At 52.5% G+C, this 141599-nt stretch overlaps 2 protein-coding genes across 2 annotated transcripts; one reads left to right on the top strand and one right to left on the bottom strand.

Moving 5' to 3' along the window:
- Nucleotides 1-12951: 12951 nt before the first annotated feature.
- Nucleotides 12952-28403, top strand: PSD4 (pleckstrin and Sec7 domain containing 4; the record flags this gene model as incomplete). The annotated part of the gene is made up of 16 exons (XM_080813392.1): nt 12952-13938; nt 15034-15159; nt 15441-15519; nt 16019-16400; nt 18970-19146; nt 19615-19695; nt 19841-19953; nt 20187-20245; nt 20430-20519; nt 21633-21676; nt 22025-22185; nt 23195-23265; nt 23385-23551; nt 24046-24190; nt 24422-24565; nt 26107-28403. The coding sequence occupies 16 exons, from the start codon at nt 12952-12954 to the stop codon at nt 26362-26364; spliced, it is 3084 nt and encodes a 1027-aa protein (XP_080669518.1). The 3' UTR covers nt 26365-28403.
- A 12150-nt stretch (nt 28404-40553) lies between these two features.
- PAX8 (paired box 8) lies at nt 40554-96951 on the bottom strand (the record flags this gene model as incomplete). The annotated part of the gene is given in 17 exon segments (XM_080813647.1): nt 40554-40630; nt 42114-42200; nt 49065-49166; nt 55812-56018; nt 56508-56631; nt 60770-60957; nt 61207-61332; nt 61603-61691; nt 63022-63222; nt 65363-65528; nt 94505-94522; nt 94525-94545; nt 94548-94607; nt 95972-96022; nt 96114-96219; nt 96348-96499; nt 96945-96951. Coding segments are annotated over 17 exon segments (1782 nt in total).
- Nucleotides 96952-141599: the final 44648 nt, after the last annotated feature.

The following is a 141599-nucleotide window of genomic DNA, read 5'->3' as shown; positions in this document are numbered from 1 at the left end:
GGGACGGGGTTGGCAAAGAACATCCCAGTCTTTAAAGTGAGCAGAAATAGTCAATTATTATTTAATTCAACATATTTAATTTACTAATACTTTTATTATTTTTGCCGATGATAAACATAATACATTCTTATTTTTTTAAATTAGATACATACCAAAATGAGCATAAAGAACTTTGAATCACGTATCCTGTTGCCACACACAGCCACTAGTAACCTATGCTTTGGTATTTTGCTGCCTAAATACACAAACGAGGTTTTAAAAATTGAGAGCATAGTGAATATATAACTGGTTTTCTTAATAATATGCGGTGAGCATCTTTCCCCTGCATTAAATACTGTCTAGAACTGAGATAGTTAAAGGTGCCTGGGGCTCACCATATGGCTACGGGCTCTACCATAATCTATTATCCAGTTCCCAGTTGTGGGTGCTGAGGTTGTAGGCATTTTTGCCGCTGGAAGAACTGCATGCCCCCCACTTCAGCAGATGCTGGTGAGCATCTGTTGGGGGCCAAGAGGGTTTGGAGACCGAGGTGAATGCCTGGAATCCCACCCATGGCTTCCCTAAGGAGGGCAGACCCAGGATGAGAGGCCATGGGGAGGGTGCCAGTCTATGATACCCAGAGCTGGGAGGGAGCGGAGAAGGGGAGCCTTGGCAGACAGAGTCTGGGGTCCGGGGAGCTGTGGCCTGGGCATCTGGGCCTGCGGGGTAGGACCAGTTTTCCAAAGTTACTGTGCCTGCCACGGAATTGGACAACCAAGTCCAAGAGGTAGAAGCTTCTCATTCACCATCGTCATCGTCACTTCCTGGCCCCCCCCTCCAGGAAACCAGGGGCTGCACTGGGGCCCGCAGAGGTGTTGGGTGGTTGGTGGTGGTGTTACTGCCGGACTGGGCTCCCTTTCCTTCTGGCCCTGCCTCTGAGAGACTTCTCCCTCCCATTCTAGGACTATAGGCATCTGCCAGGGAAACTCTCACAAGCCCCCCAACCCCCAGCCCCTCCCAGCCCCTAGCTCTGGGCTCAGATCCCCAGAGGGCTCAGAGTCACGTGGGCCAGTGCAACTGTAACCATCTAACCCTGCAGAGGAATGGTTAGGGAGGCAGGTGTCCTCCTTTCTGTCCTGCCTGAGGCCTCAGGCTTGTGGAGGCTGGAGAGCTGGGAGGGAACAGGGCCTTCTCTGGAGGCAGGAGCATGTGGCTGCCTTGCCCCCCGGACCTCCCTAAAGGACAGAAGTTTGTCCTTCAGGCACACAGGAGCCCACTGAGGTGCTTCTGGCTTTGGCTTTCACACTGTCCAGTAGCTGGTGCCCTTGGAACGCCGGTAGTGAACCGCATCTGCCCGGGAGTTTCTAGAAGCTTTGAATTGGGAGAGATGGTTCAGGCTGTGCCGTCAGTAGTGCTGCTCGCTTGGAGAGAAGTCCTCCTCTTTCCCATCAGTGGTATGCAGGTGACAACACGGGAGAGCAGAAAGTAGATTCACTTCGGTTTGGCAGTCCAGGGTTCAAATGCAGCCAGACTAAAAGCTCAGACCCTCCGTCTCCTCACCTGTTCTGCAGAGTGGGGATAATAGCACCCTGTTCCCGCCCCGGCCTCATGGGCCCTAGAGATGCTGCTTCTAAAGGGTCTGGTGAGTGTCAGTGCATGGGGCCCTCGGGGACAGGCAGGTGTAAGTCAGGTGTTGCTCCCTTCCCCGCCGCCCCCCTCCTCTCATACCTGCGCCTCTCAGGAGAGCAGATGGGTGCTGGAATCCCCAGAACCCCTCTTCTGGGAGGTGGGCCCCATTCCCTCTTCTGTGCTCAGCTTGTCGGCTGCCACCTCCCTACCTGTGCTGAGCCGCTTCCTCTGCGGGCAAACAGGAAGTCACTTCCCTCGAGGGAGGCAGGAAGGGGCTGCCTGGCAAGGCTGCGTGCCCCAGGGCTGTGGCCTGGTCAGGAGGCTGGGTGTCCTCCGGGCCCTGGGGAGGGGATGGTGGGCCGAGCTCGGGGAAGGGAGGTAGATCAAGGCTCGAGCCATCAGGATCCTGCCCTCATCCAAGCCCCACAGCCACTGAGCTGGTGTCCTCCTTGCCAGTGTCCAGGGAGCCCTGCCTCCAGAGTTTTAGTCCTGGCGACCTTGGGAAGGAGATATGAGCTTTGGGAGATGGAAGGGAGCTGGTGGCTGCTCAGGTCAGGGCGTCTGTTTTTGGAGATTGCTGTAAGCAGGAAAGCCCCACACCACCAAACACACGCCCTATACGCCTGCAGACTAGCCCCACGACCTGGGAGGAAAGAGGGGGCACATTTTCTCTCCCGTGGCATTGTCCCCAAGCGATCAAAGAGGAGACGACGAGTTGCTTTCCCTCATTCATTCATCAAGTGGCTGTGGGCACTTAGGAGCCAGGCCTCTGCCGCACAGCCTCGGTGCTCCACAGCTGAGCGGCTGGGCCTTGCCCTTGAGAAGGTCACATGGTAGGGAGCATATGGGCTCATAAACACGCGGAACAGGCAGATCACCCGCCCGACCAGCAGCATGGCAGTCACAGGACCTGCTCATGCCAGAATCCCTGTGGTTGTGTCCAGGCTGGACTGCAGGGGGCAGCCCGGAGTCGGGGTCTGGGAGGTGACCCCAGGTCCTCACCTCCTCCTCGGTCACCACCTCATGGCCACCGGCTTCGGCGCCCCCTCGTGCCTCCTGCTCCCCCAGCCCTACCCGTCCATGACCTCTGTGCGGCCACATTCGATGACCACTTTGCACCTTATCTTCCTAGCCTTCCTAGTAGCATTTGACATAGCTGACCACTTCCTCCTTCTAGTTATCGCCTCCTCTTGTCTTCGGTGATGACACCCTCTCCATGTTTCTCTCCTCTCCTCGGCAGCCCCTCTTCACTCCCCTCTGCAGGCTTGTCCCTCGTAGTCTCCATCGGCCACCGGTTTAGCCCCTTCGTGCTGCTCACACACATTCACCTCGGCAGCCCGGCCCTCCCATCCCCTGCAGGCCTGGTTTCAGGTGCCTGCTTGAGTTTCGAAGGTATCTCAAACTCAATACTTTGAAAAGCAAACTCGGGATTTTCTCCCCTAAGCCTCATCTCCCCCATCCTGCTATTTCCTCGAATGCCATTTGTCCCATCTGGTCGCTGTAGCCAGGAATCTGGAGCTTGCCCCCGCCCCCCGACGGCAGCTGGCCTGCCCACTCAGCCCAGTGTGTATCCCAAGTCCTCTGGCTCCCCTGCTCTGCCCTTTCTGCCCCATTCCAAGCCTGCCTCCTCGGGAATACGGAGACCCCGGCTGGTCTCCCTGCTCTCGGTGAGCCCTTGTCTGGCTCTTGTCTACACAGCAACAGATGATCTTACAAACCAACAAGGCAGTGCTCCCTGACCTGTCCCTTCCCTGCTTAGCCTGCACACTGGCTGCCCACTGGGGACCCCCTGGCACCCGGTCCTGCCTCTCCTGCCTCGTCTTCTCCCACTATCCCCTGAGCTGGCTGACCAGCCACACTGGCTTGCTTTCTGTCCCCTTAACTCATGGAGAACTTTCCAGTCTCAGGCAAGGAATTAGACATGCTGGCCCCCCTTTACCAGGGTATACAGGCCCCCACGAGGAAGGCTGGTCTCCTGCCTCCATCCCTGCTGCTGGCCCTCCGTGCTCCCCGCTCTGTCCTACCTCAGCATTTGTCACAGTTTACAATCGGATATTGAAGACTTAGGCCATTTGTCTATTTTCTGCCCCCATCACTAGATTGGACACTCCCTGGGGACAGATGTCCTGTGTTTTATTCCTGAGGGGTCAGCAGCTTCTCACATAGGGACTGCAGGAGGAGTGGGTGCTGGCCAGCGGGGGGCCCTGGGAGGTCCGAGGCCTTGGAGGAGGGTTTGCAGTCAGGGTAAGGTGACTTTGGGTTTCTGGTATACACAGCTGGGCACAGTTCTATAAAATCCCGAATATAGAAGGAGGGGCTGCTTGGGGTGGTGACAAAAACCGGGTTAGCATTGCACTAAGTCTGAGGCACTCATGAGATAAGCCTGCCCTCCCGTTGGGCAGGACCAGAGAATGAACAGTGGGGGGCCCCATCAGATGTGTTCCAATATGTAAAAATTACAACCACAGCTGGCAAAGTGTTCTGTAAGGTGTGTCCTATTCTCCTACCTCCCATCTTAATAGTGACCTGAAGGTCCAGGTTTGAATTGAGCTTCTCGGCCTCCTGCAAATGTGGCTACTGCAGCTGGGCCCACTTCCAGCCTCCAACCCCTGCCATTTCCCGCCTCCCCTCTTCCCTTCTCTACCCTGTACCACAGTGCATGCAGAGGGCCACCTGCCTACAGGTGCAAGTGCGGTCCACCCCCCTCCCCGTCTCAGAAAGGGTGGTGCACAGAGAAGTGAAGCAATGCCTCATGGCAGGCAGATGGCACGTGCCCACCCCCCCACTGCCCCCCAAGCAGAGAATTCCAGGTTCCTGGGTGTTCTGAGTGTGGTGGGAAAGGGGCTGGTAGGCGTGGCTTTGTGGGGGAGGGATGCAGCTGGAGGAGGGGTAGAGCTGGAGCTAGGGCCTGTAAACTATGGGCTGGGGTGGCCTGGGTCAGAAGGCGCTCTGCTTCTGGGACTCCCAAGTGGCAGGGTCTCTGGGGCAGTCAGAATTATGCGGCCTGGAGCTTGAGGGGTGGGAGACAGGGGCTTTAGAGCCTCAGCAGGGATGTTGGTGGTGGTTATACAGAGGGAGAAGAGACTGGTGCATGAGCGTGGCTCCCCACCAGCCTCTGTCTCTCACTCGTGGACACCTGGGACCTGTGTCCTGCAGACACCCATTGGGAATTCAGCAATGGGGAATGGATGGCAGTTGGTTCTCTTGGTCAGACACTCTGAGTTCTAACCTCAGCTGTGTGACCGTAGGCAGCAGCATAACCTCTCTGAGCCTGCCTCCTGTCTGTAATGGACATAGCAATGCTTCATAAAGTAGCTGAGAGGGGTGGCTGAGGTGCTACCAGAGGACACTTTGTAAAGCAAGACAATGGCATTCGGCTCCGCTGTTACCTATGGGAGAGGAAGCCACGCAGAGTTCCCAATATCATTTATGCAAAAAAGAAAAAGAAAAGCTGCCAGGCCCAGGGCCTTCCTCTGTCCCCCAGGTGCCTGGTGGCAGGGACTGCCAGCTGGGGCAGAGATGAGAACCTGGGGACAACCACAGGGAGGAAGGGGGTGGGGCCTGTCGAAGGCGCGGCACCTTCCCCTTTCTCTCCCTGGGCCCTTGACTGGGGCCCTTGACTGGGGAGAAGGGCGTCGGCGCTTCTCTCTGGGACTGGTGCAGGGTAGGGGCCTCCAGGCAGTGGGCAGCCTGGGGAAGGGGGCCAGAGGCAGTGGGCCTGGGAATGGAGGCGCTTGTCTTGTGGGCAGGAAGTGTGAGGTGGCGAGCAGCTCGGGAGCCCTGGGGAGGCCGCTGGGTGGGAGGGCTGAGCGTGTGGTGGTGAGGGGAGCGGAAGTCGGAAGCACCGGCAGCCACATTCTCCATTCACTGGTGGACGGCCCTTGTATCGGGAAGGCCCGATCGCCCTCTCCCAGGGCCTTTGGAGGTGAGCAAGGTGGGCCTGCTGGGGGTGGCGGCCGGGAGGGAGCTGGGGAGAGCAGGGGATGCGGAGAGTCCCGTGTGGGCCCTTGTGGTAGCTGCTGGGGCAGGTGGACAGGAAGGAGGACTCTGTGGGCCCACTGCGTCCGCACCTTCTGTGGGCCTGGCAGGGCTGGAGCGGTCACCTTCGTCTTCCTTCTCGCTGTCCCCCTCCTCCCTCAACCTACCCCTCCCAGTCTGGCCCCCACTTACCCTGGCCTCTCCAGAGCCGCTGAGGGGTGGGGATCTGCCGTTATGGGGGGGAGGGGCTCCTTCCTGAACCCCTTGTGGGCCTTCCTGGGTCCCTGGTGATGACTGTGGGGCGGTACCCAGTGAGGGGTTTTGTGGCCAGAGGCCTCCAGTGAGCCTTGGAGAGGCTGAAGAGAAGGAAGCCAGGCAGGCCTGGGCTTTGGGTGGGGGGGCGGCTCTGGGTGCAGTCACTGTGGGAGCTCAGACACAGAATCCACCATGAGGGGCTTCCGGTTCTACCTCGCCTTCCACCGCACCCCGAGAGGCTGGGTTAGTGCTAGGGACACGAGTAGCTGGCTTGCCTGGGCAGCCGATGTTTAGACCCATTGACCTTAGGTGCAACGACCATCATTTTACTCACAGATGCCTCCCAGTTCGGGACATTGAGGCCTTCTGCTTGCAGCTGTCATCCTCACGGTAGACGGGAGTCTCCCAGAGGGAAGATCCTCCTAGGGCCCAAGATCATATGGTTGGTGTCACTCCTCTGCTGAAAAGGCAGGGGAGAGTGACCTGTCAGCAGATAACAATACCCCTCAGGCCTGTTGAACCTTAGCCAGGTTGAAAGCAACGTGCCTCAGAGGGTCCCGTCTCCCCAGCCTTCTGGAGCTTCAGCACATCCCAGAACTGCTGCTTTCTACAGATGAGGAACCACCCAGCACAGGGCTTAGAACCTGGGCTGTGGGCTCTTTGGGGAAGGAGGGGGGGACCCAAGAAGGGGTGAGAGTGGTCCAGCCTGGCCTTGAGCCCTCTGTGGGGTCCTTGTCCTTCCCAGGGGGCAGCTGCTCTGGAGACACATCGGGGCTCTGTGCCCCCATTCTCTCTGTACCCCAGCATCTCTGCCCCACCCTCTCTGTCCTCCATCTTCTCTATATCCCATCCTCTCTGCACCCCCATTCTCTCTTCCCTCTCTGTTCTCTCTCTCTGCCTGAGCCCCAGCTGACACCCTCCCCCCCAGGGTCCTCAGCACTACTGTCTCCCCCCCCGCCTCCCCCCCCCCGCCCCCGGTGCACACTTGCATGAAGGCTTCTTCCGTGTGGGCAGGATGTGGGGCTGCCCCTAGTGCTGTCTCTCGCAGCGCCCTGGCCCAGGTTCAGGCGGGAGCATCTGTCTTGTAACTCCAGATAAGAAACTTCTCTATTCCTCTGCCTTCCGGGATGATATCCCTCACCTGGCTTCTCCCTAGGGTTGTGTGGGCACAGGCTCCCTCCTAAATCCCTGGGCGGGCGAGGAGCCTTTGTTTTTTCCATAGGAAGGAAAAATTGCCACGGCAAAAGGAAGGAATGTCTGCTGAGTCTGGAAGCTTAAACGGAGTGAGGGACGGAGATGGGAGGCGCCAGGAGGAGGCTGAGTGCCCAGGGAGCCCACTGGGAGGGTTGTCTGTGTGCTTGTTTGTTTTGGCTTCTTGAATGACCAGCAAAGGAGCAAAGTTGAACTGAGCAGGACGTGCTGTTTCTGAGCACCTACTGGGGGGCGGGCCAGCAGCAGCAGCTCCCAGACCCCTTCTGTTTTATCACAGATCTACAGGATAGCTTGACTCCATCTTATTTCCTTATTTTAGAGATAAGGAACCAGGTGAAGTTTTGGACCAGAGTCACAGAGCTCGTCAGTTGTAGGCAGGACTTGAGTGAGTCTCGTCCGTGAGCCTCCAGGCAGAGGGGGGCTGCAGACATTCAAGGTACCATCTCCCCCGCTCGGGGCGAGCTCTCCTCCAGCCTCCTGTGGTCTCCTTGTACTAGAGGGTACAGGCTGTGTGCCCAAGCAGAAAGCTGGGGGCGGGGGTGGTGAAAAGCAAATCCACTCTCCAAATTACAATCCAGGAGCCAACGGGTCTCCTCGCCCCCAAGATCAAGACAGAGTTGCACTGAAGACAGGCAAGGTCAGGTAGGGGTAGAGGGACTTGCGCCCCCTTGATCCCCCAGCAGTCAGATTCTGCGTCCCGTACTCCCATCAGCCAGGCGCTGCTTGGCCCCAGTGGTTTTCTCCACTAAGGTAGAGAGGGGGGGTCTCCCCCACCTCCTCCCTCTCCACCAGCCTCAGCTCCTTCCCATTCCTTCCTCTCACTGTCTGAGGAGCTCAGAGCATTTTGTTGGATTCCAGAGTCATTCCACTTCTCCCGGAACTTATCCTTCAATTCCCCAAACCATCGAAGGGCCACTTTATTTTGGAGGTGAACAAAACCCACCTTATGAGGCATGTGACAGACCTTCTTCCTCCTTTGTTCTGGTTAGGATACCTGAGACAAGCCATTTCAACAGAGATTTCACTGAACACCGGGGCTGAGAAAAGAAAGTAAACCAAGAAAATTCTAGGTGCTGGAGACCTGAGCTTCTGGTCCCCAGTTCCTGGCCCACCTCTACCTAAAAGGTGCCACCCTCCGTCCAGGAGATAGAAGCCCTTGCCCCACCCTTGACCCTGGCCGTGTCAGGCTGCCCCCACTCCGGTGAGTGGTGGGGCTGCCTTGATGGCCATAGGAAGTGACTTTACAACTCAGTTCATCTAATTGCTTCATTCAGGGAAGAGCAATTTAAACAGGAGGTGAGAAAGAGAGAGGAGATGGGGAAGAGAAAGAGAAAGAATGAGAGGAAGAAAGGGGTCAGGGGAGGAGAGACACTTCTTAAATCCTCAGTGACAGTGGCCTCGCACAGGCAGAGAGCACAAACAAGGTGATTGAATGGGTGGGTCTTCCTCACGTCTCCTCCTCTCTATCCAGCTGCTGTGTGGGAGCCAGGACCCATACAAACATTTTGGCTCCTGGCCTGCAGGACCTCACCTCTGGGAAAGCTCTGCCTCAAGGGCACTGGGCTTCCTGGGAGGAAGATATGATTGGTTCATGGGCAGACTGCCCTTGGGAGGAAATTGTGAGGTCAAAATGATGCTTAATCTCCTCTAAGCCCTAGTCTTCCCAGTCCTCTAGTAAGATTGTTGAGGAGGGGCTTTCTGAGGATCCATCCCTCCCACCCACATCCATCATCCATCCACCCATCCCTCCATCCTTCCCTTTTATCCATCTGTCCATCCATCCATCCATCCATCCAACCATTCATCCATCATCCTTCCTTCCCATCCATCCATCCCATCCATCCATCCATCCATCCATCGATCGTTCTTCCCCCCCATCCTTCCATCCATCCCTCCCTCCCTCCCTTCCATCCAACCATCGATCCATCTGTCCACAAACTCAGAGGACCACAATTCTGTACCATAGAATTCCACAAACTCAGAGTACCACTTCTGAGTCAAGTAGGCACTGCACTGGACAGTGGTAAAACCGATGAATTCAAGAGATTCTCTGCTTCAAAATAATTCATGCTTCATTCAATTCACAAAGTCCCAAAGGAATTGATGTATGCGTGGGGAAAGACAGTGATGCTTAAGATAGCCACAGGCCTGGATGCAGACCCCAGCTCCCCTACTTACTAGCTGAGCTCCCTGGGGCCATTTCTGACAGTCTCTGAGCCTTTGCTTCCTTTTTAGTAGGAAGGAAATGTTACCACTTGTCTCACGTGTGGGGTGGCTGTCCAGACCTGCAGATGAGCTCACATCTGTAAAGCACTGAGCTGCATGACGGGTGCATTGTGAGGGCTTGGTACGTTCTTTTTACCTCCCCCGTGAGTTGCACGTGGGGTTGCCAGGTAAAATACAGAATGCCCATTAAGTTTTAATTTCAGTTAAACAGAGGAAATTTTTAGTATAAGCATGTTCCAAAGATTAGGCATCCTGTATGTGTATTTGCTCTATACCGTGGAGCTGTGTGCTGCCCCTTTGGAATGGCCAGCCTAGAGCCAGGAACACTGCCCAGTGGGCTCTGTCACCCCCTCCCCCAGGTGTCCCATGGGTGGTCTGGAACTTCTCGAGGTGACACTGACCTTTAACTTCCAAATGAACTTGAACTGAAGTATAACGAATGCCCAGAACTTTGGAGGCGGGAGTGGGCATAACACATGCACGCAACCCATTCAGTCCTTCAGCACTTCTGTCCTGAGACAGGTGAACAGAAGCACAAGGAACCTGTTTTCCTGGTGCTCACATTCTGGGAAGGGGATGTAGATGAGTGTGCGAGTGTGCGGGAAAGCACCGGCAGTCACACCGTGCGCTAAGTGCTCTAAGACGGGGAGTGAGGGCTGGAGTGGAGCCAGGGTGAGTTTAATTGATTCCAAGGAGTCGTGGCCTAACCAAACTGTATACTTCTTCCCCCACCGAATGGCCCATCTGTCTGTCTGTCTGCTTCCCTTCATTCCCCAGTCCCCACCCCTACCTCCCTCAGGCCCTTTAGACTCCTTGGGCCCCAGAAATCTGCTCCCTCTCTTTTGGTCTCTGGAAAGCTGCTACAGCTTCTCTGATTTTTTTCCACTGGAGCGCATTGAGGATCACCTGGCTTCTTCTGGGCAGGCAGATCCAGTGATCTTTGATGCCTCACAGAGTCCTGAACATCTACCCTTATGGCTCCTTAATTCATACACAGATTTATTTAGATGTGTGTATTTGCAAAGAGGAACACGTGGGACTCTTGTGTCATACAAATGGCAGGATGTCCTCTCCATGGGCCGCTGCTAGCTCTTCTCATTCCAGTTATGGGCATTTGAACTTTTCCCATCAAGTGAGTTCACTAATGAGAGTAGGGGGAGTGCTGTCATCCAGGCAAAATGCTCTTGTGGGCACAGGGCCATGCTCCTGAGGCTGACACGCAGTCACATACCATGTGTGGACGTGTGGAGGAATGAGAACCAGAGCAGGGGTGTGGGGAGGGGAGCCAGCCAAGCACAAATAGACCAGGTCTTGGCAGGGAGGGAGGGAAAAGAGCTATAAATAAGGTGCTTCCCTCCACCTCTGTCCTCTGGCTCCTAAATGGAACTGCCTTCCTAGTGTTCCCAGTACCCTGTGGGCTGCTTGCTCGAGAAGGCTGCGGTGGGGGGATCTCACCTTCTCTCTCCCACTGGCCTGGGGAGGGATGCATGGATTTGGAAGGGCTGCCCGAGTATAGACCGTGGGTTGTGAGACTCACTCCTCCCTCCCCCTTGGATAGAGGACCATGGCAGCTCTCTTACACAGAGAGGATGGAGAGTAGAAAATGGACGGCTACTTAGGGGGAAGGAGGTATTCTGGGATTGGCCCTCAGAGGAGCCAGCCGAGGACTTACGGGGCAAAGCCTATACACCCCCAGCCTATAAATGGGGGCAGGGCTGGGGGTGGAGACAAAGAACTGAGCAGGAGCCAAGGCTAAGCTAGGAGACCCATCCAAGAAGAGCCCGGGGCAAGACCAGTGCACACTGATTTGATTCAGAGCATCGAATCCAAGATTAAAAATGAGCAACAGCCCCAGCTTTGGGGAAAGCACAATTTCCATAGTCACTGCCAGAACCCGGTGGCCCCGAAGGCTGGCTTTCCCCAGGGACTACAAGTTCAGGATCATGAGGCCCGAGTTCAGCAATGACATAGTCTTGCTCCGAGGTAGGACTGGGGTGGGGGTGGGGGGTTGGGACAGAAAGGGAAAAGTCCAGAAGGGGGTTCTGTTTCTGAGGTACTTTTAGGCAGTGGCTCTTAGGAGGAACAAGAAACTGAAATTCATTGTGGTCCTATGTCATTTCTGTCAGGCACCCTCCTGAAAGAGGGCACAGTGCCAAGCCATGTTTCCTAGGTGAACTCGGGAAATAGGTTTGGACAGTAGGCCCCTCACCTGACCCCGGTTTTCCAGCCCTGGGGATTCCTATTTATTGAGTGTCTGATGGTGGGCCCATAGGTAGGCAGCAGTGGGGGGAGGGGGGTGGTTTATAAGTTGGGAGCAGGTGTGTGTTTTTTTCTTTCTTTCTTTCTTTCTTTTTTTTTTTTTTAAAGATTTTATTTATTTATTTGACAGACAGAGATCACAAGTAGGCAGAGAGGCAGGCAGAGAGAGAGGAGGAAGCAGGCCCCCTGCTGAGCAGAGAGCCTGATCCAGGGCTCGATCCCAGGACCCTGGGATCATGACCTGAGCCAAAGGCAGAGGCTTTAACCCACTGAGCCACCCAGGCGCCCCTAGGTGTGTGTTTCTTTATACCCTTGTTCCCCCAAAGAGTTTAATACTACACGCAAGCGCATATGAGACTTCAGGGTGCAGATGCGTGAGTGAAGGAAGTGGGCCAAAGGGAAGACCAGAGAAGATGTGATGGAGTCAGGGGTGCGTTCTGTGCTGGGGACCGTACTGTGCTGGAAGGGCCATGCCCTTAACCCTGAGCTGCCTGGGATCCTCTACCCAGTGGGAAAACAAACAAGCCAATGTTTTGAAGAAGCAGGGCCACCCAGAGAGCCATGTGACTTGTCTACCTGCAGAGGATGGAGACACGTGCTCCTGGAAAATACCCTTCAAGATTCCTCGGCTGCATGCACGTGCTGCTAGTGTGGCGGATGCATGGGGCAGGTCTGAGCAGGTGTGGTACAGCTCCCATGGGCTCCACCATGGCCTCCCCTCCCTTCACAGCTGGTGGGTGGGGCCCCAGATGAGATGAGGCAGGACAGGAGGCCTGGGAAGTAGAAATAAGGCAGCCTGTGCCTTCCTTTCCTGGGTGCCTGTGCCTCCCTCAGGGCTCCTGGCCTGGAGTCTGTGTCTGCGTGGCTCCCACATTCTTGGCTGATGTGTGCTTTCGGTTTACCACGGCTTTCATGCTGTTCTGAGGGACGTCCACCTTCCCTTCCTGCCACCAACCACTTCAATGTCTCCATTCTCTGCCCCACATGCCCAAGGAGAAGATCCAGTGTGTCCCATTTATCTTTTTCAGGGAGGCCACTCGGCCACCTTCAGCCAGCAGACAGGTGTCTCTGGAGCAGGGCTGCCGTGGTGCGAGCAGTAGAGGTGGGGGGCTGGGGGTGGACAGCATCTCTGGTGCCCCCCTCACCCCAGGTAAGGCTGTGGAGGGCACGCACCCCTTGGCCAGGGCTGGGGCTGTGGCAGGCCCCCAGAAACCTGTCTGATACACAAGACGTGGGCCTCCAGAGGCTGAGCACACTTCGCTAACACGCATTTGCTTTGGGCACTTCCAGGGTAGGCGTGTGGATCCCCCCACCCTGCTGCCCCCCCACCCGCCGCCAGCGCTGCCCCGGACCCACACCATGGGACTGTGAAGGCAGACACTTCTGGGGGTGCCAGAGCAGCTTGCACGCTGGATGATGGGAGACGACAGACTCTCGGAACACCCCAAGCCCATGGAATTTCTCAACCTCTATTTGGGAGACAACCTGCAGCCTGGCCCAGGGGCACACCTGAGGGACACGTGCAGCCTTCCTGACCCTCCCGAACCTCATGGAGAACAGACCTGGGCCTTGGAGCCTCCCGATTCTACGAGGCCAGATGCGCCCCCTGGGGGCTCCAGCACGGAGCCCCTGCACCTGGGCAGTAGCTCCTCCCAGGAGGAGCCCAGGCACAAAGCAGTGCCCCCCGGGTCACCGGGGAACAGCCACCCCCTGGGGAGCCCGAGGCAGAGCCAGAGCACGTCCACACAGGTGGTGTTCTGGGCAGGCATCCTGCAGGCCCAGATGTGTGTCCTGGACCTGGAGGAGGAGCTGGAGAAGACAGAGGGGCTCAGGGCTGAGCTGAGGTGCTGCCTCCCCACTGCCCCTGTGGAGCTCCCCGCTTTCCCCTCTAGCCCCGCGGGCCCCCGGGGCTCAGGCCTCCACCCCAGCTCACCGGTGGACCACTCACTGGTTGATGAGGCCCCGGGGGGAGACAGCAGTGGCACTGAGGGGGAGAACCAGCACTCCTTGTGGGCGAGGGAGGGAAGGACAGACTCCTCCCCGGAGTGGGGTGCTGAGGAGGAGAGCCTGTTCTTTGACAATCCCCTCTTTTTGGAGAGCCCTTGCTCGGACACCAGTGCTTCTGGAGCTCGCTTGCCCTGGGGACTCTCAGACTCCCGCATGGATGTGGGACCCAAGCCCCAGTGTCCCCACATCCTGGAGCCTCCTCTCCCAGGAGGGGGAGTCCTGTGGGAATTGGACAGCGAGCCGGATTTGGGGGCTGGCACAGCTGATTCTAGTGGGCACACCACGCCTCCATTCCCTGTACCCACCTACAAATCTCACTCCTTCTCATGGCCTGTGGTGAATGAGGCCACCAAGGGGACCCCTGAAGCACCTCCTGACTGGGGGGAGACTGAGGTAAGCCCAGCCCTGGGGACCCACTCAAGACTGTGCATAGGGACAGGGAAGGAAGGGCTATTCTCTGTGGTCACTGGGCCCAGAACACTCTTTTTCGATGCTAGGGCCTTTTGGAATCCTGAAGCAATATAGCAGAAAAGCAGGCCCAGTGTGGCCTTCAGAATTACAGGACATTGTACAAATGCCACGATGTCAATGGAACGTGCTGGCAATTAAGTCCACAAATGTCTCTATCTCAGCAGCTCCAGGGACTGTGTCTGGACACATTTGGAGAACAAACAGCTCCTCCAAGGCAGTGTGTTCCTGGCCATTCTTAGACTCAACCCCTCCGAGCTTCAGGACTCTCCCAACCATAACAGGCCAGATGACCTCTGCCCCAGGCAGGAGATATCTGTTTTAAGAGTCTGGCCTTTTCTTGAGAGATTTCGGCATTTGGTTACTTTGAGTTCACCATCTTTCATTCCCACCCTTCCAGCCCACTCCCCAGGGTGGATAGATTGAGCCCTCATGACAATGGCAGAGGTCCTCGATAGCAACTGGGCCGAGCTCCGGGGACAAATGACGTGAGATGGTAGGGAGCACAGTTTTCCCAGGGAACCTTCTGCTCAAGAGATAAGGAAACTCAAGATGGCAGAGCGGGACTAAAACTTTCTAATCTCTCTGGTCCCAGAGAAAATGCAGAAGAGTCATTACCCAGAGCGGATCTCCCACCTGACCCCAAGATAACAGGAGCTGCTAGATACTGTCGGTGTCCCCCAACCCCAAGGCTGCAGTGTTGTGGCTCTGTCCCGTGAGAGTGCGTTCTCGCGACCTTGTTGCTCTAGGGTCCTTGGGGTCCTCAGGGGGATGCCTGGGGGCCCCATCCTCACAGCAAGTGGCCATTGCTCCGCCCCAGTGCCTGGGTGCTGTCACCCTCCCTATAATACAGCCGGTCCTTGGGCTGGTACTGCAGACCACGGAGGGAGGAAGATGGGGACAGAGAAGACTGGAAATCAGTGAGCATGGAGGAGGGGTTCCCAAGGCCTAGCGGGGTGCATTAAAGCCCTAAGAACAGTTTCCCTTGGGTCAAACCTCTTGCCTTTCTTTCTCTCTAAGACTTCTCTGGGGGACAGCCTTGGCCCCGCCCCATCTGCGGCATCCGGTGTGGACAAAGCATTGACCTGGGAAACAGGACAAGTAGGATCTGACCCCAGCTCTGCCAGGCATCCTGTGCAACCTTGGGCAAGTCACTTCCCCTCTCTCGGCCTCCCCTTCCCCATCTGTATGGAGGAACGTGAGCCCCGGTGATTCTCGATTCTCAGGGCGGGCATCAGTACCCCTAGGATGCAGGTCTTCTTTCCGGGGTTCCTCTTCTGATCTGAGGGCCCTGATGAGACTGGGGCCCTGTTGCCAGGGTGGGAAGAGAACAGGGAGGGAGGGCCCTGGATATTCAAAGTCATTCTCCCCCACCCCCCTTCTCAGTACCTCCAGGGCTCACGGAGATCCTGTGCCTCTCTCAACAGGCCCTGCCCAGCCCTGAAGGCTGGCAGACAGAAGAGGGTCCTTCCTGGCCGGGGGTACCTCTGATCTCCCAGGACCAAGGTGAGACCTCTTGTGGGCTCTGGGAAATTGGATGTGGGAGGCTTTGGATCTGGGTGGGGACAAAGATCGTCCTTGGATCCGTAGAGAGCATTGAGAAGTCCCATTGTATCATGTGGAAGGCAGACCAGGGGTGAAATCCTGCTTCTCCTGTGACTTCATTCATACAATGGGTTTGAAAATGCTCATTTTGTAGAATTCATGAAGAAATGTGCCAAAGACCCAGCATTTCTGACGCCTGGGTCCTAGTGGTTTAGAAAGCCCTGAACCCGGGGGTTGCCTGGGGTCTGGAGTCGGAGGAGCCTTCTGCCCGCTGCCTCCGCATGTGGGAGGTCCCCAGCCGGAGGAGGGACAGAACGCGCTGCCCAGCTCCAGGGGGAGGAGCCGAAGGGAGGGAGCTTGTGGAGGTGGCCCTCCAGGCTGTTTTCCTGGCTCTGTGGGGCCCCTTGGCCCTCAGCCTGCCTCTCACCCCATGTCAGCTGTCCTCCATGTTCTTCCTCAGGTGACAGTGATGCGGAGTGTCCCCAGGAGTCTGCTCTGCGCACCTTGGCTCCTGGCCCCTGGGGGAGCCCAGCCTCATCGCCGGAGCCCAGCAGCCCCGAGTCTGAGAGCAGAGGCCCTGGCCCCAGGCCCAGTCCTGTGTCCTCACGGGAAGGCAGCCCATTGCCCCGGGGCCCCAACTGGGGCAGCAGTCTTCCCGAGCGGACACTAGATGCTTCATGCCCTTCACTCTTGGAGACAGATGAGGCAGAGCCAAGCTTCCGGGAGAAAGAGGAGGCAGGAGAGCCCCCACAGCCAGGGGAGGAAGGGAAGAGTGAAGGTCCAGCCGGGACTGCCGAGGCTGGAGCCGTCCAGCCTGGCGCGTGCTTGATCTCTGCGGCAGGGTAAGTGTCCGACGAACCCGCTCTCTGGCTTCTAATTGTGGATACATTTAAGAATTCCCTGGCCTGGATGGAGCATGAGAAATGCCTGCTGGGATTTAATATACTAACGTGGATTAAGCCAGGATTGTACGACTGGGTGCCTGCAGCTTTGAGCAACACTGGAGGGTTGGAAAGCATGAGAAACCAAAAAGCAGACAGTTTTACACACGGGGCAGGATTTGTGCACGGCGAGGCAATGCCCCAAGAGCCTGGACACCAGGAGAGAAGGGGGGGAGGTGTTTGGGGGCCCTGATGAGGGCCCTGTACCCAGAAAAAATGGGTGTCATGCTAAGCAGGGTGGGGAGCAGGAAGGTCAGAGCTTGTGATGGGGGATGACACAGTGCTGTGAACTTGAAGGAGGTGTCTGAGAGAAACCCATCCGTGAGCCTTAGGCTGAGGGTATGGCTCAGATCTCAGGGGAATGCCAGAACACCAAGGGCAGGTGTGACTGGAACCAAGGAAGTGGATCTCAGGACCCCATAGCAGGATCGAATGACCCCAGATCTGTGGCCAGACGCAGGAATAGGACCACGGGGAAATCAAGCTAGATGTCTGCCTCCCTCCGGAGGCTGCAGGGGGTTGCCAGTGCCTGGGGCCTCCACCTGGGACCTCCTAAAGAGGCAAGGGGGAACCATGATGGGTCGGGTTGCACTAACTGGAGGGTTGGGCCTCCGCCCCCCCATCTCTGTGTCACGGGGTGATGGGGACAGAACCTCAGGCAGTGTCAAAACAAAAGCATCTCTCTCATGCAAACTGAAAACTGTTCAGCCTCTGGAGGTGCTGGGAGGCTTGGGAATCGGTGGGGAGTCTTTCCGGATCTGAGAAGAGAGGGCTCGTCATACCAAAACTAAAGTCAAGTTCAGCCCAAGAGAAAAGTAAGTAGATCCACCTGAAATGAGAATCATATATTCATAGTAAGTAATGAAAAAGGATTGATTAGGACTTTTCTTGGTAGGATGCTAAATATTATTACACAAAGAAGTTGAGTCTTATTTTCAGCACAATATTGAGCTAATTTTCCTGGCCCGAGTGTGCTGGTCCCATGGGAGCTCTCTTTTGTACTTGACTGTCAGAGTGAGGTCACAGAGGCTATTTTTATCATATTTTATTGTTTCATTTTATTTCATTCCAATCAATTAGTTTAATTTTTAATTTTTATTTTTTGGAGGGGGAGGGGCCAAGAGGAATGGGGAGAGAGAGAATCCCAAGCAGGCCCCACACCTCCGTTAATGAATTTAATCATAGCTTTATTGAGAAATAATTCACAGACCGTACAGTGCACCCATTTAAAGTACACAATCCCATGACAGTTTGTTTGCAATATGTTTTTCCCCCAAAGCAACTCCCCATCTAGATACTATTTTTGTAACAACACTAATCCACAAGGTTATTTCTGGGCTCGCTCAGCTGATTATCAAACAGTGCTCTTCAGATGTGACAAGTGTGTCGTCATTTTTCTCCTCTCCAACGGCCCACTGGACTAACGCCTCTGCTTCCTTGTCTGTCAGTGGCTTTTCCTGCGACTCCTAGAATCTTCCGGCCTCACTAACACAGACTTCATGAAGCCCCGTGTTTTTGGGGGGGCGAGATGCATGTGTCCCTTTGCAGCGGGGTGCCGTTACACCCCCAGAAGCCTCAGGGAGGAGTGAGCTGCGAAGACACGGCCCAGGCGGGGGCAGAAATGGACGTTTGTGTTCGGGCAGAGGGACTGTCGGGTGTGGCCTCGTGTTATAAGTGTCAGTTTACCCGTGAACATTTGCAGGTGCTGCTGATGCTGCTCCTGTCCAGCTCCCTAAAGCTGGTCACTGGGCTATGGAATATCCCAATACCCCATAAGAAGGATCCCCCAGCCCGGGTTGTCGGGTTGCCAGGGAAATGGAAGAGTCCGGCAGAGACTGTGCTTGGTTGCCTCCAAAGTTCGAGTGTCAGATGCTGAGTGTGTCACAGGAAGCCACCTCTGACCGCGCTCCCCACCCCCCGCCAGCTGTCACCAGCCTGAAGCCAGTCTCGCTTTCTAATCTCCCCTCACCCTTGCACCTTCCTTGGCTCCAGCTCTAGGAGGAAAACCTGGAGCTGGGGCAGGGAGAGGGAGGGGGGCAAGGGGGCATCACGAGCAGGGCAGGACAGATGAGGGAGACAAGTGGTTGGTGGGGATCAGGGAGACCAGTGCCGTCCCTCCTGGGCATGGGTTCAGTACCACTGGCATCTTCAAAGAGCTGCACCTGCCGCCTGAGGTGAGCTAGGCTCAGAACGTCCTTGTGGTTGACCTGAGAAGGCGCCGCGTGCTACGCTTGGCTCCGGCCCTTGCCAGCCTGCCGGGTATGCCACGTCTCTGGATCGTCCCAGTGCCTGGGCCAGGCCAGGCCAGGCACAAGTTTCCCCAGTGAGGCCCTGGTCCAGCTGCTCCCCCAACCACTCTATCTCCCCTGCTGAGCACCCCTTCCATGACTGACCTGGAGGGACACTTGACCCAGTACTCCCACCTGTCCATCCCTTGTGGGAGTCTGAGGACACTATTGGACATTCGCAGGCTTCCCGAGAGCCCCATGCCCCAGGCGCAGTGCCCAGAGGAAGGCCAGAGGCCACAGACTGGAGACAAGCTGGCTAATGGTGTCAGCAGCGACAAGGTGGCCTGGAACTTGGCTTCTCGCCTCTACCACCTGGAAGGCTTCCGGAAGTCTGAAGTGGCCGCCTACCTGCAGAAGAAGTAAGGGGATTTGGCCCTGAGCAAGGCTGGAGGTTGTGTCGGGAGAGGGAGGCATGGTCAGCAGACTCCATCCACCGGCGGCCCCACTGCCAACCTTCATCCCCTCGTTCCTGTCCTAATCCGTCCCCAGGCAGTGCCTGCCTCTTCCTCTTAGTCCCACTTGTCACCCCTTCTCTACACTCTTTTTTTTTTTTTTTTTCCTTCTCTACACTCTTGAGCCCTGCCTCGAGCCACCGGACCTGGCCACCTTGTCCCCCCCACCCAATTCCACGTGTGCTCCCCACTCAGCAGTAGACGGGTGGCCACGGCAGACTAGACCCCGGCTGCTCCCTCGCCCTCTCACCCTCTGGGGATGTGCACAGGTCCTGGGGCCCCTTGGCATTTGCGGCCCCAGCCCAGACAACCCCCCCACCCCCACCTCCACCCCCACCCCCCGCTGCGGGCTTCATTCCTGTTTCCTCTCTGCAGCAATGACTTCAGTAGGGCTGTGGCTGAGGAGTACTTGTCCTTCTTCCAGTTTGGAGGCCAGAGCCTGGACCGAGCCCTCCGGTAAGGCCTCCAGGCCCTCTCTGGGGAGGAGGGATGGCTGGGAGGTGGTGGCCCCCGTGAGGCCGGAATCTGATTGGCCTCCAACTCTGGAGCCTGCTGGCCGCCCCAGCCTGGGCCCTGTCCTGGACTCTGGTCCTCCTTCCAGGGGCTTCCTCCAGGCCCTGGTGCTCAGCGGGGAGACTCAGGAGCGGGAGCGAATCCTCTACCAGTTCTCCAAACGCTTCCATTACTGCAATCCGGGGGCCTTCTCATCTGCAGGTAGGGAGGGGGCGGGCCCCAAGGGCAGGGCACGCTGGGCTGCCTTGAGGGATGGCATGAAAGTGTCCCCTGGGTCTGCTCAGGCATTTACTGGGTACCAGCTCATGGGCATGTATTTGGGGGGCTGCGGAGACCCAAAAGCATCTGCGGTCACCCCACCCAGCCTGGGCAGCAGAAAGGCAGGAGTCCTGGTTCTAAGGAGCTTTCTCTCCACTCGCCTCCCTCTGGGGCAGATTCCGTTCACACCTTGACCTGTGCCATCATGCTCCTCAACACGGACCTGCACGGACAGGTGAGGGCACGGGGCAGCTAGAGGCCAGAGGCCTGGGATGGGGTCACGGAAGGGCTCTGGGGGAGGTAGGTCTGGAGAACTGGAGAAGGTTCCAGAGTGGCCAACAGTGGTGGTGGGGGGGGGGGGTTATTCTGTGGGGGTGGGGAGTGTGTGCCTGCTGCCTTACTTCCCTCAATGGCCACAGAACATTGGGAAGAGCATGAGCTGCCAGGAATTTATCACCAACCTGAATGGCCTGCGAGACGGCGGGAATTTCCCGAAGGAGCTGCTGAAGGTAAGGCACATGGGGCTATTCCCTGGGCTTGTGATACCGGGGTTCCCTCTGTAGCTCTTTGTCCCCCCCGAAGGTGGGGGTGATGCTCAGCCTGGGATTGGCTCTGCTGCAATGTCCTCGGGAGGCCATGGCCTGTGTATGGAAGGTACTAGAGTGTGCGTCCTAGCCGGCAGCAGCCACACCTTAGAGTTTGTTGGCTTGTGGGAATTCCTAGGCCCCCTGCCTTGGATCTACTGAATTAGAATCCCTGGGGCTGGGACCCCTAAAATGTTCTCTGGAGTTTCCAGGTGATTCTGAGCATGGGGAATCTTGAGATGCACTGGGTCTTTGGTTCTCGGAATGAGCAAAGGGCAGTTTCAAGTGCCAGTAAGTCTAAGACTTAGAAGCCAGAAGTTCTAGGGTGTGAACTCTAGTTTTGGGCAGCTTACCCCCTGGCCTGCTTGAGTTCCTCCTGGGGTAGTGACTACATTACGGCATGGTGCTCACAATGAAATAAAGGTCGTCAGGGGCCTAGCACAGCACGCGGGGCACACGGCTGGCTTTTCATACGCAGTGATGCACTGGTTCTTTTGTCTGCGTGGTGGACGTTTCTAGAACACTTGCTGTGTGCTTGGCACCCTGCTAGACATTGCAGGGGCTAAAAAGGCAAGCAAGATTGCATGGACTTGAATACTCTGTTAGATCATTTCCAAGTCCCAGTACCTTGTTGACTCATTCCTTCACCATCCATTTGTTCCCCCCCCCCCCCAAGCCTTGGTCGGCTGTTCCTGCTCTGTCCCATCCCTCAGGGCAGGATGGTACTGGATGATTCATTTCCTTTCCTGGAGAACTAGCTCAGGCCTCCCTAAGCTTAGGTAGGGACTAGGATTGCTTTGCTCATTCTGTCTGGAGTGTCTGCCATGGTGCCTGGCACATGGCCGCTCCGTCAGTGGCTGCACGCTTGCACGCGTGGGTAGCTGGATGCATGCGGGAGTTGCTTCCTGCTCAAGGAGGAAGGCAGCTGTGCTGGGGGTAGAAGAGGCAGACTGTAGCTTGGCCCTGTCTGACCTGGGCCAGCCAGAGTTTGGGCCCCACGGGCCGAGGCTCCCTGCCCACTGTGTGTTTCTGTTTTAGGCCCTCTACTGGTCTATCCGAAGTGAGAAGCTTGAATGGGCTATGTAAGTGACAGTCCCTCTTCCCTCCACTCTCTGCCCCTCTCCCCTGTCCCTGGGCCTGTCTTCCCTCCACCTGCCTACCTGAGAGTTGCACGAGCCTGGGAGAGGTGCTGGACAGTGTTCCCCTCTGAGTGGGGTCCAGCCAGAGGCTGGGCCCTGGGCGAGTCTCCAAGGGGTGAAGGAGCCCAGGTAACACCTGGAGAAGTCAGGGGCCATGGGGGGTGGGGATGACAGGAAGGGATGGGCTGGCTTTGAAAGACTCCTTTTTGGGGATCCTGGGGTACAGGTGCATGGGCACCTCCTGGTGGCCTCTGCCTGTCAGTACCCCCAACCTGATTCTCTGATGTCCAGGGATGAAGAAGACGCAGGCCGACCAGAGAAGTCCCAGGTGTCTCCCCCCACCGGCAAGCTGAGCAACCCTTTCCTGCAGCTGGCCCAGAACCCCACAGCACCCACCTACAAGCAGGGCATCCTGGCCCGGAAGATGCATCACGATGCAGACGGCAAGAAGAGTGAGTGTCTGCTGCCCTGTGGCGTGGAGGGCTCGTGTCCGCCACCAAACCCAAGTGTGTGCGTGCCTGCGGGAGTGCCGAGCGGCTTGGCGCAGGTGACCTGGGGGCTGGGGTGCGGAGGGATGGCACGGTCAGGGTCAGGGACAGGCAGCCTTTGTTGCTTCCTTGATGGGGATCATCTGCTGGGCACCAGGTAAGACGCCAGGGACAGGGGTACAGAGACAAGACATACCTAGGTACTCCCTGCTCCCCAGGCCCCTGTGGTAAGGGGGAGGTTAGGTGAGCACATCAGTGTCTCGGATAAAAAGTGGAAATGGCTGAGGGGTGTAGGGAGGGGGAGATCAAGCATGGGGGTGTGGAGGAGGGGCAAGCTTTGATTAGACTTGGGGGTGAGGTGTGGGGGACAGGGATGGGTGAGGTTTCTGGGAAATGATGGTATCTGAGCAGAACCTTGGTGGAAGAGGCCAGAGGGCATCCCCCCCAGACAAAGGAGCAGGCATAGCCTGCTGGGAACAGAACGGCAGGAGGTACATCTGGCCTCACTGCGGACAGGTGCAGGCTTTATAGCAGGGCAGCGACAGGACCAGAACAGTAATGGGGTCCTGGATGGATCAGACAGGGTGAGGTAGCCGGCCTGGGAATTAGCATGTGGCTTCTTGAAGCCATAGGGCTTGTGCAAGGTGGAGAGGTGACCCCAGAGAGCCTTCTTCTGCACGAGGAGCTGAGCCCCTGTGCCTCTCGGGATGGGACCAGAAAGCCGCCTGGTGGCAGTGTGCTTGTGGGTGGGAGTGTCGAGAGAGGGGACAGTCGGTGTGGACATCTGCTTTTGTTGTTGGTGGGGCTTGAGTGCAACTGCCAGGGTGTGAGGTGTGGCACCTGCTTGTTTGTGACTGTGTCTTGTGGTGCTGGCATGTTGCTGCGTGTTTATGTGCACCCGGGGAGGGATGAAGTTGGCGGGGAGAGGGGGTCATATGTGTCTGAGTCTGGTTGTGTTCTGCTCCTGGGGCAGCGCCGTGGGGCAAGCGCGGCTGGAAGATGTTCCACACGTTGCTTCGAGGGATGGTCCTTTACTTCCTGAAGGTAGGAAGGGGGTGCATGGCCCTGACAGGCAGGGCAGGGAAGGGCCCAGAATGATTTGGAGGGTGGTCAACTTATGATTACCTCTTTTCTGAGCCCCTGTGCCGCCCCCCCCCCCGCAGGGAGAGGACCACTGCCCCCCTGCAGGGGAGAGTTTGGTGGGGCAGATGGTGGACGAGCCCGTGGGGGTGCACCACTCGCTGGCCACACCGGCCATCCATTACACCAAGAAGCCGCACGTCTTCCAGCTGCGGACTGCCGACTGGCGCCTCTACCTCTTCCAGGCTCCGTAAGTTCCCGGGGGGGATGGACCAGCAAGGCCCCGGCTCGCCTCTCCCTGGTTCCTCGCTCACCACCCTCTGATGGCTGCTGGCCAGGGCCCTGGTGGGAGCAGGAGAATGCTGGTGGCAGGGGTCCTCAGGCCGCACCTGCTCCCCCGACCCCGCCCACTTTGCCACCGACTGGGCCTCTTCCCTGGTCCAGCGCCTGGTCGAGCCTCCTACTTCTGAACCCAGGATTCCAGGAAGCCTCTAGTGATCGATTTTTTTTTTTCCCATTTGATCTAAAAATCTATCGCCTTCCTAGATTTTCCTCTTTGACGGATGATAAAAGCCACCGGCACAGGTCAACCACCTCGACTGGTGGGCGGGCTTCTGGCTTTTTGAAGCGCTGAATCCTGAGTCTGGAAGGCTGTGCAGACCATAGGAGGTTGGGGTGGGAGTGGGGGAGAGGGGCAGGGCCGACTCTGTCACCTTGGGGTCTGACGGTCTCCTCTGCCCTCAGCACCGCGAAGGAGATGAGTTCCTGGATCGCGCGCATCAACCTGGCCGCCGCCACGCACTCGGCGCCGCCCTTCCCCGCCGCGGTGGGCTCCCAGCGCCGATTCGTCCGGCCCATCCTGCCTATAGGTCCCGCGCAGAGCTCCCTGGTACGGGGGCCCCGGAAGGGGCAGGTGCAGCGGGGAAGGGGGCTGCTCGGCCCGGGGACGAAGTGGGAGATGGGAGGGCGGGGCTGCGCGCTTAGCTTAGGAACCGGGAGAGGGGTGAGCTGCGCACCTTGGGTCCAGAACGTTGAGGGGTTTGCGGTGGGCTGCGCACCTCGGGCCGGGAACGGATAGGGGTGCGGTGGGACAGCTTCCCTCTCCGCCTCCCGCTCCCAGGAGGAGCAGCATCGATCCCACGAGAACTGCCTGGACGCCGCCTCCGACGACCTGCTGGATCTGCAGAGGAACTTACCGGAGCGGCGGGGCCGCAGCCGCGAGCTGGAGGAGTACCGCTTGAGGAAGGAGTACCTGGAGTATGAGGTCAGGCTGCGGAGTCTCCGCCTTCCCTAGTCTCTCCCACCCCCTCGGCTGGGCTCTCTGTCGCCCTCTCGTGGCCGCATCCGGCCTTGCAGCCTTCGTTCCCCGGAGTCCCTCAGAGCTGGGGGAGGCCCTGTGTGCGAATTCATATGCAGGGCTGTGCGCAAAGTGTGTGCGTCCGTGTGCACTCAGACCCCTTCACTTCTTGTCCTGGGGGCTCCTAGAAGCTGCTTTTCTGGAAACACTCACAGGAGACGTTGATCAGTTTCTTTCACCTAAGAGTGTACTGTATTTGGCTTTACTTAAACTGAAGGAAAAACTGTGTTTTAGTTTCATTATTTCCCCTAATACCTGCCTAGTCCTAATAGGCAGTATTTATGGCGTTTGTCATACTTGCCTGTATTACCTCGTTTAGTTGTCTAACAACTGCCGTAGGGACCATGATCTTCACTTTACAGGGGAGGAAACAGGCAAGGAGGGATGAGACAACGTGTCCAAACCCCATGAATTCACATCCTACTCCAGTCAGGGCTGTACCTCATTTATAGCCTTCACCAAGGACCTTTTCACCCCTCTGATTGATGCTGCACTGTTTTATCCCCTGACCCCCCATTCTATCTCCCCATCTCCCCTTACACCTTATGCCTCTGGTCAGTGCGCACGTTCTGGGACCCAAAGCAGGAGGGGGTAGGTGAGGGGCAGTATGAGAACAGAGAGGGTCAGAGCCACCCAGAGGCAGAGACCAGAGAAGGGAGCAACTGTGTCATCTCTGGCTGTGTGTGCTGGGCTTCATGCTGTCCCCTCCCTGCCTTTGTGGCCCAGCCTTTGTCTTGGTAGGTGCACTGCTTCCCAGAGGCCCTGGGGGAACAGGACCCAGCTCTGCCTGCAGAATTCTAGCCTCTCCCTACCTATGACCAGCTGCAACCTGTAGCAACCCCGGGCCCTCCCTAGACCTCATTGCCCTCTTGATCAAGTGGAGACAAGGACTCCTGGGCCACCCAGCCACCCAGGGTGAGCAGGCACTTACTACAGTGGGACCCGTATCCGAAGGCTGCTAGTTACAGAGGCCTTCCGAGTGTTAAACAGATGAAGGTAGTTAGCATCCCGCTCTCCAGATGCCAATTGTTAAAATGCGATTCAGACTCAATTAGGCTTCAGTACAGATGTGAGCTGTTTGTGTGCAATGCTGCACAGATCAGGCCTAGCGGGTTATGGATCTTTTAGTGTCTCGGGGATGGAACACGTTCTGGAGACATTAGTTACAGCGCTACAAGGTGGAGGCTGTTAGAACAGGGCTGGGCTGGTGGGTGCTATTAGAATCTTGTCCAGGTAACTGCAGGGTTAGGCGATGTGGCTGCCGTGTTCTGCAAAGTTGGCTTGCTCAAGCTCAATGCAGACACTGGCTGTGGGTCCAGCACTCTTTCTGCAGAAATCTTTACTGTCAAGAGCTTTGTACATGTGGGAGCCGTCTTCCCTGCATGCTTCTGGCCTCCTCCTGCGCAGAAGCACGGCTGGTGTTAAGAGGGCGGGGCCATGTATTGCAGAAAACCCGCTATGAGACCTACGTGCAGCTGCTGGTGGCCCGTCTGCACTGCCCCTCGGATGACCTGGACCTGTGGGAAGAGCAGCTGGGGAGGGAAGCCGGAGGCGCTCAGGAGCCCAAGCCCAGCCTGAAGAAGTCCCACTCCAGCCCGTCCCTGCACCAGGAGGAGGCTCCCACCACGGCCAAGGTGAAACGCAACATCTCAGAGCGCAGAACTTACCGGAAGATCATACCCAAGAGGAACCGCAATCAGCTCTGAAGCTGGGACCGCCTCACGGACTCGGGCCCCGAGTTCGGGGGTGTGGGGGTGGGGGAAGGGACCTGAGATGAGACCCCATGAAGGAGACTTGCTTCAGTGGGTCCGGACTGGGGAGGAGGCCCTCCCTTTCCTGCCGAAGGACAGCCCCTGTTCCTCTGCAGTCCTCACTGCCCCCTTTGCTGGAGCTTTCCTGCTACTGCTGTGCCCACCCCCACGGCAGCTGCCAGCTGCCCCCGTCCCTGCTCACTCCCAGGGGAGGACAGAGGTCAAGGGGTGGACTGCGCTCCCATGTCACCCTCTCCTGTTCCACAGTCTAGAGTGGCCACATTGCTTGGGCCTGGGGGCAGCTCAGCACTCATTTGAGAATCCGAGAACCTGCAGGCCCTGAGCTTCCAGAAGGGAGGCTGGGGCAGCAGAAGCCTCTGGGCAGTCAAGCCAGGGGAGCCACAGCCCTGAGGACAGTCTTGCTCTGGGAGTCGGGTGGCCTGGGGTGAGAGGTCCTGGGAGACCCCAGGCAGCCTCAGGTGACTGAGAGAGCGGGGTGGCTCGGCCCTGCCCCCTGACAGGTAGGGCTCCTGGGGCTTCGAGGACAAACTCAGTGATGCTGACTCTGGGACCCGGGGCCTTTGTGTGCTTTCCCCCACAATCACCCGTGCACCTGGGGCAGATGGGAGAGGCCACACCCCACACACCCAATTACTAATCATCAGAGCAGAGCCATTGGTGGTCAGTGAAGGCCAGAGGGCATGGGGCCTCCAGAGCTCTGTGGAGAGCCCTGGGAACAAGGGGCCTTTGTTTCCTCAGAGCAGGGAAGGAGGTCCCTCAGGTTCAGACCTGGGAGAGGCTGAGGGGCAAGAGGCCATGATATATCCCCTGGGGGCCCTCTTGGAAGGAGCTGGTCCGGGAGCTATGAGGGCCAGGTGGAAGCCTGGCTGCCTCCCATGCAGCCCATCCCATGAAGTTGCATTCCCAAGGAGGGGCACCAGGGACCCTTCCAGAATCCCTCACCCCCCTGCCAGCTCTCAGGGGGCTTTGCTGCCCTTCCTGGGAAGTCCCCCTGAGCTGCCCTCTGGCTGCCTCCCAACTGGGCTCTGGGGGAGGTTCCGGACACTCACGGACCTCGGGCTCTGCCTGTGGGAAGGAGGCTGGGATGGAGAAGCAACCACCATTGTCTCTGTTCAGCCAAGTGTGCGAGCAGGCTGCCTGCCAAGAGGGGCCTCTGCTGCCCGGCTGCCGCCTGCTGGCTGACGCACGGCCTCTCCAGCCTTCCTGCCGGGGCCCCTCTCCTCCCATCCATGCTAGAAATCAGCCCTGGGGCCTGGAAGGCCACCAAGCGGGGCTGGCCCTTCGGGGACCACAGGGGTTGTCTGGCCAGGGCTCAGCTCAGGGCAGGGCCGGGTACTCAGTTGGTGTACAGTAACTGCAGGCCAGTGAAGAAGGAGGTGTGCACGTGTGTGCGAGAAACCGAGGGTCAGGGGGATTGGCGCAGCTGGGACCACCTGCAGGATCCCAGGTTGGGTCTCCCTTTGCCTGGGTGCCTGTGTGCGTCTGAATGTGCCTGTGTGGGTCCGTGTGCGTGTGTGGAACACTGTGTGTGCAGGCTGTCAGAGCCTCGGGACCTCGGAATCATTTGTTCACCCACTCACTCATTCGTTCATTCATTCATTTCACAACTGATATTGACCACTTTTTATGGAACCCATCTCTGGCCTCCAGGAGGTAACAGCCCTGTCCTCTGGCTCCTTGCTGTTAGGGTAGAGGCACACTTGGTCTTGCTGGAGAGGCATGCGGAAGACACATTCCCACTCTGCTCAGGGATTCGGATTCAGTAGGTTGGGGTCAGAGGCACAGATAAATATTTTTAAAGCAGCTTGGGTCACTGATGTGCAGCTAATAGGTGAAAACCTAGTATCAGATCGAGGTGACTTGCCCCAGGACTGATACAAGCTTGGCCTTGAGTGGGTTATTTGACCTCACTGAATGTGTATCCTTTCTAAAACCAGAATAAAAGGCAGAGGTTTGTCTGCATTTTTGCATGTATGTGGCAGTTTGATGCTTCTTTGCTCATGTGGGACTGGCACCTGTCTTTCACCTGGGCACCTGAAGCCTTCAGAGACAGACGGGGGCTGAGGGACCCCACCTGGCCAATACAGCCTAGGCGCTGCTTGGACTGGAGGCCTGGGAAAGTGGAGAGGGTGAGGCCAGGCTGCAGTTCTGACACACGACCACTGGGGGGCGGGCTTGCATCTTTCAAGCTTGTGTGCTCAGGTGTCCAGCTGCAGACCTCTGCTCCCTGAAGAAGAGGAAGTTAGTCTGTTTGTCCCCAGCCATCACCAGAACCAGGACCTTCCACTTCCCTAAACCCACAGTGGTCCAAGCCAGGCCCCCCAACTTCTGGAGAAGTCAGCCATGCGAAGGGTTGCAACTCTGACATCTTCCTGCAGATGGAGAGGAAAAAGAGTTTCTGGAGCCATAGGGGGACAGCCTAGAGTTCCCGCAAAGAATTGTCCCCACAAAAGTGAACACTGAGGGAGCTCCCAGTCCTACTCCTGAGGTGGGGGCAGATGTGGCCCACAGGCGTATGTCTGACCTTGTGTCCACCCTCTCTTCCTTTCCCACCTGGGAAGTGGGTTGGTGCATCTCTTTGCAGAAAATGGGACGGGTGCAGGTTCTTGGTGATGAGCTCAGGCTCTGTAAGGCTGGCTGGTTTGCCTCTGGCTCCTCCTTTCCCTACTAGGGGGGGCTCAGCCTCTGGGGCCCCGGGCCTGGCGTGACCCAGGTGATACCCCAGATGTAATTTCTTCCTGGTCTCTCAGCATCTCTGTTTTGTGTGGCTTTCTGCTGATAACATTTATTTGCTGGTTGTTTGCTGGGCACCAGAAAAGAGTAAAAGACCGCCGAGGCCCAAGGCTTGGGTCCTTTCCTTTTGGGGGCCAGAGTCCGGTGGTGACAACAGATGGGCTATAATGGAAGAAGCAGGGTTGCAGGACTGGGGTGAGGGTGGGCAAGGGAAACACAGCAGTGGGGGGGGGGGGGTGGCGGAGCCTGGTCACATGGGACCTTGCCTGCAGCTCAAGAGTGTGCTTTCCAGCAGGAGAGGCCCAGACTCGTGGCTTGACAGCCAGCCAGCCAGCCTGGGAGTCCTGCTTTAAGAAAATGAAATGACTTGAGTGAATAAGGCCAATAGGGAGAGTCAGAATGGGGCCTGGAGACCCTCTGTACTACCTGCGCAACTTCTTTTAAGTCTAAAATAAAAAATGAAAGGCAGGGGGGAACCAGTGGCCTGGAAACTTAGGACAACCTGGCAATCCGCCATCTGGCCCTTCTCCCTCCCTGACCCCCAGGCACATGCCTGCACATACTCACATGTACTTATGGCTTTCCTGAATGCCACACTCTCCACGACGGCTCCTCCCCACCGCCTCTCTATCAGCTCTTCTGGATGTCTTGTCCCCTTGCCATCTCACGGTGGCTTACACCTTTACCTGTCCCTTCCCCTTCCCTTCTCTAGCAGAAGAGGTGCTCACAGCGTTCTTGGGACCAACCTCCTCCCTGAGACCACACACCACCCCTGCTTCTCCTGCCTGCCGTGACCTCTCTCCCTCAGGGCTCCCATCTGGGTCTTTGGGTCTACTTTTACCCCCTTCTTCATCCCTTGCAAACAACTTCCAGTACATCGCCCTCAAGAGGAAAAAGAAAAAGAAAAGCCGACATTTGACTCTTTGCTTCTTGTAGCTGAGACCCACAGATGTGTTGTCTTTGCTGGCTGTTTCTCTCCCTTGCCTGGGTCCCCTTCACACCTGGCTCCCCTTCACACCTGGCTCCCCTTCACACTTGGCTCTCGTTCACACCTGGCTCCCATTCACACCTTGCAAACTGTTTTCTGTGGTACTCATCTCTGAAATGAGGACACACCAGAAGGGCCACTTGTGACCCTTAATCATCAAATCCAGTGTCTTCTCAGCCTTCATGCCCCTCACCTCTCAGCGACCTTTAACCCAGAGACCTGCCTAGCCCTGCACAAGGCCCAGCATGATCTGGTCTCAGCAGCCAGGACCTGGAGTTGGACTGCCTGGGATCGAGCCCCCGTGGTCCCTTTTCTAGCCGTCTGACCACGGGTCAGTTACCTACCCTCTTAGACTCCAGATTGCTTCTTTATCAAACAGGGATAATAACACTATTTACCTCACAGAGTCCTTGTGAGGAATAAGTAAAATTATGCACGTAAACGTCTCAGAACAATGCCTGGCACTGAAGAAAAGCCTAGTAAGTTAGCTATTAGCTCACGGCCTTGCTGGCCTTACCCCATGCACCCTCCCCTCCTGCGGGCCCCGCTTAGGTTCTCCTCTCCAAATGCCAGGCCTTGGTTTTTCTTCTGCCTGGAAGTTGCAAGTAATAAATCTGAACTCAAATGGGCTTTAGCCAAAAAAGAGAGGACATTTCATCGCTCCCATAATGAGTCGCTCTATATCCAGGTCAGGTGAAGCTTGAGTGAGGGCTCTACACTGAGCCTTGCCCCGCTCTGTTCTTCTGGGCTCCGTCTCCCAGGCTAGGAACCAGGAGGAGCCCTCGTGGTCCCAAGGCGGCCCCAGGAGCTACCAAGTGGCCCTCTTCTTGGTGCCAGTCTAACACAGAGAGACCATCTGCTTCTTGGGAAGTTCAAACTCAAGTCCAGTAACGGAGTCTCTCTGAGCTGCCCACTTTGAGCCATGTGCCCATCTCTGAGCCAATCACCAGGGTCAGGGGCTTAGGATAGGCCGAGTCCACCTTCTGAGATGGGGTGGTGGTGAGGCCGTATCACACAAAGGATGGAGACTGGGACCAGCTGCGGAGAAATTCTGAGTACTACTGGTACCAGGACGGGGAGGAAACCAACTGTATCTGGATGCCATCTCCTCCAGGAAGCCTTCCTTGATCCCTGCTCCCCAGTTAAGTCTGTAACTTTCTACATCCCTCCCTTCCCCTGCTATCCCCTCATTCCCTTCCCTCTTCTTTCTGTCCCTGCTCCCAGTGGAACAGGAGCTGGGCAAGCTGGTTCCCATTGCTCAGGAGCCGACACCTGCAGTCCGAAAGTGTAACTCTCAAAGCTGTATCCCCCTGGGCTTCTGGCCTCCATGTTCTCCTGGTTCTTCTCCCTTCTTCCACTTCTTTCTCTGTCTTTCCTCTGCTTTCTCCTCCTACCCCTGAACTCAGTCTTCCCCCAAGGTGCAGCTTTTGGAGGCCTTCAGGATAGCTTCTTGGAAAGCCTCCTGATGTAAATAAACCTTCAGCTCTGATCTCTGCCCTGGCTTTCGCCCTGGTGGTCTAACTGGACAGGACTCGGCCCTCAATATTCTTCCCGGAGAGGATAAGTTTCCATGCAGATGTTACTTATTACACATAAGACTGGATTGAGTGTCGTCTCCGTAAACCTGTCCTCTTCTGACTCCCCTGTTTCTATTAATGATTCTGTGACGGTTCTGTGACTTGAGAGGTGACACACCAGGATTCTGAGGATATTTGAGCCAAATGGGCCTTTGCCTCACCTTTGGTGTCAGGCGGAAGCTTCTGGTTTTCTGACGTCTTTGTCTCTGTCTGGTGTGACACAGACAGGGTCTGGAGGAGGTACATGGACAGAAAAGCGATGACTCTCTCAGTCAGGTAAGGGACCGTGAAACCCTTCCACTTGGCCACTGCCACGAGGCTCAAGGCCGATCTTCAGCTCAACGGGGACTGCTTGGGGCCGCTCACTCTGCATTTTCTGGGGTCCCAGTACTTTAGTTCTTATTTGTATTTTCCTAATTTATTGCATGCATTTCCTGTGAGCTGTCTCAAATCCTCTCTGGAACAAGGTGGGGAATACATTAATATTTAAAATAAAATAAACAAAATGTCAGTGTGTGTGTGTCTTAGGTTGGAAATTCCTTAAGGGCAGGGACCATGTCTGTTTATATGGCACCTGGCACAGTGTCAAATTGAAGCTTAACAAATGAATTTTGATGAAGAGGGAGAAAGAAGCTGCCTGCAGGAAGATACGGAGATTTAAACTTCACCCTCCAGCTGCCCCTCAGCCAAAGCCCCTTTGGCAAGGGGCACCCTTCCTCACTCCGTTCCTGACCATCCATGTTCCCTCCTGTCATTCCCACCCTGTGACCTTCCTCATGACCAGCCCTGTCCTCACCCAGACCCTGCTGTCTTGCAGCTGGTCCCCTTCCTCACACAAACCCAGCCCCAGCCGCACCTCACCCAGGGCTTCACCCCGAAACACCCAGCCCCCCTCCCTTTCACCCTCCACCCCAGCCCCACAGGCTCAGTGGAGGCCGGGCAGCAGCGCATGGTGCTAGGGACTGCCACTGGCAGAGAGGTTGGAGGTGCTGTCCCCACTCGTGCCTTGGCCCCGTGGGGGCCTCCAGCCAGGCGGGGACGTGGCTGAGGGAGGGAGAGGGTAAGCTGCTTCAAAACTCCAGATGCAGCAGTTAAAAAGAGGACAGAGGCAATGATCCTTCAAATTGCCACATCTGTATAATCTGCCTTTTATTTTCTGCTTCATGAAGTTTTATTTCCTATTATTTATTCACCTCCCCGCCCTCCCCTCCCCCGCCTCCGCTCCTCCTTAGCAGGCGACATGCTCAGATGGGCCCTGAGCCTTGGCCTGGGTCTCAGCCCACCCCCACCCAACCCCCACCCTGGGCCTGCTGCTGAGAGAAGGCACCTGCTCCCCCTTCTAGGACGCCCCCCCATCATTGTGCTACAACCCCTATGGGCCCCTCCCTACACCCTCCAAGTGGGGCTTGGCCTAATGCGCTTGTGGGGGAAGGGATCAGGGAGGGGAGGCCTGTCCCCCAAGACTGGTGTCTCTGTCACCAACACTTAACAGAAGCTTATGGGAAAGAAGAACCCAAGGACCTAGAACTCACAGCCAGCTGGAGTCTCCATCCCCATGTATCCCCTCCCTGCTCTCCTGTGTCTCATTTCCTACCCTCCACACCTCTCCCTCCTCCTTTCTTTTCTGCTCCTCCAAGCTGTGGTTGGAGAAGGGTGGGGGGAGGCAGCCTGCTGAGCTGGGGAGGGGCAGGTATTGAGATGGGACAAAGGGGGGCGGCCAGCAAAGCCCGCACAGGGAGGGACAGCTGCCCAGCTGGTTTAGACGCTGGGACCCCTCTTCCCTGGCCTGGCACCACATAGCAGGAACAAAGCAGCAGCTCAGAGAAAAACCCAGGGCTTCAGGTCCCAGGCTCTCGGCTAGTGGCATTTGAGTTGGAGTGGGGTGAGACGGTGTATGAGAAGGGTCTCGCTTACATTTTGCATTCCCCTCACCTAGCACCCTCCTTCTCCCTCCTGGGAACACGAGCACAGGAGAACAGCCCTTTTCTGGGGATTGAGGTCTGGCTTTTAAGGCCCTGGGTGGGGGGGGCGGTTTAGGGTTTGTGGTTGGTGTTCCTGGCGGCTGCTTCTTCATCTTCGAGAAGACAGGGATGCCAGAGAAAGGCCTGGGAGGGACAGGAAGGATTTTGCAAATATTGTCTGAAACCTGAAAGCACTCAAGGCCTTCATCACTTTTCCACCTTGTTCTGTAGTGACTTTCGTAGAAGTCTCATTTCTATGGTCAGAGGGATTTGAGGGTGGGGGGCAGTGGGTGGTAGAATCCAATCGGATTCATCTTGTTCTCAGCTCCGTGCCTGTCACTGAGTCTGGGACGTAGTAGATGGTTCATGAGCGAACCCCAGATGAACATGGCAGTCAGCATGAGAGCTCAGCAGACTTCCCCGGCCCCCCCACCATTTACTGTGATGCCTTAGCCTCGCTCTGGTTTCTGCCCCAGTCCTGGAATCCTTTGGAAGCCTGGCTTCTCTCCTCCAGCCGAGGCAGGGCCCCAGTGCCCTGCGTGAGTGGGCACCAGAAGCCACCCCACCCCACCCCAACAGAGACCCAATTCCAAATAAGGAAATATGGCGTTTCCTGTGGTGTTCAATGGAAAGTTACCTGGGGAATTTGGGAAAAAGAGGCTTCATACCTGAACCAGTCAGATGAGGCTGGGAATGCCTTTCACTGACCCAGCAACTATTGAATCACAGTGTTAGGGCTGGACATCATGGCCCACGCCATGCATTTCACAGCTGAGGAGACTGGAGTCCCCTGGGGTCTCCAGTGGGGAGGTGACGGGGAGGGGTCCAAGGCCCACCCCCCAGCTCTGGGCTCCTTCCCTCCATCACTGGCCCCTCTCTCTCGGGGAGGGGTGGGAGAAACAAAGGTGATGACCGAGGCGTTGTTCTGATGACAAGAACCAGCAGGTTCTGGTACCCCTCAAATTCAGTCCCCAGAAAGGTAGGCAGAGCAGCCCCCTCTCCCTGGCACCAACAGCTAGTTTCACTAGCCTCCTCCCCCTCCTTCTTAAGCTTTTCTCTTTCTCTTCCCTTCTTTTGGGGCGGGGGAGGGTGGGGGAATGAGTTTCCCATTCAATCCATTCAGACCAAGCTCACCCTTTTATGGACGATTTGTGTGTCCTGCTTCGGTGAAGTCCTCTGGGAGGCCTGTGGTAGACAGATAAGATTGGGCCCAGGGAACCTTCTGCTCTCATCTCCCCAGGGGGATATATGTGGGGGGAACCCATGTGGGGAGGCAGGGGCAGGCCTGGAAAGAAGGCAGGAAGGTGAGAGGGTTTGAATGTGAGTTTCCCATCCACACTCAGGGTGAGGCTGAGGTGGGGAGGTATGCCTGGGGGCTGGAAGTTACAGCTAGCTACCAATCCCCTGTCCCCAAAGTAAACAAGCAAAAACCAAACAACAAAGATTTATTTGCCAGCCAACTGGGCTGCCGTTGGAGGCCGGCTCCTGGAGTGGGCCGCAGGCTGAGGGCCTGTGTGTGTGATTGTCTGTGTGCAGTGGGCTCGGCTCCCTGACGTGGGGGAGGGGGTCTGGGCTGCGAGAAGAAGGAGGAGGTGGAAGTAGGGGGTCTCGGAGCGGGTGGGGACCGGAGGCGCGGTGGGGGGGGGAGGGTGTTGGCTTCATGCTGGTACTAGTTTGATTTATCCCTAATGAGTTCTCAGCACATGGCTGCTCCCGGCTCACTCCAGGGGCCAGCGCGGCCTCCCGCGGGCCCCAGCCCGCCCCGACTCCAGAACAGCCGCCGCTCGCTCAGAAAAGAGCCAATTTCCACACTGCACAGTCCGCTTCACTCAAGGGGAAATCACATTTCCCTGGGAGAGCCGCAGGCAGCGCTCCACTCCACAACCTGGCCGGCTGCCACCAGGCACAGATGCGGAGGAGCTGGGCCCGACCTCCCCGCTCCCCTTCCCCTCACCCAGAGAGCCCCGCTTCCCGCTGCCGCTGCTGCTGGGGAGCCCCTAGTCCTGGCCCCGAATTCCCGAATCCCCAAATGCCCTCTTTGGCCCTTCGCAAGAATAGGAGAAGGGGTGACTTTGGGGGAGGGGGAGGATGCTGGCCAGGAGGGGCCCCATCTTGCCCCTGTCCTCCGGCTTCTTCGAAGGGCTGGCTGCGGGTTCTGTCCCAGGGCCTGTGACATTGCAGGTGGGGCAGAAGGTGGTGGGGGTGCGCCTGTGTGAGGGAGTGGACAGCTGTGGGCCTGTGCACCTGCCGGGAGAGGGAGCCTCTATGCCTGTGTCCCCGAGTCCCCAAAGAGCAAGAGGAACAGAAGAAGGTAATGAGAAGAACAAGGAGCCGAACGATGAGGAGATGGAGAGAGGAGAGTTGGTGGCATTTGTGGAGCAAAATGCGGGACCTCTAAGCCCTTCCTGAGCATTCGCCCACTCTCTCACAGGTGCACACCCCTGCAGACGCCCACCAAGTGGGGGAGGTAGGGGGGGCGTCAAAGGAATAATTTCAACAGACCCCGAGGAGAAGGGACTGGAACAAAAACTAAGAGATGAAAGTGTCAGGATGAGGAGGTGAGAGAGGAGGGACAGGACTTGTCACAAGATTCACCGTGGCGGTCACTCCGTTGGCTCACTCCCTCTGGAGGGTGACTCAGAAGCTGGGGAGGAGGAACAGGGAGATCCCCTACCGATGAAAATGCTTTGTGACCCTAAAGGCAGGAGAACAGCAGCCAAGGGATGGCCTGAGGAGAAACTCAGGGCCAGGGATAGAAGGGAACCGGGATCAACCCGGCCCTGCGCTCCTCCACCTGTAGCTTGACGTCCGGGCTATCCATCCGGGACTGCTGGCCCCGTCAGGAGTGCAAGGCAGTGCCCTAGGTGGTCACGGACCTTCTAACCCTCTGCACAGAGTCACAGCTGCCTGAGGTCTCTGCAGAGGCCTGGCCACGTCTGGGCATCCAAGCCTTGGATTACGACGCAGAGTTGGCCTTGGACGAGGGGTTGGGCTGTGGTCCCTCCTCCTCTGAACGACGTTGAAAAAGTCAAGAAATCTTTAGTTCTCAGTTTCTCCAAGTGCAAAATGGAGTCAATGTTCAGAATCAGGGACACAAATTGACGCGAACGAGCTTTTTTATAAGCAGAAACTAAGCCTTTGTGAAGGGTTAGTACTCTTCCTGAGGATGGGGGAAGATGAAGGTGGGAAGTAGGAAATGAAGGGGGCTGGGCAAGGAGCCCCAATCCCCACCGGCTTCCCTCTTCCCCTGAAGCTCAGTCCCACTGACTAGAGGTCTTGAGGTCTCTAGGCCTCTCCTCCTGCACCCCTGAAGGACAAGGACATCAGGAATCACCTGATGAGGACCCAGGTAGGTACACACCAGAAAAGCAGGATGAGGAGGGAAGGCAGGAGAGGGGCAACCCTAGCGAACCCCTCAATCTTGCTGGTCCCCTATTTCCTATCTGTAGACTGGCCACCAACTCCTCTTGCCTGAGCTTGTTGCCAGGATAGAGTGTGTGCCCCCGTGGAAAATAGACTTTCTTTGGTAACAAATCATGGCAAAAATATTGGAGAAGGCAGGGAGGTGAACCAGCCTGGGGCTGGCCTTGGAGGCAGGACTCCCAGCTGCCCCTGTCCCCACTCCTAGAGGCCTGAGGATCACACCAGCTCCAGCCCACCTTGGAAAGATGGGCTGTACTCCACCTCGTGACCCAGATGGCCTGAGCTGCTCTGTCTCCTAGCGGGAACTCTTACGGCCACCTTCGGGGGCTGCCTGGCCCGCTCAGACCTCTGTGAGCTCCTGACACCCTGGGCAGGCCTGGCCATGCTGGGAGGGGCAGGGGGTAGAGGTCGCTGAAGGGGATGAGTGAAGATGAGGGAGCAGCAGGGAGAGCTGCCCAGAAAGCTGAGGAGGCTTCCTCACACCGGCTGTGACTGGGATTGTTCTAGCTGCTATGCAGGGTGGGTGAGGCTGGGCCCTTGGTGCCTTGGGAATGCTCAGGCCCAGGCCCCATCCCCCATTCTCCTCCCCACACGCTCTACTCCCGCAACCCTTCACAGAAACCTTGCTACATGGTAACCCAACCCCTATGTCCCCCCATCCTCCTCATAGTCCTTTACCAAGTCCTGCAAGTGCGGCCCCGACTTCTCTCAACAGCGCCCCCCAGTGCTGGGGCACCTCAAATGGTTGCTTTCCCCAAACGCATAGATGACTGCGTTTTCCAAAGGGGGACCATGGTTTGACCACAGATCGAATGTCTGGGTAGGTACCGGCCAGTACACGCTGCCCTTGGCCCACACCACACACCACACACCACCACTTGCTTGAGGCAGAGTCCCCAGGGCTGCTCAGCCCACCTCGGAGAAAGGAAGGGGAGTTCTGAACCATGGTCACCCCCTAGCAAAAGCACGGCCCAAGTCCCTTTGCTGTTTGGGGTTTGGAGGAGGCCTGCCAGGGGCACCAAGTGTTCCCAGAGAGAGTTTTGGCTGCAAATGCAAAATTGCTCTGCAGGCTTCTTGGGACACCGCGTATCTCAAAGTGATCTTGGATGGAGTGGGGTTGGGGGGGTGGTTCTTTGCTCCACAGAACCTGGTGGGGGGCTGCCTTAGGGCACTCAGGGACTCAGAGGTTTGAGATGATGAGGAGCCTCATGTAGGATGGGATTCAGTCCTGTGGCCAAGCTTGTCATAGAGGGAAGGGCTGTTACTGGAAAATGAGCCTCAACTCGGGTCCTCTCAGACACGAGGCCTGTTTTCTCTGTGGGATGGTCCCACGGCTCTACTCTCACGCCGTCCTTGGTGAGCATCCCCAGCCTCTCTTTAGGGAAGACCGGAGTGGGGGGGGGCGGTAAGAGCCCTATGTCTCTTCCTCAGCCCTCCTAGTCTTGGAGTCCCTGGTGGGTGATGAGTTCTCTCTTCATCTGACTAAATCTGAGTGGTCTGCCCTGCTGTCAGCATTCAACAGGGTGCGTTGCCCCCTTGTTCCAGCTGCGCCCCACACAGAGAAGGTGCCCGCAGGCCAAGTGTCCTGGTGGGGTCAGAGCCCTCATGGCCACCATTTTATGTTGACCTGTGTTCTCCTGCATTTCTCAGACAGGGATTGTCTGAAGTCCCCACAGGCTCCCTCAGCCCTTCATGGCCCTGCACACCCAGGGCCTCCCTGTCACCCAGTCCCTTCAAGAGGACTTGATTGAACCCACCATTTCCCACCTTGAGCAAGTTATTTCATTTTATCTGAGCCTCAGTTTCCTCAAATGTAAAATGGGACTAATCCCAACTTATCTACTGGACGCCCTTCACACCGACTCTGGCACACAGCACTGCCCAGGAGATGTCTTCTCCCCTCCTCCTCTCCCGTTCCAGGAGGCACGGGAGCTGTTATGTAGGCCCCAGGTTATTGTGTTTCCAGAACCTTCACCAGTCCTCCCTGCAGCTTCTCTGGCTTCCTGTGCATAACAGGAGTGACTACTTGTGGGAAGTCTACGATTGGCCCCCGGCACCGTGCGTGTGCTCATTTTATCCTGGCGTTCACTCACAGTGGAAATCAAAGCTGAGGAGAAGTGGCTGCCCGGAGTTCAATGTCTAGCAACAGAGGGAGGGGGGAACACGAAGTCAGGGCTCCTGGGCAGCCCACGGTCCTTCAACTCCCCGCCCCCCACCCCACAGTGAGCTCATGGTTCATGGGGGCTCTGAGGTTCTCTGGAGAAAGCCCAGACCCAGCCTGCTTCCTTCCCCAGCCAACCCCAAAGCCTGAGACGAAGAGTAATGGTTTATTGAGTTATGTGGTAATGGTGGGTTGTCTTAAAAAAAGAAAAGAAAAGAAAAGAAAAGAAAAGAAGCATCAAGGAGAGAAGCCCAACATGGCAGGGAGACAATCCACTGAGAGGCCAAAGTCTGGGGGTGGAAAGAGGGAAGCTTGACCCCAACAGAGCTTCATTTATAGTATTTACAGTCAGGCTTTGGCGGGGGCAAGGGCTGCGGAGGGGAGGGGGCGGAGAGGGCACCTCCATGCTGGCTTGGGGAGGGGGTGGCCACGGGGACTCTTGAGTTGCTGTGGGCTGGGGCTGCAGGGGGCCCACCTGGCTGGGCAGGGGCTGTCGGGGGAGGGCAGCGAGCCCCCAGCAATTGGGCCTCGCTCTACCCCAGGGCTGCAGGTTACTCCCCAGGAGCCAGGGTTGGAGGGGGTGCCTTTGGGAATGTTTGTCTCTAGCTGGAGTGGGCTGATCTGGCTGCGAGGGGGTGATCCACCGGAGAACTGGGGCGTGCTCACACGTTCTCAGCAGCAGGCGATAGGAAGGTCCCGGTGACCATCAGGAGGAGCTTCCGGCTTTGACCCAGCCCTCAGCCCCGGCCAGGAGGGAGGTGCGGAAACGCCAAGCAAGCTGAGCGGAGAAGGTGGACAGCCAGAGCCTCAGCTGTGGGGCAGGCGGGAGGCGGCTTTCCTTGGGGCGGTGACAGGAGCATTGGCGCCTGGCTGCGGTGTGTGGGCCGCGCCTCTGAGAGCCTGTCGATGGAGGAGCCAGGGGGCCCCCGTGGGGCCCTAAGCTCATCGTGGGCCTCTGTGCCATCCCTCTCGAGCTCCTTGACTGTTCCTTCTTCTCTCCACATTTCTCCTCCAATAGTGTCTCTTTTTGAACGGAACAGTTCTCTCTTTCCCTGGGACTCCTGCCCCTCCTTATGGAGTCTTAGAGGACAGTTTGGCCTTCTCCAAAGTCATCCTGTCTTTCATGGTTCATTAAAACAACCACACAGGGAGTGTGCCGCAGTGCTGGACTTGTGGTTATTTTTCATGTAATAAATAAAGATTCCTTTGTGTGACTCTCTGAGGCCTGTCCCAGGCCAAGTCCTCCTGGTGCTCAGTTGCTCCCACTGTCCCCATAGCAACTACAGATGGTCAAAGGCCGTGGCGGTGGTGGGTGGCGCACTTGGCCTTGATGTGGAACTGTAATAATACGGGGAACCTGGACATGTTAAAAAAAAAAAAAACAACAACAACCACCACACCGCTGGTCAGAGGGGAAATTGCACCACACAGCCTCTCCTGCATCTGCTAACCTTGAAGACAACACAAGTTAATCATCTACTCCTCAGGCCTATCTGATCATCAAAGATTAACTCCTCTCCGGCCCTATTTCCTCCTTCTCTGGCCTCACCTTCGGGTTTCTGGCCAGAGTGAGAACGCTGGCTTCTTGCCCCTCCTCCCAGGATCGCCTTGACCTTCAATACCCTCGTTTCAGGGAGAGGGCAATTGGGAGCAGTTACATCTGGAACCCCGAAGAACCAAGCACACTGGGGGATTCCTGAGGCTGTCCCCACCCTTGCCCAAACAGTGAGAGGTCAGAGAATCTTCCTCTTAGGGCCTAGAAGGACTAGAATCCTGAGTGCCCAGGGGGAATGTGGCTTTGAGGGCCTCCCTGGGGAGACTCTGTCCACCTGCAGGATGGGCAGCCCAGGTGGGGTTGGCAGGGAGGTGCCCTGCCCCTGGCCCAGCTCAGCAGCCTCATCCTTCCTGGCAAGAGCGAACAGAAAGGTGGCTTAGAGTTGAACCCATCTGGCAAACAGAGCCCAGGTGAGCCATCCTTCTGGTCGCTTCTGGAATGCCAGGAGGTCACGGCAGGAGAGGGGGTCTTGGGAGACGGATGGTCCTGCCAGGCCTGTGACGGTGCCCATGGGGTGGGCCACACTGGCCTCATCGCTTTTCCTGGGCTCAGGTTTGCTCTGAGACCCTCAAGGTCATCGTTCGGGGAGACTCTAGCAGAAGTCCTTGAGTTTCCATTTATGGGGCCTGGTTTCCTAAAAAGCTTCTGTATCCAGCCCATGGCCCCGGGCCAGAGAGGGGTGAAGGGGAGCCCATGGCTCACTCTCTGGACCTTCCACCGGAGGGGGCATCCGCATCTCAAGCCAAATACTGGGAATGTGAACAAAGGATCCCGTGTAAGGGTTTTGGTCTGGAGTCATGAGGCCCCGTGCAACACTGAGATGGTTTATGTGTACAGCGGGATGGCCTCGTTTGCCAACAGCGCGCTCCCAGGGGCCAGAGGGCAGCTGGCATCCTGCTGGGCGCCCGTGTCTCAGTGTCACCTCGGCTGGACGTGGCTGCACTCTGATCCCCTGAAGACGGGAAGTCCACTCTGAGACTTTTCTAGAGTCCACCCTTGCCCTCCCAAGGCCTGAGCCCCGAATCTTACACCCGACACATGGCCTCAGGCGGCAGGAGGGAGCACAACAGGGAGAAAAAAGTCTCCCGCTTCTGTGCTCTCCCTCCAGACAAGCAGGGGCTCTGGCTTCTCTCCACCTGCTTGGCCTGCCAAGAACACCTGTCTCCCCAGAACCTCCATCTCATCTGGGCCTCCCGGCTGCCTTTCAGACGGATTTTTGGCTCAGCCTTGTACCCCGACCCTACCCCATGCAGCAGAGGGCCTGGGTGGCCCCCAGCGGACTTACTCAGCAAGCTGGAGTTGGGGAAGCGCCAGGCCTCGCCGTAGGAGGAGTACGGGGTGTGGCTGTAGGCATTGCCAGAGTATTCACTTCCTGTTGGAGGCACACAGGTGAGAGGCCTGTGAGGTGGACACACCAACGTAGGCTTGGGGGTGGGGAGAAGGGTCTGCAGGGCTGCCATTGGGTGAGCCCTGGGGCACAGGGGGAGCTGGGGCAGGAAAGGTGAGCTCAGAGGACCCACCGTTTGGGGGCCCCTAGTCTCCATCATTTTGGACAGAGCCCTTTATTGCCCCGTACCAGAGGCACTGCCCTGATAAGCTTAGTCCTCCCAGCTACCCCAGGAGGGAGGTGATATTTTAAGGCCCATTTTTCAGGTAAAAAAGCTGAGGGTTGGAGACCCGCAGAAGCACAGGCGGCTGAAGGGCTTAGTGGTGTCTGGAATCTGTGCTGGGACTCTAGGGCCCAGGTTGTAGCCGCTTTTTCTGCTGCGTGCACCTCCGGCAGAAGGCCATTCCAGGAGGAGCTGAAGGGAGTGAGAGGGGTGGGAAACAGCCACAGAAAGAATCCGCAGGTACACTTGTTAGCCTCCCTAGGTCTGAGTTTGTTAGGGGCGGGGGTGAGGCTGTGGCGGGAAGGGGAGGGGGTCCCGAGTGAGGATTAGAGGAAAGAGCAGAGGGAGGAGCCCTGCAGGGAAATATGTCCCAGGACTTGCTCTGAGGACGTCCCTGTCCCATTCCAAGTCTGCCCCTTGAAGCAAACTCAGTGCGTGAATTGAAACAAAGTTAATCAGATCACCTCCTTTGGTGAGCGGATTCTTGGCTTTACCAAAGGAGTGACTGACCAGAGAAATCCCAGAAGGATTCCCTTAGATGACAGCAACAGACCCAAGCAGCCCACTCCAATACCATCCATACTCCGCAGGGAGCTTAAAGACTGCAAAACGCTTTCCCACTCACTCGTCCCCTTTATCCTCACCAGCTAGATCTGAAGCACCCGTTAATACCGCCAATTTATAGGGGAGGACGTTGGAGTGCCCCCAGGATTAAGCAGTTTGCCTCAAATCCCGTGTTGGCAAATGGCAGAGCAGAACTTGACCTTAGGGCTCTAACTCTGAATTCCAGAGAATCCCTTTATGTGCTTCTGAGCTGATGCAATGCCAGGTTCCTGCCAACCCCGCCATCCCCTGTCAGTCCGCACGGCCTTTCAAAACCTCATCTGCTGTTGGGATCTGAGGACCTTCTGTGGCTTCCCATCTCTTTCACAGACTCTGGAAGGGAAGCTTAAAAGTGCAAGCTTTCCAGCTCCAGCTCCCCACCACCAGATCCGGAGCTGGCCTGCCTGGAGTCAAACCTCTGCTCCCCACTCCTCAGCCAGTCACATTTCCTCTTGGAGCCTTGATTTCCTCATCTGTAACATGGGGTGAATTACTGTCCCTATCTCATGGGATTTAGGGACAATTAAATTAGATAATATCCATTAAATGGTGAGCCCCACACTTGCTATATAAAAAGCACTCGGGACATGCTAACTTTTATTATTTTCCCATTAAGCAGGTGCTAGAATAAAGTTCAACAGAGGATCACGAATGAAGAAACCGCTCCCCAGAGAGGGAGAGACATTTACCCCAGGTCCCGTGTTCAGTTAGAGCCTGCACTAGGATCCCGGCCCCTAGCTCCTACTCCAGGGGTCTTCCTTGTGTCCCACAATGCTAACTGTTCCCCATTTACTGCTGGTGGACCCCAGAATGGCCTGGTATCAGAGCACCCTAGGGGGAAGCCAGGGGCCCCATGCCTTTCCTTCCACCCGGTGCCAAACACTGCTGTCTCCGAAGCACGAGGAAGACATTGGTGGAAAATACACATTGCTTCCTCTCTCATTTTGTCACTTACTCATGCATTTCACTCACTCACACACTTATTTACTGAACACATGTTCACCAAGTACCTATGTGCTTTGGTCACACGGAAGCTGGTGTAGGGCTGGGGGCTCAGGAGGGGGTACACGCCTGGGAGCAGCTTCTCCCCACCACCAGATCCGTCCACCTGCCCCAGCCACATGGCTGAAACGCCCCTACACCCACAAAAGGCCAAGCTGTGCCCTTTGCTCTGCCTCCCACCCCACTCACCCTTCCAAGGTCTTGGCCCTACAATCTATCCCTTCTTTTTCTGCTCTATCAATCTCTCCTTCTTAATTTACCACTTCCTCCAGCCAGCAAACATGCTCTGCCATCTTCTTCTTTTTTTTTTTTTAAAGATTTTATTTATTTGACAGACAGATCACAAGTAGGCAGAGAGGCAGGCAGAGAGAGAAGGGAGGAAGCAGGCTCGATTCCAGGACGCCCGGGATCATGACCCGAGCCCAAGGCAGCGGCTTTAACCCACTGAGCCACCCAGGCGCCCCACATGCTCTGCCATCTTCTGCATCGTTTTTCTGCCCCAATTCTGGCTACCAGCCCCTTTCTGTGCTTCCTTCCTGGTTTCTGCCCTCACCTCTCATTCCCGTCACGAGTGCTGATCCCCGAAATCCCACAACTTCCACCTCGATCATTGCAATGGTCACTTCCCTGTCCACTCCCAATCCCCTCCCCCAACCTCCTAGCTGACTGTGATTCAGGTCATCGCTCCTTCTAACGCCTTTGGGTTTTGTGATGCCTCTGCTGCCGGATCCACTGTCCTCCCCCCACTTACTCTCTTTGCTAGTTTCTTCTCTCCTCGAGCTCTAAATGCTGAAGGCCTGGTTTGTGAGCCTTCTGTGATTTTCCATCCACATTCTCTTTCTAGTGATCTTGTCTAATCCCTTGGCATTAAATAACAGCTCAGTACGATGGCTGAAATTTATGCCCTAGCCAGAATTCCTTCCTGACTTGAGACATATATCATGTGCTACTGCCTTATTAAACTGGGTATTTGGAGGTGTCTCAATCCTCTTGGGGCCAATAGAACTCTTGATTTCCACGTGCCACATGCTCTACCTCCTTCTCTCCTGGTCTCCCACATTTTTACTTGCCACCACCACCAGTCATGCATTTTCCCAAGCCCCAAGCCTAGGAGTCATCCTTGTAGCCTCTGTTTTGGAACCCCTACAGCCAAATCACCAGTAAGTATTGTTGACTGTACCACGAACATAGCCTCAGTGTCTCTTTTCTCCTCTTTCATTGCTACCTCCCCAGCCCAAGCCCCATCTGTCTTTTTTTTTTTTTTTTTAAGATTTTATTTATTTATTTGAGAGGAGAGAGAAAGCATGAACAGGGGCAGAGGGAGAGGGAGAAGCCACTCCCTGCTGAGCAGGGTGCCCCATGTGGGACTTGATCCCAGGACCCTGGGATCATGACCTGAACAGAAGGCAGATGCTTAATCGACTGAGCAACCCAGGCGCCCCTACGGTCATGTCTTGAGTGAACTATTGCAATTGTCCCTCCCCTAATTGGTCTCTGTGTTTCTGCTTTTGACTAGCTACTCTCTGTTTTCCCAGCAGCCCGAGTAGTCTTAAAATTTGACCCAGCCACTCCCCAAGTCCCCTCCTTTTGTAGTGCTTTCCTCATTCACTTGTTGTTCTTAGATATACTCACCCCCTTTTCATGTGTGATCACGCTAAACTGGTTCTTGCCTCGGGGCCTTTGCACTTGCTGTTCTTTTGGGCTGGGGATGGCCTGCTCCTGTTCATCACTTGGCTGACCACTTTGAACACCTTCTCAGAGAGGTCTCCCCTGTTCACCCAATCTAAAGTAGTTATCTCCTCTTCCTGTGGCTCTTTGTGACATCATTCTACTTTATTATCTTCACAGCACTTATCACTATCTGAAATTATCTTCTTTATTCATTTGTTGACTTGTTTACTGTACTTTTCCCTCCACTATTAGGTCCTAAGCTCCATGAATAGAGGGACCTGCCTTGTTCACTGCTATAACCCCCAGGATCCTATGCCATAGAGATTCAACCAGCATTTGTTAGGTGAAAAGGTGGTGAATGAATGGAAGGATGCAAGAATGGTTGAAAGGCTGGGTAATGGAGGACGGATGATAGGAAGATGGATGGATGTACGGAAGGACATATGGAGGGATGGACGGATGGGTGGATGGATGGGTGGGTGGATAGAAAGATGGATGGCTCACTGGAAGGATGGATGTAAGAAAGGATGGATAGATGAGTGCATAGAAGGAACGATGGATGGAAGGAAAGATGAATGGAAAGACGGAGGATGGGAGGATGGATGAATGGGTAAGAAGAAGCACGGATAGGTGGAAAATGTGTACAAAGACACACAGTGGAAAGCTGAGTGGATGGATGAATGGATCCATCTGTCTGGAGTTGCCAGTCAGCTCTAGAGCTGGTGTGAGGGTCATCAACTCTGTTAATGGGGCAGGAATAACAACAACCATGAGAAGGCAAAACAGAAGATGAGTGGATAAGAGAAGTCTGTCCTGGTCCTGTTCTTATGTCGCTTTCTTAGAATTTGTGTTGTTATTTCTGGTATTGTGGGAGGCAGTGTGGTATAGTAGGAAGAGCCCTAGATTTGAAATCAGAAGACCTGTGTTTGAATAACTCAACCACATAGTGTGGTTCATGGAGACCCTGAGCACACTAAGCTTGTTTCCTTATCTATATTAAACTAGAATAATACCAGCCTCCTAGTCCTATGGTGAGGATTAAGCAAGAAAGTTGTATCTATGAATGACCAGGCACACAGAAGTGCATAATAAATGATCTTCACCTTCCTTCCACAAGTGATTGAAGAATGTCACTGGCATGCCTTGCATTAAGCACATGTTCTGCACCTAGCACACAGTAGATGCTCAGTGAAGGTTTATTTTTTTTATTTTTTATTTTTTTAAAGATTTTATTTATTTCTTTGACAGACAGAGATCACAAGTAGGCAGAGAGGCAGGCAGAGAGAGAGAGAGAGGAGGATCAGTGAAGGTTTATTAATTTTAATGGAAAGCATCACCATTTAGCCCACTGGAAGATTGTGACTACTGGTAAGAGATGGAGAAATAATATTTTATGGGGGAAAAAAAAAACAACCTTCCTTAAGAATTCATTTGTACGGGGTGCCTGGGTGGCTCAGTCCATTGATTGTCTGCCTTCCGCTCAGGTCATGATTCCAGGGTTCTGGGATCGAGCCCCACATCAGGCTCCCTGCTCAGCAGGGAGCCTCCTTCTCCCTCTCCCTCTACTGCTTCCCCTGCTTGTGCTCTCTCCCTCTCGAAAAAAACAAATTAAAAAAAAAAAAAAAGAATTAATTTGTACCATGGCATTCCTAGGACCCAGATGATGCCCTAAATAGTACTCCATTTTCTGGAAACTTATTTACACACAACTGATTGGGGAAAGGCAAGGCCCATTGCAATTCAATGGCAGTTCATCAACTGTATTGTGTTTTTGTTTTTGTTTTTGTTTTTTTTCCCCACCACACTCACTCAGGATGAGATCTTTCTGGAAACACCTGGGGGCCTTTGATGAGAGGCCCAAACCTTCCAGCTACCTCCCAGGTCAGACTCCAGGCTCCTGGACCCCCTTGCCCTGGGCCTGGCCCTGGGGAATGATTCATAATTAAGAGAAAAGCCCTGTGCTTTCTGTTCCCTCCTCCTCCTCTAAGCAGGCGGCCTGGAAGGTGGAGAGGTTGGAAGGGGGATGGGGGAGCCGACTGGAGCCTGAGATTTTGATTGAGAGGCCCCATTATCCACACTCTTAAAAAAATAACCGAATCTTTTCCTTTTTTATCTTGACCAATCTCATTTCACGCTCCAGAAGAGGAAGGGAGGGAGGGAGGGAGTCCAGGGCCAGGAGGGAGAGAGGAGTCAGTATTCTGTATTTTCAACGCTGCATTAAGCACATCGCCACGGTAACCAGGCCGGCAACAAGTGCCAGCTCAGCAGGTTCCCAGGGAGCTCAGAGCCTCCTTCCCTCCCTCCAGTCTCCCTCCCCACCCTCAGCCCAGGGGAGCCCAGCCCACCTGCCTCAGCATTGGGCACCCAGAGTGGGTGGCTGGCAAAGAACAGTCCCTGCCAGGGAGGGAGGGAAGCAGGCCTGGGTGCATCTGCTAAGGGTCTGGGGTCAGAGCCACAGAGGCTGGCCTGGGGGTCACAGATGCCCTGATTCACAGCCCGTTCCAGAAGCTCCAGGTCCTAGGGCCTCTTGAGGCAGTAGAAATGGCTTGATTCTGCCCTATCCACCCTTGGGTCCTTCCCATAACTTCCCATAACTCCCTAACAGAGGGAGTGCGACTCGCCCCTTGTTTTCCTCCCTTGCCTAGACCTTGACACCCTGGGTCACTTTTGGGCAATGATCATGCTGGTAGATAAAGAAACCCAAAGGACTGGCTGACAGGAATCCAGGACGGTCCAAATGATGGTGGAGAAATCCTCCCAGCAAGTCTCCTGGAGTACCTTGGGAGTCCCTAGAACGTGGGTCCCACCCATACAGGGTTGAGTGGGGGTGGCGTATAGAAGAAGGTATATATCAACCATCATCATCATCATCATCATCATCACCAACACCATTCACACTCAGACTGTGCAGAAAGGGCATACAGATTCACCAGAGGGAAATGCCTGGAAGACCATGGATGGTTCAAGGGCCAGGCTGGTGTTCAGCTCACATGGCTCTACGGACCCCTAGAACACTCTCCATCAAGGCTCTCCGTCAAGGCTCACTGAGTCAATGGAGGAAGTGGCAGAGCTTGGATTTGAACACTGGTCTGCCTCAGCCCCACCCATTTTGTCATGGGGAGTCTGGGAGCGTGTGGGAAGAAGGAGGATGAGCGGGGGAGAGTTAAGGAGCCAGAACTAACATCTTGCCTGGAGGCATTTACAACATGTGCCCTTTCGTGGGTTCTTCCATGCCCTTTGGGAAGTCTGTGCATGGGACACACCCTCCCTCCTGTCCCCTCTTGCTCTACCTCTGGCCCACACCTCCTGTTTGTAGAACTCCCCTCCTGCCCAGTCCCCTGCCTCCTTACCTGCCACCATGCCCGCGATGGCAGAAGAGGCATAGCTGCCCTGTCCACTGGTGGGGATGTGGGGTGGGTATCCGGGCAGTGTGGGTCCCACCATCTCTCTCCCTGGAAAAATACAGCGAGGAATCGGTTAGCTCAGCTACTGTGGGTTCCGGCACTTCCTATCTTGCTTCCCTGAGGCTCAGCAAGTCTTTCCTCCTGCCAAGGCCAGTTCTCTCTAAAGCCACTCTCCAAACCCGCTTTCCCCTCCTCCCTCCTCCAAGTTCAGGCTTTCCCCCTTGGCCCAGGCCTCAGGGCGCAGGCCACTCCATGCGGGGAGCACTGGCCTATTGCAGTCCTGTATTGTGGCCCGTCCTCCAATGATTTCACTTGTGTGAATCTTAATTCACCCACAAAAATCTCATGGTGTTGGAGGGAGGCTGGAGGCTATGTCTTCTGGGTCCTTGTTATCCCCGCAGCGTCGAGCACAGCAGTGGGTGCAGCCGAAAGTAATAGGTTAGAGGCCGCCGGACTCAGACTCATGGTCTCCCAGCCCCAGCTCTGAGGCTCAGGAGCAAGGGATGGCACACGTGTGGCCTTTGGGCCACTTCCTTCGACCACCCTTTTTCTGGACCCGAAGCAGACACTGCTGATCAATCACTGTACTGTTTTCCAGGGGGCCAGAGAGGGTCCTCCTACTAGAGCTGTGAGGGACACAAAACCTACCGGCGATCCCTGACCTAGAAAGGAGATGTGGGCTGGGAGATACTTAGCGTTTACAGGTGAACATGAACTAGACAACTGGTAATCCCATTTCTGAGGGAGGGAAAACCCCACATTTTCAGTAAAACAGACACCCCCCTCTGTTTATAATGCCCTTGCCTCGGTGGCACTGAGGCGGCTCTGGAGACCTGTCTGATTGCCCTGGCTTTACTTCTTCCTTATACCGGTGGTCAAGCCTTCCCGTTTTGGACTGGCTGAGTTTCTTCCACTGCCGCCATGTCCCACAGGCCCAGATCGAACTCTTCCCTCACCCAGGGATTCTTGGTAGCACATCCTGGCTTGCCCACCTCTGCCCAGGTTAGGACCCCCGTGCCAGCATATGTATTAATAATGCCCATTTCACTCTCAAATGCCCCAGTGTGAGTGATGAATTATTTGGTCAACCCAGTTCTTGGTGATGGTTACGGGATTTCCTCAACTCCAGCACTCTTAACATTTGGTGCCATCTTTGCGTGGGCGCTGTTCCTTGCATTGCAGGACGTTCAGCAGCACTTGTGGTATCTACTCACGAGATGTCGGTAGCAGCCCCACACCCTCCCTTGCCCCCGCTGTGTGACAACCCTAAATATCTCTAAATATTGCCCTATGTCCCCAGGGGGCAAAATCGTCCTGGGTTGAGAACCACTATGTTCGATTATGACCATTTCCCCCAAATGCCTCTGCCTCTTCCGCACAGGGGCTGCTTCTTCTCTTAGGACTTGCATGGACTCCCTGTGAGCCTGTCAACCAATTTGCCAAGGTCATTCTCTCTATATCCCTGCTTGTCCAACTTTTTTTCCACTCCAGGTTCCCCCCTCGCTCCAGGTCCTGCATGCTTCAAACTCTTCAACGGGTGGCCAGGAATGATGAGAGGGAAGGTATGTCCCATGGAACCTTATGAGTCTTCGATACCAGAGGGACTAACTCTTACCTTGATTTCTAGATACTCCCTGAAGACCGTTTGCGCATTCAGTAAAGATTTTTTGAGTAAGTATGATGTCCTAGGCACTTTTCTGAGTACTGGGGATACAGCAGTGAATAAGAATGCTAAATTAGCAGGGCTGCCATTAACTCAAGATGGGGCACGAGATCGGATGGGTGTGTGGAGGCAAGCCTGGGGGTCAGCAGACAAGACCCGGCCTTCTGGGCTTCTGCCCTTTCTCTGGAGGGAACGGTATAGGAACCAGAGGACCTCAGTCCTTAGTCTGCTGCTACAGCTAATTTTCCAAGTGCCCTTAGACCAGCCACCTATGTGCCCAAGCTTGTGTCTTCGTGTGCAAAATGGGAGGAAAACAGGAAGAGTAGCCTTATGCACCTTATTACTACTGCTACAGTGTGACCAGCATAGCTCAGAGCCAGCGTTCCATGCTACAGGTGGACACTGATCAGGGCAATGGACACATTCTATAAATTGCTACATGTCATGGGAACCATTGGAGAACAAATCTTATTTGAATGAGCCATCAGTGTTTATTATTTAAAGCTATGTGAATGTTTTCATACACCACCTCCTAATTTGTTTGACTTTAGTACAATGTACTGCTGTGGTTAGTGCTGGACCAAACAGGGAAGAATCTACCCAAATTCCACAGGTGGTTTCAGTTCACTTGACCCAGGGTCCAAACAGATGAGGGACTGAAAACCCAGGTGAGGCAAGGAAATTTCAGTATATTCAGAAGTAGAGGGAGAAATACGCGCAGGAGATACACCAAGGTAAAATCTGATCTCTCTTCCAAGAAGAGTGCAATACAATCAGCTATCAGACTCAGCCCCTTCAGCCCTCAGATGAAGCATCTGGCCAGGTACTGGAGCCTATGCGAGAAAGGGGTGACAAGAAGCCTGTGGGGCGGCAGGGGTACAGAGGGTAGACAGGTGCATGCAAAGGAGAGTGATGGAAAAGGATGGTAGCTAATTCAAGCCTGATGCCTTCTCTCTTTCCTCCTCCTGCTTCTAGATCCAAGCCAGACTGCGGCTGAGCGACAAACCCCTTAATTGCTCTGAATTACATCTTCCTGTCTGTCTTGCAGATTAGGTTCAGCTTGCCCCTAAATTCTTTGGTAGGGGCTCCCTGGTACACTGTGTTGAGCAGGATTCTGAGGCTGTATCTGTGTCTACCAAGACCGTGGCTGGAGGTGAGGAGGTCAGTCTTGGCTCTTAGGCCACCTATTTGCTTGTGCTGGCCTAGGTACTCTCCAGGCCTCTTGTGGTCCCACATTCCCCTCTTTCCCACCCTCATCCATCCCATCCCATCACCTGATCCTACTGCTTCTTGAGCTTTGCAGTTCCGTGGGCCCAGCCCTGGGGCACGGGCTCCCCTGAAGCCACAATTTAATTTAGCCGCAGTTGCCCTGTGGGATCCCACCCCACGAAACCAGCCCTTAGACTGCTCCTAGAAATACATTCATCAGCCTCACTCCCTTAAATTCTAAGATTTCAATTTTCACCTCTTCTCAGTCCCCAAGTTTTCTCCCGGAGGGACAGAAGTTTCTGAATCAAATGCCAGAGCACATCCCAAAGGCTTCCAGGAAACCTGGCCCTCCTGGAAAGCCTAGCAAGATTTTCTATAGGATGGCTCTCACCCAGGCTGTGGCCCCTTAAACTTCCTTGTCAATCCCTCAAAACTCTGCTTCTGTTCCTTACGTAAGTGCTTTCTTCCAAAAAGCCGCGAACCTTGCAAACTTCGCAGAAATGAAACCACAGAAGCCATGAGTACATGAGTTCCAACGTGGCCCAACCATGAGCTTTAACTGACTTACTTATTTTTAAGGTTCTTCCTCATGAGTTTCTTTGATTTGTAACTCCTCGGCACTCAAATATACTTCCAACACGGCCCTGTTTTTCAGAAGGGGATGCAGACACAGGCCCGTGTTGGCTGGCTATGAAGTGGGGTTCTAAAAGAAAACACTAGCACCCCAGAAATACTGGTAGACATTCTAAATATTGGTAGCATTCCTCCGAGGAATTCAGAGGGTAGAGGTGATTGCAGACAATTTTATTTGTCCACTTTGATGTCTGCCCTCTATGTGACCCCTTTTCAATTCCTTATCTTGTTCTGATAGCAAAGAAAATTTATAGCAATCCAGAAATCTCTTTGGCAAGACTAAATATAATTTCGCACAAAAGAATGGAGGCGGGTAATGGACTCTTTGATGATAAAACCAAACTCAGAGCTTTCTGATCAGCTGAGCTGGAATCAGCCCCAGGACAGGCGGGACAGGGATGGCCTTGATATCACTCTTGCAAATGTGTTGGGACCCAGACTGGGGCATCTGAAGGGAAACGACAGGAATATTAGGGGCAATCCTACTGTTCCCCAAACCCTGATGCTACTTTTTTGGCTGATTAGGGAGAAGCTGAGACCCAGAAGGACAGTCACCCTGGAAATGGCACAATCAGAGCCACTGAGCGAGGAGAGGAGGTGACCCCAGGGGGAGATGGAGGTGCAGCTGGGAGGATCCTGAGAAGCCACTCGGAGGAGGAGAGCCAGGAGGGCCAAGCCGAATCTGGAAGGAAAACTCAGCTGGTCCTGCCCCTTCCTCCGGTCTGCAGCACTACCTCAGAATAATTCAGTCTGGGCTACCTTCCCTTCCTTTCAAGTTCACCTCTTCCTCCCTTGGGTCAATTTCTAGGCCCTTGGACTCTTGAGATCATTCCTCCTAGCCTTCCTTCTCCCTGGATCTCCTCCCAGCCTGATCACCACGGCTCAGCCTCAGCGTAGGCATTTAGGCCCATTCTTGACCAGAGGCTGCAGGTGGTTGGTCTTCAAGGAGCTTGGGTCAACACCCTGGGCTCTGCATGGACACACTGATCCCTAGCTACAGAGCTGGCCCAACTCTGTGAACTGCAGCCCTGACTTGCTTCCTGCTCTTAGCAACCTGCCTGGACCCAGTCCCTCCAAGTCTGGGCACCTCTTGCTTTTCTGAGCCCCTGCCTCTGGTGCCACGTCTTCTGGGCCTTGCAGCCCCCCACTGGCTCTCGCAGGGGCCACGATCGGCACCCTGGCATCTTCCTTACCCCATGCGGTGGATAACCTTCCATTCCTGCCATCGGTCCGGAGAGTGGGCATGGCCACTAGACTAAGAACTGGCAGAGAGTGGAAGTGGCACCCAGTTTGACTGCATGTTGACAGGGGGTGCTTGAAGCCCTCACAGGGTGACGGGGAGGGGAGAAAGTGGCGGGGGGGGGGACTGTGAGGGGGCACTTTGCCCCGGGCTGTTCCAACTATACTTCATATGACTATCCAAGACCGCTTCCCATGGCCACCTGTCCTTCCCGCTCCACTCAACTGGGCCTGCCAAGTCTTTGGGCGACTCACACAGTAACCAAAGTCCCATTCCTTAGCATCACACGCTTCACCCACACCTCACCCCTTGCTGCCTTACTGCAGCCCTCCTGCTCCGGGCCTGCCATTCACACGAAGCGGGCAGTCTCACCCAGCGATCGGGCCTCTCCACCCCACAGAGGATGTGAGTCCCTTTACTCCCTGGCTCGCCTCCCACCCTCCCTATCCCATTTTCTCTGGCTGACATCATCCCACTCAGCTCACGGATTTTTCTCCTTTAATCACTTTGGTCAAAACAAATGACCCATCTCCGCTGACTTCACCCTCTTTTGAAATTTTGAACTCTGAGTCAACATTCGCTTCCTTGCTCCATACCCCGAAACACTGTCTCTCAGCCCACACACTGGACTTCCTTTGTTAACCCTTTACCTCTGTGCCCACTTCTTCCAAGAGGACTTCCCACATCAGACGTGGGCATGCACAGAGAATAAAAATCACAGGTGCCTGCCAGACAGAATATAGAGGCAGCTATCAGACAGGGTCTGTGAACGTGAATAAGACGACTTTGTGGTCCCGCTGGGCAGGCAGAGGTCTTGGTTTTCTAGTTTGGTGGTCCAAGGGCTTTCAGGGACAGAGTCCCTGCTTCAAACAGAGTAGCTCTTCATTTGTCTGGTTTGGATACCTGGCTTCTGTAAAAGCTGTCACTTCAAGAGAGTGTTTTGAGGCCCAGAAAGTTGAAAACCACTGGCCCAGAAGGGCTGCCTCACTTCTGGCTTCCTCCATGGGTTCTAGTTCAATGCTTTGGACCCATATCTAAAATAGTCCCATTTCTGGGGAAGCCCGTCCAATATCTGGAGATGATAATGGATCTCTGCTCCCTTTGCTTATTCCACTCCAGGCCTCCTGCCCAAGCCAGACACCCCGACTCTTTCAGCTACTGCCTAGGCCCTGGCTGGATGGGCTGATGTCCTTCTGCTGGGGAGACCCAGTTTGATTTATAACTTGGGGTGAACGCAGGCTGAGCCCTCGCTCTGCCGGACACCACATGCCTATTCAGGGACCTTGACCAGGCCCTCCTCCTTCCTGGGTCTGTTTCCCATCAGTGTAAGGAGAGATTTGTTGTAGATGCCCCTAAGTGCTTCCAGCTTTAAATGTTTTGAGCCAGTGAGGTTCCTGATGGGAGGTCCCCCTGTTCTCCCATCTCTCAAGTTGGTGAGTAACTCTGCTTCAGTGTTCTCCAAGGGTGACCCTGCTAAGCTGGGTACAAGAAGAGATACACTATGGAGACCTAATGGGGACAGACCCTGTTGTCTTTAGAAATTTGGTCCATTCATTGGCTACAAAAGCCAATGACTTTTTCCCCTCCAAAGTTCTTTTTTCCTTCTTTTTTATTTCTCACCCTAACCAAAGGTTCACTGCTTTATACTGCCCGGCTCCTGACCTTAACATCCCTGCTTGTCCATGGGGCTTTGGAGCGTTTCTAGAAATCAGCCAGGCACCCCTCTTCCTGGCATCGACTGCCTCTCCGGCCACCTGATGTTGCCAGCACAGAGCACCACATATGGGCATGTCCAAAAGTTGCGGGAAGATTTAGGGAATAGAGTGATGGCGGACAGAACTGAGGGCCAGAGAGGGGTCTGGACCCCAAAGCAGGGGACTGGTGGCCGGCCCTGAGATACCCCCGCTCCCACCCCCCGCCAGAGCTGCCCGGGACCTCCCTGTCGTACCTGAGAGGAGGGCCTGGCCCGTGAACTGCCCGTACACGGAGGCAGCATGGGGAAAGGCATTGAAGGGCGGGACCGAGGCACCGGCTGGGACCCCGGAGCCGACTTGCTGCAGATCCAAAAAGGCGGAGCTAGATAAAGAGGAAGGGGTGGAGCTAGAACTGGACACCTCGGGGGTTTCCTGCTTTATGGCGAAGGGTGAATGAGGATCTGCCGGAGGGAGGGAGACAACAAGGAGAGAGGGGTGTGAGATGATGGGGTGGGCACATGCACAAACCCAGCCATGAGATGTGGGGTGGGGGGAGTGCGGGCGGGGCGCTGGGGCAGGCGGCTCCTCTCTGAGTCTGGGTGTGACGGGAGGGGCTGCGCGTGTTCTTCGGGGTGATTGGGGGGTGGGGGAGACAGAAGCTCTGCCCCCGTGCTGTGCCTCTGAGGTGTGGAAGGACTGTGTGTGCCCCCCTCCCCTCCCCCACTGCGGTGGGGGAGCGCGGAGGAGGCGGTGGGCCAGCGCGGAGGACGTGGTGGGCCACCGATAGGCCGGACCCTCTGGACCCCCCTGGAGGCCCAGCCGGCACAGCCCACCTCTCCTCTGCAGGCCCAGGGCCCTAGCCCCCTCCACCTCAGGGCCGTCCACGCTCTGCCTTCCAGCCCCTCTGCGCAGCTGGGCCCACGTGGCCCAGGACATTCCAGGCATCGTACCTGCCACCACTGGGTAGGTCTGGTGAGTCGAGAGGTTGCGCCCCAAGGGTGTGTTGGAAGGGGTCAGGGTGGCCTTGCCGTCGTCCAGGGCGGCGCTGTTGAGCAAGGGCAGCGGGTAGAGGCCCTGGGGAACAAAGAGAAGTCAGCGTGTGTCAGTCCTCACTAGGGGACCCTGAGACCTGATCTGTGCAGAAAGGCTCCTTTCTTCCTTCTTTCCACTCCAGCTGGACTCCCCTTAGCCTGTTCAGTGGGTTCTTGGGTTTCTTACTCTCCCTCTCGACTTGCGGCCCCACTGTTGTCCCAATCCCCGGCTCCCAGCTTCTGCTCCTGCAGCCCTGGGATTCAAAGCTGCCTGGTGGCCCGAGGGCTTGGCTGGATGGCCACCTCCATCCTTGTCTCCCCACAGGGTCTGGACCCTCCGAGAACAGGCTGCAGGGCAGGAGCCGTCTCTCTGTGGTGGGGTTCAGAGTGCTTCACCCATTCATTGGTTTATGCCTCTCCAGATGGGAAACACAGCCGCGGAGGCCACGAAACCCGGCAGGTTCCCCTATGGGGCAGAGGCAGGATGGAAACCTGAGGGGTCTGGCTCTCCCATCTATGCTCCCCAACCTTGTGCTCAACTGGATGACATCATAACCACAGCTGTTTGCCAAGGGTGTGCATTAGAGCTTTGCCCACGTTATCCTGTCCACTGACCCCCACAGCCCTGTGATGTGGGCAGGCAATACTGTGTCTGTTTTATAGGTGGAGAGACTGAAGCCCGGAGAGGCAAGTCCCCAGGCAAGAGTGACACAGGTGCTAAGCTGCCGCAGGTACTCTTCCCTTCAGGAAAGCGGCAGATTTAAACCCCCCCTCCCCGCTGGGAACAGGTGGCTGTCTTCTTCCTCTTCTCTATATCCAAGTCAATATTAATTTGGTGCTTCCGCTGGAAGGTGATCCTTGGGGTTAATTTTGTTTAAACAAAATAAAACAAACAAAAAACCTCTTTATTAAGTACCTGTGGGGTTTTCTTTCTCCCTTGTTTAGTTACAGGCAAGCGTGCACTACCCCTCACCGTGACTCCCTCCCTCGAGGGGACAGGACAGCACACACAAGCACACACCTGTCCTCCACATGTGGGTCACACACGTCACAAACACATTCTGTGTGCAACGGTAAAAGCAAGGAACGCTCCGCGGTTGCATAATGGGTCCACTAAAGGCAACCACTTCCAACGATTTCTGTGGAGCTGAGTTTTCCAAAGGGCTACGGCGCTTTCGGGTTGCCTGCCAGGCACTTCTGGAAGATGCAGGCAATTCTAGAGGCCCCCAGGGCACCATTGTCATGTGGCCGTGATTACCGACTGAATGGTTCTCTGGTTCCATGGTTTTCCGAGGGGGGCCTGCTTCTAGGTAGGGGGAAGCTGCTTAGAGCCAGGCTTAATGAAATCGAGCAAAACACCTAATTTCTAGAGAGTGTAAGAAAAGTTTAAAATGCCTTATGGTTGTGTTGATTTGATAACAAATACAAATTCAAAATCCCTAGCTTTCCCAAATCCAGACAGTTCGGTGGGGAAAAAAAGTGTCCCCCAGCTCCCCCCAAAGTCCCCAGTCGTCCCAGTGATGGCTGGATTTCTTCCTGGGATTGAACTTGAATCTGGGTGCACAGGGACATAATGCTCTAGCACGTGGGCCAGCTTGAGGCCTGGGTCTGCCGTGACCAGCCACTCGTCCCTTTAACAGGGAAAACTGAATCTGCGTCACCAGGCGGATGTAAGGATTATATGAGATTTTTTATACGTACATTAAATGCTTAGCACAGAATGCCCAGAACGTTGCTCTAAAAGGTATTATTATTTCTGAATTCTGTGCAGAGTCATAAACTGCAAAGTTCTCGGTCGCTGTCATAATATTCACATTCAGCTGATGTGTTCCTGTTGCACTCGTTAAAGAGAGGACAAAGAACTGTTCCTCACTGTGACTCCTGGCTGTGCCTAGTGGTGAAACAGCAACCAGAACTAGCAGTGAGGCCACGTGGCATTTCCACTGAATGCTTTCCCCCTTGTTGATCTGATAGGGAAGATGGCTGTGCCTCCCCCCCCCACCCGCCCCCCGATCCTGAGGTCGGGTGTGAGGACATGTGCTACTCTCTCTCAGCTCCCCAGGCCAGAGGGCCTTCCTGGGGCCAGGTGAGAGCGTACAGTATCCTTCGATGACATAGTCCGAGTCACCAAGGGCAGGAGAGGCAGCGGCTCAGACACAGGGAGCCCTCGGCACAGGCTGGGCACTCCCTGCCCCTTACCACCCAGCCGGGTGAATGAATGAGCGAGTAGATTGGCTGAGGGAGGAATGAATTGTGGATGGACACTGCCGAGCCTCCATTTCCTTATCTATAGGACAAGAGGTTAGAGCAGTTCCATGGTTTTCAAACTCTCTTTCTCTAGCCTTCAAGTGAGAACTGATGTGGAAGCATTGTATCTAAAACAGGGAGCCAGCAGGCCAGTCAGAAGGAAATCCGGGCCGGCAGACCTGAGCTCCACAACCATTCACTCCCCCAGGCTCTGTCTACCCACCCCCACCCCCCCAGCCCTGGGTTATTGCCACACAAATAGAAAGACTGAGCTCCGTGGTCCCCGAGGTCCCTGTGGCTCCAGGACTCTCTAAGACCGTGATTCCCTATGAGCACGGGCCAGCTTGGTGCTGGGTTGGTCTCCCTGTCATCATCAGGCGGGGCCCTCTGGGGGCTTAGCCATGGAACCAGGAGGCGGCTCTGGGACCCAGCGGGTGCCCAGCGTCTAGGCAGCAGGATTTCTGCAGGAAAGCTGGTGCTTGCGCACAGAGTGGGCTCCCTGTGATCGAGCCCACAGCTGCAGCTCCTCGTCCCTCGGGGAGCCGTGTGCTGACTCTCAGATGAGCACCCGGGCCCTCTCCCCAGGTCTGCTGACGGCCAACTTTCTCTGCACCCCCTCGTGGTGGCCACAGCCCAGGCTGATAAAAATCGCTGACGCAGATTGCCTGGCCAGCTGCGGTGCTGGCGTGGGCCCAGCAGCCCAGACGGTCACTGGCTGTGGTTCAGCCCCTTATTGGCCTCGTCCACATTGTCCTGCTCAGACTTTCAAGGCGTAAGGCTTGCCTCACTCCCGGATCAAATGACAGCATGAGCAAAGTGGGGTGAGCAGACCCACCCTAAGGGAATTCCTCTGCTGGCTGACCTGGGGAGGGGGTATGGGGGTGGGGATGGGAGCCACTGCTACTGTGGACAGATACACATGAACGGAGGGGCCAGTGGTTCTAGAAATTCTGTCGGAGCTGTGGAGTCTCTGCTGGCCTCAGCGGGGAGACCAGGGACATCTCTGTTAGCTTTTCCCAGAAGCAGACCCACTGTGAACCATTTTACCTGTCCTGAGCACTAGACATCACAACTCCCCCGCAACCTGCAATTCATTGTTCTGGATTTCTCAGCTCACTCACTAATACAGCTTTACTGAGTATCTCTTCTAAGAGGGGCCCCACGTTGGTGCTGGAGAGTAAAATTAAAAAAAAAAAAACAACCAAAAACACTTCCGGATGCTGCCCTGCCTTAGGAAACCCACTGTCTACACCTCTGCCCACTGGGCAATTAGAGTAGGCCGTGAGAAGTCACTGGGGTGGCGTGCTGGATGGACAGAAGCACGGACCAGGGAGACATGAAGCATGGCTGTGGGGCGGGGCACGAATCATGGGTAAGGGGTGCTTGAGCTGACTCGTGATGACGGCCAAGCAGTACTTTTCCAGGCAGGTAGGTGGAAGGCAAGGCGCTCCGCGGGGCGGGCACGCTGTGTGCCAGGGCAGAGAGGGGTGAACGGGAAGGACATGCTCGGGAGCGTGAGTAAAGCAGATCTTATGGTGTGCAGGTGTGAGTGGCCGGGGGTAGGCTGGCGGTGCTGGTCAAGGTCATGGTGTAGGGCTTTGAGCTGCCACTTCAGAGCTGTGGGAGCTGACCCTGCGCTCTGGGAAAGCCGCAGAGGACAGAGGGAAGTCGAGGCCTGGGTGTGTCACTCTTTGGGAAAGGGCAGATCTCGGAGGCTAAGGGTGAGGGAAGGCGAGGGGGCTGGGGGCAGAAGGAGGAAGGTATCAGCATCTGGTAAAATAAAGGCTGACTCGGCAAGGAGCCGCAAGAAGCACGCGCCCTGGGCCCACTGGTGCAACTTCTGGTTGATCTGGTAGCAAGCAGCAAGCGGCCTAGGAGTCTTCCTGAGACCGTGCTGGGGGGCGGTCCCTGCCTGCCACTGCACCACCACTCACCTGGCTGCTCACCTGCTCGCCTTTGGTGTGGCTGGGGGAGGCATAGGCCTCTGGGTAGTGCTGCCGCTCGAAGGGGCACTCGAGCGGCTCCAGGTGGTGCTGGCTGAAGGTGTCCGTGCGCAGGTGCTTGCGGGGCCCACTGCTGCTGCTCTGGGAGTCGATGCTCAGCCGGCAGCTGTCCTGGTCACCTGACGTCCCCAGGCAGGGAGAAAGCATTCAGGGGACCCACCTACTCATGCCCCAGGCCAGACTGGAGGGGCAGACTCCGGGCTGCAGAGGGACGGGGAGGACCTGGCTCCAGGCCCGGGGACTGTGGCCCGCTTAGGGACAGGCCATGTGCTGTAGGAGGGAGTTACCGGCCTCTGCAAAGTCCCCTTGGAGCCTGAGCAGACCGCCCTCCTGCACCCCAAGCTGCCCTCTGGTTCCCTGACACTCACTGTCGTCCATTTTCCTCTTGCTGTCGCTGCCCGGCTGAGCGATCCCCAGGAGCCCGTTGATGGAGTAGGTGGAGCCCAGAGAGTCTGACTGGGGTGACTCTGGGGGGGTTACAGCCGAGCTGGGGACTGCAGTGGGATGAGAGGGAGAGGGTTAGCACATGGAGGGGGGACACCCCTCAGAGTCCCCTGTGGGAGGGGTTCTTGGAATGGAGGCTGCCTGAAATGTTGCCGCCCCTAAGTGTGTCAGTGCATCTTTCCCGGGACCCAGCGAGGCTTTGTCCTCGCAGAAGGGCTCAGTCCATGCCAGCGGGTGTGTCTGTGTGGGCGTGAGTGTGACTATGTTTTGCCCATGGTGTGCGTGTGCAAGGTTGAGCGTGCCAGCACATCAGCACTCACTCAGCGTATGTCCTGGGCTCAGGGACTTGGTGGCCACACAGCTGTCCATGGGGAGGTTGAACGGTTGCTGCACTTTGGTCCGGATGATTCTGTAAGGAAGACCAGAAAGGCCATTGGAGAGAAGAGGAGGAAGCAGGACTCATGAGGCCTGGGATCCCGTGCCTTTCTGAGTTTGCTTGGGTATCTTAGAGGTGCCTCAAGGACAGCCTGTCTAAAACCAACCCCCTGACCTCACTCCTCACATCTGGTCCTTCCCAGTGTTCCTGTTTCATGATCAGTTCCACTGGGCACTCAAGACGGAAATACCGGTGGGGCTTCACCTCCACCCCCCTCCCTCCTCTATCAAAGCCATCATGAGGTTCTGGGGTTTGACCTTCTAAACCAGCTTTGGCTCCTCTCTGCATGTCACTGTCAGCAACTTTATTCAGGCCACCACCAGCTCTCTCCCTCGGGGATCCCTCACTGCCCCACCCCTACCTGCTCTTGACTCTTTCTAATCTGTTCTCCCTATTGTACCCAGAGTGGACCTTTTGAAATGCAACTCAGCCTCCTGCTGACAGTCAGGGAAGAATATGTGACATGGCCACCAGCCTCTAAAAGGCAGTCTTTGCTGATATTTCCACCTCAGCCTACCTTGTGCTCCCCTTCTGTCTGCTGGCTTCCTTTCAGCTTCTTGTCTGAAATCTCTGAGCCACAGGGCCTTTGCGTGTGTTGTCTCAGAACATCTTTGGCTTCCCTTTTCAACTAGTTAACTCTTACTCATTGTTTCTTTCTCAGGGACATCTTTTCTTTCCTTCCTAAACCAAGCACCCTATGCTAGCTCATGTACCTCATGTTCCTCTCCCTAGAAGGACTGAGAGCTGCATTTTTACAATTGTGTGTGGGGGCACTCAGTACTTGATAGTATCTGTCTTCTCACTAGACTATAAGCTCCACAAGGACAAGGATTGTGTGTTCCCGGGGCCTAGCACATAATGAGTGAATTACGTATATGGGAATGAATGAGTGAGTAAATGATTGATTGGGGCTATGAGTGAATAATTGAATGACCAAACAATTGAGTGAATGCTTGAATGAGGGCCAGGTTAGGGGTCGTGTGGCCCAGGAAAGGGTCACTTCAGGATTCTTTTATCGAATTAAAGAGGATATAGCGTGTGAGGAAGGAAACTGGCAAAGCACAACTAGGGGTGGGGTGGGGTGAGGTGGGGTGGGGACGGGAGTGTCTCAGAGCAGTGGGGAGGTGTGGATCCTGCCCTGTAGCACCTGGGGTGCTTCCTGCTTAGCTTTTCAGCAGGAGGGCCCCTCCTAGGCTCTCATCCACCCAAGCCAGCCCTCCTTTGGGTCTCTATCATGGTTCCCCCAAAGCCCAGGTACCCTGACTCCTCCCCTCCCCCAACCCGGTGGCTGTGTCCCTCTCACCTATTGATGGAGCTGACACTGGGCACAGTGTCATTGTCACAGACACCCTCCGCCAGGAGCCGGTCTCGGATCTCCCAGGCAAACATGGTGGGGTTCTGCCGCTTGTAGTCTCCAATCTTCTCCACCACCTTGGGGGTGGCCACCTTGGGCTTGGAGCCCCCTATCACTCCAGGCCGGATGCTGCCAGTCTCGTAGTACCTACTCCAATAGAGAACCCCAAAGAATTACCCAATAAGCAGGTGGGGTCTCCGGGCTGGGACTTAGCCAGAGACTCTTGTTCCTCCCCAAGGCTTCTGGGGGTAAGATGTACCCCCAGGGCTGGGCTCAGACACTTAATGTTCCTGGCACTGTCTGTTTCCCTTGCATGAGTAGGTTTATGCTGCTGCCAAACCAGAGCCCCCAGCTCAAGACTTTGCCCTGGACACCTCGCTTCTCCCTTTTTCCCTCCTGCCAGTGTCCCGCATCTGAGCTCCCACAAGAGCCTCCTATGGCATACAAATGATCTCCCTTCTGAGAAAGGAAGTTTTGCTGCGTATGTCTGTGCGTCCGTAAAAGTTCATAGTAGTGGGTTTCTCTACGCAGCTTTCCGGGGTTAAAGCTTGATTCACCGTTCTTGGCCATCCTGGCTTTATGCTTCCCTAGGAGGCCAGCTTGGATCGTTGGGCCCTCGGCTCTGTCTTACTGGTTTACCTTTGCTCCCTTACCTTCTCCCCCCGCCCCTACCACCATCCCGGCTGGCCACTGGCTTTCTACCAGATTAAATGGTTCAGGTGGAAGCTGTTCTACCTGGACTCTGGAATGCCGGCCTGGCCTGGATCCCCAACCACGTCCAGCCCCTCAAGCCAAGCCTGCTCTCCCAGGCTGTCCACTTTTCCTCTCCTTCGAGCCCCAGACAGCTGCTTTGGTAGATCAGTGACTTAGGTCAGGATAACTTTCCCCTCTTTGTGGTGGAAACTCTCTGGTCTCTTCTTTCAGAGAATAAAGCTTGTTCTTTAAAACTCTGCTTGTCCACCATAGCCATTCCAGACTCATCTCTCGAGGACACTGCAGTCCATCCTAGGAGCCCCTCTCCTGACCCGAGCCGGAGGGGGTGGGGCAGTGCCCTTGTCCTTGGCAACTTCAGTCAGGAAGCCAGAGCTCTCCACAGTTCAGCTACAGTCAGGTCCCTTTGGCTCTTTAAACCAGGACTGTTGCTGAATCCACCTATGAGCTGGGTGAGGGAGACAGGTACACTGAGCTGATGCAAAGCCTCAAGTCCCCCCAGGGCAGGGGCATTTTGGGAGTGGCTCTCCAGGCTATGCTGTGTCAGCCCAGAAGCAGGGCTTTGCTGCTTCTGGTCCCTCCTGAAACTTTGGGCCAGTGGTCCTCAACTCTGGCTATAGAAAACTGGAATCCCTTGAAGGAGCCTTAACACTATACAAAAACTTGGGCCTGCTCTCCTAAAGTTCTGCTTTAATAACGAGTGTGGGCTGGGGCCTAGACACACATACCTACTTTTTTTTTTTTTTTAAAGATTTTATTTATTTATTTGACAGACAGAGATCACAAGTAGGCAGAGAGGCAGGCAGAGAGAGAGAGGAGGAAGCAGGCTCCCCGCAGAGCAGAGAGCCCGATGCGGGGCTTGATCCCAGGACCCTGGGATCATGACCTGAGCTGAAGGCAGAGGCTTAACCCACTGAGCCACCCAGGCGCCCCACCTACTTTTTAATGAAGTTTCCCCAGGTGACTCCATCGTGCAGCCCTGGTGATGAACCACTGCTCTGGCATGAGTGTTTCTAACTGGTCCCTGGTCATCCCCTAAAAATCACAACACCCAGGCCTGGCTCCTGGAGAAGATGCTGTGATTTATATGATGGTGTGGACCAGGCTTAAGGCTGTGCAGCTCATCAAGGAACCCTGGTGCTCCTTTGCAGGTACTCTGGGACTTAAGAGTTTGAGAAGCACACTCAAATATCCCTGATGCAGGGAGTGAGACGGTGGGAGCCACCTCTCCTCCTGTGTGTCCCCTCCCTGGCTGCTCCATTTCCCTTGGTCTCAGCCAGGGTGGGGATGGGGTGCTTTGGGGAAGAGGCTCCAGCTTTAAGAGTGGGGAAGCCCCTAAAAATGAGAGATGGGGCAAAGGAGCAAAGGGGGAGGGAGAAATGAAAGGAAGGAGAAATAGACAAAGAAAGAAGCAAGGACAGGAAAATTACAGAAGAGCAGTGGGTGGGGAGGCACCACGGGTTGGGAAGCTAGACGTGGGAGCTGACCTAGTGCCCCCAGAGGAAGGGGCGTGGCGCGAGATGGGCCTCCCAAGGCAAACCCTGCGCGGGAGGTGGCTCGTGGTGAATTTCGTGCTTACCTGCCGAGGATCTTGCTGACACAGCCATGGCTGACTCGGAGCTGGCGGGAGATGTCACAGGGCCGCACGCCCTGGTGGGCCAGGTCCACGATGCGTTGACGCACCACTTCCGGCAGGGGTCGGCCGTTCACAAAGGCCCCTCCCAGCTGGTTCAGCCCTCCGTGGCCTAAGAAGACAGTAGTCCCAGGAACAGCTGTCAAGGCCAGGCAGGGCAGGGCGGTGGGAATCAGCCCTTGAGTGTGGGTGCTGTGTGCACGTGCAAATTCCCACCATCACGCCCTCCAGTGCTCCTGATGACTCCTCCTCTCTCCCGTTGCAGGGGGAGGCTAGTTCCCGTTGGGGAGGGTGGTGTATGATGCAGGAGGGACACGCGCCATCTGGGGACCTATTGGGCCTACTCAGTCTCCTCTCAGACCCTCAGCCCTTCACTCTGAATAACAACCCCCCACCTTCTTCCCTCCTTCTGACGAGTATCTAAAGATTGGAGATGCCGGGTCTTCCTACTCTGATGCTGAGCTGTGTGATGCTGGAGAACGTCCCCTCTCCTCTCTGGCTCCCCTTTCTTTATCTGTAAAATGAGGGCATAGACTAAATCAGTGGTCTTTACGTTTGTCTTTGTCTTTTGTCTTTTTAACACAGAGCCAGATTTTATCAGCACAAGTGCATCAAGAAACAGGAATGAACAAAAGCAGAGATTCTGCAGTCGAGCTGGGGCAGAGCGGCCCAGGCCTCATTTGTGGGCTCCCAGCCGTAGTGATCCCATGACTTCTTCTCCCTCTAAGGGGCCAGAGAGCTGCAAGGTTGGGCAGAGATCTCCATAGCACGTGTTTGCGGGGGTTCCAGGGTCATGACATGCTGGGCTGCAGGCCACGATGCAGAATGTGGATGTGTGTGCATGTTTCCTTAGCTGTCTTGCTAACTTGCCCTCGGCCCTCTGGCCCCAGCCTGTGTTTCATTCTGAGCCCATCTACCTAGTCAAGCACATATGTATTGAGTGCCTACCATGTTCTGGGCACTGTACCAGGCCCTGCAGGTGCCCAGGTGAGTAAGACAGATGTGATCTCTGCTCTTGTTTCATGGCGTTTACTAAAGTGAGGGCCCAGACCAACAAACAGCCCATCACCAGACCATGTGACCACTGCTGGGACCAGGACCAGGCAGGGGGTTATGGGAACTACTGGAGGGGACCAAGCCCAGGCTTAGGGGACTCTAGAAGGGTTCCTGAAGAAGTCTACACTATAACTGAAGGTAAAGAGGTATTTGCCAAGGGAAGGAGAGAGGGAGAAAACTGTTCCAGGCAGTGGGAACAGCATGTGCAAAGGCTTAGAGGCAAGAAGGTGCTTGTCTGTTAGATTTACCAAACTTCTCAACTCTTGAAAATGCCAAGACCCAGGGTGCCTGGGTGGCTCAGTGGGTTAAAGCCTCTGCCTTCGGCTCAGGTCATGATCCCAGGGTCCTGGGATCGAGCCCCACATCAGGCTCTCTGCTCAGCAGGGAGCCTGCTTTCCCCTCTCTCTCTGCCTGCCTCTCTGCCTACTTATGATCTCAGTCTGTCAAAAAAACAAAAGACAAAAAACAAACAAAAAAAAAACTTAAAAAAAAAAAAAGAAAATGCCAAGACCCACACTAGGCTCATTCTGGGGCTAAGATCACCCTTTTGCTGATGAAGAGACTGGGGCTTGGAGAGTGTGAGTGACCTGCTTTCCATGACTTATGTGATTCAGCATATATGAGGAGCGCCCAGGCTCTAGCCAAGGATTAAGGCTCCCCTCAGTTCTTGGGTTGAGCCTTGTCCTATGGCCAGAACCAACCCTGGCAGCTTGGCATTGGTCCTGCAGTCTGTGCTGAAGGTGTCATGATCTGGGCATAAAGGACATCATTTCACGCCAGGGGATGACTTGGTGATCTGGCTGGGATGGTAGAGCTCCAGGGGTAGGAGTCAGGGGGAGCAGGCAGGTGAGGAGGAAGAGCCCACCCCAAGCCTTCTGTGTGAGCCCGTTAAGGACTATTTATGGGGAAGGGTGGGAAGTGCCTCCACGGGGCACACAGTGCCCATTACCGCCCACTGACTTAGCACATTCAGAACTGTCTTGCAGTGTCTCCTCGGGGGCCCGAGCTGGCTTCAGCAGAACAGTCAATTTCTCTTAAATGAAAAAAAAGAGGCTATAAGTCTCTGGCCTGGGTGCTAATTCAGGAGGAACAGGCCTGCTGGCCAAATACCCAGCAGGAGGGACACAGCGATCCATTTCCCCGGTAGAGGCAATTGGGTGAGCTTGGACACAATTTTCCACCGTACCCATACTAGACAGCTTGTCCCAGAGAATGCTTTTCCACCAGGGCTGGGAGGATATCCCAGATGGCCCACTTCTGAACCCCTTCCACTGACTTCTCATGGCCACAGGCCGTCCTTGGACAATGGCTTAGTGTTTTGACCCACACTCCATCCCTGTGGTCTTTTGGCTCTTTGGGTGCAGACACTGAACACAAGGGGGCGCCAGACAGCCACCCAAACGCACACAAGACCTTGAGACAGTCCAGCTTTGTCCCCATTTTCCAGAACTTAGGCTTCTACCTCATCCACCAAGGCTCAGGTGTTTGTCCTAGGACTGCTCTGTCTGGAAGCAAGGTTTCCTACACGTGGAGTTCTTCACCAGTAGAAAGGTAGCAGGTTTAAAAAACCAAGCTCCATGTTTGGGGTGACCTAAATTGGGTATTGTGCCTTAAAAACAACAACAACAACAACAACAAAACCCCAAACCAAACAAAAAACCCCTGTCTGTCTCTCTACTGAAGAAGCTATGTGGGCTATTGTCCTAAATCTTCCTGAAGGACTTATCAGGATCCTTAGAGACCCAAGCCCTCAGGAACCCTCCTTGAAAGCTTATTTATTAGATCATCCAACATCAGTGTGAAGAGGAAGTTGTTCTCATACTTCTGGTCCTTAAATTATAAATTCTAAGTGCTTTCTCTTATTTTACTGGCTTTTGAATGACTTTGTGTTGCTGTACAAAGAGCACTGGGCCAGATTCCTGCATGGACTCTGCCTGTTTTAATTTTATCATTTGAGAAAGTAGATTTCTTTTTTCCCAGACTTACTGTTCTCATCCATTGAATGGGACTTCGTGCTGTGTCTGCTGTTGACCTATAACAGCAGTTATTAGAAGATGGGGAAACGAGGATGTAGGAGTGTTTGGTTTGCTGAAAATCTTGATTTTGTGCAAAATTTTTCTAATTTTTAGTATTTACATGGTTGAATGTTGTGACCCCAAGCTCGGTCTTAGGGCTGGAACAGTGGTTCTCAAATTTGAGTGTGCATCAGAATCACTGGGGGGGCTCATTAAATCACAGGCTGATGAACCCAATGCCCTGAGTGTCTGAATTAGCAGTTCTGGGATGGAATCAAGTATTTGTTTCTATGAAGTTCCCAGATACTGCTTGTCTGGGGCCACATGTTGCAAACCACTGGTTTAGGCTGGGTGATGGCTGGTAAAGAAAATCAAGAGAGGAACTACCACCTTGTCCCCACCAGCTTCAAAGAATAATAAGAAAGAATAATAAGAATAATAATTCATACTGTTTGTATATCATAGTTTTCACTTCTTCATGTACAATGTGCCTACCATGAAGGTGGAGGAAACTATCTTGAAAAGGTCAAGAAATTGGCCCTCAAGGAACTTACAATCTTTGGGAGATGCAATCACATATATTGGGAATCACTGTGCTAAGGGAGAAGTTTCTGGAGAGAGGTTAAGTTCAGGTACTAGGGGAGGCCATAAGTGGTCAGTTGGAGGTTGCGGGGAGGGATGACTAGGAGGTAACCAGGTAAAGAAGTTTCCACAGGAAAATAAATCCCTGCACAAGGTCTTGGCGCTCTCAAGACATTGGAAGACATTTACTGTGGTGTAGGACAGGCGGAGTCTGGAAAGAGCCTGCTGGCGGAAGATGGAGATGGTCACTATGGTTTGAGGTTTTGAGCTGAGTCTTTGTAATGAAAAGACTTTTATCCTTCCTGTGTCCGGTGTGGGGGAGTGGGCTCCTTTGGGTGAGTCACCACCAACTGCCCAGAGGTAGGTGCAGACTTCCTTCCTGCCCCGGGAAGTGCTGGGCCACCCACGGTGCTGACCACCTTTCCATGACGCTATGGACGGGGTGGGCTTTGAGGCCGGAAGCCAGGAGTGGGAGCCCCGGGTTGGGCTGGGGGGAAGGTGTGAACCAGAAAGAGGTTTGAAGCTTCCTAAGCAAAGGTCCTTTGCATGGTCTGGAGCATCGTGGGTGGGGGGAGGTGGGTAAGGAAGAGGAAGACAAACCTGTCTGGCTGGACACAAGCAGGTTCTAAGTGTGAAGGCCCTCAGACAAAGGGATGCCAACTTTCCCAGGACGAGAGAGGACCAGTGAGGGGTCTGGAAGCCTGCAAAGTCTGCTGTCAAGCAAGGTATACTTTGGAGAAGTGACCATTTAGGGAAGCATTAGGGCTTTCTTTGGTCATTTCTTTACCCCTTATAGAGCTCTGAGGAGCAGGAATGGTGGAAGCAAAAGAGAGAGGCTCATCATGCAAAACTCCTGTTACAGGCACCAATCCCACATCCTTAAGGCCCACACAGAACTTTCCTGGGTCCCCTATAGTCCTCTATACAAGTCGCCATCATGGCACCGATTACAGTGATCAGTCTCTTTGTTTCTTCTCCTCAAGGGCAGAGGCCCTGTCTTTATCCACCCGGCACCTGCCACAAAAGTCTAACTAATGCTTCTGTGTGCACATGCAACAGAGAAATGCTTTCCCAATGTGAGGGGCGGGTGTGCGGCCATTGTGATGGTTACTGCGCAGACTCCCTGCGGTGGGATCCCTAAATGGCGGACTCCACAACCGTCCCCTTTCCTTCTGTCTGGTTTCTCACGCCTCTGCCCAGTTCCAGAATGACACTGATTCAATGGGTTGTTCTGGGAAAATTTCCCCTTAACTACCTGGGGGTTTTTGCTTTAGTCCCAAAGGGAGTCAAGGCAGGCAGTGGCTGCTTTGGGATGTCCTTTAGACCCCGCAGTGCCCGCTCGCCTTCCACAAGGGAACGGCCTTGCTGATGCGGACCAGGCTCTGAAGTCCTTCGCCTGGTGGCGACGTCGTTCCCCAGCTCCCTCGCTTGCAGGTCCGTGGTCTCCCACGGCAACCTTCCAGCGGCTCCCCTTGGCCCGGCGCCTTTCTGAATAAAGGCCAGGGCCTGTGCCTCATTCCGCTCCTAGAGAAGATGATCCAGGACCACGGAAAACCTCGCGTTCCAACCTCTCGGTTCATCTTCCATCGCAAGTGCGCACCGTGGATGGTGCCGGCATCCGGCATCCGTGCGTCTCTCTCTAACACAAAAGACGCGGGCACTCGGAGAAGCAGGTTTCCGCATCGGGCTTCAACCCTCACCTGCTGCATGGCCTTGGCATCTGTGCCTTGCACTTTGCCCCCCACCTCCGCCCCCCAGGCTAACTAACTGGAGTGGCAGAGTCAGGAGCTGGCTAAAGCTGTGGCTTATACTTCTTCATTTCGCGTTAACCCCTCACCCTTCTACCTGTTCTGGAACGCTACTCCATCAATGATCCTCTTATTTCTTTTATGTTGTTTACCTCTCCCTTTCTACGCGGTGTTTCCCCTGGACCTACAAGGAAATTCGTCTATGCTGCTTCCTCACCCCCACCCCCTCCCCCCACTATTCTCTTCCTGACCATAAACTTTTTTCTTAGTATTGTTTTCGACTTAGTATTGTTTCGATCTCTCAAGAAGTAGTCCTACTTGCTGTTCCTATTTCTTTCCTTTCCCTCCTGGCTGCTCGTTGCTTACCCTGCCTGGGCATCAGACTGAGTGGGTACTTAGACACTCGGTACTGGATGGAAGGGGAGTGATGCTGGTGCTAGGTTCTCCTCCTTGAGGGTGGCTCTGTGATGTGCTGTCTCCTGGCTCCTCAGACCTTCAGGCCCGCTATTGTTTCTCCCTACTGGGGTTCTCCTTCCTCCTTTGCTTTATTATATGTGTATATATTTTTAAAAAGATTTTTATTTATTTATTTATTTGACAGACAGAGATCACAAGTAGGCAGAGAGGCAGGCGGAGAGAGAGAGGAGGAAGCAGGCTCCCTGCGGAGCAGAAAGCCCAATGCGGGGCTTGATCCCAGGACCCCGGGACCACGACCTGAGCTGAAGGCAGAGGCTTTAAACGACTGAGCCACCCAGGTGCCCCTATATGTGTATATTTTTCAGGCTTTTCTCAAACCCCAGGGCTCTGCCCACTCTAGACGGTCATCCTTGGTGATCACCCCTGCTCCCGCCATTTTACCTACTACCCATGCCCTGGTGGTTCTGTGGGCTTCCCCGGGACCCCCAGAGCTTTCCCCTGTCTTCTATGTTTAGTTTTCTATTGGAAATCTCCTGCTGGGTCACAAATCACAAAGAGGCTTCTCACTAGTGTCATCTTGGTTGACAGAGGACCTGCCCTTTGGCATCACCTTGTGCCCCCTTCACCACTCTGCCCTGCACCCTCGTGGGCCTCCCGCATGACCCCAGAGCCAGCAGCGCGTCCTTCTCCCTTGGGGCTTTTGCACGTGCTGTTTCCTCTGCCTGAACTCTTGTCTCTTCCCCTCTTTTTTTTTCCCCATTACACAGATTTTTTTTTAAATTAACATATAATGTGTTATTTGTTTCAGGGGTGCAGGTCTGTGATTCATCAATCTTACACAATTCACAGCTCTCACCATAGCACATACCCTCCCCAGAGTCCATCCCCCAGCCACCCCATTCCTCCCAACCCTCTCCACTCCCACAACCCTCAGTTTGTTTCCTGAGATTAAGGGTCTCTTATGGTCTGTCTCCCTCTCTGGTTTTGTCCCATTCCATTTTTTCCTCTCTTCCCACCATGATCTTCTGCCTTGTTTCTCAAATTCCACATATCAGCGTGATCATATGATAATTTTCTTTCTCTGATGGACATATTTCATTGTCTTCCCTGCTTACCTAGTTAACTCGGACCTGTCCCTTCCAGTTTAGTGCAAAGCCACTTGGGCCAGGTGGCTTTGCTTTCTCCTACAGAGAAGGTTAGGGCCTGTGTTTAGATGTTTTCCACCAACCACCAAGGAGTAGCTTACCTTTCCTTTCCTGCCTGGCATTCATTCAAATTTTAATTTTACACTCATTGGCATGATTATACACCCGAGTAGCGACTGTCTTTGCTCACCAGGTTGAAGCTCCATGAAGGGGACAGGACCATGTCTGTTTTGTTCATTATTAAATTGGATTAGGTATTCAATTAATATATGCCCCTTGGATTAACTGACTGCGTTTAGCTTCTTCCATTCTCCCCAGATGGAGGACTCACCAAACTATGGCATTTTTACCCCCTAAATGTTTACCTAACCGGCACCTTCCTAGCCATCCCTGCATTCACGCATCTGTGTATTTATGGATCCATTCAGTGTACATGTGCTGAGTACCCACCACGTGCCAAGCACTTTACTGGAACTGATCACAGAGAACTGACGCCTGACCTCGGGGAGCCTCCAGTCTAGAAATGGGTAGATATTTACAAAGTGAACACACAAATAATGTGTAAGTCTTGCTTGGATGGTGCTAAGGACACAGAAGGGTACAGTACTAAAGCATAATGGGGGAGGGGGAGAGATAGAATTAGTTCCAGGTGACCCAAGAAAATCTCCCTAAGTGATGTATAATCTGGGACAAAGGTGCGTAGGAATTAACGAGTCACATGGACTCACCCGTCCCCGCACTCAGCATGCACAAGTGACTTTTTCCTGCGGAGCGGCACATCTAAAACCCAAGTCTGGCCGTGTCCCTACTGAAGGAGACTGCTGGGGTACAGGCCCATCTCCTGCCTGGTGAGGTCAAAGGTACTACACCTGGAGGACAGGGTCCCCACGAGCTGAGCCAGGCTTACCTCTCCAGCCTCCATCCCTACCTGTCCGAGCCTTATTTCCGATGACCGAGCCAATCAGAACTGTTTGTTGGTCTTTTGCAGCATCTGAATTCTCGCCTGTAGCCTTGTTTCTGCTGCCCTCCTTGCCCGCAGTGACCTTTCTTAACCAGATCTGGGTAAATTTGTACTCACACCTTGAGTCACTTCAGGAAGCTACCTCCTACAGGAAGTCTTCCCTCCCCTTCCTGCCTGCTGTCTCTGGTCCTTTCTTTGAAACATGCCAGGACACAGTGTCTGCCACTACATGTATTAGAGAGCGTGTCTGTTTATACTGGCTATGTCCCATGGCATTGACTATGGGCCCCTTGTGGGATGATGGGGCTTTTTTTTTTTTTTTTTTAATCTCTTAAAAGCCCTGATATCTAGTATAATGCTTGATGCATAGTAGGTATCCAATAAATGTTGGGTAATTATTGGAAGAAAGGAAAGAAGAAGAGAAGGGAGGGAGGGAGGGAAGGGAGAGACAGAGAGAGAAAGGGAGGAGAGAAAGTAAACAGGCCTAAAACAAGCCTAGTGAAGCCCACACATTCTTTGCCCAATGCAGAATTGTGTCTTCCAAAGTCACATTCTCTTAGACATGAGCTTTTTAAAAAGGGCCCAGGAAAAGAGAAGTTTGCCCTCCTCCAGCAGCCATGGGATGAAGGCGGAGGCCTTCCTTTACATCCAGCCTTTGTCATCAGCATGAGATGTATGAGCGCTTGTCATGAACTTACGGCCTGTTTGGTTCTGCAGGAGCTCTCTGTGGGAACAGAGCTGCTGTGCCATGTCACCAGCGTGAGGAAACGGTCCCCAAGGCGGATCCGCAGATTCTGAGGTGAGAAGCCTTTTCCTTCTAACCCTGGCCTGAGAGGGCCTTATGGAGAAAGACGAGGGGTGACCTACACAAGTTGACCCCCCCCGGAGTTTATGGCTCTTTGGGGGAGACTTCGGTGTGCATCAAGGGAAAGGGCCACAAGAGACAGCTTGAATTAGGGATGACCATGGTGTAGTGTCAAAAGCTGCCCTTCCAGGGACTTGGACATCCCAGGTTCAGGGGCTCCCTTGAGGAGAAGTTTCTGACTCGGGGCTGTGGGGCAGGGCTGCCCTTTTATGTCTAACAGGATCCAGCTGGTCAAACAGAACTGGTTTCCCAGGTCTCGCTGCCAAGAAGCTCAGCATTGTGCTCTGTGTTCAAGGCCGAGGGCATAACCAAGCCAGTCCTGGAGTCCTGTTTCCTCAGACCTCCTCTGACGTTAAGTAGCATGTCTGTCGGAGTCCAGTCCGAAACCAGAAGCCTGTTCCTAGGCACTTCAGCAGGAGGTTTTGGTGTAGAAACTTGCTTCTCTGGGTGCTGGAGGGCTGTAAGAGCACAAAGGAGCCCTGAGGTACCCCTGAGGTATCCTGAGGTACCCTGAGGTATCCTGAGGTATCCTGAAGTGGGGACTGCAGGAGGAAGCCACTGGTCCTAGCGGGGAGCAAAAGGAAGAGGCCTATTCCTGTCTGTTCATTGTCTTGCTCTTGTAAGGTTCTGGAATGTCCTGGAGCCCCTGTCTAGGTGGTTCTTCGTTGATTCCTGGCCTTGTTCTTCTCGGTTTTTCCTCCTGTTCTGTTGGGCTCCGTTCCTCTTGTGGGGCCTCCCTACACTTTAATGCAGCCTGAGGGGTCTCCAGGTTGAGGCCATGAGGTCAGGCTCAGCTGCCAACCTCTCTTACCTGGAGTTCTGGCAAATCTGAGGGTCCCTGGAGGCCCCTGGAACAATAGGATAAGAAGTTCAGCTCCCTTGGAAGCTCTGCCTTCCTCTTTGCTCCTCAACAGGGAGAGAGGGCTGGGAGAGGCAGAGGGTGACAAAAGGTGGATAAAGAGATTTCCTCTGGATTAGTCTCTAGCTGGGAAAGAACCATATTTGGCGGGTCATTTGCCAATGTTGGACTTAAAGAAGTGGAAAGAGGGGAAGGAGGTAAGGAGCAAAGGCTATTTTCAGGATTCAGCCTCCTTCCCCCATGAGTCGACGCTTAGGGATACCAGAGAAAGCCACCATGGCAGGAGGTACTGGCACCTGAGCCAGGTCGAACACTCTAAAAGCATCCTTTCGTTAGTCCTCTGACAGCCCTCTGAGGTAGGTAGCCTGCTGTCCCCATTTTACAGATGAGGAGCTGAGCAGCAGAGGCCATATGTAACTTGCCCAAGGCCACACCATTACAAAGGGGCAGAAGTGAGAGGTGGGCTTAGGGCCTTCAAGATACTGCTTGGGCCCCTGTCCTCACCAGGCACGGCCCCTGGCAGCAGGATAGTCAGCCCCTTCTCTCCGGAGCAACTGTGCCTTTCTGTCACCTACCAAACCCACTTTGGGGTCCTCCCCAGGTTTTCCTTTGGTTGAGGCCTAATCTCGCTTTTTCTATGGTTTTCTTCAGAGGACTCACTGAATTCGGTTCTCTTATACCTCCTTTCCCTCATATTGGTTCATTCTCCTGCATTCTGTTCCCCTCTGTCGTCCCCAACCCCCCTTTGTGCCCAGTCTGTCTCCAATTCGGGTTTCATTCCTCTGCCCTCCCGTCCTTTGTCCCTCCCCTTTCTGATTGCCTCCCTCGTCTCTATTTCCAGCCCTCACTCATGGCTCCTGTGTCTCCCTGTTCTCAGTCCTCCCAGCCCCTTCCCTGCCCCAGTCCCTGGGTCCTGTCCAAGATGGCAGAGCCCGCCCATCTGGCCCACCTCTCCCCTACCCTTCACCCCCAGCATTCTCTCCTCTCTGCCTCCCCGCGCCTTTGGCCGCCCCCTCCCCACACCATCTTTATTGCCTGCATGACTGCTCAGGTTCTTTATCCCATCTTCCCCTCAAAGGCATTCGCAGCTCGGCTGTTATTCTTGTATTAGCATTGAACCCATTAAAGCTAATTTGTTTGCCCTAATCTCCATTTATTTTTCCCTAGTTGATATTAGATTTCCCTTTCTATTGCTCCAGCATGATTTTCTCTTTGTCTTCCTAATGGTCTACCCCCCTCTCTCTTCCTCTATTAATCTGGTTGGCTTCCCTGTGTGTTTCAAGGCCTTTCTCCGCCTCCCCCAGCCCTTAGATTAACCCTGTCACCTCCCTCCCAGGAAGGGCCCCAGTGCGTGGATTTCCAGGGATGGAGCTGCTGTAAATGGCAGAAAACCTCTAAGCTTCCCGGGAAAAGTCCTACCGGATGTGAGGCTAGGCCCTGTCCTGAAGCCAGTCTGGACACCTGGAGAGACCAGGGGCTGGTGAGCTGGAGGCGAGGGGGAGAACATGCGCTCTTCTGAGTCCTGGAGGACTGGCAAGTCCAGGGGTTCCCTGGCTAGGTTCCCCTCTGGGGCTGTCTCAGAGATTTCTGGAGGCCTCTGCAAGCTTCCTCAGGTCTACAAATGATATCGGTGAGCCAAACAGTTGGATGGGCCACTTTCTCCCTGTGATTAAGCTTGGGTACCGTTTCCCTTCCTTCCTCCATTCTCCAACTGGAGACACACTCCCTCTTCTCCCTGAAGGGGCGCAGCCTTGGAGTGGCTAATCTGCACCTCACACTCTGGTCTTCGTGTTCCCCAAAATAGAAGCCCCCCTGGGCCAGCTCTCAGAGACATTTACTATCCCCTCCCTGATTGCCCTGTCCCTAGCCCTCCGCCTGAGGCTCATTATTAAGGCCTTTCTCAGGGTCCATGCTTTGCCTGCCCCCTAGCTGCCTAGCTCCTGGAAGGCAGGGGTAGCATCCCACATGGCCACATAAGCTTGCGTTGTAGGGGGACAGCCGTGCTCCTGCCCTGACTGCTGCTGGGATTGCCTGGGGCCTTGGAACTTTCTACCTCTAGTCAGTTCAACCAGAGTTTCTTGGCAAGGTGTCCCTGAATCTGTATTTTTTTAACAGTTCCTCTGCGATTGCCCAGAGTTTATATCCACTCAGTAGATGGCCAATAGATATTTATTGAAAGCATTAATTAATTGATTAAAAATAAACTTCTGGTCAGAGGCTTTGGTGGATGTTTCCAGGGCTGGTTGGAGCTTTCCCAGAGGTCATTCTTCTCAGCTCCTTCCCACTGAGCTCAGAGACCTCTAGACTCCTGACAGCACACGCCATGGGGGACGTGAGCGGGGTGATGGCGGCAGAAAAGACTTGAGCCTCTATCTCTCAGAGGAGAGAGGTGTGCAAGGTGGTGGCAAAACCAGCAGCCCCTGGACACATACTTGGAATCCCAGAAGCCCCACAAATTACTGTGCTACACCTTCCAGCACCTTCCAGGGGTCAGAGGCCTTGCGGATATTAATGCTGTTTTTTAAAATATGGGTCTATATTAAAGCAATTTTCAGTTCGTTAGATTTCAATTCCATGAGTACCCCCTCTATGTCTAATAATATTCCAGGCTGGGTGTGTGTGGGGAGATAGTTTCTGAGCAGAAGACACAGTTCTTGCCCTTGAGAAACTTACAAGTTAATAATCCCTGACACATTATAGAACCTTAAAATTTTAAAATCCATTCCCACGCGCTGTCTCCTTCAGTTCTTTCGATGAGCCTGTGGAATACTTATGGTGGTGGGGGGCGGGGTGTGTGTGTGTGTGTGTGTGTGTGTTGGGGAATGAGGGTGAGTCATCAAAATTTGCGTCCTGATGTCATATGTTATGGAACGTTCTGCCAGGTTCTATAGCTGAAAGTGATAATGTTATAAATGTGGGTTTTGTGGACGTTGATTTAAAAGTCACCCAGAGATGGGGAGGGGAGAGAGTGAGGAGGTAGCTGGAAGGGCCCCTGGAGGGGAAGGGAGAACCAGGAGGGGGAGAGGGAAGGAAGCAGCAGTCTGGTGGCCGTCCCTGAGAGGCCACAGGCACGAGGGCATCCTGAAGAGATGTGAAATCATGTGACGAAGAGCAAAGGGAAATCTTGCCTCACCTAGAAGGCTGAACTCAATGACCTCGGCTCTGAGATTCTCTCTAACTGCGATTCTGTGCTTCGGAGATCTTAACTGAGATAAGAGGTGACTGACTAGCTCAGCACGGAGGTGGCTGGAAAGGGGGAGCTTTGGCCTGAACTTGAGGCAGTTGGAAAGGTTTTATGTCTGTGTGTGTGTGTGTGTGTGTGTGTGTGTGTGTGTGTGCAGAACCCTCGGAGCTGGGGTGGGAGGGGGAAGAAAGGAGATCTGGCCTTCCTGAGGAGCGAAACAGGTAGGAACAAATGAAGAGGAACCGCTTTTTTGAGCCTGACGCACCAAGCCAAATCTGTGACAAAATGGCATGTCTGTGGTTTCCACACCTGACGATGGCTGGTTCCCCAGAACTCGGCACCGTAGCTGAGTGGATTACACACTCTAGAAGCCACACTCGCTGCTGCATAAGGAACCAAGCAAGGCACAGATGGGGAGAGACTCAGCCTGCAGGTTATGGTTTCAGGGGTGGGAACGGGGTGCTGAGACCTGGGTTCCACCCACTCTGTGACGTTGCCTGTTTGTGCCTCAGCATCCTCATCTGGTCTGAAAGGACCGATGATCTTTACGGTCCTCCCAGTCCAATCGCTGCAACTCCAGGACTGCCCTCGGGCCCTCGGGTGCAGAGAGAGCTCTGTCGGGGGACCTTGGGCAACTTTTCCACACAAGAGACCTACCAGGGCGTGGCCCTGAGACCACTTGTAGGAATGAAGGAAAAGGGCCCCCTGGGCCGCCATGTGACCTGCATGATGGCAGAGTGAGACACTGTGGTTAAGTGAGTATGGAGGGGGCCATGCGCTGTATCCTGTTCAGCGACAGAGTGGTGGGCCTTTCTAAGAGTGTCCTTGGCCGGGAAGGGGGAGGCGACCTGTCTAGTGTCACCAACTCACTTCATGACCTCACCAAGGCTCACATTTTCTCATATAATTTTCTCACATTTTCTGACCTAATCCCTGTTCATTCCACATTCCAAAAGACCCTTTGGGACCTGATGGCTAGCACCATCTTAGCGGACATGGGAGGAAGAAAATTATAGGGATTGGGCAGAATGTGTTCTGAACCAAGGCACACCCTAAAGAGATTTCTGCTCCTCTTACCAGCTTGTTTGCTTGTCATTCTTATTTACTTACATCATGAACCCAGACAGGATGCTCTGTTCTGTGGGTTCCGGACTTGGGAAGCAGATTCCTTTCCTCTGTGGGAACACTGGGGTGGGCAAACAAGAAAGGCTCTACAGAATCCAGATTGGCTTTTCCTCCTCTTCTGTCAGTCCCAACAGAGGTTTCTACACTTGGTGCCACTTGGACCTAAAGCAGCTAAAGGTCCATTCAGAGCTGGGTGGGGGACTGACCCAGACTAACCACCCACAACACTCAGATTGTTATGCATCGAATCGTGTCCCCTCAAAACTCGGACATTGAGTCCCAACCCACAGGACCTCAGAATGTGACCTTATTTGGAAATAGGGTCTTCGTAAATGTTCAAGATGAGGTCATTAGGGTGGGCCCTAATCCAACGTGACTGCGTCCTTAAGAAAAGGGAAATGTGGACACAGAGGGATGACACAGGGAGAATGTGATGCAAAGATTGGAGTTATGTTGCCACAAGCCAAGGAACATCAAAGATGGCCAGCAAACCACCAGAAGCTGGAGGAGGGGCATGGGAAACAGATTTCCCCTCGGAGCCCTCAGAAGGAACCAATCCTGCCAATACCTTGATCTCAGACTTACAGCCTCCAGAGCTGTGAGACAGTAACTTTCTGTTATTTCAGCCTCCTGTACCCCTGCCCAGTTTGTGGTGCTTTGGTAGGGCAGCCCCAGCAAGTCAATGCACAGATCCATAGGGTTCTAGCTCTGAACTGGATCCAGAAGACTTGGGAGGCCCCTGGGGGCTACTCTTCCGGGATATTCAGCTGTCTCTCCAAGTACTTTCCAGTCTAAGGCAGGCTCAGTCAAGCAGAGAGCGCTTTCTAACATCTGACCCTCTCTACGTGCACCTGCTCTCTTGACATCGCTGTCATTCCCATCCTGGTCTCCATTCCTGATCCTTCTATCACGTGGCAAATTCTTCTTTAATGCAAGAATGTCAACACACACAGCAGTATAGCAAAGCCTCGTGTAGGTGCCAATCACTCTTGCCCAGTCAGGCGGGGTTCCCCCCAAGTCAACAAGGAGTTCTGGGCTTCTCCTCCTTTCAAGAACTTTCTAGATTTTGCCTAAAGGTTGGTTATGGACTCACTTTAACATTTGCAGAGCCCTTTTAAAGTGCTGGAAGGTAAGTGATTCTTACATTTAAATAAATTCAACAAATATCAATGGGACCTTGATTGTACCAGGGAAGGGTTTTCATAATTCTATGAGAGGTGGGGCTGGCATGTCGAGCCCATTTTCTAGATGAAGACACCGACTAGGAAGGTTAACTGACTTGTGCGCAACCAGTTAAGAGAAGACCTGAGACTGCATGAGAGTCAGATCCACTCTTGCCCACAGCCAGAGGGGAAATCTCTGAGAGGCGGGGGTTCCATACAGAAAGAAGGGCTGTCTCCCCAGTGAGAGTGTGGCATGAGAGAGTGTGGCATGCAAGTGTGGCATGAGAGTCTCTACATGTGAGAGACCCTGGCGGGGTCTTGATTGGCAGACCCTAGATCTGGGGTTCTCAAATGCTGATCCACAGAAGAATCACTGGGCACTTATGATGGGGACAGGCTCCAGGGCCCTACATCCGTTCGCAGAGCCCTGGAAGCTTCTGAAGCTGGAACGAAGCCCACAGTTGAGAAACACTTGTATAAAGCAAATTTCAAAGTGGTGATTTCAGTAAGCAAATATTTATTAAGCATCTACCCTATATCTACGATGTGCCAGATGAGTTTGGGGAATTCAGTTCTTGGAAGCACTGGTCTTCACAGATAGCCCTGAATCTGGTCACCCACCCTGCCCAGCCGATACCCAGCATCCATGAGGAAGGACACTGTTGGGTCAGTCTTGCCCAGCCTGCCAGTGTTTGCTAATCCCAGTGGTCTCTGCTGCCCAAACTCAACAGCCCACATCTGGGCTTAGGCCAGCAAGGTGCTTTAGGACTGAGGAGGAGTCCCTGAGACCTAGAGGTCTCAGGCCTCCTCAGTGGCCGCATCAGGTTTCCCGAAAAAGCTACAATTCCTGGTCTCCTCAGTCCCATAGCACCCCCTTATTATAAAGAAAATCAGACAGTGATTATAGCAATATTGTGTGAAAGGACCAAGTGGGCTTCATGTGGGGAAGACCTCACTCGAAAAGCTCAAATGGACAAGTTAGGTCAACTAGCAAAACAATAAAACATGCTATTGGAGATTTATGTCAAAAATCCCATCACGGGCCTTTGTGGAGCCCTCATCTGGTATAGGATTCTATGTTCCAGTGCTGGGGAGGTAGAGAGAATGAAGAGTTCTCGCTCTTGCCTAGCTCAGCAGGAATCAGACGGGGAATCAGATGGGGATGGTCACAAAAGCTGAGGGGAGCGGAAAGGGCCTGATTAAGGAAGTGGAACATGGGCAGAACTCTGTCAAAAGAGTGGGAGTAGGGATGACGGTCCCGGCCGCTGCCATTGCACCGGCAAAGGTGCAGAGGTGGGACTGTACACAGTGTGTTTTGGAAACAGAGACCAGTTGGCTGGAACACGGGTTTGCCTATGGAGGTGGTGGGAAACAGCGTCAGGGAGGTGGGATAGAATGTTCTGGAACTGTACACCAGCAGTTTGCCCACAAACGCCTGTTAATGATTGGATTAAAAGGAAGTGCAAATGGGACTCTGAGATGATTTTGGAAAATCACCAGGCTAAGAGTCTCTGGAACAGGGCTGGGAAAGGAGAGAAATCAGAACATTTGAATAATGTGAGTCATCTAGCCATCCCGGATTACGGCCAAGCTGTTCCCCTTAATAAAAACACCACAAAGCTCAAAGAGGATAAAATAGGTATGTGGTATGTGGCTCTAGCTAGAGAGCTAAAGGGAAGATGAAGATCAACACGTAAAGTGTGAAGTCAAGCCAGGGGAGGATGGAAGTTTTCATGCACAGTGAGTGAAACATTCCCAAACACGTACATTTAGTGCACTTGACCCAGCCTTCCTGGTGGCAGAGTTGGTATTGATGCCTTCATCTGGCCTCTCTGGTCAAAGACCCCGGTCGTTTGTGGGAGTCCCAACCTGACGTTCCATTACTGCACCCTTTGCCTGGAGCTGACTCTGGTCCCTGGAGCTGACACAGTCCTAGGACCCCACATTTCTGCTCCCGCTGGTCCCTCCTCCAGCCCTGCTAGAATCCTGCCCCTGCCTCAGGCTAGGGTCCCACCTCTGCCCCTCCCATCATAGCCCCGTCCCCCTCCCTCTCCCACTAGCTCTGCATTTTATGTCTGTCTGAAAGGAACCGTTCCTTTCTCTCTTCGCTTGTGGCTAAAAGTCCAACTTGTTTCCATTCTCCCTAGAATGTCAGCATGTCTCCTGAGTTCTGCAGTCCGAGTCTAGCTCCACACCTGCCATGCTGAGGGGTTCTGTAGATGTTCACTTATTAAACTGAATGTTAGAGTACAGATGTCCTTTGAAACAATTTGGAGTTAGAGCTCAAGGCATGTGTGGCCCAGGGATGTGTGATTGGGTGAGAGAGTGAGAGTGTGTCCTAGGACCCTGGAGTAACTAAGCATGGGTGAGGGTGGGGTATAGTCAGGCATGTGGAGAGTCAGGAAGAGAGTAGAGGGACCCCAGATGCTTCTTGAGGAGCTGGAGTAAAACCTCAGGGGAGCCAGGCACAGGGACCCGGCGGGGTACCCACTTAGGAGAGAAACAGGCCAGAAAGAGAGGCGACAGGTCCGTCTCAGGGCTGTAGAGGGCTGGGAACAGAAGCATCTCTGGTTAGCGGACCCAGTGGTCTGTGCACCTGAGGAGAAAAATAAATGATATTTCTGTGGCTGGTGTCATGGGCTAGATGCTGGTATCCCCCTAAACTCATATGTTGAAGCCCTAATCCCCAGTGTGATGGTATATGGGGGGGGGCTTTGGGAGGTAATTAGGGTTAGATGAGGTCATGAGGGTGAGCCCTCATGATGGGGACAGTGCTTATCATTTGAGCTTATAATAATGCTTATTCTTACAAGAAGAGACACCGGTTTTCTCTCCTCAGGCACCCACATCAAGGAAAGGCCACGTGAGGACACAACGTGAAGGCCCCGCCTACAAGCCAGGAGGGGCACCCTCACCAGACTTGACCATGCTGGTACTCTGATCTCAGACTCTTCCTCCAGAGCAGTGAGAAATAAATGTCTGTGGTTTAAGCCACCTGGCATGTGGCATAATGCTTTTTTTTTTTTTTTAAGATTTTATTTGAGAGAGGGAGCGAGCACGTGTGGGGTGGGGGGAGGGGAAGGGGACAAGCAGACTCCGCACTGAGTGCAGAGCCCACTGCAGGGCTCGATCCCACAACCCTGAGATCATGACCAGAGCCAAAGTCAAGAGTCAGAGGCTTAATGAATGGAGCCCCCACGCACCCCTGGCGTTGTGTTTTAACAGCCTGAGCTGAATAAGACAGGCGGCTGGGACAGAGAGCGTGGGGGATGCAGAATCTTTGGAGGAAAGCTCCAGGAGAGGTGTCTTGGTCCTGAGTCTGCTCCAGAGCAGCTGAGAGCGAGACAGGGGAGCAACCTGCGCAAGTCGTGTGGGCGAGTGTCCTTACTTGGCCACGATCACCGGTTCCCTTACATGACCGACACACGCATGCTAGGTACCACTTGCCTGGAAAGCAGGGGGCTTTTTGAGAAGGGAAATGTGAGAGAGGTGGGGGTTTGGAGACGGGGCTCCTTCCTGGATGGTGGCAAAAGCAAATTCTCCGTGGTACCTTCTGATGCGGGCCTGCGCAGCTCATCATTTCACAGAATGGGGGTGCTACACCCGCCAGGCAGACATCAGGCAGCCCTAGCCTCACATCGACACTATTATGACACTCCTCGGGAGAACAGACACCTGGAAGGCTACACACTCTTCCACCAAGAAGGTGACGGAACAGCAAGCTCCATATAGTGAAAAGTATAACATGCTGCTAAATCGATCTGAGATCCTAAGGAATATACGAGGTAGTGGCCATTAAATAGAAAAAATAATTACACCTTGAACTTGAAGGGGGTTTGTCCACAAATGCACTTTCTCCTGCCACTGTCGCTCAGTTTCATTATTATCACTGAGCACCTCTGCCTGTTCTGCAGGGACACGTGGCTTGAGAATCACTGATTTATGAACGTGATACACATATTTGTGGATCCAGCGTACAAAGCATTCACGATGCCACCGCATTGTTGGTAATAATCGGTCCATGCAGACGCTGCAGAACCCTTGTGCCTCCATGAGATTGCGGGGCACACTCACATGGTCCCTGAACGTTTCTGTAATCAGGGGCCTGTGCACTCACATAGCCACAGGCTGAGGACAGAGGGGCTTGCGGGGAGAGCTGCCGGGGAATTCTGAGCAGGGGTGAAAGACCGGACAGGATATTCTCATGGTCTGAGTGGAGGAAGGAGCCCATGGGCGACAACCCTCAGCCACCTGCCTTCAGTGTTGCCGTCCTCAGGGCACCAAGAGGCCAGATTCTAGAATAAGCAGGTCCTGCTGCTGTTGCTGCCTACTTGGTAACAGTGTCCTCGTCTGGGAAGAGCCAGTATGAACCCCAGAGACAGAGTATTGCTAGTGATTCTGACACTGGTCTCATGAGTGGCCCATGTGAATGGCCGTCTTTTGGTCTCATTTGAAACCCAGGTCTCTGCAGGGCCCTCATGATTCCTCTGTCCTAGAACTTAAATGGGATCCCCGGGGAGGAGGGCATGGCTGGACACCGGAGGTCCTCTGCTCACACCTCAAACCGTCATCTGCAAGAAAGGCGAGGTCACAAGCCAGGGACCTCATGCTTACATTGATCCGAGTTGACCCACAACACAGAGCAGATTCCCTGGATTCCTTGGGCCTCGCTTCATCTACCGTGTCTGTTACTGGGGCTTCCCGGCAATGTGGACTAGATCGGGACTTCGCAATGGCACCTGGGTTTTCCTGGCTGGATCTCTGGGGGTCTCTGAGAGAAGGGGATTCTTTGGCCTTCTTTTTTTTTTTTTTTTTAATCACCCACAGACCTAGGACTGTGTTCTGCACCATAAAGGCTTCTTCCTAGTGTTTACACTTCCTAGTGAGACAGGGTAAGCATTGTACGTATGTGTGTGAGCATTTGCCACCCACGTGTATATGAGTGTCGTGGTAACTTGCTATGTGAGCTTGTGTATCACATACAGGGGACTAGGGCACAACACCCACCCTGCGCCCAGGGTACAGAATTTAAGGAGGCCCTCACTCTCGGGGCCAGCCTTCCCCTTGCATGAGCCTAAGAGTGAGCGCGTCCTTAAATCTTGCCCTCCCGGTGCCTTGCCCTAGTCCCAACTCTGGCTGGGTGTATGTGTGAGTATGTATGTGTATGGCTCTGTATGTTTGTGTATATGGGAGTGTGCGTGTTGTGTATATGTGTGTCTGTGTGTGTTGGTGCCTCCCCCTGGGCTTCAGCAGTCCCTGTCAGCAGGTGTGGAAGACCTCCCTCCTTGGTTCCCTGGGTCAGTGTTCACTTAGAACAGGCCGCTGCCAGCACCCCCTGGACTTGAGTCTGCCCTCACTCTACTCCAGCACTCTCTGAAGCAGCCCAGTGTCCCTGACCTGGCCCTGGTTGTAAGCATGGAGCCTCTGCTGTGCCACTAGGCCTGTGAGGTCTGGACCCAACTCTGGGTCCAGGTAGATATTTGGTGTCACATAACCCTAGGGAGCTCCTGGGTGAGGCCCACAGCCTCAAAGGTGTTCAGGTAGCCCAGATCTAGAAGGGCAAGAGCCACAGATAGAAATATTCTTTCACACAGTGGACTGCAAAACATGCCATAAAAAGAAAATGCTAGGGGGCTCTGGGGAGTTGGAAAGGAGGGAAGGCTTTAGGGGAGGTGGTATCTGAGCTGGGCTGGTGGGGGATGGCTGGGTGGGGGAAGCACCTGAATAAGCTCTTCCCAAGCCTGAGGTCATCCAGGCCTCACAGCCACACTCGAGGCTGTGTGTCTATTTCTCTGCAGGTGTAAGTGGTTGAATTTACAAGACCCCCAATGCCAGCCCCTTTGGCACTCCATTTCGTCCTCCAGCCAGGGGAAAGAGAGGCTCACCTGGCCTCAACAAGGGCACTGTCTATATGGAGTGGATTGGCAAACGCACACCAAATTGTCTGCAAACAATAGAAGGCTGTGCACAATTGCGTCCTTGCTGCGGTACGGACAGTGACTTCCAGTGGGTGGGGGCAGAGAGCAGTGTGGGCAGCGGCACGATGCGCTCCTGGCCTCAGATCTCCCGGGGAGATGGATGCCTTCCAGCCAACAGGAGCCAGCCAGCCAGGGACAAAGCTGTGAGAAAGCCATCAGGACAGCCACTGTGTCACTGCCAGCAGGATTCTTGAGAGCAGGTCTCACCTGCAGAAGGGTGAGCCATGAGGTCTGGGCCCACCTGTCACAGTTAGGGGCAGCTGTCCAGACAGCTCTGTACCCAGCAGGAGAGGGGAAGCTTGGGGGGCATGAGGATCTTCCTGGTGTGGGGCACTGTCATGTCATCACAGAATATGAGGACCGGAAGGACCTGCTCCTTGTCACACTGTCAAGGAGATGGGGGGTCTGGAAGGGAAATCCTATGAAGTCCGCACGTCCCTGAAGGTGGGGGGAGGGGGTATGTGCATCAGAGATTTCTGGCTAGGGTTTGATTTAGCAGATGTGGGCAGATCTCCGTGGCATTTGTACCTACAGATTGGCAACATCTTGCCATGAGCCGACTGGCCACCCCACTCCGGGGTCCCTGGTGTAGACCCCCACGGAGCCGGCTGAGCCCACACAGGCTCCAATGCTGTCTCCCTAGAACAAGTGCTCCAAGGACCAACTAGACTCACGAAGGCCAGATGAGCTTTACATGTTGTCAGCAACGACGCGGTTGGGCCGGGGTGACGGATGGAGATAAATGAATGACCTTTGGTGTCCCACTACCCAGGTTGTTAATTTTCAGTCCTTGACTCGCCACTGAATTGTTTGGTCTGATTATTTCCCCTCTTCGTCAAGGGGTCTGTCCCCTTGACAGGGAATCACAAGACTCCAGTGGCCCTGAGAAGGTGTTGCTCACCCCTGTCACTGGGTCAGCAAGTGCCACCTCGCTGATATGGCGCCCTGCACATGGTGGGCGGCCCACCATGAGGGCTTGTTACATTGAAGTAAACCACTGACCCTCAGGGTCCTAACTTGACTCCAGTACCTCTCCTGCCCTAACACTCTCCCTCCCGCCCTCATTCCTCGCCCCCCCCCCCTCCTGAGTCACAGCCAGATGCCCAAGGACCATTTTGACAGAACGATCTCAGGGTTGGGATAGAAGACCAAAACAGAGCTGGGGTCAGTGATTTGGGGCTCAACTAATTCTAAATGTCACCCAGGGTGGTTTTCAGCCATGACAAAGCTGGATTATTATTACGCAAAGTAGGAAAATGTAAGAAGGGGCAGGGTGGAGGGAGGGAGAGGGAAAGAGAGATTAGTGAATTTTTAAAAACATAACCGTATGGTTTTGTGTCAATTAAGAACAAGTACCAAGACGTGTCTTTGTGTGGTTCTCCCTTACTACACGCCCAGCAGAGCTCTACACCCACTTCCACGCACCTGTCCTCTAAGACACTACATTTTACCAAAGCCCTAGAATGTTCTGGATTCCAACATAAAGCCCATGGATAGCCCATTCTAGTGTCTCCCCTATGACTGGGTTTTCTGGTAAAATGAAATAAGGACTCGTTTTACAGAGTGTGCTGCCATAGCAGCTGATAGTGGCCATGGGGGTCCGAGCCAGCCCTTCCCAAGTGTGCTTTCACTTATCCAACACTCCTAGGCAGTAGGCCTGAATTTTAACTGGAACAAAGTTTGGATGCTGGGTTGTAAGTTACTCCTGCAGAGTTTCACAGGAAATGCTGAGACAATGTAATTTTCTCTAGGGCATCTGCCCTAGAGAATTTTTGGAGACTCTCCTCCCTGGTGACCAGTGGATGGAGCAGGAAAAAACAAACAAACAAACAACGAAAAAACCCAAACTCTTGAGTAGCAGCTATGTGCCAGGCGGGGATACTGGTCGTACTTCCAGTACTTTCTAGAAGCCCTGCAACATTTTCGTATTCTACACACATGAGGAAATTCAAGCCCAGAGAGACAACTGACTTGCCCTAGGTCACACAGGGAGAAAACAGCAAGGTCAGCAGAGGCAAAGCCTCCAAGGCACAGCCCCTCCTGCTGCCTGTGGGGGTGGGGAGGCTCCCATGGCCCTGGCTTCCCAGGGGCTGCAAAATCCCTCACCTCCTGACACCTCCTGGCCCCGGAGTTTATTCTAGGAATAATAGTTCTGCTGTCCTCCTAGAGAGGCTGAGGGATAAAAAATGCAACGCACACAGAGGACCCTGGGTGTGCAAACATGCAGTTCACACGATGACAGCAGATTAAGCTGTTTCTTAGATGCGTCACCCAACCAGCTCCCCGACCTCTCTGCTGTGCTGGTCTGACAGCGACAATATGTCCCAGGGGACTAATTAGCACTAACTACTCAGGTCACTCCAAGGCCACTTAGGAGAACAAGTGCAAAAGAAAAACTGATGAGCATTGTGGCTCAAGACAGGAGAAGAAAGACCAGAGTTAAAAGAAGTGAGAGAAAAAGAAATATATAAAATATTTAGGGTTTTTTTTCTCTCTCTCTCTCACCCAGTCTCTCCGCTTAAACTACAGAAGGGTTTTCATCCGAGAAATGCAGCCAGCTACTCTCACAGCAGAGAGCAAACATTACCAGCTAATGTTACAAGTTGGACCATGGAGGCATCTCTGAAGGAGGAGACGATTTGGTTTTGAAGCACTGAGTGAGAGGGACTCTGCAGAAGCAGCAGAAGGAATGAGCCTAAACTCAGGGACATGAGACTGGGCACCGGCCATGGCCCCTGACGTCGTGGATGCGTCTTCCCATTAACTCGGAAACTTCCATCATACCCACTAACTCATTAGTCTCTGAAGTGGACGCACGTAGGTAGGCCAAGTGCAGTTTGGAGCTGCCAAGGGACTGAGTTCCTTGCTGGCTTATGATAAATCGAGGTACCGGAGAATGGCTGTCCTCCTTTTTTGATGCAGGTGGAAACATGGCAGCCTTGGGGGCACGTTTTAAAAGAATGTCCCCTAACTCTGCCTTTCCCAGTGGCTGATCACCTCTTTCTTCCTCACAGTGACCTCCAGAAGGGACATCCTCATGGGTGCCACTTTTCCCATTGTGCAGATGGGAAGACCAAGGACTGCACTGAAATGGGCTCTGTTCTAAGGAGTGGGAGTGTTAGGGAGCCTGATGAGGAGAACAAGCTGACAGACAGAAGGCCCTGCCTGTTGCTGTCACGACTGCTGTCCCTATAGGCTCTCACACCCTCTCTCATCGAGGGTTCTGGCCCGAATTCCCAGCGGAGTTGCAGGCGTGAACCATCCAGTGGTACAGGGAGTTTGAATGAGCTGGACTTTGGGAAAGAGGGGGGGTGGAAGAAAGGGGGGTTGGAGTCACATCAGCCTCTCTTAGCATCCATTGCCTTCTCTTCTGCAAAAATGTCAAAAGCAGTAGCTGCCTGGTTAGAGTCCTGGGAATTAAATTAGAAGCTGATGTGCCCTCTCCCGAGGAAAATCATCCCAAGAAGAGCCTGCCGAGATACTAAGCCAGCTTTCATTTACTGAGGGCTCACTAAGTGCCAAAGGGTGCTGAGCTCTTTCTTAACTCTAAAAGTGGCATCGGGAAAGCCAGCTTAGCGTGGGGCTGGCTGTGCTGAGCCTTAGTAAGACTTGTCATCTTATTTGGCATTCAGGACTAGGGAGGGATCCTGAGGAATGAACACAGAAACAGAACCCACCCCTCCCTGGGGGACCTCCTGAACCTCCCTGCCCTTGACCTTGGACACGCCTCAAGGAAGGAGATGCTGGTTTCTGCCCAGCCCCATTCCTGGGGAAGGAGCCCCAGTCAGGGCAAAGCCTAGACTCAGTGACATGAATTGTGGGTTTAAAATAGAAAACTTTCTGGGAAGATTTTTCTGGCCCATGGCCCATGGAAGAGACATTTGCTCACCATGTCCCCACCTGGCCGAGGGAGAGACCTAGAGGGGCTTTCAAAAAACCCAAACAGGATTGTCAACTTTAACTCTGGACTTAAGAAAATAGTTATGACCCTCAAAGGTCCACTTAAAAGTGCGCTGACCACAGGTAAATGAGGAAGAGTGGATGCCTCTGCCCACCCACCCTACCCAGAGACTCCATCATGGAGTCACTGATCACTGACTGAATGAACTGGGATTGGCCTGGGATAGTAGAGTTTTCAGGAACCAAGAGACCCCTGGATAGCTCTTCTTTCTTCCTTCCCCCAAAGAAGCAGGTGCGGTCACTGCACATACTTCCTAGGCAGAATGTCTTCTAGCTCTTTCTCCAAAAGAACTCGGACTATAAAGTGTTCCAGTCTGAACCCAGAAAAGAATCACTCCCCCAAAGAACTCTGATAATGGGGGTGCATTCTCCTCTTTTTATATGATGTTTTATATCCCCGTGTCCTACCTCTGAAGGGAGTGGGAGCCTGTGGGGGCCAGTGGTTCAGCCGGTCCCCAAGTTTCAACTAAAACAAAAGCCAATTGGATAGGGGTGCATTCTCCTGTCCTCTCCTTTTAAAACCATCTTTTTTTTTTTTTTTTTCTTAAACGAAATTGTTTCTTTTATCTTTTGGCTCCTTGTGTCCTCAGAACCCCAGAGCTCAAAGCTTTCTGAGTGCAACTGAGAGCTCGGCCCCTCTTGGACTGATAAATAGAGCAGCTTTAAAATGCTTAGAACTGAAGACAGACCAACTGTGGCGAGAGAAAGTAAACACATCCATGCACCAGTCAACCCTAGCAAGCTCCTCGCTGAGATTACAAACTGCAGTTCCTGCCTGAGCTGGTGAGGATGCTGGAGCTGGCTGGCTGCGGGGGTGGGGGGTGGGGGTGGGGTCGGGGGGTGCAGAGCCACAAAGCGGGCTTCTCTGCCTCAGTTAGTAGTGCCCCAGAGGAGACAGGTCACCTGGGAGTCTGCTCAGTACCAGGCTTGGATGTTTCTGAGCATAACAGACCCTGCCAATGGGTTTCCCATTGGTTTCATACTTGGAAATGTCCCAAGAGAAGAGGGGACCAGCTTCATTCTGATTTAAAAGGACTCATCTCCCTCAACTCACGTTCTTTGTGGGCAGGTGAAATTCACCAGTGAGAAAACTGGGATTTTTCACAAAATACAATATGATCACTCCGTAATTTGATAGGAATATTTGAGGCACTTTTCCTATGAAAAATAAATACTTTAAATATCCCCCCCGAAACACACACACAAATTGTTTTTTATGAGAACCAATTAATAAATGCTAATTCATTCAGGCATATCTCTACTAAATTACTGTTTCATTTAATTGCAGGGGAATTTTCCATTACTAAACTCTCCCTTGCTGATTTTTTTTTGCATTATTTATATATTTTTTCAGTTTCACTAATAGTGAGATTGGTATGTGATATTATCTTCTGTTTGTACGTCTTAAATTTCTTTTTTCATTTAGAATGTTTCCTCATTCTTGCAGCTCCATGTAATCTGGGAGAAACATCATTAAAAGCAGACAAGATTTTATACATAAATGAGAAAGGCACTGGCTGAAATTAACCTGGCAGGAGCGCATCTTGTCTGATCATGCTTCTCTCATTTCAGGCGTGCACGAGTGTGTGCAAGTATGTGTCTCTACTCTGGGTTTGTGTGCAAACGTTTTCCTGTCAGTGAGTTGCAAGTCCATTTGTGGAAAGATTGTGGGTGCACAGCTAGGAATGAAGATCCCAGGGGCTTTAATAATAAAAATAAACAACACTCAAATCTCTTTACAAGCCCCCAGAGCACAATGCATTATTTTCTTGCTTCCTTTTTAGGGACACCACCAAATCAAGACTTTGATATCTAGACACCCAAGAGCCAGACCAGCTGGCTCCTGAAAATCCTGCCTCTTTTCATGCATAGAAAAGTGGGGAAGTTGCCAGTGGTGTTTAGGGTTTGCTTAGGGCTGTGGTAGAGATCTGTGTTCAAAAGGATGTGTTTTGAAGTAGAATTTCCATTTTAATATATTGAATGACAAAGGTCCTCTGCACCTGGCTACCTTTGCTTCTGTGATAAGTTCTTTCATTTTGATTCTCTCCAGCCACCTTCTCCCTCTCTCTCCCCTCCCCCTCCCCCACTGCCTCCTTTCAGGGTCTTTCTTTTGCTTTTTATTCTGTCCCTTCTTTCTCTTTCACAGTAATATATTCTGGAGGGTGTGAATGATTAAACTGTTTACTCCGAGGTTTAAGTACGAAAAGGCATGTCACCAAAGTAAAGTTTCACCTTCATACCCAACTCTATCAATAATTACAGAACAGGGATGATGATTAGTAAATCTTTCTTACAATTAGCTCTTATGAAAATGATGCCATTTATTCTGAGCATATGGAGTTCTATCGATTTTACTTTTCACAAAAATTAATTACAAATCATAGTAACCTCCAAAATGAAGTCAGCATATGAAGGGGTTGTGAGTAGATCCATCGAAAAATATATACCCAATAAATAGGTACTCCCTTAAATTAGAGATTTGAAGCCATAAATAGAAAGTTTTGACATATTATCATATTAGTGGATGATCTCCTTTCAATAAAAATATCGCAATAATTAAAATTTCACGAGACTGATTTTTTGTTTTGTTTTTCTCCATTTCCTTTGTCCTCCAGCAAAATTAGGCAGAATCTTTTTGGGTAGAGACTGATAAAATTAATTAACTTTCCTTCCACCCCAAAAAAGTCCCAAATAAATGCTTCCAGTGGACATCAAAAAAGTGTCAATTAGAAATAATTACTTCTTATCAATCAGTGGGGCAATTAAAGTGACAAAACTTGAAAAGATACTTATCTTAAAACTAATTCACAAGGTAGCTAAATTATCTCCTAATTAACTTGCATTGAGGAGGGTGGGAGGATGGACCCTCTTGAAACAAAGATGAATTGAGGAACCCCAATACCTCTTTATGTTCCTTGAGACTGTTTCCCATCCGGAGACCTTGTTTTCAACCCTGGCAAGAAAACTGGGAAGAAAATAGATCCCTCCCAAATGCATTTGGTCCCCTTTCCTCCTTTCATAGACCAAGAGGAGGGAACAGGGCTTTGCATCTCAGATTTAGGAAGTTAGAGGCATGTTCCTCCTCGATCTTAAGTCTCATTTGACCCCTTGAATAATCTATTTTCAGTAGCTGGGGAAGAGAGTTGCTGGCAAGTTCTGGCACATAACTTTTAATGACAACCTGCTTGCTTTTACTAAACTCTCTTCCTCGCTGATACGGAATTATTTTCATTTTAATATTTATGTGGCATTTATCTTTAAACATTAAAAAAAGTGGTCTTGTGCTTTAAAGGATCTTTGTTCCCTGATGCTACAAAATTCCCAGCAGATTTTACAGAACGTTCAGCCCATTGCTGACCAGCGCAATCAAAATAATTCCCCGTGTGCTCTCTGCAGCTCTTCAGAACAAAGCTTGTAGGGAAAAATATATATATAAGACCTTTCTTCAAAGCAAGATCAAACGACAGTGAGAGTGAACCAGACCAGGGTTTGCTGCTTTGGCTGGTCGGGTGGGCAGGACCGCGCAGGAAACTTTTCTCTGGCTTCTTGGGTTTTTGGAAACGGTGGGCGCGCTCGGCCTCGGTCCCGCGAAAAGCCCCGTGGCCGCCTAGCCTGCGCACCCTGGGATTCTGCTCCAGAGAAAACTTAAATGGAAGCTCTCCTGGCAAAAGACAACTCAAGAATGGAAGTGCCTGGGGAAAAGAGGGAAGCTGCTAAAACCTGATAGAAATGGGCTTATAAAAGCGGGAGTCAGCTTATGAGTTTATCTTTAAATATAGGCAACAGCGTTAAGAAAACTGATTAGATAGAGGGAGGTCTCTGGCTCAGGTTTTCGATAAGAGAATTTAGAAAAGAAATGGGATAGCCTTGAAATGTTTGAGCTGTGTTTTACAGTTTTCTTCTGTTTTATTAGCATTAAATTAAACGAAAGGAGAAAGGCTCATTTTCCCTCCTTGCAGTTTTATTTCTTTATTTGTTGTGGGGAAAGGTTTAGAAGTAGCCCCTCTGCCTTCCTTAAACGGAAAAATACCGCTGTCCTGGCCCTGCAGGGAGTGGACGGCTCTCTCCCCAAAACCAGGGACAATTTGCATCTGAGCCAGTGGGGAATGGCTTTTCATCTTCTGGGCCAGTTGCTGATTAAAAATAAAGTAAAAATAAATGGTGTCTTTTTTCACCTTTCCTTCTTTTATCCCCATTTATTCTGAGTGCTTCTAGAATGAAAATAGGTAGCGAAAACAAAATCAAGGCAACCCAAGAGACCGTGACCTCGTCTTATTTCTAGCAGAACAGAGGGAAAGGGGTCTGGTGCAGCACGGTAAATTCACGGTCCCAGGGCACCCAATCCTACCATCGCCTGAAAGGTCAGGGGAAGGTCGGGCTGCGGGCTGGGGGAGATGGAATCGGGAACCCAGCGGAATTGGCCGGAACCAGGGGCACTAAGCTCGCCCTCGGAGACGGTTCGGATCCCGAGGCAGGGGCGACGTCCGGTATTGTACCCCGGTTTGGCTAATGACCGAGGGGCGAAAACCTGGTCCCGGCCTCAGAAAGTGGTCAAGGAGCGCGCGCGGCGCCGGAGAGCGGCCCGGTAAGGGGAGCCAGGCAGGTCCGCTTGATTCCCTGGCTCGCCGACCTCGCCGCTCCCGGGAAGGGCCGCGAGGTCTCTACTCCGCGCCCCGAAAGCGGCCCCGCGCCCGCAGAGGCGGCCGGTACGGCTCGGACCGCGCTCTTCTAGGGGCACGGAGGTGGCGAGGCAGAGTACTGCTGACTCCATCTCCCACCTTAGAGCAAGTCAGAATGAGCAACCTTCCGGAGCCTCGCGGGGTTCCCCGTACCCCTGGTTGTGGAGCCTCGGCACCCGACCCGAGGCTGCGCGGCGAAGCTCGGACTCGTGGCGCTCTCGGCTAAATAGAGATCTCAGCCGCGCGCCGTGCCCGATCCGACCCTGCTTATTATAACAAATGTCCCGTTTGCCGAGCGGGACTTCATATTCGCCGAGAATTCATCTGAAATATTGATTTCCTCTCACTTCGCCGGCCCAAATCGATAGCGTTGCGCCCTGGCCCCATAAATCGCTTTCCCCGCGGCCCGCCCGGCTCCATCCATCACCGGGGGCCGGGCCGTGTCTCTGCCCGCTGGCCACACTTGCTGCGCGCCGGGGCGGCCGTGCCCACCGCGCCCACCGCGCCCGCCGGCCCCGACCCTGGGGCTCTGTCTCCGTAACACCCCCCCCCCGCCCCCAACAACCCCGGCCTGGGCCAGGAGGCGGGGAAGAGCAGGCGCCACGGCCAGGGAGGGACCCCGAGCGCTTTGGAAGGCCCTGGGCCGGGTCACCGCTGGGGAGGGGGTTTCGGCCCCGCGGGCAGCCCGGTGCTTCTCTCTCCGCCTGCCCCAGGCTCGGCAAGGAGGAGTCCGAGAGCAGCCGAGGGCACTCAGAGGCCCCCCAGGCTCCGGACCACGGGCTTCTTTCCCGCCCGCTTGAGGGGTGCGCGGGGCTCACCTCCCACCAGGGCAGCCAGGAGCAAGAGCTGCGCGCACCCGCGCTCGAGGTCTTAGAGGTCGGGGCTGCCCAGGGCCTGAGAGACGCAGGATGTCCTCCCCCATGGGACATGCAAGACGGGGGTGCGGCGCGAGGGACACACCTCTGACCCGCACGGAGAGCTCCTCACCGCTCCGTGTGGTCCGCAGAAACCAAGGCCTGGGGAGGGCGGCTCGCCGGGCCGAGAGGGGGACCTCGGGGCCTGAGAACTGCGAGACGGCCGCAGTGGAGAGCTAGGCCAGCGGCGCCCCTGGCTGCGTTCCGGCGCAGGTGGGTCCCACGAGCCCGGAGCGTAAGCTCTCCAGCCCCACCGACCCGAGCGCACGCACGGACGCACGGCGACGCGGGGGCTCTGGGGTCCCGGCAGCGCCGCGTCCTTACCGGATCTGATGGAGTTGTGAGGCATCGCCGGGGAGTCGCTCGCAGCCCGCCGAGGGCTCAGGGCTTCCTCACGCAGGTCCCCGCCGCGCCCGCCGCCACGCCACTGCCCTGCACAGACCCAGGGGAAGGGGCATGAGATTCGATATCCCTGTCTTATGCCTTCTCCCCGGGCCCTATCCCTCAGGCTCTCATCACGTGGCTGGAGTCAAAGGATTTTTAGGCGAAGGGTGGCCCACCTCGGCCTGGCTAACACACGTTTGCCGGGAGGATCCGGGATTGGGGGTCCTCTGAGGAAGGCCCAAACTCCAGCCCGGGGCCCTCTTCCTCTGTTGCCCCAGCCTTATCCAGTTTAACTTAGGAGGGGGAAACGCTGCCAGGCTCCCTGGGCCCCTCTCCCTTCTCGAATCACCGCTGTCCCCCAGTCACCTTTCAGCCAACCCCTGGGCAGCATACCTGGCCAGCCGGCCGACGCAGGCCCTCACTGCCCGGGTCAGCCCGTGAGGGTGCCCTGGGCCCTGCGTCTCTCGTCGTTCTGAAGTTTGTTCCCATCCACCCGGCATCGCCTACCGGTTTTATCCCGCCAGGGCCCTGAGAGATGGGTCTGGAGAGACTCGCAGGCCGCGGATTGGCTGGCTGGGTGCAGGGGGGTGCGGGAAGGGGAGGATTTTGCAAGGGGGACATGGCTGAGTGGACTCAGGAGTTAGAAACATTCGCTGGAGCTTCTGTTTCCAGCGGAGAGAGGAGAGGGAGGCAGCTGAGCCCTACCTCATCAGGCCTGGATATATTGGAGGAGTGGGAGATGGAGGCCTCAGAGCCTGAGGATGAGGGTCTCTGGGTCCTCCTGGGGTCACTGACCACCAGGAGAGAGAGACACAGTTTCTCTGTGACACCTTGCATCCCTTCTCTCACCACCCTCCCCACGCTCCCCTCTGGGGAAGCAGTCTTTTCTTCTATAGGAGGGAACTTTTGTTTTTAAGCCTGTTTCTTAAGGTAGAAGCCTGCAAATAGGGCTGGAGACAGGAAGGCAGGGAGGTCGGACCTTCTCACCACTGGTGTGGACTTCTTCCAAGGCAGAAACCTAATAGCCCCAGAACCCATTGCCTCCATCTCACCCAGACAAGAGTCACAAACTCACATTATTAGATTAAAGAAAATGGTCCCATAACCTAATTGACAGGGCTTCTCCTCCTCCCAAACACACGCAGTCACCAGCCAGCCCTCATTCTTGCCCTTTGTGGGTTTTGAACTTGGAAGAACAGCTCAGAGGGGGGGCAGTAAGGGTCTAGATCTCACTGTAGCATGGAAGGGTGTCAGATGGGGACAGGACTGAGCTGACCTCTGGCCTAGCCTGGGGGAATCAGCAGCCTTGGGAGCTGGGGGTCCTAAGTGGGGAGAAGATGGGGTGTCTTGGGTAGGAATGAGCTGCCTTCTCTTTGATCATAGGTTTTTCTCTTCTGTCCAGGAGGCTGGGTCCAGGGAAGATTGTGCGTGTGAACAAACATGTTGGAGCACCTTGCAGGCTGGAGGCAGGGGGGGTGGGGTGGGGCAGGGCCTGGATGCTCCCCAGTCTCAGACCAGATGGCCAAGCTCAGGAGCACAACTCCTTGGCCTGAAGGGACTGCTGCGGGGTACAGAGGCCAGAGATAGCAGATGAGAGGGGAGTGAAGGGGCAGAGGGAATGGCTTATTCAGGAGGATGTGCATGTGTATGTACATGTGTGTGTGCCTGTGTGTGTAAAAACACACAGTTTTTCTTAATGAAAAAAAAGTTTTGGGGCACTAGGGTGGCTCAGTCATTAAGCATCTGCCTTTAGCTCAAGTCATGGTCCGGGGATCCTAGGATTGACCCAGGTCAGGCTCCCTGCTCAGCGGGGCGCCTGCTTCTCTCTCTCCCACTCTGCCTGCTTGTGTTCCCTCTCCCTCTGTCAAATAAATAAATAAAATCTTTTTAAAAAAGAAGTTTTATCTTTCAGGTTAATCTGCTTCTTCCTCTCTCCCAGGCTTTCTTGATTTCATAGAAATTAATCATTTTGTGAAAAGAAAGAGCAGAGAATATGCGTGTCCCCAAGTGGATCTTCCACATTTGTCACAATGGCCCTAAACAAAAACAATAGGGGCCTTACTGTGTGAAAAGTTTTCCCAAAATTGTTATTTAAAATTGCTCCAAATGTCCAGATCCTGTACTTCTCTGGTAAGAGCACTGGGGAGGGACGATCAAGGGTGTTGGGGTGGAAGTGGACCTCAGTGCAGGTCCGATGGACACTGCCATGGGCCATCTGATCACTCTGGGAGCTTTGGGGCAGTAGACGTGAAGGCTGACTGTCCACTCATATCCCTTCCACCAAGGAGGCAGTGCCCAGGTGAGCCCGCCAAGCTCTGACGCAAACAGTTCTGCAAACCTCAGAAGTTCTTCCCAAGCCAAGGGACTGATAGGTACCAATCACCATGGAAACTCACGCATCCATTCTTGCTTTTCTCCCACCCGACAAAATAAATCCACAACCCCCCTTTTCTGGCAAACTGTTCCCAAAGGACAAAAACAGCCACTTGTCAAAATATTCCTGTCTCATTTGTGAGCTCATTTAAAAAATCATTTAAATATGAAAACGGAAGATGCAAAAAGCCCATTCACATGTCATGAGAGCACCCCTTTCCCGGACTACAGGTGATAGCAGATGGCCAGGAGGAGACCTAGCAGAGTTCTAGAGCTAGCGAACAGTAAGAATAAAGTAAGCCCTACTGAGGAGATAAACCTAGGCCTTGTGGTACTTTTTAATTACAATCAGAAATCAGGCATGGGTACCTTACTGCTTCCTCTTTCCCCTCCACCAACGTCTGGAAAATGGGATTTTTAGAATTTTATTTTTAAAGATTTTTATTTATCTTTTCGACAGAGAGAGAGAGAGAGCGAGCGAGAGAGCACAAGCAAGGGGAGTGGCAGGCAGAGGGAGAGGGAGAAGCCATCTCCCTACTGAGCAAGGAGGCTGGCTTGGGGCTGGATCCCAGCACCCGGGGATTATGACCTGGGCCAAAGGCAGATGCCCAACCCAGGTGCCCCAAGAAAATAATTATTAATCAGGACTCCAAGTCAGTCTCTTTGACATCACTCTCCTTCTCTGCAAAATGAGAGTTTGAAATACATATATTTCAATATTTAAGCTAAATATATTAAAATATATTTATATTCTGTCTATTTAAATAAAAAAATACGTATTTGAAAAACTCATATCCACGAATATTTTAGTTACACATAAAAATCTTAAGCCTTCCTCTGATGTTACTTAATATTTCAAGATAATCTAACATCATGAATGAGAGACTCCTGGATCAATGGGACATTTAGAACACACTTTTTTAAACTGACACCTCCTTCTCCAGCTTTTCTTAGATTTGGGGCCCATAAGGTTTTCATGCTGAGATGATCAACTGGAAACCTGTGGTTGAAACCCAGTTACAATTTTTTTGAACTCAGTGTTTTCCCAAGAAAATGTGATTAATTGCCGATATGAAATCAGAGAAGAAAGAGTAGCTCTGGCTTGCCTTTAAAAATTGAACAGATCTGGCCACAGATCTGAGTGTTTCTTTGTGGAAATAAATGTTCTTTCAGGTTTAACATTCAAAGAGTCTGAAATACATGTCAGGTATAGTTGCCTAAGTCCCAGGAGTATTCTGTGAAAATAAATTTTTTTTAAAAAAATTCTAAGTTGACTCGCTGAGCCTTCAAAACATGATCTTTTTTTCCCAGGATTCAGCCGACACCGGCAGAGCTGGTGGTTGGGTTTGCCTGAGATGAGACAGAAAGCATGCCCTAGATGTGGGATTTTCGGTGCTAAAACCAAGCTGCCCTAGGCATACCAGGAGGAGTTGGCCCTCATAGCTGACAGCATTAGGAAGGACGGTGGTTTGGGGTTTCTATAAGCAGCTCAGAGTTTACACGGGCTACTGGGGTGGCTGTTTGATTGCACAAGTGGAATCCTATCACCTTGGGGCTCAGGCTCCTCGGCCCCTTGGACTCCAGCATGGACCATGGGCCTTGCTTCTTAATGACAGGACAGGGAGGGAATCTGGGACCCCTCTCTCCCATTTTGACATGAAGCCTTGGAAGTTCCTCTGCGCAGACCACCCAGAGGCCAGCCTTGGGAGAAGATCCCTCACTCCCAAACCCTCCTTGCTTACCTGCCAATGCCCCCTCTCTCTGCATGGGAAACAATTCTGGGACTGAAATGCATTCCCTGGGAAGAAACCAGCAGCTGTCTGCTGAGAGGTAGAAGGTGGGCCTTTCCGCCCTGGCTATGGGAAACAGGACCATCTCCTTTCTCTGAGCCTCACTTGCTTATTCAGTGGGATGTGGGTGCAGGTGGGGAGTGAGGAGGGTGAGATCGGCCTCATAGATTTGTTGCAGGGATGAAGAGACTTACGAACGTGGAAGCCCTTTGGAAACCACAGCTCTGCACAGAAGTTAATTATTGTTAGGCAACAGAGGCCGGCCAATACTTTCAAGAAGGGCAGAATTATAACTCCTCTGAAATTTTGCTGGAGAAGCCCATTCCTTTAATACCCTTCCCAAAGTTTGCAATGTGAGTTTTTCTAACAGCTCTGTGAACCACGGGGTAATGGACAGGTGAGCCGTGGGACAGGAAAGCGCCAGTGAGTCTGTGTGCTGCGTGTGGGTGGTGGGCTGCCGTGGGGGCAGAGGTGTCTGTGAGGGGAACAGTGCATGGTTTGACCCACCAAAAGGGGAGCAAAGCCAATGGCAGAAGGGGAGGGTCAGCACCAGGGCAGAGCCCCCAGACTCGCCAACATCCCCCCCTTCACAGAGGGCAGAAGTGTTGAGGGCACCTGCAGGTTGTGCTCTGCCTTTCCCCCTCCCAGGCTTGCCCCGTGAGGCTCCAGCCCTGTGGGATCTCTACCCTGTCCCCACACCTCAGGAAATGGCTGACAGTCTGCCCAGAGGCCTCCCGGTGGCCCTGCTGTAGAATCAATCATTAATGAGCCTCTGTTCCACTCCTCCCCCTCAGGCCGTCCAAACACTGAAACAGAAATACAGGTCCTGGCAGGTGAGAGGAAAGGCCGTGTGTGCAAGGCAGTTTGGAAAAAGCCACCAACGGCATGTTCGTCTGGTTGGTTTTGGGTTGGAGACACTTCCTGGGCATGTGTCTTTCAAGTTCTTTGCCTACTCGCAGTCTTTTGGTGACTGTACCCCGGGTATCTGGAGGACCCTTGTGTAGGAAAGAACATCGCTGGGGAAGCGGAGTGGAAGGTGACAGAAGGAAAGGACAGGAACAAGGTATACAGGGATAACACGTCTACTTTTTTCTAGTTTTAATAGTTTTTTTTTTTTTCAAAGCTACAAATAATTAGCAAGGTCCTTTTGCAACTCATTTTACAGATGAGAATACTGAGCCCCAGAGAAGGTAAGTAGAATATCCAAGGTTACCCAGCTGGTAGGTGGATGACTCAATGACCAAATAAACACTAGCCATCCAGGCCCTGCCTTAAGTGTTGGAAATTCTGCTCACCCCATCCTACTTCCTCCCACTCCCCAGCACCCACCCACCCTCCACTCGGGAAGGAAGGTTCTGGAACCCAAGGAGTGGCCAGAGTGAGGTCAGACCCCCATGGCCAGAAAACTTTCCTGCCACGAGATAGAAGAGCAGCTCACTCAGCAGGAATGTCCTCCCCTTGGCCAGGCTCCTGGTCCAGCCCTGAGCAGCAGGAGTCAGGGCCCAAGAATCTTCTCAGGCCAATGCCAGGGGACTGGAGTGGGCTGCCTTCCTGACAGCTGCTTTTGGGGAGGCGCCAAGGAAAAAAACCCAGACCCAGGGCTCTTCGTCAGACTCCAGGCTGGCTTTGTTCTCTGTGGCCTTGGACTGCCAGAGGTTCCTACTGTTCATACAAACCACAGACCAGGGCATGGCCTCCCCTACCCCTTGGCAGTGCCCGGGGCCCTGGTGAAAAGACCAAGGGACCTTGCTGGATGGGGAGAAGGGTCGGGGTTGGGGGAGGTTGAGGGATAGAGAAAGTTCCGGAGATCTCAGATGCCTTTTGCCCCCAGCTTTCACTGCCTGGCCCCTGGAAGGCTGCCCGTATTCTGAACAGAGCAATGGGCGCTTTGCCACACTTTGGGCCTTGGCTGGACTCAAGACTACTTGCATTCTGCTGTAAGCCCCTGGATTCCTTGCTTCTGGAGGAGGAGCTCTGAGGGTTTACAACTTTGGACCTTGATTTTTGTATCTCTCCTCCAGTGCCCCAGCAATATGTCCATCCTTATTCTGTGGCCCCCACGAAAGCATAGACACACTCTCACCTTGAGGGGATGCGAAGCATAGGGTTTCTTTCTAATAACAACCACCACTACTATTATTTACAAGGTATTATTAAATGCTAGGGGCTATTAAGTGCCTTACACACACCCAGCGAAGCTGAGTTTTGAGGCAGCCGGGGCAGACAGGTCGCTCTGGGTCACCCCATTGTTGAGCAGCAGAGTCAGGATCTGAACCGAGCCTCATCGGAATTGAAAACCTGAGCCCGCATTCGCTCCGCCACCCCATGGGATGTTTCAAGGGCGTGGACAGCTATGTAGCTTCCAGAAGGCTGTTGGAACAAACTTGAAAACAAACTGGAAAATGAGTTTCGTTTGTCAGTTTCAGGGGCCACCTGTGGCCAATGGGCTTGACCCCAGTGAGGAGACAGAGGCTTCCTTGGCCCTCAGAGATGCCAGGTAAATGAAAGAATAAAAAACAAAGCAAAGGTTGGGGTCACAATGCATTCCACCTCTCCCTCAAGGAATTCTCACACATTTGGCAAAGCACAGACACAGAACTCATTTGTGGCAAGAACAAGGGAATCATCCACCTATACATTTTTCTTTTTTTTTTTTTTTCAGCTTTCTTGAGGTATAATTCACAAATAAAATTGTAGGATATTTCAGGTGAACATCATGGTGAATGTGTGTATATATTGTGCAAGAGTCCCTACTATCTAGTTAATGAACACATCCATCACCCCTCATGTTCCTCTCTCTCTCTCTCTCTCTCTTTTGGTGAGAACATTTACATTCTATTCCCTTAGCAAATGTTAACAATATGTTCTTTAAGTAAGTGTTAACACTGGCAGTCTCAATGTTTTACGTTAGATCTGCAGACCTTAAACCTATGCAAGTTTCAAAACTGTTTTAAATTTCTTTTTTTTCTTTTTTTAGGCATATCACCTTCATATAAGGTAGCATTTCCTTTTATTTGTCTTAAGCTCTTCTCCTTTGAACCTCACATAGTATGTGCTGTGGTCTTGCTGATATCTGTTTATCTCCTCCCCATTCCCGGTCAGTTACAGCCTTCAATCTTGTCTGCTGGGAGAGACTTCAGTTTTTCAAGTAGAATCACTTCCCCCAGGGCTCACTCCAGCAGAGAGAGCCCAGAGTCCAGGAAGGGATCTTTTCCCACTTGGATCCTGATACTGCCCTCCACAGTGCAGATGGTATAGGAGTCATGACAGCAGGGCTGGGAGTCTGGCAGCCGAAGCTGAACCCTGGCACACTCCTGTAGGGGCTGTGTGATGGGTGCCAGTCACCCAATAAAATTTCTCTGAGCCCAAGTTTCCGAATCTGAGAAGTGGGACTATTAATGGTCCTTCTCTTTTATTATATTGCAGTAATTAAGTCAGATAAAGTGCTTGGAGCACAGTGGGTACTCCGTGAATGTTGGCCACAGTGAAGATGATAGAGGCCACTGTTTCTGAGTACGGCATCACTGCCACGATACTTAACACTGGAAGACACGATACTCAACACCAAAGGTGGTCATGGAAGGAGGGGAGCACAGAGGAGGAGGATGGAACATTCTGGGTCCTAGGACAGCTGGTCCTCCTGTGGCATACGTGAGCTCTTTCCTTTTCCTGGCCATCTGCAGATGTGCACTCACCCAGCATCCTGGCCCCTGTCTTCTGAGTGTCCAGGACCACACTCATGGATCAGACCCCACTCCATTGCCTGAGGAGCCTGCCAAGTTCTTCAGCCTGAGAACTCTCCTCCCAGAAAGTGTTCCTGGGGATCCAGAGAGTGGAGTCTGGAATAGAAGAAGACACCATTCCTGGGAGGGCTGGTATGTGGCTTCCAGACCTCTGCCTCTCCAGGCTGAGCTTCGTGGTGGGTGATGTCTGACCTAACTGCCACTTTCTTAAAAAGCTAGAGTCTTAGCTAGTTTCCTTCCTTCCTTCCTTCCTTCCTTCCTTCCTTCCATGCATAATACATCAAAAACAATTCAAACAGTAATGACAAATGACTCCCATCCTCCAGTCCTTAGCCAGCAGTAACCCTGTTATCTATTTGATGTTTGTCCTTCCAGAACTTCGCTATTCGTACCTTATGTCTATTATGGTAGAAATTATGACCTTTGTTTTAGGAGCGTGTGTTTCAGCATACAGAGTAGCCCACTGTCTGTGAATTTTGCTCTGCAAGTTGCTTTTATTCGCTTAGCCATGTCTTGCACATTTCTACATGTCGGTACATAGCTCTACCTTTGAACTTCTCAATCATAGTCCAAAATATGGATTGAAAGCAGTCCAATTGTCCCCCTTTCCGTGTATTTTTGCCTTCCACCTTTTTTCTTATCAAAATTGGTTTGCAACAAACTCTTTGGGCATGCGTGTGAATATTTTTCCGGCAAGATGGGAGACGAGAAATGGAATCATGGGGGCACAGTCTGGGCACCTTTAAAAAAGGCAGGACTAATTGGCTTCCCAGCAGTCTAGTTTGGCTTCTCTCTTCATTGCTCTTGAACATTCCTCTAAAGATGGAAGGTAAGCAGGTCAGGCAGAGTAGGAAGGGAGGTACTTGTGAGGTTTCCTAATCCAGGGTCATTGTCATCCTCTAGGCAGGGACGAAGGTGTACAGAAGTCAGGGTGGGCATCCTGACCGGGGAATGCTCTTCTCCCTGAGAACATTCCTGACTGCTCAGAACTAATTAGGGAATGAAGAGAAGGTTCACTGCAACCCCCGGGATCCCAAGGCCACCTTCACAGATCAGACTGGGTGACTGAATTCACTATTATGGTCTTTCCTTCAGGAATTAAGAGAGAGCTGGCCGTTCATGCTTGAGACTCAGTCTCTCCATTCCAGAGCCTGACGAGTTATGAGCTCAGGATCAGAGGGGACTGGGTTTGTGACACAGCCTTGCCCTGAGCTATGTGATCTTGGGAAAGTCACTTACTTACTCTGATTCTCAGGTTCCTCATACTTAGTAAAAAAAAAAAAATGCATATCATATTCACATCCTGTCAGTAAGGTTCTGTGAAAGTGGTTTGTGAACTGTTAAGAAATGGAGAAATGTGAAGGATGATGAATTTGAAGCAGTCATGATGATGAGTGTAATGTGAGGGTCAACTCACCAGAAGAGACTTTCTCTTTCCTTCCCTCTCTCCTTCCCTTCCTTTCCATGAATTTAGTTGTACAGATGTTTATTGAGCCTCTACTAAGTGCTGGGCACTCTGCTAGGACCTGGGAACACAGTAGTGACCCAAACAAGAATCATATCTTTAAGGAACAAAGAGGCAGGCTCCTGCAGGGAGGTGTGCTAGGTGCCATGATGGGGCTGGAGTGGGGAGTGGGAGGTGTGGGGAGCACAGAGCAGGGCACCTCACAGAGCATTAGCTGTTCAGAAGGGACCTCTAAGCAGACATTGGAAGAAAGAGGTGCAATCAACCAGGCAAACAGAGGAATGGGAGGAAATGGAGGTCGAATATTCTGGTATGGGCAGAAAGAAATCCACAATATGAAGGTGCAGAGGCCGGGGGGTGCCAGGCACATTTAGGGAACAGAACTCACTGTAGTGGGAAATAAAATACAGTTACAGTGTGTGCGTGCATGTGTGGTATGGGTTGAAAGATGTGACTGAGAATGTGTGCAGGGTTAGCTCACTAATGTCCTGTAGGCATGTTAAGGAATTTAGATTATTCTAAATATATTCTAAATGTTCTAAATATATTTAAACTTCATATTTAAAATATTAAATATATGAGATATTTAATATATAATATAATATATTATATATAATGTAATATAATAATAATAGCAAAATAATAAAATATATTCTATATTAAATATATTCTATATAATATATATTTAGAACATTAAATATATTAAATATATTCTAAATATATTCTAAATTATATTCTAAATGTTTTAGAAAGTTCTTCCTCACTGCAACTTTAGAAAGTTCTTCCTCACAGTGGGTAGGAGGCAGACAGGGGGCAGGCTGGAAGAGACTGTGTTCCCATGATTCCCCTTGAGGGGCGGTGATGGGAACATTGGGTCTGGAGAGAAACAATGCTGGAGATGGGGTGGTGGAAATACTGTCATAGTCAGCTCTTGACTTTCGATTTCATCCTTGGTCTGGTGGTGACAGGCTGCAGCCCTACAAAGACCAGACTGAATATAAGTGCTAGTCCTGGCTTATCTTCCTACGTCCTCTGGAGGGCTCTGATCTTGGGTCCCCCAAAATTGTAACTGCTGTAGGCAGATCTAGCTCTTCTCACCTCAAAACCTCCTAATGGCCAAGGGAAATCTCTGTCTGATGACAGATCAGACAAGAGAGGATGGAGATGTGGGTCCAGGACTCAGACTGTTATAGACCGGCTGACAGATGAGATAGGGAGGGGGCATGTGCCTCAAGTTGCCAGGGTTTTGGATTTCAAACCCCATCCGGACTTGGATACCAATAGCCCCCCCAGCGGCTGAACGATATGGGATGAAAGAGGGGATGGAAAGGTATACAAGTTGTGTCTGCCTCTATATAGGGCAGTAAAAAAAGGGCACAGGCTGACAGTCAGGAAGTTGGGTGCCAGGCTTCGGACTGAACCAGCAGGACCTTGGGAAGGTCACACAGCTTCTTGTGCCTTCATGTCTCCATCTCCGTAAAGAAGAATATAGAAGCTGGAATGTGTACCGGCTCCCAAGTAATAGTGTAGGGAAGCATTTCCTAGAGTTGTGCCCTGAGCGAAAAACACTCACTGTCCCTACATACCCAAGTTCTCTTGTTTTCAATACAAAGTGCTTAAGGATATCTTCCTTTTAATCTCATTGGGTTGGCTCTTGGGAGCCACTGTGTGTGCAAGCACCTTGAAAACCCTTAGGTTGTAATAATACTGTAGCCTGATACACTATAGTGAATAAATGTTGTCATATCCATGATTTCATTTAATACATTCATCCGTTCATATGTCTATTACTATATATATATTACTATGTATAATTATGTATATCGGGTATATAATGGAGAATACTACATGTAATATATATCAAATATAATTATAATATATATCACTGTATATAATAATAGTATATGTATATATACTATATTATGTATATATATGCTGGTGTGAGATTCTAATATGTTCCAATGCATACTCAGTGGCTCCCATGATCACTCAGAGAAAATGACAAAGCTCCCAAGTCCTCCTCCATCAGCGCACGCCACCCCGTCCCTTCCCTCATACATCTCCTTGCCTCTCCTCCTCTTTTATTCTGCTCCAGCTGCACTGGCCACTTGACCTTCCTCAGACATGCCAGGCTTGTTCTCACTCGCTGAGCCTGATGCTTGCCTCACCTCTAAGTCCTGGCCCCAACCACCTTCTCACTGAACTCCTTTCCAGTCCCCCTTATTGCAACCTTCTCCCTGACTCTTTATCCCTGTTCCTCTGCTTTATTTCTCTCTGCCACTGACATATTATATTGATCATGTATTTATTTGTTCGTCACCTTCCCCCTTCCCCCATCAGTAACAGATAAGTGGCATGAGGGCAGGGAGTGCTCGTTGGTCTCACTCACTTTTATGTTCTCCATGCCTAGAAGAGTGCCTGGTGCATAGGAGGGGCTCAGTAAACATTTGGGCTTGCATGAGGATTTGATGAAATGAATGGTAACAGCAAGGATAACAATGACTTTATTGTGACTGAGTGGTGCTAGGCACTGGACACACAGCAGTTAACAAGACAAACACTGGGCCAAAGTCTCAGCTACGAACGCCCCTCATTGGTTCCTGGCAGCTGGTGGTAGAAGCAGAAACTCAGTAGCCCTTAACTTTTTACCTGAGAAGCCTGCCTGCCCAAATCCTTCTTTGTTCCAGGCATCTGAGGATGCTTGGAGGAGAATCTAGGTGGAAGTTGGGCTCAGGTCCTGGCCATGGTCAATGAGAGGTGTATAGGGAGCTGCCTCCCCTAGGTTCCAAGGGCAGGGGGAGACAGCCAGGCCAACCTCCTCCTCTTTGGCATTCAGCCCTGACACCAAGGGCTCCAAATCTCTGGGCAAAGGTCACAGCACCTGCTGCCCAGGGGACATGTGACCAGAACGCTGCTGAGTTGGAACAAGCCACACAATCAGGTCATTGTGCTAAACATGCAGGTCCCCTTGCCAAGACACACCCCATTCCATCCCTGCCAGGCCTTTCTGGGGCCCTGATTTACAGGGGCTCCTAACTGGGGAGGGTGTTGCCTCAAAGGTCTTAGGGGAGGAGAGTCTCTTCTGGGAGACTCATTTGCTCTGGTCTGGTCTGAGAGCCAGGAAAAAGTATTTAAGTGAGAAGCATGCAGTAAGCCCATCTGGGTTTTAGACCGCATGAATAATGGCAGACTCTGGCAACATCACTACTGTTTGACTCTTTGTGACACTTTGACTTTAACCATTGTCTTCCAACATTTGCTTTGGGTGGTGAAGACTGCTGATCACTAACTTTGATATTTTAGAAATCCAAAGGTTTTCCTCCTGTCATGACTGGGTCCAGGGATTCCCATGAAGCCCTCTCTTGGAAGGAGATCTTCTTTCGCAGAATCTGAGCACTCCACAAGACAAGGATTTGGGGCTATTGAACTCTGGGTGGACCTGCCAGACTAAAAAATATGGTGGGGAAAGTTTCTGGAGAGCCAGACCAAGCTGTCAGAGAATACATCCCAGTTTCTCTGCTTTTAAGTTGAATGGCCTTAGGCAAACTTAACCTCTTTGAGACTTAGGTTCCTCACTTATAAAATGGGGATGATAATGCTTGTCATATATGATTGTAGATAATCTTAAAGAAAATGAGGTCTGTTAAATATTGGCCTGTACCACAAGATTGAGTTTGTTACTGTCGCTGGAGGAGTGAGGAGTTGGACAGGGCTTAGCACCTTCTGCGCACTCAGTCAAAGCTCACAGGTAGGTGTCACTCCACAGGCCATTCAGTAACTGTAGGAGAGTCCCACCAAGCGTGGGTCATTTATTTTTTCCTTACAGGTGACTCTAATGGAGATAACACGATGCGGTAGCTTTCAGCTGGGTTGACACAAAAGCCTTGATTTTTAACAGACAGGAGAATAAGGAATTTCCTTATTACACTGCAAGATTCTTGAGCACCCAGTGTGTAGAGAGTAAAACAGAGGTGAATTTGCATTTGATCTTAGCCAAAAGTCTGAGAAGTGATAAGAGGTGAATTGGAGTCAGGGAGCTTGAGGTAAGCCAGGATGACTGTGGGTCCGAGGTACTCCCTATGGGTTCAAACGTCCCAATTCTGCTTTGCTCCAGTTCTCAGCACACCTTTCTACAAAGAAAGAGGGAAAGACAATAAACAGAACTCACCCTTTGCCATGTTACTTTGTGGGAAGATATTGTTCTGTGGGCTGGAGTCCAGGTGCCTGAGGGGCCCTTGCCCATAACCCTAGCTCTTGAGGCCCAGCAGGTGATTTTTGCATTCCAAATTTTATCTCTCCAGAGTCATTCTCCAGAGGAACACACCCCTTTCCTCACCCCCACCTACTCAAATATGAAGGAAGGTCTGGGCAAGGGAGGAGGAGCATTACAATTATTAGAGGTAATTTTTTCGGCATATGCGTGTCCATTCTCCCACATCATTTGCTGAATAGACTCCCTTTTGCCCCACTAAACTGCTTTTGCCCCTTTGTCAAAAATTCACTGGACATACTTGTATTACTCCATTTTTTATTTCCCAAGACCCACTAATCTCTGTATCTCTCCATCTAACAATACTATACTGTCTTCATTACTGTAGCTTCATAGTAATTCTTAAAATCAAGTAATGGGAATCCTACAACTTTTTTCTTTATACAAAATTATTTTGACTGTTCAAGTTTTCTTTGCCTTCCCATATAAATCTTACTTTTAGTTTTACGATTCATTTAACGGCAAGTGGTAATCATCAAACTGGTCATGGTTATCCTCAAGTTATTACCCAAGCTGTGTTGTCATATCTCAGGGTTGATCAGATAACCTAGGGTCAGACTTTCCTTACATAAGATGAATCATATGAATCAGAATCGGTTCATCATCAGCATTTATAAAACCAGAAGTAGAAAAAGAACTAGGTCTGGGAGCACGTGCATGGTCTTAATACAGGAAATCTTTAGCCTGGAAGGAGCATTACAATTATTGAGCACCTACTTTGCAAGCACCAAGAAGGTAGTAGACGCTGTCCAAGGTGCTGCCCGTATGCCATGTCCGCCATTCTGGGAGCTCTTATTCCAAAAGAAAAGGGTCCCGACACCTTGAATTTTGGAGTTGGATAGTCTTGGAGGCTCTGCTTTACCAATCAGTGGAGGGCCTTAACAAGTGACTTGGCCTCAATTGCCTCCCCTGTGAGATGGGGCTAATTAGAACACCTATGTTTTGAGGGTTGTTGAAGATTAACTGAGATGAGAGAAGTAAAGCACATGACACAAGGCTTGCTAAGCGCTTTGAAGCTTTTAAGGGTGATGATGATAATAACATAGCACGCGCTCTGAAAGGCTCCCCCAGATGTTATCCTTGGCCTCAGGGCTACCTGGAATTTCCGGCTACGCAGCAGAGAGGTCCTGACACTGGCAGTTCTGGGAGTCCAGCTCTATTTCCCACTTGCCTGGTCCCTTGGAGCCATTTATTTCCTCCAGACAATTTTGATTCTGGGGACTGAGAGTTGGGTCCCAGGGCGCTGGGCCAGCGGCGCAATGTCAGAGCTATTCCAAAGGACAGAAAGGGCCCTCTTCTCCTCCAGGCGCCCTCCTCTGCGCGGGGAGGTGGGCGGGGGCCCGGATGAGGGCGAGTCCCTCGTAGGCCGACTCCCTCCCCGCCCCGCGGCGGCAGACTTGCTCTATTTAGTTCCCTCCTCCGACCGGCTGGGTCTCCAGGTGCCTTCCTTTAATTAAAAGTCTTTAGCCTTCCGCGACACTGGCCCTCATTTGCATGGGATCCCTCCCTTTATGCAGCCTCGGTATCAGAGCGAGCCAGGAGGTTAACAGAGCGTCCCCGCGACGCGTCCCGGGACAGCCGGCTGAGCAGAGCGCCCCGTCCCCGCCGCGGCCCCCGGGGACTCCGCAAGCCGCGGGGCGGGGAGCTGCCGGCTTTCCAGCGGCTCTGGCTCGCCTGGCTGGACGCAGGCGGGAGCGGAGACGCCCAAGTCTTCCCGGAGCCGGCCCGGGACGTGGCCCGGCCTCCCGCCTCTTCGCGCTTACAGCCCTCGTCCCCTTCGGTCCTCGAAGCCTAGGCGGGGTCCTCTGCGTCTCCGCAGCCTTCGGAGCTGCTCTGTATGCCTCGGAATCCGTGCGGAAGGCGGGTGTTTTCCAATCACCTGTGTTTGCCAGACACTGGTTCGTGGGGAACTTGCAGGGCAAGTAACGATTTCCGCCCCAAGGAGCCAAGAACGGATCAGGAGAAAATTATATTGGAGATTACGCAAAGAACGGTGATATCAAAGCAGAAGGTGGTTAGAAACTGTAGGAAGGCTTCACCTCAAGGGGCACTGGAGCTCAGAGGAAAGCAGGAAGTGAACAGCCGGTTACTGCCTGCGCCTTACATTTTAGGAGAAGGGGGAGGGGGAAAAGGAGGAAGAGGAGGAGGAGGAGGAGATTCTGATGCTTAGAAAAATCAGGCAAATTCACCAAGGTGATATAGATGGTTTAAGCCCAGGCCAGCCCTCCTCCTAGGCCCATCTTTTCCCACTCAGAAGGAAAGGAGGCGTCCACCCTGGAATGGCTGGACTCCTTCCCCTCCAGGTGCTTGTGCTAGAGTGGAGAAGATAGACACAGACCTGGGAAACTCGAGGTCAAGGTCTTTGCTTCTGAGCCCATGGTGGGCTCTACCTCATGGTTCTGGTTTCCTTGGCAGACTTGGAATTTTCTGTAGAACGTTCTCCAGTCTGTTCAGCGCCCCATCCACTGGAGTCGCTCCATCACCAGCAACCCCGATGTCTCAAGGCCAGGGAGGTAAGAGCAGTCAGCCCTTTTTATGTAGCAGGCCCAATTTTTAGAGGTAAGAGGAAGTGCAGTGAGTGTGGCTCTGTCTTTGCTTCTGTTTTTACTCCTTTTCTCACACTGATTCCGAAGACCTCCCTTCTCCCAAATTCTGTGAACTAGTTTAAGTCTTCCTTTTTAGGAATCCCATTTCCCCTTTTCATTGGATTTGACAGACACCATGGGGTCCTGGAGTTACTGTGACTTTCTCCAGGCAGAGTGCCTGACACAGACCAGACAACCACAAAGGAATGGATGAATGGGCTCAGGATCCGAAGCAGCCTTCCATGTTCAAGACAGAGGAGGCAAGAGACATGGACCAATGTGGGGGGTGGTTAGAGCCCCTTGTTCACTGGCTTGTTTCCCCACCACCCCATAGTTGTCTGAGGTATAGACACCGGGCTGTTGTGCCATCAACCCCTCCTACAATACTTCAGGAAAAGGTAGGCAGCATTCCCACTCACTTTACCATGGGAAGCCTCTGGAGCTGGGAGTCTGAAGGAGCCCTTTGCCTCCTGGAGCCAGCCCAGCCCAGCCCAGAAGACAGTCAGCTGACAGTATTCCAGGTCCAGGAGAGGGCAGGGTGAGCTCAAGACTTACTTTAGAGGTGTGTTTTTAAGGCATTTTCAGGAGGGCATTCCCCTTCCCTACTAGCTGGGGGAGCACATGATACAGAAGTCTTCCATTAGCATTTCTTAGCCTTCCACCCCAAAGAGCAGTGGGCTCTCCCTTCTCCCTTGCCGTGGGTGCTCAGGCGAATTGGGGGAGGTGGGAAGACTGCCATGAGCAATGGCAGCAGTGAATACCTCCAGAACACTTTTCAAAAGCATTACATCATATCATCCTGGTAAGCCATGGCTGATGTTGGTGTTGATCTGCCTCATGGGTGAGCCATATCCATGGTTGCCTAACTCCTGAGTATTGGGGCCAGGATATGACCAGAGAGTAGAGCGATTAGGAAAAGCCATCTAGAAAGCAAGTGGGGCCTGGAAAGGACCCTCACCTCTCTAGGCTTGCCCAGAAAAGTGGAATCTTCTTGAACAGGACACTTGAAAGAACACCTTCTTTGAAATGGCCTCTAGTAGGTCTCTCCTCTAATTTGGACACTGCGACCGTAAAGACGTATTAAAACACAAACATTTGTGTTGAGAAGAGTGTGAAGTATGAATTGTAAGGCCCAACAGACGCCAGCAAGCACTGGGTCATTTGATAAGCTTGCTGTCACCTGGAAAGCAGAAAGCATGAGCCTCAGGGGATGCCCCCACAACTTGAAAGAGCTGTGAGAGGACTGGAGATGAGGAGGGGAGGAAGACAAGGGTCTGAGCAGTGAGGCTTGTGCTCTGAAGCATTAAGGGAGGGGAGGTGAGTGCTGGAAAAAAGACCTCCATGAGGCCAGATCCCAAGACTGCCTTGCTCCCTCTGTGTCCTCATTGCCTTGCGTGACTTTGGGTACATGTAGGTTCTTAACAAATATTGGAAGTAGTAAGTATTGGGGCACCTGGGTCTCAGTCAGTTGGGCATCTGCCTTTGGCTTGGGTCATGATCCCAGAGTGCTGGGATTGAGTCCCACATTGGGCTCCTTGATTGGTGGGGAGCCTGCTTCTCTCTCTCCCTCTGCCTGGTGCTCCCCCTGCTTGTGCTCTCTCTCTCTGTCAGATAAACAAATAAATAAGTATTTTAAAAAAGGAAGTATTAAGTATTAAATGACTGTGCCTGGAAGAAATCCTTGAGGTAGAAGACAAAGGAGCAGGAGAGGAGCCCAGCGGGCAGATCTTGTGAGGGTGGATCCTATTTTCAGATTGGATCCCTGTGAGAGAGGATGTGGGGTGGGGTGTATGCTTGCCAATGTGCCTGGAAACCCTCCTTTTCTCATAGTGTCTTGGCCGCATGAAAAAGAGAGACATTTCCTAAAAGGTTTAAGAAAGTGTCATTGATTTTAATGCTGACTGTACAATCAGGCTTGGCCTGGGGGTGGGTTCTGTGTGACTGGTGAGGGTGCTGGCTTGGTAGAACGTAGACAGTTCTTCACTGAGGAGGTGAAAGGAAAGGTCTGGGCAGGTCCAGAAGTTCAAGGAATGTTCTTCCTGTAGGAGGGAGGCTCGTCTCCACCTAGTGAAGACCTAATAACATCAGCAGGGCCAACCCACGGTCTTCCTGGGTGACGTATCCATTAAACTCTTTAGTTGCAAGTAAAGGCAACCAATTTGGATGAGTTAGAGAGAATATTTTCACTGCCAAAGCAAGTGGAATTTCTTCTCCCTCCCTTTCCCCTCCCTTTCCCCTCCCCCTTCTTCCTCCCTCCTCTGTCCTACTGTCCTCCTTCTCCTTCCCCTTCCCTCCTCCTCCTCCCCCTCCCTACTTCTCCTCTTCCCCCTCTCTGTAGTCCTCCTTCTTCTTCCTTGTAAGTTGACTTCTTTGGGCTTTAAACCTGCCTCTAGCCCTAATATGTGGATTTGGTGAATTAACACATGAATTCATTCTTGGCATTTTGGGAGCAGCTGTGATCAAATCCTCAGAGGTGACACTCCCAGCAGCTAGCACGGAGACATCTGGGATGCTCCTTTGAGTCCGGTAGATTCTTTATTCTGTTTTGGCGAGGCATGCCGGCTGAGAAAGGGGTCACATGGCCTTTTCTAGAGACAAGTCAGGAAAAATGGTGGAGGCGGTGGACAGTGGTTGGGGTTGGTGAGACTCACTTTTTGGAGTCAAAGAGAAAGAGAGAGAAGGATCCTCAGGCATGGAGTCTCGCTCCCTGCATTTCATATCTGCGTGTGCACGTACACGGTGTTCTTTCCATTTGCCATCTTGGAAGTCTTCAAAGGGTTAGAGGTCGGCGGGACCAGCACTGGTCAAATTCACAAGTTTTGTTTCACTCCTAGCTCCTATTTCCTTCTGGGGAGTGGGGTGGGATACAGAACAGGCTGGAGGAGGGAGATGGGCAGCAGGCAGGACAAATCCCTGAGGACTTAAGGCGAAGGGAAAAACAAGTCCACGAGAAGCTGGTCTGGATCTGTGAAGGTCTGAGCACTTCACAGGTCCTTTTGGGATTCCCAGCCTGTGTCCTTGGTGGTTTCTTTCCATTGAGTAGACTGCCTGTAAATCAGGTAGGGGCCACCAGGTGGGGAAGTGTCTGGATTACAACCTTGGACTCACATGATTTCCCATGAGTGTGGGTAACTGAGGAGGTAACAGGGTTTAACTATCATGCTTAAAACTTGTCCCTAAACACACACACATACACACACACCAAAATATTAATTATTGAGATAGGACTCCTCCACCAGCAAGTGTTGTAAATTTATGAAAGTTACTTAGTTACCACTAATCTCTGCCAGGACTTTGTTGCTTTTTCTTGCAAAGTGATTTCTAAGTACCCTCTGAAATTCTAGGAATCCATAATACAAATTTACAAGATGGTTTATTGTACTTATCTAGCTCTTTAGAAATGTGGGATCTCACCCCCATTCCCTATCTCTTTTTTTCTTTCTCTCCCTCACTTCCTTCCTTCCTCCCTCCCTTCCTTCCTTTCTTTCCTCCTCTCTCTCTCTTCCTTCCTTCTTTACTTCCTCCCTTCCTTTCTTTCTTCCTCCCTTCTTTTTTTCCTTCCTTCCTTTTTAAGTTTTATTGATTTATTTGAGAAAGAGAGAGGAGGGAGGGGCAGAGGGAGAGGGAGAGAATCTCAAGCAGACTCCATGCTGAGCATGAAGCCCAATTTAGGGCTCGATCCCAAGGCCCTGAGATCACAACCTGAACTGAAACCAATAGCCGGACACTTAGCTGACTGAGCCACCCAGGCACCACTTTATTTCTTTCTTTCTTATAGGTTCCTTTGGCTGTGTCTCTTTTATTTATTTATTTATTTATTTATTTATTTATTTATTTATTTATTTTTAAGATTTTATTTATTTGACAGAGATCACAAGTAGGCAGAGAGGCAGGCAGAGAGAGAGAGGAAGGGAAGCAGGCTCCCTGCTGAGCAGAGAGCCCGATGCGGGGCTTGATCCCAGGACCCTGAGATCATGACCTGAGCCGAAGGCAGAGGCTTTAACCCACTGAGCCACCCAGGTGCCCCGGCTGTGTTTCTTTTAACAGCGATAACCATTCCACATCAATTTCCTTAACTTCTTTCTGCTCTATTTAAAAGGTTTCTCTATCTCTCCACTCATCCACTCTCCCCTTTTCTCTGGTATATTAGACACAAACTTTGTGTACTTTCTTGGATTCCTTCAACTGACTCCTTTCTCTCTCTTGTTTGGAGCACATTCCATCCTCCTAATTCAAGACTTGATTACACTGTGAGATTTGTCATGTTGGTGGACGAAGATTGAATGTTGACAATCCAGATGTTCAGGGGCATTTGCTTGTTGTTGGGTAAGTCTTGATTGGTGGGAAATGAAATGCTGGAGGAGGATGGTCACATAAATTCTCCCATCTCCTTTCAGTGGATACTTTACTGAAGGTATGGTTTAGTTCTTGCAACCCTTGCAACCAGGATGCTAAGTGAACATGTCTGTGAGTGAGCTGCTGTGTGTCTTCTCAGTTTGTTGTCAAGTTTCCAGCAACACAGTCATGCATTTCAGCACAGTGCTTCACCCCTTCTTTTGCCTTACTTTCGTCTTCTCTTAACCCTCACTGTCCTGACCTTGCACCTTTCTGCTGGGTGAAGGGTCAGGTCTTCAATCCTTGCCTCAGGCTCTGCTTTCTATAGGATGGAGGCTGAGATAGTTGGCATTAGAAGATAGTGCCCCCCTTCCTTCTCAGGACAGTTCTCTCACTTGGGTTCTCATTTCAAATCTGTTTCTGCCTCCTCTGTGCTTCACTAACCATTCTTCAATTTCTTTTTTGAGATATAATCAACACATACATTTTTCCATTGTTTTGAGTTTCCTACTTCTTCCTCTTTATGGATTCCTTTCTCTTAGTCTCCAAATGTATTCAAGTATTTCCATGAAAGATAAACATTCCCTTTATTAAAAGTGCTTAATTGCATCTCTTCACGAACAGATTTCTTATGAAGTTGTACTTACTGCCTTTATTAGTTTTCTAGGACTGCTATAACAATGTAGCACAAATTGGGTGGGCTTAAGGCAATGGAAAGGTGTTTTCTAATGGTCCTGGAAGCTAGAAGCCTGAAATCAAAGTGCTAGCAGGGCTGTGCTTCCTTTGAAGCCTGGAGAGGAGGATTCTGCTTTGCCTCTTTCAGGTTCTTGTAGCTCCAGGCGATCCTTGGCTTGTGGCAAAGTCACTCCAACATCTGCCTTTATCTCAGGGGCTTGGGGCCCTGTGTGTTTCTGTGTCTTCACAGGGTGTTCTCCTCTCTCTTGTAAGGACATCAGTCATATTGGATTAAAGGCCTATCCTAACGACCTCAACCTAGTTACTTTCACAAGTACCCTATTTCTTCTTAATAAGGACATATTCACGGATGCCAGGATCAGGATTTCAATATCTCTTTGGGGGGGACACAATTGAACCCGTAACACGGCCGGAAGGTCCTTACTACCAACACATTCCTTGGCTTCTATAACTGGGTTCCTCTCCATACTTTGTTACTTGTAAACCTTCCTGTAAAGGTCACCAGTGTCACATTCAATGGCTTTTCTCAGTCCCAATCCTTGTGACAGACTTGTGGTTTTTGTCACGGTTACCTTTTCCCTCCTCCCTGAAGCCCTCAGCTCACCTGACTTCTGGGTCGTTGTGCACATCTGGGACTCCTTCTGTCTTCCATATTGTTCTGCATGCGCCTTCTTCTCTGGTTTTTCCTTCTCACCCCATCTCCGGTTCATGATGCATTTTAATGTTGGGGCCCTGGTCATATTCTCTTCTTTCAACACACTCTCTCCTCTGGCCTACTCCCAACCTTCACGCTTCAGTGCTCTCTTCTAAGTAGATAACAAATATATCTCTCTCGTCCAACTGTCTCCTGAGCTCAGGGCGAGCATTGCCGTTTGGAAATCATGGAAGGGCCTCAAAGGTAATATATCCCAAGCACAACAGATTGTCTTTACACACACACAATCACACACACACACACACACACACCCCGATCAAAGAAACAACTTGTTTCTCTTTTTGGTTTCCCTTTTGCTCATAACACAGCCACACCCTCCCATCCTTTGTTTTCAGGTATCCATGTCTGTCTTTGTGAAATTATTCTGAGACTTCCAGGCAATGCCAGACCGTGGCATTTTGAATGTGGACAGGCTCCTGCCAAAGTGGGTGGGAACTGTCCAGTGAGATGTGCCTTATTGCCACTACTGTGGACCTGGCTTTAGACACAGGCTGTGGAGGCCAGGGGAGGTCTGGTGTGTACCTGATTCTGTAGGCTAAGACTCTCATGGCAACAATAGCAAAAGTATATGGAGCAGCTGGCTTGGGAATATGGATACTTCTGGGCCTGTTTCAGACATAGCCAGGCCCAGGGGCACCTTCTCACTCATATGCTGTTGGTTTTGGAATGTATGACTTTCACATGAATTCTCCCTTTTTTCAGAGCCTCTGATGGGGAGTCTCACACATAGCTAGCTTCTCATAAATGTGGTTGAATGATGGAATTTGCCTGGTGCTTATCTCAGCCATAAACCCCAATACACTTGCACTCAAGGATCTGTAAATAAGCAGCTGATGCTGCTTCTCGGCAACTCAGCTCTCCACAACTTTCCTTCCCAGCACAGGCAGATGGCATAATAGTGACCGTAGTTAAGATTCAGGACTGGAGTGGACTGCAGAGATGAACCTGCTTCAATCCCGTCATTCTGTGGACACTCTGAGACACTGAGGGACTTCCCCAGGGCCCCCTGTGTGGTCCCCTTGCAGGCCGTCTGCATGATTTACTCTCTCCACAGGGCAGTGGCAGGCCGAGGGGTCTTCTCCCAGCTCACCTGCTTGCAGTGTGTTGATGGGAGTGCAGTCCCCTGGCACATTTTCACCCAGTGACATCCACCGGCAATACCGTGGAATGCTGCCCGGCAGCAGAGCATCTTGGTATAACTTAGGGATATTGTCCTGATGTGGATCCTTGGGTCTGGAAGGCTCAGCAGAGGGAGGAGAGAAGAGAAGGAGTGTTCAGAGGTAGTCCAAGTGCACGTTCTATTCTTCATCTGTTGGGATCTTATAGCCTCTTTCGATAAAGGAAGCCTTGCTGGCTAGCCGAGGACCGATATTGGTCATGTATTTAGTACGTCATTAGAGAGAGCCTGTTACTGTGCCTTGTCTTAATGTAGTAGTTTATACACTATAGGGCAGAACAGGAATGCAGGTTTTATCTTATGCTGATATTTCATTTAACTTATTTTATTCATAAGTGTGTGTTGTTGGGGCGGCAGGGAGTGAGGATGTGGTGGGAGCCCAGACATGGCCTGAGGTCCAGGGTAGGTCCAGGCTAGGTCCAGGTTGCTGACAGCTCCAGGAGACACTGCATGGTCTGGGAAGGCCTTTGGAATCTGGGCTGTTTGTTTACAGAGCCCATGAAGGGGCTCCAGGCTGCAGGTCGGGTCCAGGCAAGGGGAAGCAGGCCGCAGACATTGCAGAGGGCTGGGGACCCCCATCTCCCTAACATTCAGGTCTCCCATGTCACACGAAGTCTTCTCAGCCTAGGTGTCCTGTTCTCTGACACTTGATACCACTGCATACGGGCTCACTGGGCAATGGTCACACAGGCTCTGGGGTCAGACAACAGAAGGTAATGGAGGTTTAGTGAGGAATCAGCCACACAAAGTCCCAGGAGGACTGTAGTCACAGCAGAGGCAAGATGAACACTAGACTCCCCGAGCCCATGTCCGCCCAGTGGCTGCCTCGTCATTCCCCTTAGCCCGCTATCTATTTCCCCATCATGGAGAGCAGTGCCTGTCTGCTGATCGGGCCCATTTCCTCTAGCTCTGTGCTGGAGATAAAGTGAGCAGTGGGTCTGCTCCATGCCAGACACCTGCTGGGCACTAGCTCCTCTGACATCAAGGAGCCTTAGTTCAGTGAAGCTGCAGAGTGTCCTCAAGTCACCCAGCTACTTGCTGGCTGCTGGAGGACCCAAGGAGGGCTGCCCTGAGCACTGTCCCCCCACTCCCCACCCTCTGCAGCCTGTCTCGGGCTGAGATCTCCCTCCGTGCCAGCCTCTCCACACCGACCAGCTCACCTGGGCAAGCGAGTGGGGACTGCACGGCTGGCGAGTGATACATGGCAATCGTCGCCTCCTGCCTGACAGGCGGAAGATAAACAGCTCCCCGTTAAATCTCACTTAATGCTGATATTTATAAATTTATTCAGCTTGTGTTTACTGAATCGAGAGAATGCCTAATAACATAACGTGCTTCATCTCACATGTTCCTACTAATGAGAATGCAAGTATTGCTTAATTTTTTTTTTAACATTTCATTTGCTTTCTGTTCCCCCCCCCACCCCCCCGCCTCCTCTTGTTGTTGTTGGTTCAGATTTTAAGCTGTTGCCAAACTCTGGAAAGTTCCGGCTTCTTGGATGCGAGTGAGGAGAGGTGCAAAGTAGGCCTGGGTCTGTAGTGGGAGCGAGCTCTGTCCCCACCTGCACTTGGCCCAACAACATTGGTGCCCAGGGATTTGGGTGGGGGGAGTTGTTGGGGCAAAAGCAGGGGCCCCTTGGAGGACGAATGAACCTGCTGCAGTTTGGGGAGCCGAGTGCTTTGGGTCAGAATTGGCGGTGTTTTGAAGTTTCAGGACAGGGAGGTTAGGGCAGGGAGCAGTGGGTTAGTGCCCTTGGCTTTAGAGAGACAAGGAGGATGGCCAGAATGACCAGAGGAACATAGACAACATCTGTGGGGTTGTGGTGCCGCTGTTGTGAGTGTGTGCAGTGGGCGAGTGCGTATGTGTAAGATGTTTGTGCATGTGAATATTATGTGTACGGACGAGCCTGTGTGTATAGGAGAGAGGGAGAGAGGGAGAGTCTGCTGTTACCGCCGATTGGATTGCTCACTGTGGGTTTGTTAAGATGAAGGCCTTCCCCTGGTTGTTTATGACCCTCAGGAGAGCTGTGCTGGCCATCAGGGAGGGTGCCCAGAGCAGGGCAGGAGAGGTGACAGGATCAGCAAAGCTCAGCTCTGGAGGGCAGGTGGAGGGGTTCAGAAATGCATTCCGGCAGGGGGCCCAGTGTAAGGAGAACTGGGCTGGCCTGGGCTTCCTTGGGGAGGGGCAGGTGGAAGAAAGGAGTGGGGTGGCAAGCTGCCAGGCTTGGGTGGCCTGGTAGACAGGGAGTCGAGAGGAGGGAGGACACAACGGAAAAGTCTGGAATCAGGGTAGGGTGTACTGAGAGCTGGAGCTGGGGAGGAGGAAGGCGAAGCTGTCCCGGGTGGGAGTGGCGGGAGACCTGGAAGGGGCGATGGCAGGTGCGCAGGGACAGGGAGAGGGAGATGAGCCTGTTTCAGGGGAACAGAGAGACAAGATCTGGGATGAGGAAGTGGGGAACGGGGATGGGTGCAGGCCCCCTGGGGACCCCCGGCCCCTGTCATTCCCGACAGGTGGCTGCTGTCCGTTCTCTCCCAGCCCCGCGTGGAATCCTCGTGCCGTCCAAACATGCTCCTTGTCTGTGTAGAGTTTTCCTTCTCCTTCTCTCTTCTAAGCAACATCCCTACCATGGAACTAAAACATCATTTCTAGTTTGAAAAAATATATCACCTTAAATATAAAAGTTGAGTGGCATAATTTATACTTTCCTTTCCAGACCCAGTTATAGATAACTGAAGACACTCTCTTATTCAGCTAACGGCCCCCTGCCCCATCCCTGGGCACTGGTTGGAAGAGAGGCTGTCATGAAGGAGACCAGCACTCTGGCTCTGACCCTTGTGACCATGGACAAGCCACGGGCCTCCTTGAGCCTCATGACCTGAAGCTCCAGGCCCTCTAGTCCTATTCTGGGTGGCAGATTCTGGTCCGGGCATCACATTCTGCTGGGCCGGCAGAGCAGGAAATGGCCTGCCATGACCTGTAGCAGCTCTAGGAGAGTGTTTTCTGCTTTTCTCTCATTTGAGAGGCAGGACAAGGCTATCTCCCCTGAGGCCTGGCCTCTTAGGGGTTCTCATGCCTTGGGGCATTATCCAGGAAGCTGGGACCACCACAGGAACCCATGAAACCTGGGGTGAGGATGGAAGCCTCAGCTAAATGCCAAAAACCATTTCTCCCAGGGCAGGGTGTAGATAACACACCATGTTCCAGCTCTGCCCATCGCCGGCTTTGTGCCCCACCCAGAGTCCTCTCCCGTCCCTGTGTCAGTTTCCCCGTCCAATTAAAAGTGGGTTGTCATCAGATGACCAAGAAAATCTTTCCAGCTCTATCTGTGGCCTAATTCCACAGCCACCAGCCCTAAGCCATGGTGTCCTCACCTCTACCGCCTGGACCTGCAGGCAGAGCCGAGCAGGGCTGGGGACGGACCAGCACATTCTCCACCTAGGTGACTTCCCTGAGGGTTGGGGGATGGGCAGGTGGCATGGCCATCAGAGCTCTTGGGTAGCACTATTTTTCGAGTGAGTGGAGAAGCCCCACGCCAGCCTATACCACTCCCTTCTGCTGCCGGTCCCCCCAATTCAGTCCTTTCCACACGCAGCCTGTGTCCCTGTCTATGTCTACATTCATACCTCTGAGGCCCCTAAGGACAGTCAGCCATCCCAGGCTCCTCTCTGCTCTGCAACAACAGCGGGAACTTCCTCCTGAACCCCCACCCCCAATGCCTCCCTCTGGGCCCAGCTCTGTTTGGGGTTCCTTCAGGAGGAGGGGGAGGGGGACAGGGGCTCATCCCTCTCTTTTGTGCTGCCTCTCCCTCCCACTTCCGCTCCCCTTGCTGCTCCGGGTGACCTTTCACCCCTCCCTTGGATGTCCCTCAAAGGCAGCTCCTGTGGTTAATAACTTCGGCTGGCAGCCCCACACAAAGCCAGGGCCGGAAACCATTGTCCGGGGGACAATGGCCGAGCAGCCCAATAATGAGGCGGCCACAGTGTTGTCTGACATCCTACGTTGCCCTGGCAAAGGAGGAGGGGCAGTGGGGTTCGCCATGCCCGTGCCTCCTGGAGTTGAATTATTCCCCTTGCGCATGGAGGTTCCTTTCTCTGAGGAGACACCAGGCACCTGTAGCCTCCAATCCACCGCATTTCTTGTGATTGCATGCTGGGTACTTGTCATCCAGAGACACCCCTCCCAGCCAATACACACCACCTCTGCTCTGGCTCCCTTTTCCCGCTCCCAAGTCCAGAGTCAGAACATCACACTGTTTAGCAATGGATTGGTTCTGGCAAATACATCAGGGAGCAAAGATGACAGCCCGCAGCCTGACGGGGAGCATGGGGTGCGCTGTAGAGAGTGTGTGCTCTGGAGCCCCTGCGGCTGTGGGTTCAAGGTTTCTCTCCTCCTGTGCTAGCTGTGTGACCTTTGGGAAGCGGTTTGACCTCTCTGAGTCTCTGCTCATTCATTTGCGAAAGCAGTGGTGGGATGGGAGCCAAGAGGAGGGCCCTGGAAAGTCAGCTCAGAGGTGAGTATGTGTGACCTCCGGCAGCTGCCCTGCCCTTGCTACTCTTGCAGGGGTGGGGTGGGGGGGGGGTTGGGAGGGCTTGGACACCCCTACCCCCCACCCCTGCTGTGGGAGTAGCCCTGCCTCAGTTACAATTGTACTTCTTTTCATGGGATCCCCCGTCTTGTGTTCCAAACCAGATTGTAAATTACTCGGGGATATAATGTGTCACATGCTGTTCCTCTGTCTCTCCCCCTTTGGCCCTCGGCGCAGGGCTGGGCACTGGGGTGGAGGGAGTGATGGGGGTCCTGGTGAAGCCATGAGAATTGATTGCTGATACTTGCAGAAGGCGCTCAAGTGCTGGTCGGCTCAGCTGCCCACTACACTTACCTGGACAGGTGTACAAACTACCCAGGGATTCTGACCTAATTAGAGGGGATTATGGCACTGGGGGGTTGTGTGCATGGCAGGTGGGAGAGGATTACCATACAGATACAGAAACACTGATTTGTATCCTCAGAGAACACATCATCTCATGTTTACGAGAGAGTACAGTCTTTCTCGAAGGGGAGAAATTCTTTATGTTGGAAGACATTCTGGAATGCAGTGTTCTTTACTATGGCTTTACAGTAAGCAAACATGGTTTAGAGCAAGAGATAGTTTTCTTTTTAATCAACTTTATTGGGATTTAATTTGAATATACTAAAAGGCACCCATTGGAAGGGGACAGTTCCTGAGTTTTGACTAGTATGCGCATCTTTCTAACCACCGCCCCAGTCGAGATACAGAATAACCTGTCATCCCAGAAAGGTTCCTCAAAGACCCAAGATTTTAAAGGCTTCCCAGGTGCTTTTGTGGCTCGGGAACATGTGAGAACTGTGGAGGCCTTCTTATACTTCTGCACACATAGCATCACCCGGGGACTGGCTAAAGGCTGACTCAGTCCCAGGGTTGGGCCTGGGACTCTGCATTGCTAACACGCTCCACCCACACTTTGAGACTCTGGCTCTAAGTCCCCCGTTTTGCAGATGGGGAACTGAGGCTCAGAAAACACATGTGAGTGAGCTGCAAACCCCGGTTTTGAAGCTCCTGGCCTCGTGACCGTCATTCCCCATGGCCTCCAATCTTTCTCGTTTTTAGCTCAGCCCAAACCCTGAATCCCAGACAAGAGGCCTGAGCGTGATGACATGCCCCTTCTCTTCTCCTCTGGGTGTGGTCTGTCCCCTTGTCCACTCCCACCTGCCCTAGGCCCACTAGCGTCACTCTCCTGGGAAAGGCCTCCTTTGCTGTCTGCTTCTTCTGAATGATCGACCCATTCCCAGCAACACCGACCTTTCCCAGTCCATTCTCTTCCTCACGGTGCATCAATCCCACTTAATGAGCAAGTGTTTGTTAAGTAATAATAGCACTGGACCAGGCCTGATCATGCCCTTGAGGTGGAAGAGGAAAGCAGAAGCTATGATTAAGTTAACCAAGAAGGCAATTGAATACCAGAAGTATTCAACTCAGCTGGGAGAGCCTTACCGATCCCCCGTATTTCACAGAGGATGTTTACAGGAAGCCATCATGGAGGCTCCCAGAGTAGACATGGCAGGTGAGGAGGGATTTTAGAAAGATCCTGGGGTTAGTGCTGCTGAGGCTGTGGGAAGTCAAGGCAGGGCATCCTGACTAAGGGCAGGAAGGGGATAGCCTGATGGAGGGGTCCCCAATTCTTAAGAGATTGGGAAGAGATCCTATGCCCAGGCTGCCAGGAACGTCATCACTGCTGGGACATGAGTGGTGACAGTTGGATTCCACTCTATCCAGGTCCCTTCTGAGCACCCTGTGGCCTCCCCTCTACCTCCCCCAGTACAAATGAGGTGTGTTCCTGGGGTGGCCTGAGGATTAGGTCCTATAAGCACTGGGACCTGGAAGTGTTTGGTCTGGGGAGCCTGGGGGCCATGTTTAAACATTAGCCAGGCTATAACACCGATGTCATCAGTGCTGTGGAATTTGGAGAGAGGTAGGATTCAGTTCACCCTTTGGAAGAGCTAGGTTCTAACATGCATCCCCCAAGACAGACTGTGTCATCTGAAGAGGAAGGGATTTTCAGGCCCTGAATGTAGACAGCTGAGAATGGGTGGGGACAGAGACGTCTGGCTTCTAAGCTTCCTTGTCCGCTCCCAGAAAGCCTACCCTGGGAAGACAATCATCCTGGTGGCCTGGAGTCCATCTTTGTGTCTGAGGGGCAGCCCCCACTGCAATTCCCCTGTGACTACCTGGCTGAGACATATTTCTTCCCAGAGGGTGGTAGCCATTTGCCTCCCAGTACATATCCCCACCCAGAATTGAATGTTCACAGGCAAGAGCACAGACGGCAGTATGGGTTTAGGAAAGAGGGAGGCACTGGGGTTCTACCAGGTTGCCTCTGAGGGAGCTTTAGCTATCTGAAAAAAATAGACCTGGAATTTAAATAAAAGGTCGGTGCTGCATGTGTAGAAATGAGGGTTAAAATAACAGAGTGAGGCTTGTCTAGGAATATCAGGGGGCTCCAGATGGTTATGGATTGGATGTCTTGTAGGGTTTTGGGGAGGAGAAAATGTGAGTGGAATTCAGCCGTGACCAGCTCTGGGAGTGGGTTCAGCCCTGCCCCGGCCAGCTGTGTGTCCTTGGGCATCCTGTGGGCAAGTTTCCCCTTCTGCATGAGAGTGAGATTGTCATCAAAAGATTTATGATTTCTTCCAGCTTAGATGCACTGGAATTCAGTGGTTTTAAGATTTCATTCAGCTTTCCGGTCCAGCAGGGGAAATCAGGGGCCATGCTGGAGGGCCTCAAATAAATGGCGGGGTCAGGGTCCAGTAGGGTCAGCCAGGTTTACACTGGGAGGGTCTTGAGGGAGAGGGGCAGAGGTGGATGATAAGGACGATTTGAGATGGGAAAGGAACACTTGGCTGTCCTTGGTCCCCTCAGTCAAGCATTACAGAAGCCGGCTTGCCTGCCAACTGTCTGCCAATCAGACTTGGAACATCCCCACAGGACCTCACAGGGGTTGCCTGGTCCATGTTCCACAAAGCAGGAACAACTGCTGGTTAATTATGTAGATGGGAGGTGAGGAACGCAGCTGTCTTTAGGGAGGACTCATAAGAAGCTGTAACTTCTGCAATCAGCTCCTGGCCAAATGGAGGGGACAGGCTTCTCAAGTCCCTGAGGAATGGCTCCATGCGGTTTGTCCATCTCACACCATGCCTGACCCTTGCTCTCTGCTGGGAGGGAAGTGCTCCCTCCCTTGGCTAGCTCCACTCAAGTGGGAGGGAAGTGGCAGACGGTGTGGGCTCCCGAGCTTTGGTCCTCTGCTCAGACTGTGTGGTTCACCTCTCCAGCTTAGATCTGCACTCTGGAAAAAGAGCCCAGACCTCAGCATGAATGCCATCTTAGGAGGCCACGAACAGTGGTAGAATGCTTCTGATAAGTAGACCCAAAGGATGCCGGGATACAGCCTTCAAAATGGCAAAGCCAGGGTATCAAATACCCCTCTCTCTCTGGGATCCCAAGGCAGTCTTTCCCACTGGTCCACGATAACCTCAGAATATGTCTTAACCCAGCACTGCCATCAACGGGGTTGCCGAATTTGATGAACTCTTGACCTTCTCTAGACTAGAAGCTGAGTTCCAACACTAGATAATGCCTTTGATTGCCTTACAGGACCTCTGTCCTCTGGCAACTGCAGAGAATCATCTATAAATACCACCTTTGCTGGTGGACAGGGACAGGGCAGCTAACACAAAATCCCCAATGGTCCCCTTGTTACAATACCCACACCAAGGTAAAGCAACAAACTACTCTTTAGAAATTGATTATAAAAAGTTACTCATTATCACTTTTCTACTTAATTTCCTACATGAGCCATTCAAAATCGCATAGGCATTCATACAGTTTTGGTTGACAGTCAAGGAAATTGCATGTAGCGGATACTTAGACCAGACACTTTTGAGGGAATGAGTACATGAATGAATGACAAATGAATGAAATTAGAGCCCTTCTAGTTTTTGTTAACATCGTCAATATTCTGCATTTTTTCCTGAAAACTTTAGCCTCCTTTTGGAAACCGCTGTCAAGGGGATGTGCTGGTGATGACCTCTTAAGAGAGAAACATTGTCCATCCCAGCAAGTTTCCCACCCTCTTTTTCTGGAAGCACATGTCTCTCGGAGAGGCGTTTTGCAAGAAGGCTGTGCCATAGGGCACCTGGGAGGCTCCGTGGGTTGGGTCTCTGCCTTCGGCTCAGGTCATGATCTCAGGGTCCTCGGATTGAGCCCCGCATCGGGGGTCCCTGCTCAGCGGGGAGCCTGCTTCTCCCTCTCACTGCCTGCCTCTTGCCTACTTGTGATCTCTCTCTGTCAAATAAATAAATAAAATCTTAAAAAAAAAAAAAGAAGGCTGTGCCATACCCCACCGCCCCCTACCCCCTGAAGTAAGAGGAAGAGGACAGCTGCTCCACATTCCTGTTGCTCCACATACCCTGAGTGAAATGTACTGGTCATTAACTTTGTAAACTGACTTTCTGAACAACTATGGTCTATTGGGTTTTGGTGTCCATTCACACAACTCTTTCCTGGTACGTTTTCTTTCCTTTGTGTTTGCTTTGACTTATTGTAAGATCAAGGTGCAGCTCCTGAGATGTTCTGTGGCAAAACAATCGGGTGTGTTGTGAGGTTTGAGGTCAGTGAATCACCAGCCGGCACGGGTGTGTGCTCTGACCACCGGGTAAGGGTTTGGCATTAGGGGAGTAGCGTTCATATACCCAGCCAAAGAGAGCCACCGGCGCTGGCTCATGGTTGCCCATGGCTTGCCGGGACTCTGGGTGACCCTGGGTGATGGGTTTAGTGGCAGTCTTCTCCCTCCCTTTCCTGCCATTCCTGGCTCCTGACTTGGGCCGCGAGGACATCATCCCCCCCACCGCCATGGTGGAAGGGTAGGAGAGACAGGCTGGTAGTCATGAGGGTGGGGTGGAGCGGGAAGAACTCTCCTTCTAGAAGGCACTAGACATCATAGAGGCTACGAGGCTGGGCTGGAAGCTGTACTACGGAGCATTGGGCCCAATATCCTCACTTCCGAAAAGAGAAAATCGGACCCCGAGGTGGAAGGGGCATGTAACATTGATAAAGCTCAGTTTTGAGAAAACCAGGACTGCTGTCCAGGTGTCCTGACACCCAGGACCCTGCTTGTCCCAGTGTCCACGCTGCCCCAGGAACGACCGCGAACGCCAGCTAGAGGTCCCCTGAGAGCATCACTGTCCCTCCTGAACCCCTGGAATCTTGAGATGGGCTGCACAAACTGTGAAGAGGTTGAATTAGCCCTGGGGTTCTGGGAAAACGCCTTTTTATCATCCCATTTTTAAGGCTCTGGGTTCTGACGGAACTGGAAAATTTTGTGTGTTCAAAATAGTGTAAATATATTGATCATGTTATTTAAGCCTTGAAAACAATCTTGGGGACAGGGCTCTTATTTCCAATTTATAGATGAGAAAACCGAGGACCAAAGACGGTGAATAACTTGTCAATGTCACACAGAGAGTAACTGGCCAGGGGGGTGGGTTGTACTGGCACTTGGAGCCATCTCTTGTGCACCTGCCAGTTACATGAGACCTCCTACACAGATGGTCAGGGACAACTTCTCAGTGGGGGAAGAGAATAAGAGTTATGGTCTGTTTTAAACCTGAAGACCTGATCTCATTTGGGCTTCCCATGGCCTGAAGTGGACATTCTGCTTCTTTCTGGGAGCTTTAGAGTTCAAGGACTGATGAGGGACGGGGTTCTTCTTATGTATTGAAAATAGTAGAGTTTTATGATCATACTAAGTTGGGTCTGAGGCCGCTCCTGTCACTTAAAGGCTGTGTGGCCTGGAGAAAGTTACTTAGCCTCTCTGAGCCTCTATTTCTTCATATAGAGATGAGCGTGTGGTAAGGTTATTGTGGCATGCTTCTGGACTCAGCGCCTGTGGAGGAAGGGAAGGAAGCAGGCTTGGGCAGAGGCAGAAGCCAAACTGGGAGGTATTACCTGCAGAGCTCTGGAGTTGGGATAGCCCTGCAGAGTTGTCCCAGGTTGACCACCCCCTTAAAGCCCCAGATTGACCACTCACTAGATGTGGGGCTTGACCTAGGGTGAGTTGACTCTTTTCAGCCAAGTGCAGTTCTGGAGAGGTCTGACAGCTGGCAGCTAAGTCCTTCAGTCTCAAAGGGAGACAAAGGCAGCACAGGAAAGTATCCACCACAGTCCTCCGTGTGTGTTCCGGATTAAATGAAACGTCTGGAGTGTACACACAACCTCAGAACTAGAACAGAGATAGTGCCCGCTGAATCAGTTCCTTCCCCTGCCACCCCTCGTCACCCCACCTCTTGCTCTTGGTGAAGAAACCTTTCAGGTAAATCTACAGGGGGCAGAATCCGTAGACCCCATGGACAGCTCTGAGGACCAGAGAGGAAAGACCTCCCTGGAGAACCTGCTTGCATTCTGGCTGACAGGCTGCAGGGCAGTGGGAGGGTGTTCGAGTGCCTGGATGTCTCTGCCAAATAACCAGGAAGCGCCCCAGGATATGATCCACACCTGCTATTCCATTCTCACTTCCCAAATTGTTCCTTTGCTTGGTGTTGTAGGTCACCATGGGTGTTGGCTTCAGCATGTGCCATACAACATACGTGTTTGAGATAATGAAATTAACATATAGGGTGTGATAAGTAACCACAGTTATTATAAGCTTCAGTGCAACCAGACCTAGGTTAGAACCGTACAATCTGGGGAGCCCCCCATACACAGCCTCCAACTATTGTGAAGCTTCTAGATCATTCTAGCGTGGGGAGGCAGACGGAAGAGATCACGTAGCATGTGGAGGGGGACAGAGGCTGACACAGTGATAGTCACAGACACCTCATGCCAGCTATGATATGCTTGATTTTCTTTAATCCTGAGAGCCCCAGTGGTGGGTGCTGTTCTTATCTATCTCATACAGATTAGGGACTTGGGGGTCAGAGTGGGCAAGCCACAGACTAAGCTGACCCAGCTCCTCAGTGGCAGAGCTGCCCCACCCCCCCCGCCCCCACAATCAGGAGTCTGCCTCGGCCAGCACTTGCTCCAATGTCTTTCTCTTCATCGAGAGGTCTCCATTTTGGGGGGAAAAGAAGGGGGATCTGGGCATCCTGGGGCAAAAGGAAAAGCAGGATTGCAAAGAGGAAAAATGGCTTGCCAGCCAAAGAAGGACTCCAGGGATGGTGACCCTCTCCTGAAGTGGGGGTGTAGGATTGGGGGGCAGATAAGAAGTCTCAGACTCAAGTAACTTCAGGAGTTGAAATGAGTTTGTGAAGAAGGTTGTGGATCTTTTTCCCCAGAGACCCCTACAAATAGGCCACAGCAGCCATCAGGGGCGATGATCAGTGGTTCGCTGCTCATCAGAAACCAGGGTGGGCTCAGAAAATACAGGCCAGGGTCAGCTCAGCTGTCCCAATTCTGGAAGGCCTGCTCTGCCAGACACAGGCTTAGGAAGGGGGGGAGCGGGGGTGGCTGGTTATTGAGGCATCTCACACTGCTCTTTTCTTCTTCTTAGGGTACTGTAAAGAGGGAATCTCCTCAGGGCATTAAAAACCAGCCTCAGGTCATTTACATAACGTCTTAGAGTCCCACCTACTGTACGCAGACAGGTGTGGGCCTCTGCGCTCAGGAAGGGGCTGCTTCTTTTCTGGCAGAGGCTGTGGGGTCTGTGTTATGTGGAGTCCCTGTTGCCCAGAATCTGTGACAAGCCTGGGTAGGTGTGGACCACCGGAACTCCAGCCTCTTTTCAGTCCATCCTGATTCTTCCACCTGGAGAGGCCTGTTCTTTACTCTCACTTTTTCCTGACTTGTGGCTCCAGGCCCACAACTCTGCTCCTTGGTTATGGCCTGTTACCCCTCTGACTGGACCCTGGGTACCTAGGGCTCACCTTGGTTTTCCTTCTGTACACATGCCAGACTTACCACTTGGGGCTTTCCCACTCTGGACTCTGTGTGCAGTATGCCCTCGGATAAGGAATCCAGGCATGCACATGTCAGCCCCTGGACTGGGCTGGATAGCAGGTACAGGGGCTTAGAAGGAAGAAGGCTGCTGGTCATGCTCAGACCTCAGATACCTTACCCCCTCTCTGTCATTCAACTTTGACTCTTCTCATAGGCCAAGGGGCAATAGCCATTTCTACTTTTTTAAAAATTCAAATTCAATTAGCCAACATATCACTAGTTTCAAATGTATAGTTCAATAATTCATCAGTTATGTATAACACTGAATGCTCATCACATCGCATGCCCTCTTTAATGCCCATCACCCAATTACTCCATCCGCCCTACCCATCTCCTCTCCAATTACCCTCAGTTTGTTTCCTAGAGTTATGGTTTTTCTCCCTCTCTAATCAGATACTGAATACTTCCCATTTAGTTTTCCCTCCCTTCCCCTATGATCCTTTTGATTCTTATGTTCCACATACGAAACCATATGATAATTGTCTTTCTTTGATTGACTTATTTCCCTCAGCATAATCCCCTCCAGTTCCATCAACATCAACATAAATGGTAAGTAATCATCCTTTCTGATGGCTGAGTAATATTCCATTGTGTGTATATATGGACCACATCTTCTTTATCCAGTCTTCTGTTGATGGACATCTGGGCTTTTTCCGTAGTTTGCCTATTATGGACATTGCTGCTATACACTTTGGGGTGCAGATGCCCCTTCAGATCACTACATCTGTATCTTTGAGGTAAATACCCAGTAGTGCGATTGGTTGTAGGGTAGCTCTATTTTCAACTTTTTGAGAAACCTCCATACTGTTTTCCAGAGTGGTGGCACCAGCTTGCATTCCCACCAACAGTGTAGGAGGGTTCCCCTTTCTCCGAATCCTCGCCAGCATCTGTCATTTCCTGACTTGTTAGTTTTAGCCATTCTGACTGGTGTGAGGTAGTATCACATTGTGGTTTTGGTCTGTATTTCCCTGATGCCAAGTGATGTTGATCATTTTTTCCTGGGTCTGTTGGCCATTTGGATGTCTCCTTTGGAGAAATGTCTGTTCATGTCTTCTGCCCATTTCTTGGCTGGATTATTTGTTTTTGGGGTGTTGAGTTTGATATCTTCTTTATAGATCTTAGATACCAGCCCTTTGTCTGATTTGTCATTTGCAAATATCTTCTCTCAATCCATAGGATGCCTTTTAGTTTTGCTGACTGTTTCCTTTGCTGTGCTGGAGCTTTTTATCTGGATGAAGTCCCAATAGTTCATTGTCATTTCTACCTTGTTATGGCTCTGTTTGTCAAGGGCGTGGCTCATGCTGTGGATATCCTCAGTGGAAAATGGCTTCCATAGTTGCATTGCACTACAATTTCTATGAAGCTCTGACTGCATGCTCCTTTGAGAGCTGGATGACAAGGAGAGGTGGTGAGACAGGGAAAGCCAGCTGTCCCAGAGACAGGCAGACATGTGACCCAGGGACAGAGGTGGAAACAAGTTCTGGGACATATCACTACAGTTGCAGGCTTTGCACACACTTCATTCATCATCATGGGCCCCCGGGGCTTTGCTGCTGGGCGTTCACTCCAGGTCAGTTTGGAACTCCTTGTAGACTCAAGGCCAAAGAAAGACCTGATATCACCAGTCCCCTTTTAAAATTTGAGGGGTCTTACCACCAACAAATCTCCATGATTACCAGTTTGTTTCCAACTTCTCTTGGAAGGGAGGATGAGAGTCACAAAAGAGCCCTGCAGTGGGAAACTTTTGTGTAGAAATAATCTATAAATCCTTAGAATTCCCTCATCAGCCACTCCCAGTGTAGCTAAGATCCCACACAACTACAACAAAAGGAACCATCATATCATACCGTTGCTATGTTAGTCATTAAACAATGCACCTAACAGTTGGATGTCGTGTGTTTGCATTTTCCCTGAATATTGACCTCTTAGAGAAATAGAAATCGAGGGAAGCTGAAGGTATAGACTTTTGTGGGGACTCTGGAGAAGGACGTGCAAATGTTCAAGGACTTTTGAGGTTGGAGGCTCTGTTTCTTTATGACATCTAATTCTACTCTCCCTCTCATTGATTCAGACGAATCACTTGAGCACTGCTCTTGCATTTATCAGTCATGATTAAGGTCAATTTTTGGCTCACAAATAAAATGACTACAGGGAGAAGGAGGTAAGAGAGGGATGTATGATAAGGGAGAAAAGCAGATGTGAGGGGGAAGGGGAACATACAGATTTCTTTAAAGACCAAACAATAGCTGACACCATAAATAAAACAATGATCTGAGCCTGGCATTAAGGGACACTCTCATGGGTAGGACAGTGGTGGGCAGTGGGCAGCTAGCAGATGGAACGGAATATTGGTGAGGCCAGAATTTTATAATTTGAGATTATATGTTCCTAAAGGTAAGAGTCGTGTGCTGGGGGGTGGGGGGAAGGCCTAGTGATGGAAAGAGTGTGCTATTCTTCTCTTAATCACTATTATTAGTAATAGCTGGGCGTTATCCCACTTTATATCAATTGATTGATTACTTTATTCCTTGGTCCAACACCTAGTAACTGAGCTCTCACTGTGTTCTAGGTCCTGGGGTACGGTGATGAGTTTAAACAGTCTCTCCTCTCAGGAGCTTATAGTCCAGTGGAGGAAATAAACATGAGTGAAATCATCACATGAATGCATGCAAATCTGCATTGGTGATAAATGTGGTGAAACATGGTCTATAATGGAAGGATATGACCCAGTGGTTTCTGCAGTGAGACTTCTTAAGGAAATGATGCTTGAACCAAGATCCAAAGGACGACAGGAGCCAAGTGGGCTGAGAATTAAGAAAAAGTGAGCAGGGTAGAGTGGGTAGCAGGTGCAGAGGACCAGAGGTGGGAGGGAGCCTGGTAGGGACGAGGCTCCCCAGAAGGTCAGTGCTGCTGGAACAAGGCAGAGAGAGACAAGGGGGAGGGAGGGGCTTGGGAGGTGAGCCCCCATTCAGGACTTACAGATGAGTAAAGTGAGGTTCAGAGAGGGTAAATGGTTTGAATGGTATCACACAGCTCAAAAGAACAGTCCTCACAGCATGGGAAGCCTGTGACCCTTTAATGTTTTTCACATACTAGGTAGTTTGTTCAACATGAGTACTTGGGGAAGACCATCTCATTATCACTCATTAAACCACTAACAATATTATGTATTGCTAATCAAGCATCTAGAATACACATCTAACACTGTTATAGTGTCTTACACGAATATGAACCTTAATTACATATGTACACCATAACCAGTCATGACCTGGCTTAACTTCCAAACATGTGTTTCTAGAATCTTTCCGGTTAAGAATACCACAAGAGTAAAACCAGGAAGTCCTCTGTTAAGTTGAAAGCAGCCTGGGCAGAGTCTCACAGTGCAATCACCTTCAATGCTTTTTGTAGGTCATCATCACTCTACACAACAGACATGTTCTAGAAAACTCATCTCTAAGTTGAAATTGGGCAACACAGACCTATAGGTAACCTGAAGAATCTCTTCTTCGAGAACAAAGCTTGATGCGTTTACACATTTGTATAACGGGTTTTCCTAAAGCAGGCCTGCCTGTAATATTTGAGGGCTGACTTTTGAACGCTGCAGTAAGGGTCTGCTGCCTTCATGTGACAAGATGGTAGGTATATGGATTATAGATTGACAAGCATATATTTTTTCCCTTAACTTAATAGGATCTTTCTCTCTGAAGTGTTATATATATATATGTATACACACACACACACACACACACACACACACACACACACATATATAGTTTGGCCCTCTGTACTAGGCTGGAAGGCTTCTTGGCAGAGATGACACAAGATGATGGAAGCAGGACAGCTGACCTTCGAGACGTCCTCCTGTCCAGCTACGTGCGTCATCCATAATGAACTTCCCTCTCCTTGGCAGGCTGTGCCTTGTGCTATAAGACACCTCTTACTACAGGCCCCAGTGTCCTGCATTTGGTCTCTTGAGCTGCTTGCTCTCACCTGCGCTGCCTCTGGACCCTGACCTCCATGACCTCCAAACTCCTTGCCTGTCCCCTGTGGTTTCTGTCTGGGTCCTTTAGCTCATCCCTCAAATGCTTCTCACAGCTTTTGAATTTGCTCTCATTACCATTTTGTCTCTCCTCTCAGACAAAGCAAAGTCATTGATAATATACAACTCGACTGTCTCATCCTTTTTTGAGGGAGGCGGTCAAGGTAGACCCGGCCAGGCCACTAAGCAGGTGGAGGTCTCCATGATGGTGGAAGAGTTTTGGAAGCCAGCAGATCTAGGTTCAAATCCTGGCTCCACCAATGACCTGTATATGACCTTGGCAAGTCAATTTCAACTCCCTGAGCCTCAGTTTCCATAACTAAAAAATGGCAAGGAAAATTCTGATCTCAGAGGGTTGTAGTGAAGATTTACTACACGATCATCTCGTACACGGAAGGTGGTAACAATAACACTCATTTTATTATGAACATGGTGGCACATAGTAGGAAAATCTTGAGGTTGAAACTAGGAGATCAGAAGATTTCTGTCAAGTCCAAGGCACAAGTGGAGAGACAGTGAGTCCCCAACTGTAAGAAGTAAGCAGATACTGAGCAGATGAACTACTCGAGGAAGGGTGGGAGGTAGTTGTCAGATGAGGCTGGAAGGCAGACCCAGACCCTATTTACTGACCACAGGCTTCCTGGCCCCTGGTGGTTACGGCTGTGGTCTTTTAAGGATGCAGAAACAGATGGGAACCTGTTCCTCTGACTAAGCAAGGCCTCTGGCTTCCTCTTCTGGTACCAATCCCTGTGCCAGAAAGCCCCCTCCCCTCCACCTGATTGGCCTGTGTTCTTCCAGCCCTGAGACCATTTTATATGTCACTCTGTTTCTCCATTAGTGGTTCTTATTTTAGCCAAAATAACTTTGAGTCTATGTCACTTTGACTAATACGACTCTAGCGGTCACCAGTCAGCTCTTTTCGTTTCTAAGGCTGAGCTTCCACACGGCACGGTAGTACTGGTCTCAGCAGGTCCCAAGATTCATGCTATAAAACTATGATGGTTTTATTGACCAATTAACATAGGTTAATGATGATTGTTTTTATGAAAGTTGGCGGGTGACCCTCTGGACAGCAGGTTGAACAATGTCATCTGAGTCTTAATCATAGATCATAAAATGTTAGAGCTGGAAGGGGCTCGGAAGTCATGTAGTCCAGCCCTCTCATTTAACAGAGGAAGGAGCTAAGGCCTGGAGAGGTTAAGCTCTGGATTAAAAAGGCCAACAGGATAGAGACAGGCGAGCACAAGGAAGGGCAGACATTTCTTCTAGATGATTCGATAAACAGGCTCTGATCTCTTTCTTACAACTGTAGAATTTATGCCTTCCCGATGGTAGGCACAAGACGATGTTGGCATCGGATCTGTAAGGCCAGTATACGAAGATAATTGAACAGCTAGATGACCTCTCGGATTTTGAAGGACTCTGACATTCTAAGGCATTATTTTGTATGGAATGCACACCCTGTGCACACAGTAATTTACCTGTTCGCTTACATTCTTTCTCCCATAAAGGAGCTTCTTAAAAGCACAGCAGTGCTACTCATCTTTTTTTTTCTCCTGTAGACTTTCTAATAGTATGTGCACAGTAGAAGATCTGCTGAATGAGTGAACGGGTGAAAATGTCTTCATAGGGTGGGACAGAAAATAGGTCTTGACACAGAGGGCAGAGTGAGTTTTAGAGCAAACTAAATTCTCACATGGTGGGCAACCCTTGAGGAAAGACCAGAATCATACGGAGTGGGAGGGGAGGAATTAGTCTTGAATTGAAATAGTGAAAGCTACAACCTACAGTTCTTCTGAAAAAAGGAGATTTTTTCAAATCCCACTGAAGCTTCTTTGCTCAAGAAGAGAGTTTATAAAGACCAAAAAACGGAATACGAGGCCACCTTGACAGGGAAAATGTTTCAGAAATGAGGATCAGGTGGGAGGAACCAATGGTCCAAGGCCATGTCACCAGCTTGAGGCAGCTCTGGCACCAGAGTCCAGGACCTTTCCTGGGCTGGCCTGACCTTTGCATTCTGTGGCAAATTCCTCCTCTGCTAGGGAGAACCGAAATGGGAACCTTAGGTCCCCCATGTCTCAGAAAAAGAAAGAGAAATGCGGGAATACACTTCTGTTCGGGTCACCCTTCAGCAGACTCCATTTTTCCTCCACCGCCCCCCTACCTCCCTTCTTGGGCTCAAAGCCCCGGATGTTCCAGCCATCACCACATGCCTGCCATCTGGAGGCCGCGTTCTCACCTGGAAGTTCCACGTGCATCTCAGCCAGATGACCCTGGCTGGCTGCTGGCCGTCCTGCTCTGCTTCAGCGACCTCCTGTTCCTAAAGGAGGGGCGGTGCTGATGGATTTCTTGTATCTTACTGGGTCCGGCTCAAGGTTGTTGATCTGAGCAATCTTAATCATCCAAATGAGTTTGCAACTGTTTCTTCTCATCAGAAACACATACTTAGTGTGATCCATGAAGTGTTGGCTTCTACTCTGGGTGCTGAGGAGACAGGGGCCCTATCTCCAGGGCGAAAATAGAAAATTAGATCTGCTCCCCGGGCCCCTTTGTTGGCCCTTGGGAAGGAGAGGAGCCCCACGTAGAGATGTGGAAGAGCCTCTGTGCATCATTTATAGTGTTTCCATCTGAGAGCATTTCTGTACCCCTCCCTTCCTTCCTCCTCCCTCTTTCTCCCCCACTTTCCCTCCCCTCTCTCTTCTTTCTTCCTTTCTCTTGTTCCCTCTTCCTTTCTTTCCTTCAACAAGCATTAATTGAGTACCTACTAAGTACCAGTATGAAGCTGGGGGTCGGGGGAATATCGTGGGGGGGGGGTAGGAATACAAATGTTGCTAAAGCCTGGCCTCTCTTTGGGAAGAATTTACACAACCCAACTGCAGACAGGAGGCAAAGCTGCACACAGATGTAACGGTCCACAACTTCCACACAGAACCCACAAAGTGTCACAAGGCGGGTCCACGCAATGCTGTGTTTCCTTAAGGGAACGAGTTCAAACACATTTGGGGATCAGAGCAGCTCTGTTTTGGAGCATGGAGCTTGAGCTGATCCTTGAAGTGGGTGTGTTGAAGGTGAGCAGAATGGAAGATGATTTCTCCCTGGGTTCTCCTGGTCTTTTCCTTCCCTGATGTCCACAGTGTTCTATCTCCTCTCTCTGATGGTACCGGTGAAGCTCGCTCGACTCAGCTCCCTGGGTGCCTTTCCCTTCCTCAATGAGGCCGGCCTGGCCGCCCCCTCCCACCGGTGGCTTTCTGGGCCTGATTCCCTGAGAATCACAGAGAACTGGGGTCTCTGCCTCCAGGGCTTCAAAATGGAATCAGACAGCAGTGTAGACTTCTATCTTCAGGAAAGAGACAAGACAGTATATTTTTTAAAACCGATTTAAAAATGTTAGCCATATATATTATATCAACAAAGAGAGAAGTCCAATTTTAAAAAAGAGATAAAAGTACCTCACGCATATAGAGTTTCCAGAGAGGAACAGTGCCATTTGCGAGGCTTTAGGAAGCAGCCTTCCATCAGTCTGTCAATCTCAGAGAGTTTTGTGGAGGAGGGTGGGCTTCAGCTTGAGCAGGAAGGCTGGGGTGGGAGACTGAATGGGTGTATAGGCACTCAGGATACTAGGGTTCCTTGAGGCAGAGACTGTGTTCAGAAGCTCCTGGGTCCTTGGCAGTGAATGTAAAGCCCAGCACAGGCACAGCTGAGCCAGCAGAGGAAGCTAAGAGCTGGGGTGAGTGATAAGGGCTGAGAAGGTGGGCTGGGACAAAGTGGGGCCTCATGGGCAGCTTGTGGGCTTTGAGGAGGAGAGTGCTGCCAGTGGGAAGGCAGTCCTGGGCTGTGAGGTACTCAATGCCCCATCAGGGCTTTGGGTGGGGTTGATCCAAAGGAACAGCCCCAGGAGTCCAGAGCCTGTTGGTAGCATCCCTATGACCTTGGACAGGTCATGTCTCCTCTCCCACCTTGCTCACCATCCCATGATTTTAAAGGGCTTCCGTGTTCACCTCCTCCTCTGTTGTCTGGCACTCTGAAAACCCAAGGTAGCTTTTCACTTTGGTCATGAGGCTAGACCAGATCTGAGTGGGCCGTTCGGGGCTGGGAGGAGAGGCTGGACCATTCACTGAAGGAGGGGAGGGTAAGGTTGAAAACCAGGTTCTGGCCCTGGAACAATTGAGAAAGAGGCGAGAAGCTACCAAGTTTGGCAACTGATTTCTTGTTTAGGAGTGGAGACAAAAATAAGGGGACAAGAACAAAAGTAGCTATTTATTGGTACTTTAATATGGGGCTACTGCTACGTACGCATTATCTACCTTATAAGATGGCTAGTGTCATTACTGTGACATTTTATAGATGGGGAAGCTGTGGCTCAGAGAGGTAGAGTGCTCGTTCGAGGTTAACAGTGTTAATACATGGGAATGCTAGAATTTGAAAATCTGGCTTTTTAACTTTGCCAGAGCACATAGCTCTACTTTATTCTGCCTCCCCTGATTCGCCCACGAGGCCTTCTCTGGGATTTTAAATGGTTTCTCACTGTGGTTCTTCATGAAGGGCAGCCTGGGAGGCATCTGCAGGCCTCGGGGGTCAGACCCTGGATTGATGATGATCACATGAACATCAGGCCAGGAGAGCAGGGACAGAAGGAGGGAGAGCTGGGGACGTGGCCTCAGAAAAAGGCAGAGAATAAGAGGAAGTGGAGAATTTGTAAAGTGCTTCCCAGCTTTTGCCTTAATTGATCCTTGTGACAGCCCTGGGAGTTAGGCATGGATTTTTTTCAATCCCCATTTTCCAGTTGAAGAACCTGAGGTCTGGGGAGGCGAAAATAATGGCCCAAGGTCATATAACTGGTACGTGGCAGGAGAGCAGAAACTGGTTCTCTCTCCCTGGGCTTTGCTCCTTCTTGGGTCAGACTTGGGATCCCTACAGGATGCCTGCCTTGCCAGCCGGTCAGAGGGCAAGCGAGCAGAGCCAGTGGAGGGTCCTGAGAGCTGAGGGGAGGCAGGTCCAAGGATGTGACCTCATCCTCAAAGCCCCAAGCAGGGCAGAGGCCTGGGGGCTGAAGTTCTGCCTGAAGGTGGCATAGCCTAAGGCCCAGGGCTAGAGGGCAATGCCAGTGGCACAGAGCCCAGAAATGGAGAAGCTATCCCAAGTCCGGAGAGGAAGGAGAAGGCAGGGCAGGAACTGTGTTCACCTAGCCAGTTCCCTGCCTTGGGCTTCAGGAGTCCCTAGAAGAACACAGAGGATTGCAGAGGGATGCTGAAGGTCAGGGTGCCTAGCCCTGGGGTGCAGGGGGAGGGATGATTGCTCTGGATTTAAATCCCAGTCTTGCCACTTCCTGGCTGGGCGATTTTGTGTCTTAGTTGCCCTTTCTGTAAAACAGAATAACAACAGCTTCTTTATATTTGTAAAGCATGAATGAGTGAATGCATATTCCCGACATTAAATGAATTTCATTCATGTT

Source organism: Martes martes (assembly GCF_963455335.1).
Source record: "Martes martes genome assembly, chromosome: 9".
NCBI classification, from domain to species: Eukaryota; Metazoa; Chordata; class Mammalia; order Carnivora; family Mustelidae; genus Martes; species Martes martes.
The sequence above is the reverse complement of the archived record's forward strand: the minus strand, read 5'-3'. Positions and strand labels throughout refer to the sequence as shown.